This window comes from Eleutherodactylus coqui, chromosome 3 (genome assembly GCF_035609145.1).
Source record: "Eleutherodactylus coqui strain aEleCoq1 chromosome 3, aEleCoq1.hap1, whole genome shotgun sequence".
Taxonomy (NCBI): domain Eukaryota; kingdom Metazoa; phylum Chordata; class Amphibia; order Anura; family Eleutherodactylidae; genus Eleutherodactylus; species Eleutherodactylus coqui.
This window is the reverse complement of record NC_089839.1, coordinates 196,410,863-196,555,041: the sequence shown is the minus strand read 5'-3', so window position 1 is coordinate 196,555,041 and position 144,179 is coordinate 196,410,863. Positions and strand designations below refer to the sequence as shown.

Here is a 144,179-nt window from a genome sequence, read left to right as displayed (position 1 = left end):
GCCGCCGGCAAAGGAAGGGGAAGGGGCAACAACATGGCTGCCTCTGCATATATGTGCCGTCTGAATGGTCACTGTACTTGAAAATCACTTTTATGATGAATTGAATACACATTTGAGATGAGCTTGATACTCGTTCAAGTATTAGCGTGTTCGAGATGCTCGTTACTCGAGACGAGTACCACGCAATGTTCGAGTTACTTTCACTTTCATCTCTGAGACGTTAGCACGCTTTTCTGGCCAATAGAAAGACAGGGAAGGCATTACAACTTCCCCCTGCAACGTTCAAGCCCTATACCACCCCCCTGCAGTGAGTGGCTGGCGAGATCAGGTGTCACCCGAGTATAAAAATCGGCCCCTCCCGCGGCTCGCCACAAATGTATTCTGACATAGTTCAGGAAAAGTGCCGTCTTGCTGGAGTTGCTATAGGGAGAGTGTTAGGAGTTATTTTAGTTATTTCTTAGGGCCACATCTGACCGTGTGCAGTACTGTTAAGGCTGCTTTTTGCAGTGTTGCACATTTTTTTTTTTTTTTGTATATCGGCCGTGCAGAGCATTGCGTCCTCAGTCTGCAGTAATTTTACATAGTATAGGGCCAGTACTGCTGAGGCAGGGACAGTGAAAAAGGTGAAAGACATATACTGTCTATATAGGCAGTGGGCTTTTTCAAAAAAATTTGGGAAAAAACATTCTATTTGGGCTGCCTGTGACCGTCCTGAGTGTACTGCATCTCTGCTGGGGGTAGTAGTCCTAATTAATACACAGCCAGCTAAGTGTTACAGCAGGCTTGCGCAAAATTCTTTCCTGGCTCTGCGTTGGCCGTTACATCACCGCTGTCATCCTGTCCAGAGGGAAACAGTCTGCAGTAATTTTACATAGTATAGGGCCAGTAGTGCTGAGGCAGGGACAGTGAAAAAGGTGAAAGACGTATACTGTCTATATAGGCAGTGGGCTTTTCCCCAAAAACTTGGGAAAAAACATTCTATTTGGGCTGCCGGTGACCGTCCTGAGTGTACTGCGTCTCTGCTGGGGGTAGTAGTCCTAATTAATATGCAGCCAGCTAAGTGTTACAGCAGGCTTGCGCAAAATTCTTTCCTGGCTCTGCTGTGCGTTCCGTAAGCGAAGTCAGCCTCCAACCACAGGCCAATAAGCGGCACATTTAATTACAGCGTTCTGTTTCTGCACTACTGGTAATACACCATGCTGAGGGGTAGGGGTAGGCCTAGAGGACGTGGACGTGGACCCGGGCGAGGACGCGGAGGCCCAAGTCAGGGTGTGGGCACAGGCCGAGCTCCTGATCCACGTGTATCGCAGCTGACTGCTGCGGGATTAGGAGAGAGGCACGTTTCTGGCATCCCCACATTCATCTCACAATTAATGGGTCCACGCAGTAGACCTTTATTAGAAAATGAGCAGAGTGAGCAGGTCCTGTCGTGGATGGCAGAAAGTGCATCCAGCAATCTATCGACCACCCAGAGTTCTGCGCCGTCCACTGCTGCAACTCTGAATCCTCTGGCTGCTGCTCCTCCTTCCTCACTCCATTACAATGACACATTCTGAGGAGCAGGCAGACTCCCAGGAACTGTTCTTGGGCCCCTGCCCAGAATGGGCAGCAATGGTTCCAAATCCTCTCCCACTGGAGGAGTTTGTCGTGACCGATGCCCAACCTTTGAAAAGTTCCCGGGGTCCGGGGGATGAGGCTGGGGACTTCCGGCAACTGTCTCAAGAGCTTTCAGTGGGTGAGGAGGACGATGACGATGAGACACAGTTGTCTATCACTCACGTACTAGTAATTGGAGTAAGTCCGAGGGAGGAGCCCACAGAGGATTCGGAGGAAGAGCAGCAGGACGATGAGGTGACTGACCCCACCTGGTTTGCTACACCTACTGAGGACAGGTCTTCAGAGGGGGAGGCAAGTGCAGCAGCAGGGCATGTTGGAAGAGGCAGTGCGGTGGCCAGGGGTAGAGGCAGGGTCAGACCGAATAATTCACTAACTGTTTCCCATAGCGCCCCCTCGCGCCATGCCACCCTGCAGAGGCCGAGGTGCTCAAAGGTCTGGCAGTTTTTCACTGAGAGTGCAGACGACCGACGAACAGTGGTGTGCAACCTTTGTCGCACCAAGATCAGCCGGGGAGCCACCAGCATGTGCAGACATATGATGGCCAAGCACCCCACAAGGTGGGACGAAGGCCATTCCCCGCCTCCGGTTTGCACCGCTGCCTCTCCCCCAGTGCCCCAACCTGCCACTGAGATCCAACCCCCCTCTCAGGGCACAGGCACTACCGTCTCCTGGCCTGCACCCACACCCTCACCTCCGCTGTCCTCGGCCCCATCCACCAATGTCTCCCAGCGCACCGTCCAGCCGTCGCTAGCGCAAGTGTTGGAGCGCAAGCGCAAGTACGCCGCCACGCACCCGCACGCTCAAGCGTTAAACGTGCACATAGCCAAATTGATCAGCCTGGAGATGCTGCCGTATAGGGTTGTGGAAACGGAGGCTTTCAAAGGTATGATGGCGGCGCGTCCTCGCGCTACTCAGTTCCCAGTCGCCACTACTTTTCCCGATGTGCCGTCCCAGGCCTGCACGACCACGTCTCCCGCAACATTGTACGCGCCCTCACCAACGCGGTTACTGCCAAGGTCCACTTAACAACGGACACGTGGACAAGCACAGGCGCGCAGGGCCACTATATCTCCCTGACGGCACATTGGGTGAATTCAGTGGAGGCTGGGACAGAGTCAGAGCCTGGGACCGCTCACGTCCTACCCACCCCCAGAATTGCGGGCCCCAGCTCGGTGGTGGTATCTGCGGCGGTGTATGCTTCCTCCACTAAACCACCCTCCTCCTCCTCCTCCTCCTACGCAACCTCTGTCTCGCAGTCAAGATGTGTCAGCAGCAGCACGTCGCCAGCAGTCGGTGTCGCGCGGCACGGCAGCACAGCGGTGGGCAAGCGTCAGCAGGCCGTGCTGAAACTACTCAGCTTAGGAGAGAAGAGGCACACGGTCCACGAACTGCTGCAGGGTCTGACAGAGCAGACCGACCGCTGGCTTTCGCCGCTGAGCCTCCAACCAGGCATGGTCGTGTGTGACAACGGCCGTAACCTGGTGGCGGCTCTGCAGCTCGGCAGCCTCACGCACGTGCCATGCCTGGCCCACGTCTTTAATTTGGTGGTTCAGCGCATTCTGCAAAGCTACCCACGCTTGTCAGACCTGCTCGTAAAGGTGCGCCGGCTCTGCGCACATTTCCGCAAGTCCCACACGGACGCTGCCACCCTGCGCACCCTGCAACATCGGTTTAATCTGCCAGTGCACCGACTGCTGTGCGACGTGCCCACACGGTGGAACTCTACGCTCCACATGTTGGCCAGGCTCTATGAGCAGCGTAGAGCTATAGTGGAATACCAACTCCAACATGGGCGGCGCAGTGGGAGTCAGCCTCCTCAATTCTTTACAGAAGAGTGGGCCTGGTTGGCAGACACCTGCCAGGTCCTTGGAAACTTTGAGGAGTCTACCCAGATGGTGAGCAGCGATGCTGCAATCATTAGCGTCACCATTCCTCTGCTATGCCTCTTGAGAAGTTTCCTGCAAAGCATAAAGGCAGACGCTTTGCGCTCGGAAACGGAGGCGGGGGAAGACAGTATGTCGCTGGATAGTCAGAGCACCCTCCTGTCTATATCTCAGAACGCTGAGGAGGAGGAGGAGCATGAGGAGGATGAGGAGGAGGGGGAAGAGACAGCTTGGCCCACTGCTGAGGGTACCCATGCTGCTTGCCTGTCATCCTTTCAGCGTGTATGGCCTGAGGAGGAGGAAGAGAAGGAGGAGGATCCTGAAAGTGATCTTCCTAGTGAGGACAGCCATGTGTTGCGTACAGGTACCCTGCCACACATGGCTGACTTCATGTTAGGATGCCTTTCTCGTGACCCTCGCGTTACACGCATTCTGGCCACTGCGGATTACTGGGTGTACACACTGCTCGACCCACGGTATAAGGAGAACCTTTCCACTCTCATACCCGAAGAGGAAAGGGGTTCGAGAGTGATGCTATACCACAGGACCCTGGCGGACAAACTGATGGTAAAATTCCCATCCGACAGCGCTAGTGGCCGAAGGCGCAGTTCCAAGGGCCAGGTATCAGGGGAGGCGCGGAGATCAGGCAGCATGTACAGCACAGGCAGGGGAACACTCTCTAAGGCCTTTGACAGCTTTCTGGCTCCCCAGCAAGACTGTCACCGCTTTCCAGTCAAGGCTGAGTCGGCGGGAGCACTGTAAAAGGATGGTGAGGGAGTACGTAGCCGATCGCACGACCGTCCTCCGTGATGCCTCTGCCCCCTACAACTACTGGGTGTCGAAGCTGGACACGTGGCCTGAACTCGCGCTGTATGCCCTGGAGGTGCTTGCTTGTCCTGCGGCTAGCGTCCTGTCAGAGAGGGTGTTTAGTGCGGCTGGGGGAATCATCACGGATAAGCGTACCCGCCTGTCAACCGACAGTGCCGACAGGCTTACACTCATCAAGATGAACAAAGCCTGGATTTCCCCAGACTTCTCTTCTCCACCAGCGGACAGCAGCGATACCTAAACAATACGTAGGCTGCACCCGCGGATGGAAGCATCGTTCTCTATCACCATCAAAAACGGGGACCTTTTAGCTTCATCAATCTGTGTATTCTATTCATCCTCCTCCTCCTGCTCCTCCTCCTGAAACCTCACGTAAATCACGCCGAACGGGCAATTTTTCTTAGGCCCACAAGGCTCAGTCATATAATTTTTATAAAAACTATTTTTATACGTTTCAATGCTCATTAAAGTGTTGAAATTTGCATCTGAACCAATTTTTATTTTAACTGGGCTGCCTCCAGGCCTAGTTACAAATTAAGCCACATTAAGCAAAGCGATTAATGGGTTTCACCTGCCCTCCTGGTTGGGCATGGGCAATTTTTCTGAGGTACATTAGTACTGTTGGTACACCAATTTTTTTGGGCCCTCGCCTACAGTGTAATCCAATTATTTTTTTGCCCACCTGCATTAAAGCTGGCGTTACATCAGCTGTGCTGGGCACTGCAATGGGATATATTTATGCACCGCCGGTGGCTTCCTGGGACCCACCCATGCTGTCGGTCCACACGGAGTTGTAACTGCATGTGTCCACTTCTAAAGAACCCCAGTCTGACTGGGGCATGCAGTGTGGGCCGAAGCCCACCTGCATTTAACATGACATTACCTCAGCTGTGATGGGCAATGCAATGGGATATATTTATGTACCGCCGGTGGCTTCCTGGCACCCACCCATGCTGTTGGTCCACACGGAGTTGTAACTGCATGTGTCCACTTCTAAAGAACCCCAGTCTGACTGGGGCATGCAGTGTGGGCCGAAGCCCACCTGCATGTAACGTGACATTACCTCAGCTGTGATGGGCAATACAATGGGATATATTTATGTACCGCCAGTGGGTTCCAGGGAGCCACCCATGCTGTGGGTGCACACGGAATTCCCATTGCGGAGTTGTACCTGCCTGTGACTATTTATAAAAAAACGCAGTCTGACTAGGGCATGCAGACACCTTGACAGAATGAATAGTGTGTGGCACATAGGTTCCCCATTGCTATGCCCACGTGTGCAGCTCCTGATGGAGGTGACACAGGATTGGATTTCTCTTTGCTACTGTACAGCATTGTGGGCTATCGCCCTGCCCCTTTTAAAGAGGGTCGCTGCCTAGCTGTGCCAACCCTCTGCAGTGTGTGCCTGCGGTTCCTCCTCATGGCAGACGCACTTATAAATAGACATGAGGGTGGTGTGGCATGAGGGCAGCTGAAGGCTGCGCAGGGACACTCTGGTGTGTGCTGTGGACACTGGGTCGTGCGGGGGGGGGGGGGGGGGGGTTGGGCAGCATGTAACCCAGGAGAAGTGGCAGCGGAGTGTCATGCAGGCAGTGATTGTGCTTTGTTGGAGGTAGTGTGGTGCTTAGCTAAGGTATGCATTGCTAATGAGGGCTTTTCAGAAGTAAAAATTGGTTGGAGGGGGGGGGGCCACTCTTGCCGCTATTGTGGCTTAATAGTGGGACCTGGGAACTTGAGATGCAGCCCAACATGTAGCCCCTCGCCTGCCCTATCCGTTGCTGTGTCGTTCCCATCACTTTCTTGAATTGCCCAAATTTTCACAAATGGAAACCTTAGCGAGCATCGGCGATATACAAAAATGCTCGGGTCGCCCATTGACTTCAATGGGGTTCGTTATTCGAAACGAACCCTCAAGCATCGCAAAATTTTCGTCACGAGCACCCGAGCATTTTGGTGCTTGCTCATCTCTAATACACATGACTTTCCCAAATCCAAGTGAGGGATAATCTGCGGCATCACAAGTACTTAGAATTCCTTTATATTTTGTATTATAGATGGGAGACACAAATACAGAAGAGGACTTTATAAACTCCTGTGTGCTCTCCAGGTTGGTGCACCATGATAGGTATACATCATGACTGCTACTACCAGCCTCTCCTGGAGATGCTGCTGATTAAACAAGACACTGCTGCGCCATCTGGTGGACATTGTTGGTTTTTCACTCCATGAAGCATTCCGTTATACTCTGCACCCGTCCAAAGGTTGTATTCTAGTATTGTAACTTTACCAGATTCAACTAAGGTGAGCTGCAGTACCAGATTCAACCCCTGGACAGGTGGGCGCTGTTTCTGGAAGAAACTTCTTTAAAAATCTTCTACAACACCTTTAGGTTGGTTTCACGTTTAACACTTTTCGTAGTGTTTTTCACAGTGTTTCTGGGGACATAGAGCAAGTAGTATGACTGGGCAGACCCCCCATGTGATGGAGGCAATCACCACCAACCCTAAATCCATCATTGCCAATGACACCCCTGCACTTCCAGTGCCTGCGAGACTTGTCAGGTTTTCTAGGGGTATGGAAGGTCTCCCCCTTGTAGATATGCAAGGGACTCACCACTATTGCTTGGAAAGGACTGAAGGTGAAGCGATCACAGTTGCATACCAGCTTTGCTATGAAGGTGAAGCAATCACAGTTTCTGAGGGGAAGCTGCTGATGGAAACCAATCTCCAAGACTGCTTGGTGCTGAAGACAAAAAAGAGAGCAAGACAGTGTTGTGTTTGCAGGCCATCCGCACACCTGGATAGCAACCAAGAACTATGGAAATTGTGGTAGAAGAGCGTTCCTGACCCTGGAATAGACTAGGTCAGACAAACTGAGTATTCCCATGCAGCATATTGTAAGTGAGGCTAGCCTCAGTGCTCACTGAGGAAAGGGTTAAAAACTGTGTGTTAGCAGGCCTGCTATAGCAGCTAGAGATCATATTGCATACACTGATATATTCCGAATGATGAGCAGCATATGGGGTGCATATAAATAATGCAAAAAACTTCACATAATCAAAGCTGTCTTCTGTATTACGTTCACAGCATGCAGGCAACGTTTTGACCGCTGCTGCGGTCTTTATCAAACAAGTTTTGATGCTCAAATTGGGCTTATGGACTGCATTATTTACCTGGACGTTCTACGGGAACTAGATTTTATAAGAAACTGTATTGGAGTGTTAACCCCTAAGAGGAAGCTGTACCATATATTCCATAACCAGACATTGTGTGAAATGGTTCTGATAATAGTTGGGTTATTGATATCGTTCTTCTGGAATTAATTCATATTGTGCACAGAGTATTAGGGCTTATTCAGACGTGCGCATATCGGCCGGGTTTTCACGCCCGGATGATATACGCTGTCCCTCCCACTCACCAGCGCTCTGCTTCTCTCCCCCCCTCCATGCGGTTTGCAAATGGGAGTGGGCGTGACAGGGGTGGAGCTAAACTCCCACCCTGACCCGTGCCCATAGACAGCAATGGGAGTGGGCAGGACAGAGCGGAGCTTAGCTCTGCCCCCACCCTAGCCCCTCCCATTGCAAACGCAAGAGGGGAGGAGAGAGGCAGAGAGCTGGTGAGTGGAAGAGAAGGGGGGACTGCTTAGATGGAAGCGTATATCAGGTGGCCGTTAAAACACCAGCCGATATACGCTCGTGGGAATAAGCCCTTAGACTATATTTACATGGGAGATATTAATGTGTGATTTTCTGTGCAACTATGAGACGCACAGAACTCACACACTGAAAGCAATTAGAAATTTTCGCTCGCACCGGTCACATGAGATTGACAAATTGCAGCATGTCCTATTTTGGAGCGATTCCAGTCTGAGAATAACCCATTATTTCCTATGGGTGCATAAAAAAAGAAAAATGACATTGCATTTGCATACAAGTGTGATGCGTTTTTTTCATCTACTGTTATAGCATGCTTCGTTTTCTCACAGATGTGAAAACCTGTGCAAAAAATGCACATACTGTGATGGGAATCACAGGTCTTTAACACTGAGTTGCATTACTGTAGTACGAAATCTTAAGTTAGGCGAGTGGATACAGGTCCGATTTTCTTAGACCTACGTTGCACTCGGCCGTGTAAATACAGCCCAATCCTTAGGACTTTGTAAAACGTGAAATGACAAGACTTAACATTGATATTCTTGGAATTAGTGAATTGCACTGGACAGGTAATGGACATTTTCAGTCCGATGACTTCACATTCACTATACCGGACATGGGGAAATCAAGAGGAATAGAGTCGCCTTTATTACAAAGAGACAGACCTCAAAGGCAGTAGAAAGTTTTAGAACAATCAGCAACTGTATCATTGCTATCTGGATACGTGGTAAGCCAGTGAACATCTCAACCTTACAGGTCTATGCCCAATGACGGATGCCAATGAGGAAACCATTGAAGATTTTTATGTCGCAGTCCAGAAAACTCTAAATGAAGTGCCAAAGAAGGACATCATTTACATTATGAGCGACATCAATTCCAAAGTCATCAGCCAGCCAGAAGCAACCATCACAGGAAGATTTGGGATAGCTGAAAGAAATGAAGCCGGTGATCGCCTGGTACAGTTCTCCCAAGAAAATCGTCTCAGGATAACAAACACATGGTTTATGCAACCCAAACGCCGACTATACATGTGGACATCTCCCAATGGCTTCCATCGAAATCACATTGATTACATCCTATGTAATCATCGTTGGAGAGGTTCAGTCGCTGCGGCTCTGATCATGAACTCCATGCAGCTAAGATCAAAATCAAATTCCGTAGCATAAAGAAAGGCGCTCCATTGAGAAAACTTGAGTCCTTAAGGAGTTACTTTAGTAGGTCTGGTCGCTGGCTGATCATGGGTGGTGACAGGTGCCATTACTTGACATAAATTACTATGCTATAAATTTGTTGATATTTTGTTCAAAATATGGGCTATGTCACGGGCTAGTGGGTCATGTCATGGCTCCCAGTAAAACCATTAGTCCCTGCAATAAACAGGAGTCCAGCAACATAACCAAACAAAACCTAAACCGCAAAACTATCTTGCAGCTACCACACATAGAACCTGCTCACACTACACACAGAGAGAGAATGAGAACAGAGACAGCTGACCGCACCCACACCTGGGAAGACAGCTGACCACACCCACACCTGAGAAGATGGCTCTTATGTGTATTGACCTGGAGTGATTGGCAGACTGGAGACACACACACGCCCAGCCAGCACAATCCCCCACACCTGAGCAGGAAAGCTCCAGAGCACTTGTAGAACCACAGATCTCAGGAGACAGACGTGACAAGTATGATCTGCACTTTACACTGACATGCAAAGTCATGGGATAGTGGTATGTAATATGATGATGAAGTGGCATTACCTCAGGTGATGCTCGTGAGCGCCCTCACCTGTATACTGGCGTCATACTGATGTGCGGTGTGTTCTCAGTGGATAGGTTAGGTCTACTGGTCTGCCTAAACACATCATTGACCAGAGCCCGCTATGTTTTATTGCTTGGTGACCATTTGTAGCCCTTCATAGACTTCATGTACCCCCACAATGGTGGGATACTCCAGCAGATAATGCACCGTGCCATCAGGCCCAGGTTGTCCAGAATTGGTTGGAGGATCATTCTGGAGAGTTCCTATGAATGGTGTGGCCGGCACGTTCTCCTGACATGAGCCCAATCCAGCATTTATGGGATGTGGGGAGAGCTCACTTCACCCCTGAGATTCTACAAATACAACGGAGCTGTGAGGGGCTATCCAGACGGTTCAACATCCCTCCGGACTTCTTCTGTCCACTGGTGGAATCAAAGCCAAGACATGTTATCGCATTTCGACAAAGTAGAGGGGAACCTATATGATATTAGTTCCCATCCCATGCTTTTTGGAATATAAGTGCATTATAAAGAGCAAATAAACTAAATAATCTTTTTAAATACAAAACCTCAAACCCCTAGAAAAGGGAAAAATGGACAAACACAGTGACATCTGAAGGAGGAGAAATGTATTAACACAGAAATAAGTGAGGAGATTTATAAGATCTTTCTTCTTCTGATGGTGATCCTCAATCACAAAGCTGGCGCCTGTGTAGACCCAACAACTCAGACTGATCGAGGGATGTAAGTCGTCTCACTTGGATTGACTTCCTGCAGAACAAAAATAACCAGACTTATCTAATTGGAGATATTGAACATTTGCAGTGACTACTACTGTGTTGTAGTTTCTGTAGCCAGTGAAGGAGTTCTCTGGTTTAGTAAATCCATTTCCATACACCCTACTAGTGAAAGCTGAGTTAAAGGGGTTTTCCAGTGAAATACTATTGATGACCTATCATCAGGATTAGAGATGAGCGAGCACCAAAATGCTTGGGTGCTCGTTACTCGAGACGAACTTTTCGCGATGCTCGAGGGTTCGTTCCGAATAACGAACCCCATTGAAGTCAATGGGCGACCCGAGCATTTTTGTATATCGCCGATGCTCGCTAAGGTTTTCGTTTGTGAAAATCTGGGCAATTCAAGAAAGTGACGGGAACGACACAGCAACGGATAGGGCAGGCGAGGGGCTACATGTTGGGCTGCATCTCAAGTTCACAGGTCCCACTATTAAGCCACAATAGCGGCAAGAGTGCCCCCCCCCCTCCCAACAACTTTTACTTCTGAAAAGCCCTCATTAGCAATGCATACCTTTGCTAAGCACCACACTACCTCCAACAAAGCACAATCACTGCCTGGATGACACTCCGCTGCCACTTCTCCTGGGTTACATGCTGCCCAACCCCCCCCCCCCCCCCTGCACGACCCAGTGTCCACAGCGCACACCAAAGTGTCCCTGCGCAGCCTTCAGCTGCCCTCATGCCACACCACCCTCATGTCTATTTATAAGTGCGTCTGCCATGAGGAGGAACCGCAGGCACACACTGCAGAGGGTTGGCACGGCTAGGCAGCGACCCTCTTTAAAAGGGGCGGGGCGATAGTCCACAATGCTGTACAGAAGCAATGAGAAATCCAATCCTGTGCCACCTCCATCTGGAGCTGCACACGTGGGCATAGCAATGGGGAACCTATGTGCCACACACTATTCATTCTGTCAAGGTGTCTGCATGCCCCAGTCAGACCGCGTTTTTTTTATAAATAGTCACAGGCAGGTACAACTCCGCAATGGGAATTCCGTGTGCACCCACAGCATGGGTGGCTCCCTGGAGCCCACCGGCTGTACATAAATATATCCCATTGCATTGCCCATCACAGCTGAGGTAATGTCATGTTTAATGCAGGTGGGCTTCGGCCCACACTGCATGCCCCAGTCAGACTAGGGTTCTTTAGAATTGGACAGATGCAGTTACAACTCCCTGTGGACCGACAGCATGGGTGGGTGCCAGGAAGCCACCGGCGGTACATAAATATATCCCATTGCATTGCCCATCACAGCTGAGGTAATAATGTCATGTTTAATGCAGGTGGGCTTCGGCCCACACTGCATGCCCCAGTCAGACCGGGGTTCTTTAGAAGTGGACAGATGCAGTTACAACTCCCTGTGGACCCACAGCATGGGTGGCTCCCTGGAACCCACCGGCGGTACATAAATATATCCCATTGCATTGCCCATCACAGCTGAGGTAATAATGTCATGTTTAATGCAGGTGGGCTTCGGCCCACACTGCATGCTCCAGTCAGACTGGGGTTCTTTAGAAGTGGACAGATGCAGTTACAACTCCCTGTGGACCCACAGCATGGGTGGCTCCCTGGAACCCACCGGCGGTACATAAATATATCCCATTGCAGTGCCCAACACAGCTGAGGTTACGTCAGCTGTAATGCAGGTGGGCTAAAAATTAATTGGATTACACTGTAGGTGAGGGCCCCCAAAAATTGGTGTACCAACAGTACTAATGTACCTGGGAAAAATTGCCCATGCCCAACCAAGAGGGCAGCTGAAACCCATTAATCGCTTTGGTTAATGTGGCTTAATTGGTAACTAGGCCTGGAGGCAGCCCAGTAAAAATAAAAATTGGTTCAGGTGAAAGTTTCAACGCTTTAATGAGCATTGAAACGTATAAAAATTGTTTAGAAAAATTATATGACTGAGCCTTGTGGGCCTAAGAAAAATTGCCCGTTCGGCGTGATTATGTGAGGTTTCAGGAGGAGGAGCAGGAATATTATACACAGATATATGAAGCAAAAAGGTCCCCGTTTTGGATGGTGATAGAGAACGATGCTTCCATCCGCGGGTGCAGCCTACGTATTGTTTAGGTATCGCTGCTGTCCGCTGGTGGAGAAGAGAAGTCTGGGGAAATCCAGGCTTTGTTCATCTTGATGAGTGTAAGCCTGTCGGCACTGTCGGTTGACAGGTGGGTACGCTTATCCGTGATGATTCCCCCAGCCACACTAAACACCCTCTCTGACAAGACGCTAGCCGCAGGACAAGCAAGCACCTCCAGGGCATACAGCGCGAGTTCAGGCCACGTGTCCAGCTTCGACACCCAGTAGTTGTAGGGGGCAGAGGCGTCACCGAGGACGGTCGTGCGATCGGCTACGTACTCCCTCACCATCCTTTCACAGTGCTCCCGCCAACTCAGCCTTGACTGGGGACCGGTGACACAGTCTTGCTGGGGAGCCATAAAGCTGGCAAAGGCCTTGGATAATGTTCCCCTGCCTGCGCTGTACATGCTGCCTGATCTCTGCGCCTCCCCTGCTACCTGGGCCGCGGAAATGCGCCTTCGGCCACTAGCGCTGTCGGATGGGAAGTTTACCAACAGTTTGTCCACCAGCGCCCTGTGGTATAGCATCATTCTCAAACCCCTTTCCTCTTCGGGAATGAGAGTGGAAAGGCTCTCCTTATACCGTGGGTCGAGCAGTGTGTACACCCAGTAATCCGTAGTGGCCAGAATGCGTGTAACGCGAGGGTCACGAGAAAGGCATCCTAATATGAAGTCAGCCATGTGTGCCAGGGTACCTGTACGCAACACATGGCTGTCCTCACTCGGAAGATCACTTTCAGGATCCTCCTCCTCCTCTGGCCATACACGCTGAAAGGATGACAGGCAAGCTGCATCTGTACCCTCAGCAGTGGGCCAAGCTGTCTCTTCCCCCTCCTCCTCATGCTCCTCCCCCTCCTACTCCTCTGGCCATACACGCTGAAAGGATGACAGGCAAGCAGCATCTGTCCCCTCAGCAGTGGGCCAAGCTGTCTCTTCCCCCTCCTCCTCATGCTCCTCCACCACCTCCTCAACGCGCTGAGATATAGATATGAGGTTGCTCTGACTATCCAGCGACATACTGTCTTCCCTCGCCTCCGTTTCCGATTCCAAAGCGTCTGCCTTTATGCTTTGCAGGGAACTTCTCAAGAGGTATAGCAGAGGAATGGTGATGCTAATGATTGCAGCATCCCCGCTCTGCATCTGGGTAGACTCCTCAAAGTTTCCAAGGACCTGGCAGATGGCTGCCAACCAGGCCCACTCTTCTGTAAATAATTGAGGAGGCTGACTCCCACTACGCCGCCCATGTTGGAGTTGGTATTCCACAATAGCTCTACGCTGCTCATAGAGCCTGGCCAACATGTGGAGCATAGAGTTCCACTGTGTGGGCACGTCGCACAGCAATCGGTGCACTGGCAGATGAAACCGATGTTGCAGTGTCCGCAGGGTGGCAGCGTGCGTGTGGGACTTGCGGAAATGTGCGCAGAGCCAGCGCACCTTTCCGAGCAGGTATGACAAGTGTGGGTAGCTTTTCAGAAAGCGCTGAACCACCAAATTAAAGACATGGGCCAGGCATGGCACGTGCGTGAGGCTGCCGAGCTGCAGAGCCGCCACCAGGTTACGGCCGTTGTCACACACGACCATGCCCGGTTGGAGGCTCAGCGGCGCAAGCCAGCGGTCGGTCTGCCCTGTCAGACCCTGCAGCAGTTCGTGGGCCATGTGCCTCTTCTCTCCTAAGCTGAGTAGTTTCATCACGGCCTGCTGACGCTTGCCCACCGCTGAGCTGCCATGCCGCGCGACACCGACTGCTGGCGACGTGCTGCTGCTGACACATCTTGATTGCGAGACAGAGGTTGCGTAGGAGGAGGAGGAGGGTGGTTTAGTGGAGGAAGCATACACCGCCGCAGATACCACCACCGACCTGGGGCACGCAATTCGGGGGGTGGGTAGGACGTGAGCGGTCCCAGGCTCTGACTCTGTCCCAGCCTCCACTAAATTCACCCAATGTGCCGTCAGGGAGATATAGTGGCCCTGCCCGCCTGTGCTTGTCCACGTGTCTGTTGTTAAGTGGACCTTGGCAGTAACCGCGTTGGTGAGGGCGCGTACAATGTTGTGGGAGACGTGGTCGTGGCGACTGGAAACCGAGTAACCGAGAAAAGTAGTGGCGACTGGAAACCGAGTAGCGCGGGGCCGCCGCCGCCATCATGCTTTTGAAAGCCTCCGTTTCCACAAGCCTATACGGCAGCATCTCCAGGCTGATCAATTTGGCAATGTGCTCGGTTAACGCTTGAGCGTGCGGGTGCGTGGCGGCGTACTTGCGCTCGCGCTCAAACAGTGGCGCTAGTGACGTCTGGACGCTGCGCTGAGAGACATTGCTGGATGGGGCCGAGGACAGCGGAGGTGAGGGTGTGGGTGCAGGCCAGGAGACGGTAGTGCCTGTGTCCTGAGAGGGGGGTTGGATCTCAGTGGCAGGTTGGGGCACATGGGGAGAGGCAGTGGTGCAAACCGGAGGCGGTGAACGGGCATCGTCCCACCTTGTGGGGTTCTTGGCCATCATATGCCTGCGCATGCTGGTGGTGGTGGCTCCCCAGCTGATCTTGGCGCGACAAAGGTTGCACACCACTGTTCGTCGGTCGTCAGGCGTCTCTGTGAAAAACTGCCACACCGTAGAGCACCTTGACCTCTGCAGGGTGGCATGGCGCGAGGGGGCGCTTTGGGAAACAGTTGGTGGATTATTCGGTCTGGCCCTGCCTCTACCCCTGGCCACCGCACTGGCTCGGCCTGTGCCCACACCCTGACTTGGGCCTCCGCGTCCTCGCCCGCGTCCACGTCCTATAGGCCTACTCCTACCCCTCAGCATGGTGTATTACCAGTAGTGCAGAAACAGAACGCTGTAATTAAATGTGCCGCTTATTGGCCTGTGGTTGGAGGCTGACTTCGTTTACGGAACGCCAGGAAATAATTTTGCGCAAGCCTGCTGTAACACTTAGCTGGCTGCGTATGATTTTGTAGAACTACTACACCCAGCACAGACAGACCCAGAACACTGAGCACAGTGACAGGCAGGCCAAATAGATTTTTTGCCCAAATTTTTTTAGCAAAGGCCCACTGCCTATATCCAATCAATAATATTAATATGTCTTCTGTCCCTGCCTCCACACTTCTGTCCCTGGAGTATGTCACTGAACTGCAGAGTGTTGCACTGTGGACTGCAATACTGCAGTAATTTCAGAGCCCAGACAGAGCCAGGAAATAATTTGGTGCAAGCCTGCTGTAACACTTAGCTGGCTGCGTATGATTTTGTAGAACTACTACACCCAGCACACACAGACCCAGAACACTGAGCACAGTGACAGGCAGGCCAAATAGATTTTTTGCCCAAATTTTTTTAGCAAAGGCCCACTGCCTATATTCATTCAATAATATTAATATGTCTTCTGTCCCTGCCTCCACACTTCTGTCCCTGGAGTATTACTGCAGGGCGCAATGCTCTGCACGACCGATATACCAAAAAAAAAAAAAAAGCAGCCTCCACAGTACTGCACACGGTTAGATGTGGCCCTAAGAAGGACCGTTGGGGTTCTTGAAGCCTAAAATACTCCTAACGCTCTCCCTGCCTAAGCACTTCTGTCCCTGGAGTATTACTGCAGGACGCAATGCTCTGCACGGCCGATATACCAAAAAAAAAAAAATGTGCAACACTGCAAAAAGCAGCCTGCACAGTACTGCACACGGTTAGATGTGGCCCTAAGAAGGACCGTTGGGGTTCTTGAAGCCTACAATAACTCCTAACACTCTCCCTATAGCAGCTCCAACACGATAGTACTTTCCCGCTTTTTATACTCGGGTGACATCTGATCGCCCCAGCCACTCACTGCAGGGGGGTGGTATAGGGCTTGAACGTCGCAGGGGGAAGTTGTAATGCCTTCCCTGTCTTTCAATTGGCCAGAAAAGCGCGCTAACGTCTCAGAGATGAAAGTGAAAGTAACCCGAACATCGCGTGGTACTCGTCACGAGTAACGAGCATCTTGAACACGCTAATACTCGAACGAGAATCAAGCTCGGACGAGTACGTTCGCTCATCTCTAATCAGGATAGGTCATCAATAGTTGATCAGCTGGGGTCTGTCGCTCAAGACCCCGACCGATCAGCTGAACGAACGCATGTTGTCAGTGCCGTAATAACACAGAGGTTGGAGCGGAAGCAGCGGAAGTCTCCGTGCCGACATCTGTGTAGCAGCCGGCGCTTGTAACTACAGCCATGGCTCCCACTGAAATCAACGCAAGCTGTGCCTGCAGTTTCAAGCACCGGCCACAACACAGAGGTCGGCGCAGAGACTTCCGCTCCGACCTCTCTGACCTTTGTGTATTTGCGGTGCTGACAACATCACTCACTTGATCAGTTGTGGTCCAGAGCGATGGACCCAGCCGGTCAACTATTGGTGACCTATCCTAAAATTCATTCTAGTGAACGGAAGTGAGTGATAATCGTTATGTCTAAATGCAAAAAATTGTTTATTTTTTGTTCACTTTTCATTATTGCTGACTTTCAGTCAGCATAAAAATGATTGCTGGATCGTCGACTTCTTGCTGCGTGTAAACGTTCCCCGCTCAGTGCTTCACATAGAATGTAAAGTGCTGATTGAGAAGCCAGCCATAGTAAGCGAGGATCTGTCCAACAACTAGCGATGACGTCACCACTCGTGCAGTCATTTATACGGGTCCCATATAACAAGTAGGGATTATCCAAGGCGGAGAACCTTTTTAACCCCTTCCCGCTCCTGGACGTACCTGGTACGTCATGGTAGCGGGATACTTCCCGCAACATGACGTACCTGGTACGTCATGCCATTAAAGTGTCGCCGCGGTGACAATCGCGGCGACACAGCAGTGATGTCTGCTGACATAGTCAGCAGACAAGTGCTGCGTCCGGGCTGGGGACCAATCAGAGCGGTCCCTCCCCCACGATCGCTGTGATTGGTCAGGGAAAAACTCCCTGACCAATCACAGCGCAGCAGCGGACTTCGCGCTGTTTACAGTAGGGGCTCCATGTGCAAGCATCCGGTGCTTGTAGATAGAGCACCTACTGTGATAAAAAAGAGCGATTAGTGTGTAGATTAGGCAGGGAGAGTGTGATCAGTGTAGTGTAGTGTAGTGTAGTGGAGTGGAGTGGAGTGGAGTGTAGTGGAGTGTAGCAGAGTGGAGTTAGTGATCAGTGTAGTGGAGAGGAGTTAGTGATCAGTGTAGTGGAGAGGAGTTAGTCATCAGTGTGGTGTAGTGGAGTGAGTGTTAGTGATCAGTGTGGTGTAGTGTAGTGAGTGTAGTGAGTGATTGATCAGGCAGTGTAGTGTAGTGAGTGTAGTGAGTGATTGATCAGGCAGTGTAGTGTAGCAGAGTGGAGTGAGTGATCAGAAGTGCAGTGTAGTGTAGTGAGTGAGGGATCTGTAGTGTGTGATCAGAAGTGTAGTGAGTGAGCTGTAGCGTGCGATCAGCAGTGTAGTGTAGCGCAGCGTGTAGTCAGTGTATCCCTTGGTGTAAAAAAAATAAAAATTAAAAAAAAGTTCCTGTTGTTCCCATTTCGTTACCTCTCCCGTCACCCGTTATTAGTTAGTGTAGCGTGTCGTTAGTCCATCTAGTGTGTAGCGTGTCGTTAGTCCGTGTACTGTCAGTGTATTCGTCTGTGAAAAAAAAAAAAAAAAAAGTTCCTGTTGTTCCCATTTCGTTACCTGTCCCGTCACCCGTCATTAGTTAGTGTAGCGTGTCGTTAGTCCGTCTAGTGTGTAGTGTGTCGTTAGTCCGTGTTGTGTCAGGGTATTCGTCTGTGTAAAAAAAAAAAAAAAGAAAAAAAAAAAAACACTTACGTGAATACACCACATAAGTTTCCGCGTTCTTTCCGACCCCCGTCCCGTGGTCACCCCATCCCGCAGTGTCCCATCTAATAAAACTTTTTCCCCGTGTGCCCCATTTTATATAAATATGGCCCGCAGGAGGTACACTTCAGAGGAACTGTATGCAATCATTGCATCAGACTCGGACTCAGGTAGTGGTGATGACGACCCCACTTTTTTGGCATTCTCCGACTCCTCATCCTCATCCAGCGAGTCTGAGCTCCCTGCACCCCCGAGAAGGCGTCCAAGGACCGCCACTGACCCCAATGCATCAGATGCTCACTGGAGTACCCCGGAAGATTACAGACCCCAGATCCCTGATTTTATTGGGAACCCAGGGATTCAATTTGACACGGAAGGGCTCAGAGGGAAGGACTTCTTCAATTTTTTTTTTTCTGAAGAGTTCATTACTAAAGATGAGCGAACGTGTCCGTTACGGACACATCCGCACCCGGACACCGGCTTTGCCGAACACTGCAGTGTTCGCGCGTAAAGGTCCGGGTGCCGCCGGGGGGCGGGGAGATGCGCGGCGGCGCGGGCGGCAGTAGCGGGGAACAGGGGGGAGCCCTCTCTCTCTCCCTCTCCCCCCCACTCCCCGCCGCACCCCCCCGCGCTGCCACGGCGGCCCCCGAACTTTTTCGCCCGAACACTGAAGTGTTCGCAAAGTTCGGTGTTCGGGCGAAAAAGGGGCGGGGCCGAACGTGTTCGCTCATCTCTATTCATTACCCATATTGTTACCCAGACTAATTTGTACGCCCAGAATTTTATAGAAGAAAATCCCACCTCCAGCTATGCCAGACCCGATAAGTGGACCCCTGTGGATGCACCAGAGATAAAAAAAATGTTGGGGGCTTATACTAACCATGGGGCTAATAAAGAAGCCAACAATCAGGGCGTACTGGTCTACCGATATTTTGTACCACACCCCAATGTTCCGCATGGCGATGTCGAGGACGCGCTTTGAGTGTATTTTAAAATTTCTGCACTACAATGACAACCAGCTGTGCCCCCCCAGCGATCACCCCAATTACGATCGGTTGTATAAGATCAGGCCTGTAATAGACCATTTTAACGCCAAGTTTGCCCAGGCGTATGCCCCACAGATAAACATTGCAGTAGACGAGTCCCTGGTGCACTTCAAGGGGAGGCTAAAATTCCGCCAGTACCTGCCCAGTAAGCGGGCACGGTATGGTGCGAAGTTGTACAAGCTGTGCGAAAGTACATCAGGGTACACCCACAAGTTCCGTATTTACGAGGGGAAGGACACTAAAATTGAGCCCCCAGAATGCCCCCCCGTGCTGGGAGTAACAGGGAAAATAGTGTGGGAACTGGTGCACCCACTATTAGACCAGGGTTACCATCTGTACCTGGATAACTTTTATACCAGTGTCCCCCTGTTTCAGCGCCTCGCTTCCAGAGGAACAGTGGCATGTGGCACTGTTCGGAAAAATCAAAGAAGCCTCCCTAAGACGCTGCTTGGGCAACTGCTCAGAAGGGGTGAGAGCCGGGCCCAATGCAGCGACAATGTATTGTGCGTTAAATATAAGGACAAGAGGGATGTCCTTATGTTGACGACAATACACGGCCACAGCAGTACCCCCTGCCCAGTACGAGGTACCAGTGCAGAGACCCCCAAACCAGACTGCGTCCTCGACTATAATAAGTACATGGGAGGGGTCGATCTATCAGACCAGGTACTGGAGCCCTATAGAGCCATGCGGAAAACACGGGTGTGGTACAAAAAACTGGCCGTGCACCTCGTACAGATGGCACTGTATAATGCCTACGTGCTGTTCCGAGGTGCAGGCCACAGGGGGACATTCCTTGAATTTCAAGAGGAAGTTATCAAGGACCTAATATTTGGGGACCAGGAGGTGGGGGAGAGGCCCAGTACTTCTGGAAGCGAGGCCACAAGAATTGTACCAGGGCAGCATTTTCTCAGTGAAATTCCCTCCACTGCGACGAAGGGAAGGACCCAAAAGAGGTGCAGAGTGTGCTACAAACAGGGGATAAGAAAAGACACCATATACCAGTGTGAAACGTGCCCCACACAACCCGGCCTCTGTATAAATGAGTGTTTTAAGATCTACCACACGTCCCTGAAATTTTAATTTTTTTATTGCCCTGACGTTTTACCCTGATGTACTTCGCACAGCTTGTACATAAAGCCACATGCTAAGTCCTTCCCTTCTGAGCCCTGCGCCCTAAAAACAGTTTAGATTCACATATGGGGCATTTCCCTGTTGGGTAACATCATGGGTTACGTTTTCTCCTTCTGCCCCTGGTAAAAAATAAAAATCTGGGCCTAAACTGAGCATTATTGGAAAAATGTGAATTTTTCGTTCTCAACTCAAATTGTTAAAAAAAATTCCTCAAATACCTGTGGGTTCAAACCGCTCACTACACCCCTTAAAAAATTCCCTGAGGGGTGTAGTTTCCAAAATGGGGTCAGTTGTTGGGGGTTTCAAATGCACTGGTACCTCAGGGGCACTGCAAACACTACACGGTGTCTGAAAATTATTCCAGCAAAATCTGCATTCAAAAAAAGCGCTCCTTTCTTTCTGAGCCCTGCCATGTGCCCAAACAACAGTTTACATCCACATATGGGGCATTTCCGTGCTCGAGAGTAATTGGGTAATGCATTATGGACTATGTTTTCTCCTTCTGCCCCTGGTAAAAAATGAAAATCTGGGCCTAAAGCTGAACATTATTGGAAAAATGTGAATTTTTCGTTCTCAACTCAAATTGTTAAAAAAAATTCCTCAAATACCTGTGGGTTCAAACCGCTCACTACACCCCTTAAAAAATTCCCTGAGGGGTGTAGTTTCCAAAATGGGGTCAGTTGTTGGGGGTCTCAAATGCACTGGTACCTCAGGGGCACTGCAAACACTACACGGTGTCTGAAAATTATTCCAGCAAAATCTGCATTCAAAAAAAGCGCTCCTTTCTTTCTGAGCCCTGCCATGTGCCCAAATAACAGTTTACATCCACATATGGGGCATTTCCGTGCTCGAGAGTAATTGGGTAATGCATTATGGACTATGTTTTCTCCTTCTGCCCCTGGTGAAAAATTAAAATCTGGGCCTAAAGCTGAACATTATTGGAAAAATGTGAATTTTTCGTTCTCAACTCAAATTGTTAAAAAAAATTCCTCAAATACCTGTGGGTTCAAACCGCTCACTACACCCCTTAAAAAATTCCCTGAGGGGTGTAGTTTCCAAAATGGGGTCAGTTGTTGGGGGTTTCAAATGCACTGGTACCTCAGGGGCACTGTAAACACTACATGGGGTCTGAAAATTATTCCAGCAAAATCTGCATTCAAAAAAAGCGCTCCTTTCTTTCTGAGCCCTGCCATGTGCCCAAATAACAGTTTACATCCACATATGGGGCATTTCCGTGCTCGAGAGTAATTGGGTAATGCATTATGGACTATGTTTTCTCCTTCTGCCCCTGGTGAAAAATTAAAATCTGGGCCTAAAGCTGAACATTATTGGAAAAATGTGAATTTTTCGTTCTCAACTCAAATTGTTAAAAAAAATTCCTCAAATACCTGTGGGTTCAAACCGCTCACTACACCCCTTAAAAAATTCCCTGAGGGGTGTAGTTTCCAAAATGGGGTCAGTTGTTGGGGGTTTCAAATGCACTGGTACCTCAGGGGCACTGTAAACACTACATGGGGTCTGAAAATTATTCCAGCAAAATCTGCATTCAAAAAGCCAAGAAGCGCTCCTATCCTTCTGAGTCCTGCCATGTGCCCATACAACAGGCTACGTCCACATATGGGGCATTTCCGTGTTCGAGAGCAACTGGGTAACGCATCATGGGGTACGTTTTTTCCTTCTGCCACTGGTAAAAAACATAAATCTGGGCCTAAAGCTGAACATTATGTGAAAAATGTGATTTTTTTGTATTGAACTCAAACTGTTAAAAAAATTCCTCAAATACCTGTGGGTTCAAACCGCTCACTACACCCCTTAAAAAATTCCCTGAGGGGTCTAGTTTCCAAAATGGGGTCAGTTGTTGGGGGTTTCAAATGCACTGGTACCTCAGGGGCACTGCAAACACTACATGGGGTCTGAAAATTATTCCAGCAAAATCTGCATTCAAAAAGCCAAGAAGCGCTCCTATCCTTCTGAGTCCTGCCATGTGCCCATACAACAGGCTACGTCCACATATGGGGCATTTCCGCGTTCGAGAGCAACTGGGTAACGCATCATGGGGTACGTTTTTCCTTCTGCCACTGGTGAAAAATGAAAATCTGGGCCTAAAGCTAAACATTATATGAAAAATTGGATTTTTTCGTATTGAACTCAAACTGTTAAAAAAAATTCCTCAAACATCTGTGGGTTCAAACCGCTCACTACACCCCTTAATAAATTCTCTGAGGGGTGTAGTTTCCAAAATGGGGTCAGTTATTGGGGGTTTCAAATGTACTGCTACCTCAGGGGCACTGCAAACACTACATGGGGTCTGAAAATTATTCCTGCCAAATCTGCATTCAAAAAGACAAGAAGCGCTCCTTTCCTTCTGAGACCTACCATGTGCCCATACAACAGGCTACGTCCACATATGGGGCATTTCTAAAAACTGCGGAATCTGGGTAATACATTCCAAGTTTTGTTTCTTTGCTAACTCCTACTGTTTTATATAAAAAAAAAGGTTTTATATTGAAAATCAGTAGAAAAAAGGAACTGTTCTAATTTTTGATGCACTTTCCTTTAATTCCTGTAAAACATCTAAAGGGTTAATAAACTTTCTAAATGCCATTTTGAATACTTTGAAGGGTGCTGATTTTAAAATGGGGCAATTCATGGGGGATTCTGATATACAGGCTCGGCAAAACTATGTCTGAACTGCATTGGTCCTTAAAAAATTTAGATTTTGAAATTTGCTAGTAAATGTGAAAAATTACTGCTAAATTTATATACTTTGTGGAGTCTGCAAAAAGTAAAATAACACTTAAAAAATGATTGCTGTGTAAAGTAGGCCTATGGGAAATGTTAATTAATAACTATGTTGTGGTGTTTGACTTTCTATCTTACAAAGAAAACAATTCAAAGTTTGAAAATTGTGAATTTTTCCAAATTTTCAGTAAATTTGGATTTTTTTTCCTAATAAGGACAAAATTTATTGATGAAATTTTTACACTAACATAAAGTACAATATGTCACGAAAAAACAATCTCAGAATCACCTTGATAAGTAAAAGCATTCAAAAGTTATTAGCACAGAAAGTGACAGATGTCAGATTTGAAAAATAAGGCTTGGTCCTTAAGCTCAAAATAGGCCATGTCATTAAGGGGTTAAAGAGAAAAGCAAGAAGTATAATTTTGGTCATAAAAGGGGTATCCCAATATTACGTATTTATGGCATCCACAGAAATAAAAAATATGTATGTGGAAGAAATCAATTAGACATACAACAATGAATAAAGATGTTACAAAGGACGCAAATTGTATGTATCTACTCATATCTATTCCACTAGAGGGCGCTGTTATACAGGCAGTATGCCCAGATTTAAAGAGAACTGAAAACCCATTTACACAACAAATTACAATGCGGAGACAAGAGCATGCCATCTATTGGGAGATACTTTATCTCTCACCAGCTGGACCATGGATTTTAAATTGCCCCTAAAATCATCGTTCAAATGAAAAGTGCACAATACCCGCGTTTACATGTAACGACTATTGATCATTTTCGGTTGTTTGAACGAATTTTGAGCAATAATCATTACTTGTAAATGGGCCTTAAGAACGTTTTTAGATTAGATAAATAGATAGATATGAGATAGATAGATAGATAGATAGATATGAGACCTTATAGATATGAGAGAGGGAGATAGATAAATAGATAGATATGAGATAGATAGATAGATAGATAGATAGATAGAAATGAGATAGATAGATAATAATGAGATTTCTCCCACATTCTGACCCCAGTTGACCTACATCAGTGTTTTCCAAACTCCAGACCTCACAACCCCCAACAGGTCCAGTTTTCAGGATACCCTATAGATATAACACCTATCTGAGGCACTGACAATAATGACATCACCTGCGCAATACTATGGAAATCATGAAAACCTGTCCTATAGGGGATCGTGAGGACTGGAGTTTGGGAAACACTGACCTACATGGAAACAGTGCCAAAAGTATCACGTCACGTCGGACGGAAGAAACTCACACCCATAGACATGTGGTACAATGATGTCAAATACACAGGTGGAGTACATGCCAGAAATTAAATGGCTCACTATGATGGACAGCTGGCAGGCAGCAGGGCTTGATAGGCAACATCAAAATTAGTATATAAGGCGATATTGAAGCATTACAGTAGCCGGGAAATATACAAATAAGGCCTCCTTTAAACAACCTATGCGTTTTTAAGTTTGCCCGTACGCACCGTATAATCATATGAATGAAGATTTGCCGTGATTAAATCCCGCTCTTTAGTCACCCTGTACACGGGCGGAAATTTTGCGGCGGGATTTCCCCCAGAATTTCCGCCCATGCCCGCCTGCATAGGATTGCATTAGATAACACAATCCTATGCAGACGGCAGTAAATTATGTCCGCGTGAAAACTCAGGCGGAAAAGAAATTGCACCATGTTCTATTTCTGTGCGGGTCTTGCAGAGGCTCACACAGAAACATCAGTAGTGACAGGCCGGCCCCTCTCTGCGCATGCGCCATCTGGCCGGCATCTGGCGCATAGCAGAGATGGACGAAGCCGAGAGAGGGTGAGCCGCAGGCCTCTGCAGGGGCATGGGTCCGCATCCCGCTGCGAGATTTCTTGCAGTGGGATTTAACCTGTCCGTCTGCAGGCGGCCTTAGTTGCATATTTCATGCCATTCACAATGAAAGCTGCTGCGCATAGGCAAAGTAATACGCTGAAGTGTTGAAAACCAACGATCGTCAGAAATCCTCAGAAAGACCAATAATGCTTAAATAGGGCCAGCTGTCTTCTTTTCCCAGCGTTGTACGCAGGGTAACTCTCTCCAACATCCTTTTTTCCAGCTTCCATTGGAATATATGGGAGTTTGCTGCGTATTTCAGTAAAAGATAGGGCAAGACCTATTTTTTTTCACGCAGCGTATAAAACTGGTGACTGAAAATGGTCGTGTATGTTAGACTCTTTATACAAGCCTTGTAAAAATGACTGGGAATTGAAAGCCAAGTCAGAATCCATACACAGACAGCTGTTCCTGGGTGCTTGTCTCCTCATCAGTATGCAGTAGGCTTGGCTAGTGAGAGACCTGTGATGTGAGTTGGGAGGGGTATCATCACTCCTTAAGGAGAGCACCTAGACAGTGACTGGGGAGACTTATAAGGCCATCGATGCTCCTCTGGGAAATATGCAAGTAAGGAAGATAAAACAATACCTCTGCAGCGCCACCTATTGGATAGAAGCATTTCTGCACCTCAATGTTAGAAACAAGCCTTATAACAATGACTGGGAATTGAATACCCCCCCCCCCCCCCATGAGGAGCAAAACCCCTGAAACAGCTGTCTGTGTATGTGAGAGTCCAACATTGACTTACAGGAATGCTGCCTTCCAATAGGTGGCGCTGCAAAGGTATTGTTCCATCTGCCTTATGCATTTACATGAGCATATTTTGCATGTGCATTTTGTTCGTGGAAGAAAATACGCATATGTTCTATTTTTGTGCATATTACAAACAAAAATAGCACATATTAAACTAACTAAATTTTATTGCCCATTTAAATCAATGGGAGCATGCATGTTTTGTGTTTGTGCACATAAATACACACAGCATGCATGTGCAAAAAGTACTGTAAAGCACGCACACAAAAACGCAATGCGCATTGCATAAAAATGCAGCATAAATACGCTTACACCCATATGAAGCCGGCCTAAAAGTAGCCAGCTGTTTCGGTTGGTATAAGCCTTGTATACGGAATTTAACATTGACAGCAGGAATGCTGCCTTCCAATAAGTGTCACTGCAAAGGTATTGTTCCATCTCCCTTAGGGCACCTTTCCACTGGCGAGGTAATCGCACGTTTTCACACATGTTGTTCTATGACAACATTTCCACATTAGCAATGTTTAGGGGCAAGCTGTGATGCGAAAATCAAAAATCGCAGCAGGGGGATTGTTTCAGCATTTTGCATTTTTCTGTCGCCCATACAGTGCAATGGCAAAACAGATTCTTGCATCGCAACGCAAAAGCTTGCAATTTTGCAGCGTTGCAATGCGATTTTAACATTGTGATTTTCTTGCAGCCATAGTGCTATCGCCAGTGGAAAGGAGCCCTAAGGGCTCCTGCACACATGCGTTTTTCTTGTGCATTTTTTCCCGCGATATCGCTGCGGTTGTTTTTCACGCGCTTGTCAATGGGACTTTCTAATGTTAAAAAAGCTTTGCAAGTTTATGCGATGCGTTTTTAACATTAGAAAGTCCCATTGACAATCGGGTGAAAAAAAAACGCAGCGATATTGCATGAAAAAAACGTGCAAGAAAAAGGCAGGAGTGTGCAGGAGCCCTCATTCGTACACGCAAGCATATTTTGCAAGCGCATTTCGTGGATAGCAATTCTAAACTAATTAAACTTACTGACTAGAGATGAGCGAGCACCCAAATGCTCGAGTTCGCGTTATTCGAGTCGAGCTTTTCGTAAAATTCGAGAGCTCTACTCGAGTAATGAACCCCATTGACTACAATAGGAGACTCGAGCATTTTTGTATGTGGGATGCCGGGTGCCAAGCTTTTTTTTTTTGCCTAGGTAGGTTCTCTCTGACTCTGTCTCTCTCTCTCTGGGGCGGGTTGAACACGGCTTGATGCTCGTTCGAGTAACGCGCACCATCGAGTACGCTAATACTCGAATGAGCATCAAGCTCGGCAGAGTATGTTCGCTCAACTCTATTACTTACCCATTGAAATCAATGTGAGCATGCTCGCTTATTTTTTGAGGGGTTTTCTGTACAAATACACATAGCATGCCCATGGAAAAAATACTGTAAATTATGTACAAAAGCATAATGCACATTGTGCAAATGTGCACGTAAATACGCTTATGTCAATGTGAAGTTTAGGTTCACTGCAGGGAAACTAAATTAAATCAAAAAGCTGTAATAAAGCTTTTATAAAACAGTAAAAAAAATATTGAAAGTTTAAAAAAAAAAAAACCTTAGATTTGTTTTATGGAGATATGGCAAAACAATTTAAAAAAAACATATATTTGGTATTGCCATGTACATAAAAGTCAGAACTATTAAAATATCACAATATTTATCCCGTGGGAGCGATAAATAAAAATATAGAAAGACAGATTTCCGGGGTTTTTTTTGTTATCCCAGCTACCTAAAAAAAATGGATTTAAGGCTGGATTCAGACGACCGTATATCGGACGGGTTTTCATGCCGAGCCGATATACGGCGTCTCTCTCTGCAGGGGGAGGAGGCTGGAAGAGTCGGGAGCAGTGCTCTGAGCTCCTGCCCCCTCTCTGCCTCCTCTCTGCCCCTCTGCACTATTTGCAATGAGGAGAGGCAGGATGGGGGTGGGGCTAATTCTCAGAACTTAGCCCTGCCCCCGTCCTGCCTCCTTTTGTTGCAAATAGTGCAGAGGGGTGGAGAGGGGGTGGAGAGGAGGCAGAGAGGGGGCGGGAGCTCAGTTCCTGCTCCTGGCTCTTCCATCCTCGCCCCCCTGCAGATGAGGACATCGTATATCGGCTCGGCGTGAAAACTGAGCCGATATACGGTCGTCTGAATCCACCCTTAAAGTGCTCAAAATGGCGTATTTTTCCCCAAATCTTACTAACAAATATTACAGCTCACCACACTAAAAACGAGCCCACCCACAGCCCAATCAACAAAAAATTGTAAAGAAAATTAAGGGTACCATTAAAAAAACAACTCGTCCAACCATAAAATAAGCCTCATACAGCTATGTCAATCGAAAAGTAAAAAAACAGTTACGGCTGTTGGAAGGTGGGGATGAAAAATAAAAATTAAAAAATGAAGAGAAAAAAAAAATCACTAGTCCTGAAGGGGTTAAGAGTGAACTCTTGTATTTTGCCTAGGTGTTTATAGGAAACATGGGCTGCTTCAACCCCATGCTGCTGGGCAGACTTCTTAGATTTCATTCCTGAACAACACAAAAAACACGTAAGGGCCGTTACTCTCCAGACGGCTGTGAATCTCCTTCCCGGAAGACGGGGAAATAAATTCCAGTTTTCTGTTATTAATAATAATAGTGGTAAAATAATAATGAAGGAAAATGGTAATTTATTAGTCTCCAGCCTCGGCCCATATGGAACTATTTAGAAAGAAAAATGAGTCTTTGTAACCAGATACTAATGGTAGAATGCTGGCCGTCCTAATGCGGGGTGCTCGTGGCCGGGGGTTTAGCGCGGTTCTCTGCGGTTTGCTGTTGGATTAGCAGCCACTCTCTGAAGATCAAACACTTGTAAAGGGAGAATTCTTCTCTAATAAATCCCAACCATCCGCTTCTTCCTGCTCCGGAGAGAATTCAAAGCTGAAATACTGGGTCTCAATACTATGCGCTGCGAGAGAAGTCAAACTCAACCAAACAGTGTTTTCCATGCCAGCAATGTGGCGCCAAGTTATATTAGTGAAGCGCCACCTGCTGGGTGATATACACTCTTTGTAAAGAGAAAAATCCGGCCCTTAGAAGAAGTTGTCTTTTTTCTGTAAAACTCGTCCTGCAGTTCCATCTCAGGCAGATATGTAAGTGATTAGAGTTGTGGTGATTAGATGAAAGGTCTTGTCATCTGAAGCCCTAAAAGTGGTCCCCCCTCCCCCCCTTGACCTATAAAGGATCTCAGAGGCTCCTTGTGTGTAGTGACCTCTTCTTCCGCTTGTGTAGAGCTTGTTGACGACTAGACACCTCTACAATGTAGAGAAGAGATGTTACCCCGTTACCAGAGTCTGAGAGGGGCGCATTATTGGAATGTGAGAAGCCTGATGGTCGTATCGATGAATTGCCACCACTGGGCCGTTCTGAACAGACTGTTAGGAGGTGTTGAGACCAGTGGATGTGTGAGGGAACACAAGGCGACCGGGTTCAGGACGTCCTCGACAGACCACCAGTAGAGAGGATCATCTGATCATCCGACAAGCACCAAAACTCTAGCTGTTTCATTGTCCACTATCAAGAGACAGGTGACACCATTGTTACACCCCTGTGTCTGTCAGAACCATTTTCAGGTGCTTGGCTGATGGATATTTGGTCTCACCGTGCCCATTACATGTACTGCCTTTGACACCCACTATCACCTCCTTTACAGTGATGTCATGAATGAGGAAACTAGACTGCTACGGAGTGGAACGGTTATCTTCAGCGATTAATCCAGGTTTAGTTTGGGTACTGACGATGGCCGTTTTCATGTCTGGGGACCTCAGGGTGAGTGCCTTAATTCTGCCTTTGCTGTGGAGCGGCACACTGCCCCTTGCTGGTGTGATGGTCCGGGGGGTATTGCCTACAACAGTCGGTCACCCATAGTAGTTGTACAAGGAACAATGACAGCTCAGCGATGTGTTCAGGACATCCTGCAGCCATGGCATTTTTCCAGCAGGATAATCCTCAGCCCCACATACAAGGGGGTCACAGGACGCCTCCACAACATTGTCACACTTATGTGGCTGCCCAGTCACCGGCTTTTTCTGCCAATAGAACATGTATGGGACCATCTGGGATGTCAACGTCAACAGCCTACGAGTTTTCATGATCTACATGCTTAGTTACAGCAAATGTGGAGTGATATGCCACAGGAAACCAAAGAGAACCTGTATGCCTCCATGCCCGTCTGTATCACATCTTGTATCCAAGCTAAAGGTGGACCAACAGGGCACTAGAGCCTCCATGCCCACCCATAGTACATCTTGTATCCAAGCTAAAGGCGGTACAACAGGGTGCTAGAGCCTCCATGCCCACCTGTATCACATTTTGTATCCAAGCTACTGGTGGTACAACGGGGTACTAGAGCCTCCATGCCTGCCCGTATCACATCTTGTATACAAGCTAAAGGCGGTACAACAGGGTACTAGAGTCTCCCTTCAAGGAGTCAGTTTTCTACAAAGAGAGCGGCTTCAGACAAACATGGTTTTCTCCCGTTATGCACCTGTGATAATCACGGCTGCATAACGGGACAAAACAAAACCACGGCTTTCAATAGGATTTCAGTGGTCTCATTTTCACTAGCTCTTTTCTCAGCTAATTGTACGGCCAAAAAAAAGATAGGACCTGCCCCATCTTTTCCGCACATAGTGAATACTACATGCAGGAAAGACAGTCAGCATCTGTCTTCCTGTGATCTTGCGTGGAGTGTGAAAAGCCGGCAAAGGGGAAGAAATTCCCTTCATTCAGGCACAACTACACCCTGATCCTCTGAAAATGTACCACACAGAGAAAGTTTCATTCCATCCGACAACTTCTAAGGGAGGGATATTTCTGACAATGAGTGTATATGGAAATGTAATGTATTATTAGTGGTCATTCATAAAAATAAAAAAAACTATTGCATATTAAATGGGTTTTCAGGGACTTTAATACTGAAACCTAAAACTTGTGAGAGCCTCGTTCCTCCCAGAGACTGTTGCCAGCTTCTCACACCCTACCACTGACCACCAACGGTCACAACTGTTTTTATACATTAGACTAGGTGGACTTGACACATGATCAAAAAGATGAATCCAGCTGTCTGATGCAGAGGTCTACTTATCCTGAAACACGATACCTGTTGAATTTAAATAAAATGCATTTTTAATTAACATTATTGGCTTCACTCTCTTTACAGAATATGCCGTCCTTGAATTCTGCACCAAAATCCGTACTGCTAACTACTGATTTTGATGACATATTCCACAATGTTGTTGCAGAACATTCCATTTGATGTGGTCCTTCATAATTCTTGTGTTTAATGCCAGCCAAACAGGGCAAACGCCGGGTGCCAGTGGACTGGGGTGGCTAATGGCACTCTACGAAAAATTGCTCCACATTTGTCAAGTGCAGATTTGCAGAGGGTTCGCTGTGAGTTATTTGCCCACATACACCTGTAGCTGGTCCTTTTTGTGTTTATGCCTGTCCTTTATTGACTTCAGCCTGTCTGATCACAATAGCTGTCATCCTGAGACATGTCAGCACTGCAGATAACCTTTTTGTCAGTCCATGAAGAAACAGACTTCAAACACATTTCTTAGGGTCCTTCAACACAGGACGACTTGTCAGGTGCAGATGCCCGACAGGTCATCCGAGCAATAATCCTTCATGTACTTTTACACAGGAACAAGCATTGCTGAGTGAATGCAGGCAGAGCAGATTGGGGATCATTCCAGCTCGTCCGCCTCCATTCACAATAAACCAGCAGTCGTACCCATGGGAAGAGATTAGGGTCAACTATCAAGGACTGTCCTCGGCGGAAAATGTTTGACTCAAAATCAACATCCAATAGGGTTGTCTCCTGCTGGGCCTTTGGGGCCCAATACTTGTTCAGGTTTGGAGCCTCTCTTTGCGATCAGTGCAGACACGTAGAGTAGTCAGGGGAAGCCAGAGGTCGGTACATGAGAGAAGGCGTATCTTGTGTGGTGCCCTGTGAGACACCAACTTTTGCAACACCAAGGTGTGGGATACTGCAGGCAATGACTCGCTACCCGAGCATATGGCTGGAGTTGGGAGGGTGTAATGCATGGACCTGTCACGGTGGCACTTACCAACTCCTGGTCCCTGAAGGAGTTACCGCAGCAGAGGATAGGGCCAGTAGTCCTCGGGGTGAGGAAAGTAGTAGTTGTCAACTTCGTGACGCCACCATTCCACATACCAGCATTCATACATGGGGGATTAATAAACACTGGACAATTGTATCGCACCCTGAGTCCTTAGGAACGGTTGAGGCCCGGTAAAACTTTACTTTGCTCACTCCTATTAGATCCACTCTTCAAGTGCTACGTGTAGTCATTCCTCTTCTTCCATGTTTGCCAACATGGAAGCTGATGGTGCTCCCATGCGGCTCTGCGTTAGCTCCCAGCAGCAGGTAAGATGGAACCCTGCTCCAACACAGAAAGAAAAGGACCCAACCTAACTACCTCCCGCTCTCAGACACTCACTTTAATCACCTCTCTTGTACCAAGATAGATACATTCAGCAGCAGACAGAGCTGACAGGCAATGATTTTAAGGGAGTTAATGCTGCAGCTCTGCAACACACATACAAAAAATAGACAAGACAGTTTTGCACAGTCCATCTACATAAGACAATACGTGTATGACAATTATGGAGGGGACCAGGATGTTATTCTCGGACATTACACTTGTATGATGAGCAGGCAGGTAGAGTAGCTTCATTGCAGGCAGAAGGCACAATAATCTCACAATGAAGGTTTAAATAAGGTGTCTAATCAAGGGAATGGGACAGAGCCAAACAGCAAAACAGGACCTGGATTGCAGGGGCAAGGAACAAAAACCAGGTTTATGCAGGGGAGCTATCCAAAGGACTAGATAGCTCAATTACAAGAGCTGCTGTCTGAAGTACAGGAGCTCCTGGGTTCAAGCCCTGACACCCCCCTCTCATGCTAATAGGTGCCACTGTCAACCCATCAGCACCCCGCAACACATTCACTTAGTTTTGTTACTCTGTTTATGCTATGAGCTTGGTTCTTCTACTGTCTTTATGCACTGAGATTGGTTCATGCTGTTTGTATGTACTGAGCTTGATTCTGGTGCTGTATTGCTGTATTTATGTACCAAGCTTAGTCCTGGTGCTTTATTTATGTTATGAGCTTGGTTCTGGTGCTGTATTTATACTATGAGCTTGGTTCTGGTGCTGTATTTATGGTATGAGCTTGGTTCTGGTGCTGTGTGTATGTTATGAGCTTGATTCTGCGGCTGTATTTATATTATGAGCTTGGTTCTAGTACAGTATTTAATCACCAAGCTGTTCTAATGTGGGTAAGCTGCCATCTTGCTGCTCTTTTCACAAGCAGAATACAGGCAGACTGCCTATCAGTGCAAAATATATATAGTTCTTTTCACATGATGAGGGAAGGGGGGGGGGGGACCCCAAAAAGAATTCTGTGCAGGGTGCCATCTAACATAAGGCCAACATTGCCTTGGAGGATCCTCTGATACTATAGCTGGGTCACTCTGACCCTCTTCAAAACAGTTGCCAATAGCAACCAATCAGAATTGACATTTTCTTTCCAGATACAACAACAAGGACCGTCATGTCTATAGACTCTGATTCAGTTCATGCTGGGGCGTCTCTGCCACTGATACGAGGAAACAAGGCAGCAACATCCACTAATTAGCAAACGGGTCATTAATGTCCTTCGGAAACAAGACTGAGGGTGAGGATCTTGTTGGGAGATTGTACTAGTTATATGGTATCTGATAAGTATGCAAATAATAGGCGCTGTCTGGGTTATGGAGGTTCAGCTATGCAAATCAGCAGGAACAAAGATGTATTCTACAATAGTGTCATTGAACAGACAACGTGATCAGTCATGTCTGTGCATAAGATATAATACAGGAAGAGATTTCAGGAGTGTTACCTGCTTTAAGTATTGCATCACAGTGCTTGTGACTTATTGCAAGTAGCCAATGACATCACCATTGCTTACTAACTAGTATAGCACATTATCATCAACATGTTGACAAATGATGTCATATGACTGCAAGGCCCACAAGCACAAGTCCCCTTACTGAGCTGACTTGTTTGGACACCTTTGGTTCTGGCATCCACACAAAACCCATAAAACACCCACACAGCAGCAGTGATGAGCGATTAGTGAAACAGTTGGTTCATGAATCTCATAGTGAATTGGGATGACTGATTCCAACTCCCATTAAAGTCAATAGGAGTAAAAATCAGGTTCAGTAATTTGCCCTCTAGAAGATCCCCAGTGCAGCCAAAGCCCCCCAAATTGCATGGGAAGAGAACCACACATCTGCAGAACACTTCGCTTCCCAAAAATTGGTAAAAATAGTGCACAGTGGTGAAGGGTCAACCGTAGCACACGGGTGTCACTGAAAACAAAAGAGGGCCGACATAAGGTCTCCTAGATCAAAAATTGCAGCAAGGAGGACAGCAGGTTTGGTATTTGTTTTAAAAGTAATGTCATAAATTTTACAAGTAGAAATTCTGCCAGGTGAAGACAACACTCAAGCATGGGCCTGCTCCAAGGGACATCTGTAGAGCTACCAAACATTTTGCTATGCAAGACAGCAGGTGTGCTAATTGTTACAAAAACAATGTCAAAGTTTGCAAAGGACAAATTCTACCAGGTGAACAGAACAGCCAAACACAGACCTTCTCCAAGGAAAAGTTGTAGAGCTACAGAAATTTCTTGTGCTTTAGGCCTCATGTCCACGGGGAAAATCAGGCCCACCGCGGATTCTTCATGCAGAATCCCGCAGTGGGTCCCCCCTTTCCCGCGGACATGAGGCCTAAAAAGAAGAATTACTTACCTGTCCGGACGCTGCGGATCTGCCCTCCGTCGCGGCCATATCTTCTTTCTTCGGCTCGGCGGATGTGCTCGGCACGTCAGCAGCGTGCTTCCGCGCCGGAGAGCAGGAATTCAGCTGCGGGTGTGCCGCGGATCCGGACGGCTTCCATAGGCTTCAATAGAAGCCTGCGGGAGACCCGCACTAAAATGGAGCATGCTGCAGGTGTTTTCCTGCACACGCAATCCGCGCCTCAGGGGAAAATGGCATCCGCGGGTATTTAATTACCTGCGGGTGTCCAATGCATCCCTATGGGGCGCGGATCACACGTGCTGGTTATCCGCTCCGGATTTTAAATGTTATTTTAGCCGTGGACATGAGGCCTTAGAAAATTTTAGTTTTGCAGAAGGAGGAAAAACATGGTGGAAGCAGCAGTTCCATCACCAGCAGTAACAGCACCTTGAGTGCACAGTGTGATCTTTGATATAAATCTATGCTCAATCTTATGAGAGTAAAAATTGCCAGCGTGCTAAGTAATCAGTAGAATCTGCCATGGGGTGCAATCCCTGGGAGGCATGATATGTGAGATCAGAAGGCCACAGAATATTGCTTGTATCTTTGTGCACTGTGCTAGTTCAGTACAGCGTAATTGAGTTCTCCAAAACTTACTGCAAAAAAGCTGCTGGTTACACTATGCCTATCTTATATGTGGCTACGTCATGTGATGCAGGCGGCCAACAAAACTACTGCCCATATGTAAGATCGAGGACACATTTAGTGACATCATGAAGGCACCCTTGCTGCTGATTGGCTGCATGCTGACCTCTGCAGCAGACATTATGGGAAATTCGATTTTACCACAATTTCCGCCAAAAAATCAGGTCAAACTAACCTGATTCTATTTTGCCTAAATTGGGACAATTGTATCGCCCAGCCAATCAAGATAAGCAAGACTACACAGCAGCTATTTAGCATATACATAGTACATATTAGACACCCACACAGTTTTTATACAGAGCTCGTTCAAAATCTGTACAGTACACATATAGCACCTATGGAAAACCCACACAATACAAATACACAGCAGTCACATGATGCTCATCTAGCACCTACAGAATGCTAATACATAACCCAAACAGCACACATACAGGAGAACATCTATACAATGCACATACAGGATACAGCATAAACACAGTGATACCCACACAACACATGTACATGGCATATACAGTACAACACCTACACTGCACATACTGAATACAGTACACATACAGCATCCACACAGCACACATACAGCACGCATGCAACATATGTACATAACAGATGCAGCACATATACAACACCCACACACTGTATATGCATAGCACAACTACTGTTGTATCTAGTCTCCACCAGAATAATAAGTGTTGAAGGACAGGCCCCCAGCGGCTGATTGCCTGCCGCAAATGTGCCCTCCTGAGCTGGACCTCCCGCCTCATTCTCCTGGGTCCCACACACATACATGCCACTGGAAGCGGGTCTGGCCCTGAAGCTGCGGCCGCTACTGCTGCTAGAGAGAACGGGGAGAGTGACAGGTAGAGATAAGCGAACATGCTCGTCCGAGCTTGATGCTCGTTCGAGTATTAGCATACTCGATGGTGCTCGCTACTTGAGCGAGTACCGCACCGTGTTCAAGAAAAAATTTTTACCCCCTCCCCGCATTACCACTTCCTGCTGTGACGTGCCAGCATGCACACGTCCACAGCAATATGTGGAGAGAGAGAGAAAGACAGAAAGAAAAGAAATAAATACATTTTTAAAAAAGCTCGGCACCTGGCAGGTCCATCGCAAAAATGCTCGAGTCTCCCATTGACTTCAATTGGGTTCGTTACTCGAAAAGAGCTCTCGACTATTACGAAAAGCTCGACTCAAATAACGAGAACCCGAGCATTTTAGTGATCGCTCATCTCTAGTGACAGCGTTGCCGGCGGCCACGCTGATGAGCCAGCACAGCAACGCCCTAAACAGCACGGGTTACACGCAGACGGCATGGGACCATGTGAGAGACAGAGGGTGGGTGGGGCTTCATGCCTCCTTCTCCTCTGCTGTCCCCATTAGCTTGTAGGGCTGGTGGCTTGTAGGGAAGGCGCTACGGGCCCCCATGGAAGCTCCCTGCATTTGACGCCGGTTGGTAAGTCAAGTAACTGTGGCGTGCGCCGGGAGCAGTGATCCCCGGGTGTCAGCCACTGCACATGCAAGCTGTCAGGAGCAGGGATGGGAGGCCAGCGTACCTTCAGGGCCGGTCCTGCTCGCTTTCAGCGGCATATATGTGTGTGTGGGGCCCGGGAGGATGAGGCTGGGGTTCCAGCTTAGGAGGGCATGTCTGCGGCAGCCAATCAGCCGCTGGAGGCATGTCCTTCAACTCAGGACTGCCAAAGCATGTCTATAATTGAGACGAGTCTGATAGCTTGTGGTAGCAATCTGGGAGTACGCAGATTTACTAAACTGAAGTTTGTAACAGTTTTTCAACTCCTCCTGTAGTTATAGTCTGCATTGAGTCCTCCAGGGGGCCAATGTATTCAAGTTGTAAATCCACATCAATTCCTGTTTTTTCAATGATCCCTCTTGGTCTCCACCCCTGGGAGATGGTGGCACATGGTCAATAATACGGAACCTGAATTGGCTGATGTTTATTTCAGAGAGGAAATCATAGACTGATACTTAATATACCAGCAGGAAGTTATGTGATAACACAAGTCCCGCACATGCGCCATATAGCATAATGATGGAGAGGTCCCATGTAATCATGGCGGTTGTTGTCTCATCACGCACAGGCGCTTTGAATAGAATTGGATGCTGTGGGAAGATGGCGAGGCATCGGAGATATTGTTAACTACTATTGTATAAGACATATTATGTATTTAGTGTTTAGCTGTAACCCCACCTACTACATTTGCTGTGCGGCACTACGGATTCTAATGGTGATTGGCTTGTTTTAATTGTATTGTTCCTATGTATGTGGGTATGTGATACGTATATGTTACGCTTGAAAAAGGTCATAAAGCCGAAACGTAGCACCTGGATGGAATGAAATAAACTTCTGCTTAATCTACACTATTGATGCTGCCACTACTTCTTACTTATTGGATGTTCCCTCCTCCTGCGCTGACAGGCCTGCTCCCTGGTCAGCACCTCACCAAGGGAGCCAGCTGTGACATCATCCGCGACACCGCAGACAGGTGACACAGGCTCCCACCACCCTAGGACAGCGAGGTCTACACTCCACCATGCAACCCAGCTATTTCACAGGATTCGTCCTAGAATGGTCTCTCCCCACAACTCCTAGTGCTGGGGAGGGGGCGACCGTCCAGATGGTCCTCTGAAGTGCTCTTCAGTCTGCGGCAGGCCCTGGGCATCTTCTACATCAAGCGATTGGAGGTCGGGCACTGCGCAAGCGGCGTGCTCGCCCCTCCAACCCTGTGGCGGAACTCAAACACCCTACTTTTATAACCTTACTCCCTTAATTAACATATCCCCCTATCCACCAATCCCTGTCTGTCCCTATTTTCATCTCCCTCCCTCCCCCTTTACACTTAAAGGGGTTGTCCCGCGCCGAAACAGGTTTTTTTTTTTTTTCAATAGCCCCCCCGTTCGGCACGAGACAAACCCGATGCAGGGGTTTAAAAAAAAAAAACTGATAGTACTTACCCGAATCCCCGCGCTCCGGTGACTTCTTACTTACCTTGCGAAGATGGCCGCCGGGATCTTCACCCACGGTGGACCGCAGGTCTTCTCCCATGGTGCACCGTGGGCTCTGTGCGTTCCATTGCCGATTCCAGCCTCCTGATTGGCTGGAATCGGCACACGTGACGGGGCGGAGCTACAAGGACCAGCTCTCCGGCACGAGCGGCCCCATTCAGAAGGGAGAAGACCGGACTGCGCAAGCGCGTCTAATCGGGCGATTAGACGCTGAAATTAGACGGCTCCATGGAGACGGGGACGCTAGCAACAGAGCAGGTAAGTGAATAACTTCTGTATGGCTCATAATTAATGCACGATGTACATTACAAAGTGCATTAATATGGCCATACAGAAGTGCTGAACCCCACTTGCTTTCGCGGGACAACCCCTTTAACTGCAGCATTAACCCTTCTATCTACTCCTGATCCCTAGCCACCCTGTCATGTAGGGCCTCCCCTTAGAGTCCCCCTTTCCACCAATCCCTGCCTGCCCCTATTTTCATCCCCCCACCCCCACCCCCCTTTACACTTAACTGCAGCATTAACCCTTCTATCTACTCCTGATCCCTAGCCACCCTGTCATGTAGGGCCTCCCCTTAGAGTCCCCTGGGCCCCCGATCCGGCCCTGTACTTTCACCTCCACAACAGCATCAGTTCTTCCAGGTACACTTGTACACGGTGTTTGAAGGAACTCGGCAGGGAGGTTGTTCCAGACATCTTGGAGAACTAAGCATAAATCTTCTGTGGATGTAGATTTATTCCTATCCTTCTGTGTCTTCATGTAATCCCAGACAGATTAGATGATGAGATCAGGGCTCTGTGGGGCCATATCATCACTTCCAGGACTCCTCGTTCTTCCTTACACTCAATATAGTTCCTAATGACATTGGCTGGATGTTAGTGGTTGTTGTCCTGCTGTAGAATAAATTTGAAGTTAATCAGACACCTTCTGTTTTTGGAAAAAAGTGATTAAGTGACAGTGAGTAAGCCACAATGGCACAGGTAACATAACCCTCTGTGACGGAGCTAAGGGGTGAGTAGAGGGCCAGCAGAGAGGTAGGGTAAAAGGTGTAAATGGTCGTCTGTTCCCTGCTAGGCAAATAACAGGGTACCAACATTAAGGGAAGCTAGTCAGGCTCTAATCATCTTTTCTCCCATCCCTCCCTCACACTTGTGTATAGCAAAAAACAAAAATCATGTTCCTTGGTTAATTTCCTTATTACATGTATGATCCTGATGACTTCGTAACATATTGATCAAATATGAGGTGGAATTATGGCACTTCTCCCAGGATGCAGCAACTGAAGGGTCCCACAAGGTGCAGCAGAACTTTTGTCAGTAGTTATTGCCTTTGGTGAGGAGAGTAAGCAGGCTGTTCAAGTGAGCATTAATATATGGTTATTAAGCCAATAACCAAGTTAGTAATGCAGCAATGGGGCCAAGGTTAAGTTGGTAGGCAAGCCAGCTAAGAGGGCCACATGGGAATGCATGTGGGGTCTTGGTGGGCCGAGGTGAAGATGCCTAACAAGCTGGTGATGCAGCATGCATTCGGCTGCACACATAGTGGTCGGGCAGCAGGTGGGGGCCCAACTAGCCATGAAGTGGGCAGTAGTCGTGGCCCGGCCATCTTGATAGTAACCACCGAGCCGTGATTTGTGACAGGCTCCCCAATGTATTGCATGTAAACAAAACATGACAACATGGTAACAGACTTTGTGATTAGTATGTCATGAGGTAAGGACGCCCAAGACCTTGTCATAGAAAAAAGAATTTAGTAATATTTCATTTCAATCAACTAGAATTGTCACCCATTATTTAGTTGCTATTGTCTCTGAGTGATATGTCTCTGCTGTGACTACTTACTTGGGTATTGCTCCTTCCCTGGGCACACTGGTGACAGGTGAGCAGAATATAGAGCCTTATCTGTGTGTAGTGTTACTATCCTGTCTTATCTAGGTCTCCAGCAGTACAATAGGAACACCAGTCCACTTTCTCATGATAATAAGATGACTCTGCTCATGCTATCTCATTCTATACAGCACAGCTAAAAAGTGAGATGCAGAAAACTGGAAGGTTCGGCCTATTGTGTGTGCACTAGCAGTCATGGTTTTTCAATTAAATTGACCTAAACTTTGATCCTACAAATAAAAACTACGATCACAGGTTTTCAAATAGCATTCATTAAATATCATGTGACCACTGCAATAAAAAAATTACAGCAGCCAAAAAGTAAGAAGCTACAGCATACAAGCCCATTTTTATTACATGACGATTTAGCATCGAGTCCTTCTATGTTACCCAGTCTCATCGTTCAGGATCAATTTAGTACCATTACTCATGGAATAGAGTGTCGGCTCTCCTCTCAGATTTCTAGTAGACATTTATCTGTCTAGTTCTTGTTTTCTTTTGCCTTAGTCTTAAAGGAAATTCATCATTTCATGAGCTTTAAGCAGCTGTATGTGTCTGGAGAATTACTACGAGACTCCATGACTATATAATAATCAGCAGCAGCAGAGCAAACAAGAACATAAATACTATAAGAATAGTAACAGGACAAGTGATCTAAAATTACCAGCAGAGACCACAAGACACCAGATGTGGAGCGGCGGTTTAATGAAGCACAATTTGTCTTTAGACTAACAGACATCACTGTAAATTATGGCATGTATTAGTTACAGTAAGTTAAAGGGGCTCAATGTACCTATTGAATGTCCACCCCCAACTCTTAGGGACCTTATAAGCAAGTTATGTGTTCCTTCTTTGCAGCCCAACCAGTTCTTCATAAGTTTGGTTTATTCACCAACTGGTTGTAGATAGATAGACAGACAGACATGAGGTCCCTCTGTGATAGCAGGCACGCCCCACAACAGCCATGATCAGCGCTCATGCTGACCACTGCTGTTAATCCTCTAAATGCCACTGATAATTCTGATGGCGGCATTTAAATTACACGATCGTTGCTTGGGGTTCCAGAATGCCTGGCAGCCGGGCACCTTCTGAAGGCCCCCAGTGGTAAAATGAATAAATGCCTTCATAGACTGCCTGTTAAAATGCAGTATACTGTAATAATGTGGTATTACATTATACTGTATGAATTGCAAGTTCTAGACCCCTATTGGGAATTTAAAAAAATGTAAAAATAAGTTTAAAAAAAGTTTAATTAATTATTGTAAAAAGTAAAAGCATGCAAATAGAAAATAAAACTAAAATCATTTTTGGTATCGCCGTATCTGTAAAGGTTCAATCTATCAAAGTAATTCATTATTAACCCCTGCGCACTGAATGTAGTCAGAAAAAAAATCACAGCGCGAGAATTGCGTTTTTTCAGTTACCCCATCTTCAATTTAAAAAAATGTAATAAATAGTGATCAAAAAGTCATATGAACCTCAATATGGGATCAATAGAAATTGCGGGATGTCCCACATGAAACAAGCCCTCACACTACTATATTGATGGCAAGATAAAAAAGTTATGGCGGTCAAAAGATGGCGGCAGAAAATTATTGTTATTTATTTTCCAAAGATTTCATTTTTTAAAGGTAGTACAGCCCAAAAAAAACTAGATCTAGATGTTGTATTGTCGTGATCGTACCCACCCACATTGTATATGCTGTAAAAACAAGATTTCCCCCTCAAATATGGCGGAATTATAAAGGCGGCACATCACTGTAAATCTCAGGTTATGTGTGATGCATCGCTGGTATACTGATAAATAAACAGAAAACTATCTCCCCGGAGCAGAAAAGTCATCCGTCTCAATATGATCCGAATGTGTATCTGGGATTGTCAGTGTGACGTCACGTTACTTCACACCTCTCCTCTGTGACTTCTGGATGCTCAGGGAGTTGCTGGGCCGTGGGAAGAGGAATCCTTATTGATTTTGGCGGCTGAAGGTTTGTATTGATGCGTTCTGCAGTGAGTTATTCTGGAATAACAATAAACACACGCACGCCCTACATATAATTACCAGACCTTGTTGGTTTGGCCCAGGATCCTGCTGTCAATGGGAACAAAGTGTCCTGAATCTGGACCAATTAGAAACATGATTGTTACTCCATGGGGAGACATTGCTGCATCGTTAGGAAGGCGACAGACTGTAAATAAACCATGGAATGGCGCAATAGTATATATGGAAAGAAAGTGAAGAAAACAGACCCAACTATGAGTCCTCCCTCAATCACACTCTTTGTTTCCGACTGTCCCTCTCACTACACTTATTTCTCTCTCACCTTCTCTCTCTTCCTCTTGTTTTACTCCTCTCACTTCTTATCTTCCCTTTTCCTTTATCCCTCCTTCTTTCTGTCTGTCTTACTCCACCGCACCCTCCCCACTTTGTCCAAAGGCTACCCTCCTGTTTTGGGACAAATTCTGTCCTGAGACAGGAGGGTATATTACCAGTGGTTGTTCTCTGCTGCCTCCCTGATCCACTAGTTTTGGGCCCTGTTTTTGACCATCAAAGATGATGCTCACTGATTGGCCAGTAATGATCACATGAGCATTTCTGGCCAATCAGTGAGCAGGTATACTGCATTGGTAGACCCAACTAGAGGGTCACTTTACTTTATCCTGCCTTCCCTCTCACTTCTCTTTCCCTTTGTCCTTCCTTTCTTCGTCTTCAGTCATCCCTTCCTCTTTGTCTCTCGCTTTCTCCCACATCTCTACTTCCTGCCATGCGGTCTCTCTTTTTCTCCTGCCACCTCCCGCTCTCTTCTTCCTTTCTCCTCTCCCTCTTGATCATTCCCTCCCTTTGTCTCTCCTCTACATATTTGACCTTCTTCCTCCATCTTTCCCTTTTCTGCCTCTTTATCTCTATCACCTCTTCTTTTTTCTCCCTACATCCCTCACTCTTTCCCTTGCACTCCATTCCCTTTTCTCTCAGCATGCACAAATATTCTTAGCCCTGTATATTTTCTCACAGTTTGCTTCTTGTAGATGATATAAGGCTATTGCCAACTAATCACCTTTTGCTTGCTGCCTGTGACATGCATACTGCTGCGCAAGGTCAGTCTGCAGCCTCTCCTGTGCCTATGTATACTTTATCTTTCTATGGATAATACTTTATCTTACTATGGACATTTTGGGGGTGTCAGGTGGATCCGGGTGGTCTGTTATTATTTTCTTTCTACTTGTGGATCTGGTGGTCTGTATTATTGGGTATACCCTCCTCTCCCATCTATATGAACATAGAAATGCAAATTTAGATATTTTTTTTAGGTTAAACCATGATAGATTTAGAGAAATAATGAGCACAGTACTTTGGCCTGGACTAAAAGATTAATCTCTCTTCTTCAGTTACTCCTTTAAAAATGGAGGGTTGGACATTCCATATGCTCAACCTCTGAAGTTACACAGGGCCCTGAAGGCAACGGGGCCTACTCCCACTATAACTGTGACGTATACTGTCTTCTGGACTACATAAATGGTCCCCATGCCCTATTAGGGGGTTTATGAACATTATACAAGGACCCTTGTGCCCCCCCCCCCCCTATTAACAAACAATAAATGAATTACATGATTGGCGGTTCACATAAATGCCCGGCATGTAATACTACATTTGCCCTGCAGTGGTTGCCCGGCCACAACAGCTGCTCACTGGGAGTTTCAAGATCTGAACTTTTGGTGAAATCATCTGTCAGGTTTTCTGTTATGATCACTTTGTTGCTCTCACCGGCAGTCGGTAAGGTGACCTTGCTCCCTTGTGAATAATACCAACAGACACTCCACGAGTGCCGGATGATTCCCATTGCAGGCAGAAGCTTGGTTGTAATTCACATGGTTGTTAGTTTCCAGTCAAGCAGCAAAGGAGATGTAGGTCATTCACTGCCTTTGGGGTGGTCACAGCAGAGCGGATTGTATGTGCTAACATAACCTCATTAGATTCCCTGTGGCTGGAGACAAAGACTTGTGGCACAAAACATCTTTCCCTGTAATATCTCTACATGTATAAAATATATACAATAACTATGCTAAAGAGATATATAGGGATATATAGTGGCATACACAGATATATGTTCTATCTATCTATCTATCTATCTATCTATGTTATCTTCTATCGATCTGTACACTTTCTAGTAACTATTTAATAGATTTTTTAATAATCTATTACAAATCTACCTACCTACTGTGCAGAAGTGATGAGCAAACTTTTGAAAAGTTTGTTTGGGCCAGTTCACTGAACTTCTTCAAAAACTTTGGTCAGAGTTAGTTCAAACCAAACCAGACGTTCAACAAAACCCTCAAACCTGGTGTATAATACCGTCTAAGAGCCAAAAAGTTCTGCATAAAGGTGGTTTCACCCGGGCGTTAAAATCGCACAATTTTCGTGCGATGTCAGAGTGAGTAAAAAAGCAGATTTATGAAACCAATGATTTTCAAGGGTTTCCTTCCCATTAGCAATAATTTCACCAATGCGATGTTGCAAGAGCAAAAAATCGCGGCATGCTCTATCTTTCTGCGATTTGTGATTTTTTAATTTTTTTTTTAATCTCCCAAGTTTCCTTATGGAGCCTACTTTTTATCGCAACACACAAACTTGCATTGCCATGCGACCTTAACATTAGAAAGTCCTATTGACTTTTGTGATAAAAAAAATCACGCGATTTTTATCGCGAGTGGCAGCAATGCAATGTGAGATTATTCTAAAAAAAGCATCGCTGACACTCAAAAATTGTGGGAACAAAGATGCAATTTTGCAGCAATTTTCTTGCTGCAAAATCGCGATCGTCCATGTGGAACTACGCTAACTCAAGGGGGAACACAACAATGTGACGATAACATGCGAGATACAGTTTTTAGGATACAAACGGGGTGGGGGGAGTGCAGGAGGTGCAGGGCAGGAAGTGTACATGATAGGCAAAAGTGGAAAGCTATTGTCTGGGTGGGGGACTAAATCAGAAGATTTGGTATGCTTCTATGAAGAGGTGCATCTTTAAGGCACAACTGAAGTTCCGTGCATCGGGGATTGTCCGGATGTTTTGGGGTAGAGCGTTCCAGAGGAGTGGTGCTGCTCTAGAGAAGTCCTAGAGGCGAGCGTGTGAAGTTCATATTAGAGGGGTGTTCTAAAGGGCTTTTATGGCTCTTAGGCGAGTCTCACACGACCGGATTTGTATTGTGGATTTCACGTTCGCTGTCCGTGTGGAAGATCTGCGGTTATACGTGGGCACTGAAAGGCATGTAGTTTTGAAGTTTCCTTCGACAGTGGTATATACCAGTGTTCAGGACTAGTGTTGAGCAAACTAAAGCAGTAGAACCCTGTTTTGGGTTGATCTTTGCTAAAAGCTAAGTTCGAGTTCGTGCCGAACCAAACTTTTAGCAAAGTTCTGACTCGAGACAGGGTTCTACTGCTTCAGTTTACTCAACGCTAATGAGCAGACATAAGCAATTAAAGCTCCGCCAAATCCTCTCATTATGATTGAAGCACGTTTACCAGCCTTCCTTTTTGTTGGCCAAAACTGGGATGAAATCCAACAGTGTATAAGAAGTAGAAAGGAGAAGAAAGCAGATCTTTAGACTTCCCTTTCATTTTGGTTTATAGCCCAATGCTCTCAAAAAATACCAGTAAACAAAGCACAAATAAAGAGAAGGGTTCAGGTGTATTTTGGAGAATCACTAATAATGCAAGTACTAACGAGCTTTTAAGTGGCTCTAAGGGGATGCTTTCCTTACATACGTCTTGAGAAATCCCTCTCTATCTTGACCTTAACACAATGCTGAGCTGGGGCCATGGCAGACGGCAACTTTAAAATATTCAAAACTGAAAACTAGATTAAAATTAAATCCAAGTTGAATGTAAATCAACTAAATAGCAAGAGAGATTTAGGAACAAAGCGTCTGCGGGCGAGCGGCATGGAATTTCTCAACCAATAAAAAAGGGATTTTTTTTAAATTTTTTGTTCTACCTGCAACAACGCAGAGGAATGTAATAATCCGGAACAACATTGGAGTGTCTCCAGTCCGTGTGTAAGTGACGTGATTTGTGGAATTAACTCCCTCAAGACTGAAATACAATGTACAGTATCATATCCTGCCGAACTAACAATTATAATAGTTGTTATTTCTATAGCTCCAACCTATTCTGCATATAAGGGACATGGAACAATATTGCGCTGGCTATAGCCAATCAGAGCCAGCGAGCTCTGATTGGCTAATCCAGTCAATGACTGGCTGTGATTGGTGCATCGTGCCAGTGCTGAGAACCAATCACAGCAATCTCTTGCTGGAGACGGGGTTTTCAAACCTCGCTACTAGCAATAGATGATCTATCAGTGCACAGGAAGTCTGGAGCAGCACAAGAGATCATCAGACCATCTAGTGTAGCTATGGCTGATTTTCGGGATAGGGCTTATATTTCAAGCCCTCCCCCCCACCGAAAATTGGTGTGCAGTTAAAGCTGCCAAAAACACAGCACCAGGTTGTGCAGCATTTTCAGCAGTGCTGAAGCCGCTGCCCATTCATTTTGATGGGCGACGTACGGCTGAAAACAGCCAAAGACAGAACATGCATCGCTCTCAAAGCACAGTGTTTTGACGCTTGTGTGAACAGCCCTATTGAAATGAATGGGAGCGTTGTACAGTATTCAGTGCTGCGCTGAAAAGGCAGCGCTAAACGCTGTACAAAAACATCTGTGTGAGGGAGGTCTAATAGCGTGAGAGCCCTGCTTTAAGATCTTACAATCTATGAGGAAATAGGGGTGAGGGTTCTGCTCTCAAGGGCTTACAATCTATGAGGAAATAGGAATGAAGGTTCTCTTTACAAAAGCTTACAATCTATAAGGAAATGGGGGTGAGGGTCCTGCTCACAAGAGTTTACAGTCTATGAGGAAACAGGGGTGAGGGTCCTGCTCACAAGAGTTTACAATCCATGAAGAAATAGGAGGTGCACAAGAGCTTACAATCGATGAAGAAATAGGAATGAAGATCCTGCTCTCAAAAGCTTACAATCTATGAGGAAATGGGGTGAGGGTCCTGCTCACAAGAGTTTACAATCCATGAGGAAATAGGAGTGAGGATCCTGCTCTCAGAAGCTTACAATCTATGAGGAAAAGAGATGACACAAGACGTAGCAGTGCTTGTTCTGTACAATGGTCCGGCCATCTTTTATATAAATAGGGTAGTATACATATTGCTGTATGAGCCGTCACCAGCCACTATCTGTGTATATACAGATAAGGGCATTATTGGAAGTATGAGGAATACTGTGAGATGAAAGGGATTGGGTTCTGAGGAAGAAGGTAGAAGAGGGGTAAACAGAGTTAGGGGAATGTTAGCGGCCTCCCTAAAGGGATGTGTTTTTAGGGTACGCTTAAAACTGTGTATATTGAGGATTAACCTGATTGGCTTGGGTAGCGCATTCCAGAGAACTGGTAGCTCAGGAAAAGTCTTAGAGATGGAAGTGGGAAGTTTGAACTGTGGAGGAACATAGTGTAAGGGCATTAGCAGAATAACATCATATCCAATATGACCCCAAAGAGTTATGCTGGTACCACACACTGAAAAGTTCCAGCTTTTGGTTTAATATCTTGTTTATTTTTATGGGGCATTCAGTTCCCTTTTAAGAGACCTTTCACACAGAATGGAATATTGCGCCACAGAATTGTGGAATATGCCGTCCCTGAATTCCACAACAAAATCTGCATTGTTAACTATGGATTTTGATGCAGAATTGCCGGCAGGATTCTGCTATTTTCAATTCCGCACCACAATTCGCACATTAGCTGAATGTTCCACAGGAGGACATATTCGCAGGTCTGTTGCAGAACATTCTATAACATGTGAAAGGTCCCTTAGTAGCGTTATCTAGCACAAAGACAATTTCTGATGTCACTCATTTTCTTTCTTCCTCAGGCTGGCTTCACACCAGTGTACTTGCACACCTATTTGTGCCCAAAAGTTTTGTGTCAGCAGTACGCAAAAAATAGAACCCAGAGAGCTCATTCACAAGAACCTATTTCCCCTGCGCATTTCAGTTGCTCAAAATATACGCATCAAGAAGGAAAACGCGGGTAAATGCGGACACTGCTGCCAGGCCAGATTCGTGTGCATTCGGCCTTAGTTTGGGAACATGCTCTATATAAATTGGCGCCACTTAATACATTGCTTCTCAGAATCACCACTCGCTCGTAAATAATCATTTCTTGTGCATTTTTAGACATTCACACAAAATCTAACAGCGGAAGGGTCCCACTCGCCAAGCAGAGGTGGCAGAGGTGCAGCCCCCCTTCATCTCACGGTTAATAGATTTCTCAAGGAGCAGATGGAGGAGGAAGAGGTGGACATGTATATAAATATACATAAAACGATCACCATTTCTAGGGTGTGGTAGGAAATCAGACCATTTCCTTTAACTAAATTCCACAGCTTCCAAAGTAATGGGTAAAATGTGCAGAGGGGCTCTCAGGTTCCCTGCGGTTGAGCTGTGGGAATTCAGAGAATACAGAAATATTTGAGGAGGATCTTCGGAACTGACTCCTGAGCGATTACAAGTTATTCCTTAAATCACTGATAATAGGAAACACTTGGCATGGATGAACATTAACCCCTTGATAGGATTTTCTGCACCTTTAATATTGATGGCCTATCCTTACAATATACCATCAATGGATTTAATCAAGGAGTATCTAATTCCTGGCAACTGCATCCATCAGCCCTGTAAAGGAGCTGTAGTGATCAAAGCAGTTATAACACAATTGGCTTCATTCTCCACATCACTGCGGGGTGAGGAAGTGCATCGGGACCGCAATGACAGGAAGAAGAAGTTACAGGACCTCCCGTTATGGGAATTAATGGCGGTCTCAGGGGCAGATAGGTGACAACAAAAGTCAGTTTGGGTACAACTGTAGTGGCCCAGAGGGATCTACAGAACAGTCTTCCTAACATTTGGTCCTGTCACACCCGTTTTTCCCCTTTCCTAAGCTGAGAGTTTAGCGCTGGCAATAGCTGGTTGCCTATTGGCTATATGTCATGCCTCCACTCATTGGCTGGCGAGTCCAGAGTGGGAAAACACTACATGAGTCCCTATGCAGAGGGGATGGAGTTTGGAGAAAGCGCGGGAAGGAGAGAGGAAGTGAAGGAGGAATTAGTGGGTGGCTGGAGTAGGAGTCGGTGTCAGTCAGAGGACAGGCAGCAAGATGTGGTCGGAGAAAGGAGGTGTCTGCAGTTCAGCATGTGTTCAGCAATTCAGCAGTCTAGCAAGGGTAGCGACATCCCTTTACGCTCCCTTGTCTTCCCCACAGTCAGGAGGAAAGAGTTGGAGGTCATCATCCCACTTAACAGTGAGCTAAACTACCCGGTAAATGCAAAGCCAGGATTAGTTCAGCGGCTATTACAACTCTCATTCCACTCCTTTATACTATACTTGAGCAAGCCCTCAACTAGTAACAAGTGGGAGAATAATACTGAGTTACCTCTAGAACTAATTAGAAAGAGAGAGCGATGAAGATAAGTGGAGATTCAATTGTCAAATCTACTGTTTTCATGGTGTCAATTCACTGCATTGTTGTGGACCCTGCTGTACCTGCAAATGTTGCCTATCTATCTGTCATTGCAATTAAGCTTCAGTAAAAATGAGTGCTCCCAGTTTACTAATACTGAAACTATCTAAAATACATAGACACTAAGGGCACAAGGTTGTAGTGTGGGAGTAAACACTACTCCCACACTACAACCTTGTGCCCTTAGTGTCTATGTATTTTAGCGACTTTCAATAAAGATATTAGTTTTAGGAAGTCTTCTGTGAAAGGGCTTATTATTTTTCTAGACTTTTTCGCCTCACTCTGTGAATTCTCAGTTTACTAATACAAGCTACTGGACTCGTCTCAAGGTTTTTCACCATAATTGCACTTGGGAATTACAGGTTGGAGTACTGGCATCACCCGTGACAAAACAGTTATGCATTTCCAACGTATCTGTATACACTTATTTGTGCCACTGTGCGACAACTGAGCAGAGCCCAGTTATCGCCACTGTCAGGAGGGATTATAGAGCCACCCATAACAACCATCTTTCAATCCCCGTGGTCTCCCACACTTTGGCGCGCTCAGCTCGGCCATTGCTTACCCACTTTAAAGGGAGTCTGTCAGCAGTTCTGCATTGATAAAACCCCTGAGAACAATATGTAGGGTCAGCAGAAAGGGAAATATACAGTATTTACCTTTCTGGATGGTTGCACCATTAGCAGGACTGTGAAAAGTCACTTTCAATCCAATATGTGCAGCTCCAGAAAGTGCTCTGGAGGGGGGACTTCTAACTGTAGTCTGACTAATGAGATGTCCCACAACTGCAACAGCAATCAATCAGGAAACCAATGCAGCTGTTTGTCAGACATGTAAAGTGGGCGGAGGGCAGGTGATAAAAGTAAGAATTTGCATAACCCCTTTAAGAGGGGCACTGTCATTTCAGACAACTTTGCTTATCTACTAGTTTGTGTTAGGGCTCATTCACATGTGTGTATGCATAAAGCACTGCGGGTCTAACCTGCAGTGGTTTACACATATAGCAGCCATACACTCTGCCAGCATGAGCCGGCAGAGACAGTGTATGGCTGCAAGTGCACTGCGAATAGCCGTGTACCACATGCACACTGTTCAGAGCAGGAATGAATATGAAAGCGCTGCACATACACCATACATTGCCAGCGTATCATATGCAGCCCATACAGGTTTATAGGGCTCCTGTTACGTGGTATGCAGATAAATAGAGCATGCTGCGATTTATTTATCTTGTGTATCCATACGCAATGTCCACTTGTGGTGTGTATGGAACCATGAAAGTCCATTGATTTTTATTGACTCCATTCACCACGTAGAGAGAATATGCCCATGTGAATGAGCCCTTAGTTTCTTGATTTCTGTACTATACTTAGGAAGTCAGGGCAAGGAAGTGCAGGACAGTGAATTACTGGCAGAATGTTAGGCTTGCTACACACCCCTAAAAGTGGATTGCAAACAGCAGAAAAATGCGGAAGACCACCTGAAAATAAGAACTTACAGGCATGAAATGGTGCAAAAAGCAGTAAATGAGAGGATAAGGAGAACCTGGGGTATTTTAGAAAACTCGCTGAAAATTCAGGTACATTTTAAGGACTGTCAGATGGTACTGCATGTCCATGTATAGGGAACCACATATAATCAGTGGAGCTACAGTGCACAGCATGGAAACTCTAGAAGACAATGCAGCTAAGACCCTTAGGCCTCATGTCCACGAGGAAAATCAGGCCCGCCGCTGATTCTTCATGGAGAATCCCGCAGCGGGTCCCTCCTGCCCCGCGGACATGAGGCTAAAAATAAGAATAAACTCACCTGTCCAGACGCTGTGGATCTTCCCTCTGTCGCGGCTGGGTCTTCTTTCTACGGATGTGCTCGGCAAGCCGGCAGCGTGCCGCGCGCATGCGCCATACACATCCACCAGGCCGAAGAACGAAGATTCGTCCGTGATGGAGGGAAGATCCGCAGCGTCCGGACAGGTGAGTTTTAATTCTGGTACGGGTGTTCCACGGATCCGGACGGCTTCCATAGGCTTCAATAGAAGCCTGCGGGAGCCGCTCCCGCGGGAGACCCGCGCTAAAATGGAGCATGTTGCGGTTTTTTTCCCGCACGCGGATCCGCGCCTGAAGGGAAAAATAACATCCGCAGGTATTTAACTACCTGCGAGTGTCCAATGCATCCCTATGGGGCGCGAATCCGCGTGCGGGAAAAACGCTGCAGATTTAAAATACTTTTTTCCCCGTGGACATGAGGCCTTAGTGTTGCAGGGTCCGTTGATGAATTTTGTTAAAATATAGGACAAAATAGCGCTACATGCACTACTGTTTCATCATGTAGAATGCTGGACAGCCATCTGGAAATCGAATGGACCCTATTATAGCCAATGGGCTCTATTCTGCACTGTTTGGTTCCATTATATGACGGTTTCTTTCAGCCAATGGGTTCCAATTTCCTGCTTCCATAACAGCAGGATTACACAACCCACAGCGCTAGTGTGAAGGAGCCCTTAGCTTACGCTTTTGATCACACCTGTGCCCTAATGGAGCAGAGCTGAAAAGTAGCCAATAAAGAAGAAAGATAATAGCAGGTATATATCACCTATCCTGCGGGCCGCATATGGGGGAGCGGTGTGGCTCCCACACCTTATAGCTACCATGATTTGCATTCACATATTATGGATGTGCTGCCTGCGGTGTAGGCCTTCAGGAAGCTCCCACAAGCTTTTATCAGATTATGGGCCTTTGGAATAATCCCCCAGATGCAGAGCTGTGGTTAAAGCTCCCAGTTCTGCTTTATCATAGCAGCTGGCTCATGTTCGCAGTTAAAGGATTTGATTAGAGCGTACACGACATCCGGCACCTGCTCCCCGCAAACACCAGCACACCTTCCACAGAGGATTGCATGCAGAACAGTCATACAAAGGACGGATCTAAATATGAGCAAGAGTACTGACATTTTTTTTTAATTGACATTGCTTTTCATTTTTTTACCATTATCAAGATCCCTGCATGCTGTCAGTGAATGGAAATGTTGATTATTACGGAAATTCGCTCGGTTGGCAGAAATCCTCCTAATAACTTAAATAAAGGCACCTGCCATCTTTTCCTGGTGTTGGACACGGCTAAACTCCCTCCCTCTCACTTTTTTGCAGTTCCCATAGAAGTCTCTTAAGGCTCCAGTGTTTTTTGGTCCAAAGATAGGGCAAGACCTATATTTTTCCTCAGCAGGAAATGTCAGTCACTGAATTCAGTCGTTTATGGGCTATATTTTTATGTCCAATTTTCTTTGCACAGGTAAAAATCCTTTGTCTGAATGATTCCATAGGAAACCATTGGATCTAATAGTCATGATTTTATGGTGCGGCTAAGTTAGCCACGCAGTAACGCTTTTGTGAATGAGGCTTTAGGCTGCCTTCACATCTGCACTGGAACGTCAGTTAGAAGGTTCTGTCATCGCAAATCCGGCACAAAATACCAGAAAAAAATGCTGCATGCATTCCTTTTTCTTCTGGTAAAATGTCGGACAGCTCAGCAGAAACTGAACGGATCCCATTATAGTCAATTGGGTCCGTTCGGCGCTGTTCAATTCCATCATAAGACGGACCTGTTTGACCAGGAGATTCCCCTTTCCTGCTCCCTGAACAGAGTAGGAAAACGGAATCCCCGCTAAAGATGTGAAACAACCCTAAGGGCTCGGTCAGACGAGTGTGCATTTTGCGCGCCTATGTGCGCAAAAAAAAATGCGATCCATGGATCTGCCAAATACGCATGACCGAAGCTCCGTGCAGTGGCAGAGGACCATGATACTATCCCATTGCTTTCAATGGGACTGACGCTGTTGCTGCCCTATTATAAGCAATGGGATGAAGGCAACCCCTGCATGGATTTTCGGGAAAAGGGTTTGAAATATAAGCCCTTCCTTGAAAATAAATCCTAGCTGCTTGAAAAAATAAAAAAATATATTCATTACAACTCCGGCACTGTCCAGCTCCGGCGCGTCTTCTCCCCGGCTCCCCAGCATTCTTCTGAAGCATTTTCTCCTGACTGGGGATTTAAAAATCCCTGCCTCCTGAAAGCACAGGGTGCGATTGGCTAGGCGCTGCCTGTGATTGGTCACAGCGCTCGGCCAATCAGAAGCAGCGCTCAGCCATTTGTTGAATTCTTTCCAGCAGCTAGGGCCTATTTTTAGGGAAGGGCTTAAATTTAAAGCCTTTTCATGAAAATCCATAGAGGGGTTGCCTTCATCCTATTGCTTTCAATGAGGTGTCAGCAGTGCCGGCCCCATTGAAAACAATGGGATGGCATCGCGGTCTGCTGCCAAAGCTGTGATAGGGGATTCTTTCGTTCCCGCGGGGAGTCCCCTCATCATTGAACACTGTGACAGTCCTGTCAGTGTTCAGTGATGAGGGGACTCCCAACGTGGATTAACAGAATCCTCCAGGAGTCCCCTCATCCCCTGTCACCTCTGTAACTTTCCGCGCAGCACGGACCTTACAGGCACTTATGTTTTATCTTATGCAGGTGCCGGTATTTTGCACCTCTAAAAGACGGACATGTGAACACTTCATAGGGATCCAATGGTTTTAAAAGATGCATTTTTTTTGCGCACATAGGTGTGCACAAAATAAAAAACAAAATCACTGGTCTGATCATGGCCTATGGGCGGCCTTACACACACCGAATGTGCAGCAAATAGAACCCACTGAATTAAATGGGTTCCTTAACATGTGTTTTTTTATCAGCGTGCATTTTGAGCGCAAAGAAAAAAAAATGCAACATGCTCTATTTTGATGCGCAGTTGCACACAGAAGGTCCCCTTCTGCCAGAAATTGTGCAGTGAACTGCGTGATTTTATGAGAATATCTGGGCCTACAAAGTCAGCTGACCCATCTTACTAAGTAGGCTACCCAGCCTACTCTAACATGGCGCTGCCAGGACCCGATGTCTCAGCAGTGCAATGAAGTACAATAAAATGCACTGATACGGGCGCAGTAGCCGGCAATAATGCACCCTGTATAGTGCATATACGTCTCACAATAGCGAGATTATATGCGCTTATGCCCAAGTGAGGCCGCCCTGACCTGTATCCAAATGACTTTATATCTGTATATCATCAATTTTTTATCCACTTTTGCGTTCGTCTTTTTGTTATGTTCTGTTGGAAAAATACTAATCGTATTTGACCGACAGAAAAGAATGCAAATACGAAGGCAAATACGCAAAAAAACAAATCATGCTGCGTTTTTGAAAAATGGATGTAAAAAATATAAGCATGTGATTAGCCCTATAGATTTACTCCTCAACACAGACCTAATACAGAGCAAAATATGCTCGTCTGAAAGAGGCCATAAAGCAAATGTGTCATCCGAAAATTACTTTTTGTATCAACTAAGTTTTTATGTTAAACACGTTTAAAGATTTTTTGAGGATTTTTTTTTCTTAATTTTGTGATCCATTTTTTTTTTCAATCCTGAAGTCCTGCAGTTCTCACACTAACCACTAGGCCTAATAATAGTCTAACATTTCCTGTTCTGTAAAGAAAACTTCTCAGTAGTCTTCTCATTATCATGACAGGCAGAATTACACCTATATATATAGATAACACAGGATCCACTATTCACAGTAGGTGATAAGCACAGCTCACCTCTTCCTCCTCCCTGCACAGTCATAGAACTTGCCCACAACACTCTCCCATAGAAGTCAATTGATCCTTTCTGTCAATTATGTTATGCATATGGAACATGTACACATCTCTACATGCTGTTATTTAGAGCTCAGGCAAGATGGCCGTCCCACAGTCGTATATAGACAATAGAATTAAAAAAATCTACCATCAGAAAATAAAAACAGATGAAAATGTTTCACTATCCGGTTTTAACTAGTAAAAAAAATGTATAGGTGATACATTCCTTTAGAGCTAGGTTCACACCCAAGTTGGTGAACTGGCTCTGTTCGGAGCGCCACACGTATTTTTACTATGGGAGCCAACGGCAGGTAAATGCCCCTATACGTCCGGCGCGTACATTCAGATGGTTCATTAAATGTATTGTCTGAATCCAGCGTGAACCAAGCAGAGCACCCTGATGTTCACACTAGCAGTTTAGGTTCCCGTTTAGCTGTTCCATCATGAGAGAAGCTAAATGGAAAGAAAACACTTCAGTTTTTGTGCCCATAGACATGCGTGGAAACAGAAGTCCTTCCGTTTCAGTCTGTTTGTCAATTTGCCATCACCATTCCGTTTTTAGAACTGAAGGAAATAAGTACTGACCTGCTCAAATGGAATCCCCCATATTTGTCGTAGATTGGGGGAATCATACGGCAAAGATGGAAGTTCTGCCCCCTTTACCAGACTCACCTATTCCTATTTCTGTCTGAGAGGTCCATAAGCTCCAAAATGAGATCCTTGGTTTTATTTGGAACTAGCGAATGCGTCCATGCATTCTCAAGCCTATAATGTACTTGCAGAAGAAAGCTGGGAGTTCATCTGTCCGAATTCTCTGAAGTACTGTAGAGCCGCCAGGACAGCGCAACTCCTCCTCCAGTTCTCTTCAACAGGTCGCCCCAGCGATAGTCATTTCTGTGCTTTTATACAAGAACGAGCATCGCTAATGAATGCAGGTGGAACAGTCGGGGATCGTTTCGGCCGCCCGCCTCTTTTCACAGTAAACAGGCAGTCGTTCATAGAGGCCTGCATGCAAAAACTGAATGACGAATGAGAAGTGAACAAATTGGTGTAGTGGCCCAGTACATCTATTCCTGGCCCCCTCCATAATGTCATGCATGTTATGTCTTTTGGAGGTGCGCTGTGCAAATTGTCTAGTCATTTTGTTATGTGTATTGCACAGCTGCAGTAAGTGAGAGGTTAATCCCTTCTAATCCAATATTGGATTCAGTGTTTCCTTAAAGGCTTTCTCTTTTTGCTGTCATACAACGGTGCCATCTGCTGGCTAAAGCCAGTGTGTTTGCGCCGGAGAGGCTCCGACAATGGAGTCGCTGGCAATAGACAGTAAGAATACCCTGTCGGACGTCTTCTGACATTGGAGCTGTACAAGCTTCAATCAGAATGTAGGAAGATGTCAGACAGTGAATTGGAAAGGGTTAAGTGTTGCATGAACCCGGGAGATGTTTCTAATGTATTAATTATGTCCTGTCATGTGGTATGAGTGAGAATATAAATAGGAGTGTCTGAGAGTGGGAAAGGGCTTCATCTTTATATTCTGGGTTCCTGAGAGAGAGTGCAAGCCGTATGGGGGTACCTTCAACTCCCATGTGGTAAAGAATGGAGGAAGAAGAGCAGTTCCTGATCATCTGTATGCCAGTGACTCTGAGAGAGTGAGCCCCAAAGGAAAGAGAACGTGAGCGTGTTGGTGGTGAGTCAAGGCCAAAATCCCCGTAGACAGGTACTCCCCTACTACTGTTCCTACACAGCCATCCTGTGCCTGGGATCACCGCATAGAGGTACTTAAATTTAATGTTTCCAACACGGCCATCCTGTTCTAGGGATCACCGTGTAGAGGTACTATCCTACTGTTTGGCTTTCTGCACCTCAACTTTGTGTAAATTGTGCCTTCCACCCAGTGTTTATTCTAAGTAAAGTTTTGCCAAGCCCTGACTGTTCCCGGGGACCTGAGGTATGTGATACAAGTCTGCGGCTCATTTATTTACCGCCAAGGATCTTTCCGGTGGGTAACAGGACGGTGACGTCACCAGTGACAATCCCTATGCCTGTTCGCAAGTTTATCGGGCATCTCTCACCTAGGGGTGCCCAGAAGAGGCCCAGCGCTGCCCCGGCCGAGGCTACATGTGTCCCTCCGGGAGGGACTGTGGTAAGTGCCACCATGACAAGCAACCATCTTACCCACTCAGCTACGGTAAAATGACAGACAGCTAAGCGGAAACCAAATAGACCCAATTCTAGTCGTTCTGCGCTGTTTGGACCCATTTTTAAAACAGACCTGTTTGGCCAGGGGATTCCCTTTTTCTGCTTCTATAACAGAGCAAGTGGAACAAAACCCCAAACTCAGATGTGAAAGCAGCCTAAGACCGCCTTCACACGGGCAAGAAAATCGCACGAATATGAACTGCATTCTTTTGAATGGGGTCATATATATCCATGAGAGCAGCCCAAGACCTATTGTCAAAGACTGGTCAGTTATGATACTGTATGACCATTGCTGTTCATCTGTCTTTGTTCCAATACCCTTGATCCTATTGACACTAAATCTGAAGCAAATGCTCTGAAACGCTTTTGCTCCCAGTTCAAGAAACGGAACCAACTGCAACGCTTCCGTTTTTTTTACATTGTTGTTAATGGATAGCGGAAGCAAATGGAGAGCTATATGTTCGCTTCCGTTTTTTTTCAATTCAGTTTTCTTTCTGCTTACCCGCTCCCACTACAAAACAGCTATGTGTGCCAAAAAATGCTATTCTGTATAAGTTTGTGCACCCCCCTGCTGCACCCCTCTACCTGCTGCTCCCGGCTTCTCATCAGTCTTTCCTTGCTGTTGTTTTGTCTTATTTTGTGTAGTCGTGACAGATGACTGGAGGAACAATTATCCCACACAATTCCTTCAGTTTCCTGACCAGCATCAGATAAAAATATAAAGCCAGACACGGCGTAGATTAAACCAAGACAATCCCGTCTCGCCGGGCCCTCGCTATTGGCAGCCTCTTGCAGCAGGTGGGTGGATGATTGCAAACTGCATGTTTTTTTTTAGTCCGATTGTCCGATGTCTGATTGTTTTTTTAGTCGGATTACACTGTGCAAGACAGCAAAGGGTTAATCAGTGTTTTAACCCCTTAGTGACACGGTCTATTTGGGGGATTCTCATCTTTACTTTTTAAAAGCCATAATGTTTTTATTTTTCCGTTGACATGGCTGTATGAGGGCTTGTTATGTTTTTTTTACGAATTGTAGTTTTTTATTGGTAGCACTTTCTGGGTACATATAATGTATTGTATAATTTTTATTATTTTTTTGGAGGCCGAGGTATAAACCCCATTTTCACCTAGGGCCACATCAGCATTTTGGCCACCTTCCAAAATAGCTGCAGTAATAAGTGTCCCTCTTAGTGGCCTCATTAGTAATAGTGATCCCGTTAGGGGCCCCAGTAGTAATATTGACCCCCATAGTGGCCTTAGTAATAATAGTGACCCCCACAGTGGCTCAGATAGTAATAGGGTCCCCCATAGTTGCTGCAGTAGTAATAGTGACCCACATAGTGGCCCCAGCAATATCAGTGACACCCATAGCGGCCTCCATAATAATAGTGGCCTTGATAGTAATAGGGTCCTTCATAGCTGCCACACGAGTAATAGTGACCCACATAGTGGCCCAAGTAATAACAGTAACCCCCATAGTGGTCCCAGTTTTAATAGTGACCCCCATAGTGACTCCAGTAGTAATAGTGACCCCTATAGTGGCCCCGATAGTAATAGTGACCATTATAGCGACACCAGTAATAATAGCATACTCCATACTGGTCCCAATAGTTACAGTAACCCCCATAATGGCCCCAGTTTTAATAGTGACCCCCATAGTGACTCCAGTAGTAATAGTGACCCCTATAGTGGCCCTGATAGTAATAATGATTACCATAGCGACACCAGTAATAAAAGCATACCCCATAGTGGTCCCAGTAGTAACAGGGTCCCTTATAGTGGCCCCAATAGTGATAGTGACCCCTATAGTTGCCGCAGTAGTAATAGTGACCATCATAGTGGCACCAGTAAGAACAGTGACTCCTATAGTGGCTCCAGTAGTAAGGGTGACCTCTATTGTACCCTCAGTAGTATATTTGTTGCTTATATTGGCCCCAGTAGTAATAGTGACCCCCATTGTGGCCCAAGTAGTAATAGTGATCGCCCTGGTGACTCCAGTAATAATAGGGTCGCCGGTAGTAATAGTTTCCTCTATATTGGTACCAGTAGTAATAGTGACCCCTATTATAGTCCCAGTAGTAATATCAAGGCCCCTATTGGCACCTGGCCTGGCAGTAACCCAACTGACATTCCATTGACCTAGCATCTAGTACCGACCTAGCGGCGGCAGCTGCTGCTGAGTCTGAGACCACTACCCTTTCCCCCTGGTGTCTGTGGTGCGTAAAGAATGGCACATGCAGATGCTGGGAGGACAGATCAGAGGTCACCGACTCTGCACTGCTGTCGCAGGGCCACAGCTGTAGGCTGGGTGAGTGGAATGCCTGTTGGGTTGCTGCCTGTCTGGTGGATCACATAAAATGAGGTGGTGAGCTGGGTTCGATCTGCGGGCCTTGTGCTTGAGATGTGTGGTTTAAGGGAATGAACAATCACTAACATCGCTAATACTCCCTGCTCACATGGGGAGATGTACCGCCGATTAGCAAGCATTTTTATGCTCACATATATGAGCTGATCAGCCAACGTACCAGCATGTGATATTGATTGGCTGATCGTTAATTGGCTGATCGTTTTACACAACGATTTCCCCAACAGACCAGTTGTTGGGCAAATACGTGTTCTGATGAATTTTTGGGCCTAATAATTAGGACTGTGTAAAGGGAACATTAGTCAGAGCATCTCTCAAACAATTCAGTGTCTCCAGATACTGCACATTTTCGTACGTGCATGGCTTAGATCAGCAGTTCATCTTACATTTATAAGGCCAGGTCTTTACATCCCTTCTACCAGAGTACAGATCTACGACGTAGCGTCGCTGCTGCAGGTTGCTGGGTTTCCCAATGACTTAGGGCACAGAGCTGCTATTAATGTCCTCCTCCTGTCAGCAGCAGGTCTACACTGAAGCCTTTGTCAGGAGAAGAACCTGTTATCCATAGCAACAAGCCCGGGGTTACAGTCTCTCCATAGTGGCGCTGCTTCTACCGCACTGTGGTCACAACATACAGTTCTGCACTTTAAAAAATAAGTGTGTAGTACCCCGGAGTTTCTATGTAGACTGCATTCTTACAATCAGTTATGATGTTATTGTTCATATATCTCCACTGTAATGTCTGTTCTGGCAATATTCTACAGCCCCTGGTGTGTACAGGTCATCTAGCAACAGTCATGACATGTATAACAGAGTCCCTTTGTTACAGTACTAGTGGGGTGCATAGGTACGCACGGCGCGGGGCTCCCTGACTCTCGCCCACGCCAATGTCCCTTCCTGGAGATAGTCCCGAAGGTGGATACGTCCAGACTGCCAACTCTGACCCTACACTGCCTAGTGGCAGGACAGGAAGGAACCGCCGTACCTATGCAGGTGACTACTCACTAGTACCGACAGGTTAGGCAGATGGAATAACCAACAGGAAGGAAAACCACAGAACACAGGCAGAGCTTGATTGGGACAGGGTAACTTCCACTGGAGCAGGACCGAGGTCAAACACACAGAGGACGGAACCAATAACTGGCAACTGCTATCAGCAGCTGCCAGAATATATTTAGGAGTCTCCGCCTCGTCTGCTGACTGCAGCTCCCAGCCAGCCACTATAACTCACAGAGATAGAGCGTGCGTGCCTCTCACAACAGGCACACGCGCACAGCCGCGTGTGCGACATGTCGTGCACGCACACCGAAGCCGCCGCTCGCCGACCTGAGCGAGGGTGCAACGTCATCCCGAATCTGTCGCCTAAACCAACCAGGCAAATATTTTGTAACTGCCTCACACCGCACACACCGGCTCAGGAGATCCTATTTCCCAACAACAATGCACTCCCTGCCTCGAAACCAAGCGGCTCGGGAGACCCACACTCACCAACTAGCCTCTAGTCGCCTACCTCCCGACACCGAGGCCCACTAGCCCTACACGGGCTAGCCACTCCACCCATCTTGGCAGGGCACCGCCCTGTCAAACACAGGGCGACAGATCCACCAACTAACTCTCATAACGAAGAGGGGGGGAGGAGCTCTCAAGCCCCTGCCTTCACCCCCCAACTCAATATGATGGCTCCCCAGGACCCCCCCCCCTTTAACGCTGCCATGACAATTGACCTAACCACCCAACTCAAAACCAAAAAAGAGGGCGGGCAGGTGAGACTCTTCACTCCTTTTCCAGCTTCTTCTTTGTCTTCTTCCTGTGGTAAAATGGCTCCCACTACCTGGACACTTGACCTTTTCCAACCGTCTCCACCCAAGTCCCCGCACCCTTTTCTAACCTCCCCTTTTTCAGGAAACTCCCACTGCCGTTAACCCCTTCGCTTCCCGTTAACTATGTCATGTCTGCCTCCTCCTACAGCCTTCCAGGCGCCGGCTCTGGCATTACTGGGAATTATTTAGTCAGGCTTAGCAATAATAGATAGTCTGGGATTGGCAGCCTAGATCCCCATTACAAGTTGAGTTAGCTTGGCAGTATAAAAGGTAGAGAGTGGGCGGAGTTAACTAGTCTAGTCCAGGAGAGGCCTGAGGTAGAGACTGACTGGGGAGGAACAAGAAGAAAGCCAGTGTGGTGGGAAGTTGAACATCTAAAGTATAAGTACTCAAGAGTAAGAACATTTTAGTAACATAAGAGAGAGAGAAGAGGAGAGTAGAAGAGAGATCTAAGTCAGCCATTCCTAGGCACCAAGCAGAAAGGAAAGCAAGTCAGTCAGACTCAGGCCCAGCCAAGGAACAGAGCTAAAATGCGAGACACAGAGGATAAATGTATTTCCCTGTAACACTTCCCTGAGGATCTGGAGATCCTAGCTGTAACCGTTTCTACTAAAGTCTGTCAATGCGAACTGTATGCAACAAGTCAAGTTTATCTCTCATCTGCTCTTGAATAATAAAACAGTTTTGGTTCACTGTACGACCCGACTCCTGCAGTCACTTACTACCATCTATTCCATCATCAACATCTGCACTGAGGTCCCTCACTAAGTACTCCATGAAGGACAGAGGTTGATCTCCCATTTTTGTTTAGGTCTCCACTTTTTTATAATTATTATTTTGTTCGGAACAGGTCCCTACCCGTACATGAACTGGCGTCACAACAAAACAACATCTTCCCCTAACCGACTCCACGCGCAGCACGCAGTGACAACTGCCAAATTTTACCACTGTGTGCAGCCCCATCTTGACCATGTTTACTACCTTGCTAGGAGGAACATCAGGGCCACCGTGACTACCATCTTTCCCTCGCTGTTTAACCCCACTTAGGTCTGCGGTCAGGCACGCTGCATATGCACCCAGAGCGCTTATAATGTAGATAACTGGCAGAACAAAGTATTGCCATAAAGTTGTAATATCGTGTATAATGTAGTAGAGCTAAACCTGTTCTTGGAAGTAACCGCAGCACGGAAAAACATCAATTCCCTATTAGGAGATAATGAAATAGTTATTATTTAATAATTTAATTGGAGTTCCCCTTAGGTCTCATTTACACAACCGTATACATTTTTAAGTTTCCCCGTACGTGGTGTAAAATCGTATGAATTTTGCTGTGCCATAAAATTGCATGAACCGATCGCGGCTATTATTTAACCCCTTAAGGACATGGCCTAACGCAACGATTTTAATCCCCATTTTTCAAAAGCCGTAACTTTTTATTTTTCCATTGATGTGGCCGTATAAGGACTTGCTTGTTGCCTTGGGAACTGTAGTTTTTATTGGTGCTATTTTTGGGTAACTTTTATTATTTTTTTTATGATCGCAGGGAGAGAAAGCGCATCAATTCTGCCATAGATTTTTGTTTTTTTTGTTTTTTACAGCGTTACTCATGCAGCATAAATAATACATTTTTTTCTGCGGGTTGGTACGATTACGATACCAAAATACTTATATATTTTTTAGGGTTTTCCACTTTTCTGCAATAAAAACACTTTTTTTTAAAATTTTCTTTTCTAAATCGCTGCATTCAAAGTCCTAGAACTTTTTTATTTTCCATGGACGGAGCTCTGTGAGGGCTTATTTTTTGCGAGACGAGCTGCAGTTTTTGTTGGTACCCTTTTGAGGTACAAACTGCTTTTTTGATCACTTTTATTGCATTTTTTGGGAGGCGAAATGCTACAAATTTGCATTTTGCCTCAGTTTTTTAACGTTTTTTTAACGCTTTCTGCCGTGCAGGATAAAAAGCATGTTCAACTTATTGTACACGTTGCTACAGTCGCGACAATACCAAATGTGTGCAGGGGGGTATAGATTTTTTTATGCTAATATGAATAAAAGCACAAAAAAAAAAAGGCTTTTTTTTTTACATTTTTTAATTTTGTATATTATTTTTATCCTCATGTATTCCTATGGGGGGCTTACAGCATAGCACCGATGATCGCTATGATAAGGCATTGCAGGAGTTCTTTCCTGCACTGCCTTATCGCTTATTACAGCGATCACAGGCAATAGTAATACAGGACGCCTGTAGGTGGCGTCTTGTTACCATGGCAACCAGCCAGGCTCTCTGCGATTAGATAGCTCCCTCTGTGAACCCTTCCCATGCTGCGATCTACATAGTTCACGGCAGGAAAGGGGTTAACAGCGGGGGTCGCATCTCCGATGCACCCCCGCTATTGCAGCAGGAGGCTGGCTATTAGTGACAGCCGGCTCCCGCTGCTGGATAGCGCGCAATCCCTTATGATCTTGCGCAATCCACATGACGTAAGGGTACATTCAGTTGTGGGAAGTACCCCTCTGCCAGGACGTAGCCTTACATCCTGTGGAGGGAAGGGCTTAATAGCCGCAATTGAGTCCCGCACTTTAGATACATATTTTCAGCCATTCACACGGACGGCTGTTGCATATCGGCAAAAGAAATACGCTGCAGCTAGGAAATCCATCGATTTGGCACAAATCCTCGAATAGAGGCAATTGTTTTCTTTTGCCAGCATTGGATGCAGGTAAACTTCCTCTCTCTCTTTTTTCCCGCTTCCATAGCAGTCTACGGGAGCTTCCTGCGAATTTCGGCAAAAGATAGGGCAAGACCTATATATAGACGCAACGTATAAAAGCGGTCGTCGATGTGCTATTTATCCCAATAAAAAATTTTTACGCACCCAAAACTCATTCATCTGAATGAATACATTGGAATCCAATGCTTCAGATGGTTACGATTTGTGGGCAATTTTTTTTAAGGCGGCTAAATAGCGGCGTATATACGGTCGTGTGAATAAGGCCTTAATGGGAATGTGTCATCAGAAAATCATGTACATCACATTTTTATGTGGAGCATATGTTTTAAGAATTTTTGGTGATTTTTTTTAATATATATATAAAATTTTCCCTTTTAATCTACATTTTAAAAAAAAATCCTAAAACCCTGCATTTTTCGCACTGACCACAGAGCCTAATACTGGTCTGTTATGTCTTGGTGTGTAGAGAAAGCTTTGCAGCAGTCGTCTCACTAACATCACAGGCAGGATTACACCGAGAGGTAAAGGTGCTTTTAGACGCAATGAATAATGTTCAAAAAATCGTTCAAACGAGAGAAAGTGAATTATAATCATTCAGTCTAAATGCAGCCAACGACCGAATGACGAATAATAATCGTTCACTTTTCACTTGTTGTTCATTTTATGCAGGCACAAAGGTCATCGTTGGCTCATTCACTTATCGATCGCTTTAAATAGCGCTCATTCCGTCGCTCTCAGTCACTTATATAGCAAATGTGACTCAATGATTTCTCGAACAAGCCAACAATGTATCTGCCTCAGAGTGAACGAGGTAACGGTGACGTCACTCACTCATTCGTTCATTCAAACGATGACTTGGCTAGTTTAAAAGGACTCTTAGGTTGGCTACACATCGGCTTCATACATTGGTAGATTCATATACCCCTTCAGTCCATACATCGGTAGATTCATACACCCCATCAGGCCATACATACCACGGTAGATTCATACACGCCATCAGTCCATACATACATTGGTTGATTCATACACCACATCAGTCCATACTGTATATACCACGGTAGGTTCATACACCCCATCAGTCCATACATACGTCAGTCGATTCATACACATCAGTCCATACTGTATATACCACGGTAGGTTCATACACCCCATCAGTCCATACATACGTTAGTAGATTTATGCACCCCATCAGTCCATACATACGTTGTTAGATTCATACATCCCATCAGTCCATACATAGGTAGATTTATACTCCCCTTCCGTCTATAGATACCTCAGTAGATTCATACACCCCATCCATCTATGCATACATCAGTAGATTCATACACCCCATCCGTCCATACATACCTCAGTCGATTCATACACCCCGTCCCTCCATACATATCTCGGTTGATTCATACACCCCATCAGTCCATATATACCTCGGTTGATTCATACACCCCATCATTCCATACATACTATAGTAGATTCATACACCCCATCAGTCCGTACATACAACGGTAGATTCATGTACCCCATCAGTTCATACATATGTCAGTATATTCATACACCCCATCAGTCCATACATACGTCAGTAGATTTATACACCCCATCAGTCCATACATACGTCAGTAGATTCATACACCCCATCAGTCCATACATACCACGGTAGACTCATACACCCCATCAGTCCGTACATACAACGGTATATTCATACACCTCCCATCAGTTTATACACACATCGGTAGATTCATACACCCTATCAGACCATACATATGTCAGTAGATTCATACACCCCATCAGTCTATACATACGTCAGTAGATTTATACACCGCATCAGTACATACATACCTCGGTTGATTCATACACCCCATCAGTCCATACATACCACGGTAGACTCATACACCCCATCAGTTCGTACATACAATGGTATATTCATACACCTCCCATCATTTTATACACACATCGGTAGATTCATACACCCCATCAGTCCATACATACGTCAGTATATTCATACACTCCATCAGTCCATACATACGTCAGTAGATTCATACACTCCATCAGTCCATACATACATCAGTAGATTCATACACCCCATCAGTCCATACATACGTCAGTAGATTCATACACTCCATCAGTCCATACATACGTCAGTAGATTCATACACCCCATCAGTCCATACATACGTTAGTAGATTCATACACCTCCATTGACTCAGCGCAACGTATTTGCAATATGAGGGCTCCTTCAGACGACCGTATGTGCAATTATGCACGCTTCAGTGCAACGTATTCGTACCATGAACTAGGTTTGATTATATTTGCGCTCCTATTGATGCATAGTAATGTACTCTTTGCATACGCAGGACTTGTTCACATGTGCATAGAAGTCAATCGGGTGATGCAATTGCTCGCCCGATACGTAAGAAGATGTGTGAAACACTGTATATATGCGCAGAAAAAAGAACAAATCTGCAGCTCATGCCGCTTCAATCAGTGTTTTAGTTTGCCACGCGCAAATGAATATGCTCAGTAAAATACGCCGAAGCGCACGTAGAAAATAGTTTATTCCAAAAATATGCTTCCACTCATGTGAAGCCGACCGAAGGGGTTAAATAAAGTAAAAGATAGAAAACCAGGACAAGCGCTCCTCCATCCGCGCATTATGAAGGCTGCGACCCAATAAAAAATCATATGGAAAAATCCAAAGAAAAATTCCTAATTTTTCCTCATCCGTTGACTTTCTAACAGGAAACACTTGTGAAAACACAGCAAAGCCCCGCAGTGAGGCCGCAGCGGGAGACCGCGCTCTGCGGTTATTCCTGGCCAGGTCATGGATGAACCCTATGAAGTGCTTAAGGCCTGACAAGCTGCATCCCACGTGGCCTCCTGTAATCCCTGCCGGTCGGAGCGATGCCAGAGGAAGCTTCATCAATTAGGTGGCTCATTATCAGCTCACTGCTGTGCACGACGCAGCTCTCCGCCGCTGCTGGAGGACATCACCCCCAGGAGATCGAGGGATGGGAAGCCAACATACGCTGCCATGGCCGTAGGTAAGTGGGCTTCACCTTACATAAGGCCGCTTTTACACCGCGGGGCGAATTTGGTGCGTAGCGAAAATACAACCCGTTATTTGCAATGACTGATGCACATAGGCGATTGTCGCAGCCTGTTCCATTTTCCTGCGAGTCCACAGAAATCTCATCCCTTATTTCCAACGGGTGAGAAAAAAAAAATAGCATCGCACTCACATGTACATGCAAGTGAGATGCAATTTTTAATTTCAACCTATTGAAAATACATGCGATTTTCACGCATGTGAAAGACGCACATGAAAATCGCGTGTTCAGCAACGCAATTTTCTCGCAAATCGCAATGCACTTGCATAGGAAATCACGATTTTACAAGCACACATCGCGTGTTCTGACGAATGCATATGTACTGCGTATTACATGTGCACAATTTGCACGCGCAATATGTAGTCCATAGAACCCATTCATTTCAATGGATTCGGTCACGTGTGCATTTTTTGCAAGCGCATTTCGGTCGCTCAAAAAAACCCACAGCATATTTTATTAATACGCACGAAAACAGCACATATTAAATTCCATACTACTTACTTAACTACCCATTAAAATCAATGGGAACAGGCTTGCGTGAGGGTTTTTTTTGTTTGCGCAAATATGTAGGGCACACACGTGCAAAACATGTAGTAAAATAGGCACACACGTGCATAAAAATACAATGCCAATCGCACAAATGCACATGCAAATAGGCTTACCCCCTACTGTGAAGCCGGCTTAAGGGGGCATTCAGATGGGCGAGCGTGATGTTGGGCTGAGAAATTCGCACCAATATTGCGCTTGTAAAACTGCGAAGAGTGTGTTGTGATTCGTGAGAAAATTGCATGTATTTTTTATAGGAAAAATTAAAAATTACAAATCACACTCGCGTGTACGTGTGAAACAATTTTTTTTCTCAATCGTTGGAACAATGGGCGAGATTTCTGTGGACTCGCTGTGAAAGAAAAAAAATACACGTATAAATAGGCAATGGGGTATATCAGAAACCCACCCTTGTGAATGCACCCTTAGTCTATTGATATTTATAGCTAATAGTTTGCTACAATGTATTAGTGTAGGTAACAGTGATCAGTTTGGGGTTGCATACCCCATTTCCCTGAAAATAAGCCATACCCTGAAAATAAGACCTAGCATGATTTTCCAGGATTTTTGAGGATGCAAAATGATTTTTCAGGATTTTTGAGGATGCTTGAAATATAAGCCCTACTGCAAAATTAAGCCCTAGTTATAGTTAATAAAAAAAAGTCAATTTAAATAGTGTCCAGGCGGCTATACATGTAAAAAAGTGAAATCATTTTAAGCAAAAATTAATATAAGACACTGTCTTATTTTCGGGAGAAACAGGGTAGCTTATAGAGGATTGTCTAGAGTAGATACATTGAAGTAGACCCTCAGCTGTGAGAAGTATTAGACCTTGTGCACTCAAAGCATTTCAGAACAGAATCCCAGTGGTGCATTACTGAGACCATGTGCCTGTGGCTGTTCACACAACTAGCCCCCACAGCCAGAGGCGTAACTTGAAGCTCCCGGGCCCCAATGCAAAACTTGTAACAGGGCCCTGAACTATAATGTTTTACCTATAGTACTGGGCTCCCTATATGGAGAAGAGAGACCTTATGGGCCCCCTAAGGCTCCTGGGCCCCAGTGCAACCGCATCCCCTGCATCCTCTATAGTTACGGCCCTGCCCACAGCGAATCCGCAGGTTACGCCGGATTCACACAAACATATTTGCGCAGCATATTACACACGTAAAGTTTGTGCGCGCAATATGCAGTCAATTGAACCCACTGATTTTGATGGGGGTGGAGACATGGGTGAGCTGGGTTGAAATGCAGGTGACGCCCTCAGCTGTTGATTGGCTGTCCCCGCCGCCCTGCCATCTCCAGGTCTCCGCTTCAATCTCCCATCCGGACTCCGCTGATGTGTCTTGCTGTCATCTACCCCCCCCAAACCCGCTGCTCTCAGTGCCGACCCTGCAGCTGTCACAATTCCCGATCCCCGCTGCACTGCCATCTCCGGGTTTCAGCTCCCATCTCCCCTCCGGACCACACTGCTGTCAGTGTTCCCTCCCAACCCCGCGGATCTCAGCGTCCTGCTGTCATCTGCCTTCCCGACCTGCTGGTGGAATTGTCCCGCTGTCAATGTCCCCTCCAACCCCGCTGCTGTCACCGTTCCAACCCCGCTCCCACTGGCAATTTCCCTTCGGACAACGCTGCTGTCACTGTTCACTGTCACTTTGCCCCGCCATGAAAAACACACATTGGCAAGCGCGATACCAGGCTGAGTTTCTCGGCCCGATATCGCACCCGCCCATGTGACTGTAGCCCAAAATGGAGTGAATATAAATCTATGTATCAGCATGACCCATTTTTTCTGAAACACGTATGGATTACGGATCCGTATTACAGACGACTTATAATATACTCGTCTGAAACCTAAAAGTCATGTGCAATCCCATTAGTATGTATCTGTGTGTGCGGCACTTGTACATAAAACCACTCTGACTACTGGGTGATGAGTCCAAGCATTTGCCACAGCTGCTGATAAATGGGCCAGCTGTTCTGTCCTCAGCATGCTACATGTGTGACACATCCGTGTGGTTACAAGGGCGGAGGGGGATTTGCACCTAAAATGATGATATCTTATCTGTACAGAAGACAACCCATTGATTATAATGGGTTTATTCAGGGTGGCCGCAGCACAGCAGGGTATTTGTGCATGAACTAGGTTTGTGGAGGAACATAATCAGCGTTTTTCACGTGTTCTGCGCACATTAATTTTCGTGCACGATTTTAATGGCTATTTAAGTTTAATAAGGTCCGGCTGTCTTCTTTTCCTGCATTTTGCGCAGTGTCACACCCTTCCCCTTGCGTATTTTCTCACCTACCATAGACGTCCATGGCACTTTTGCGGCGCAAAACACAGGAAAATGAGAACGAACCCATTGAAATCAACAAATACTATTCTTTGTGTTTAGTGCGCACAGATTTAACTTATGCAAACACGTCCGTGTGACACCGCCATCACATGCACGTATATTTCCTGCACATTTCAGACACATAAGAAGAAGAAAAAAAAGACAATGCAGCATGCTCTATTTTCCTGTGCAGCAAAAGTCCCCACAGAAGTCAATGGGGATGCTCAAATGGGCGCTAAATCGACTAGGAGTTGCGTGAAACACTGCGTAATTGCGCAGTAAAAAGAACACATCTGGAACTCATTAGACGAATTAGTCATTTCAATTGGTGATTATTTATTTCCCGCGTGCAAATGCCCATGCCCTTGTGTGTAGAAATAGTATAGTAAGAAAAGCCGAGGCGCACGCAAAACACAGAAAATAGAGCCCATTGATTTCAAGGGGTTTGTTCTCGTTCCCTTTTCTTGCGCGTACGAAAAATTTGGACCCGTTCTATTTTCCTGAATATTTGCGCATGAAGGGCCCCACAGAAGTCTATGGGAGGTGCACAAAAGCGTGCTTAGGCAAGCATATTTGTGCATACGCTCGTCTTGAAGCCGTCCTGAGACTATAGGAGGTAAGTGGGGTCAAAGTGCTTTACATGACGTATTTAATGTGTCCACTGTTCCGCCGGATGCACATGATTAAACATTTAATCCAGTCTTCGTGAACGCGCTGAAGATCTGCAGGTGATATTTCTTCACAACACTCTAGGATTCACCATATCAGATAACCCATAGGGCAGATTTTTTCCGCGTACACAAGGGCCTTCAAATGGCCCTAGACGTAAAAGTCCAACGTTGTTAAGTCCAGCGACCTTGGCGGCCATTCTACTGAACCTCTGCGCCCAATCCAGTGCCCAGAGAATTGTACATCCAACCATCTGCGTACCGCCATAGCGAAGTGCGGAGGTGCGCCATCCTGTTGAAAGTAACATGAGAACTCGCTGTTCTCATTGAGCACAGATGGCAATATGGTATCCTGCAACATCTGGCAGTACTTAAGTGAGCCATCATTGGCAAAAGGCACAGATTTATCCTCATTTAAGAAGTACAAATAGGGCAAAACTGACACTTCCAGAGTGTTTTGGGGTAAATTCTAGCCAAGACTGATATATCATATGTAGAGATGAGCGAGCGTACTCGGTTCGGGTGTTTTTGTACTCAAGCACCACTTTTTCCACATAACTGACTACTCGGACGAAAAGATTCGGGGGGCGCCGGGGGTGAGCAGAGGGGAGTGGGGGGGGGGGGGAGAGAGAGAGCTTCCACCACGCCGAATCTTTTCGTCCGAGTAGTCAGTTACTCGAAAAAGCGGTGCTTGAGTGCAAAAACACCCGAACAGAGTACGTTCGTTCATCTCTAATCATATGCCCCCCTTCGCATTTGAAAAACCTCAGCTAAATTCAATATGATGGAGTTCAAAATTGCCACTGAAGAGTCTCCTTCCCCCCCAAAAATGCAGCTTTTCTCCCCATTAATATTTTCACTCATCGCAGGTCAATTTTCTCATTATTACACCAATTCAACCAGTGTGTCCAGACTTTTGCCTCACCCTGCACATCTGCAGTGCAGCATACTGCGCTATTTTAACCCAGAACTTTAGGAACGGCCTTGCACCAGGAGTCCCAAACAGAGCCCTTACTTCATGCATCCCCTACGGCTTATTCCGACGCGTTTCATTCCACGTATTTCTACCTCTTCAGACTAGGAACCCTGGCGCAGATCTCGCTACATTCCTTCCTTCCAATCACCTCCAAGTTTCTGTCCCTTACAAAGGACTAAATCCGTCATAGATGATGTTAAATGATGTTCCGGGCTGCGGCGAACGGAAAGTGGGGATTGTTGTCCGTCTTTGATCACGATATGCTCGATGAATTTGGGAGTCGCTGCTGCATTTTTCATAGATCTTTTTCCCAGTAGAATAACAAAGGGAAAAAAACCCCCAAAAGAAAAGCGTCCTGCGGCGGTCTCCCGCCCGCTGCCAGGCTCCTCCACCACTTTCCAGGAGTATTTGCTCCTTGTTCTTCCTGGCATGCAAATAGAGGAGGTTAAAAAGTGGCTGAGCAGGAACGAGGCAGTTCTTGAGCAGAGGTTTTTTTTTTTTTTTGGCTCGGTCAGATTTGGAGGTGTAACCCTGAGCTTTATTACGCTCCATGCAGATTATTGAAGCCACTTGGAGGGAGGAAGAAGAACAGTCAGACGTAGGATTCGAGAACCGTACGCCAGGAGCCTCATTCATCTGCTGTCATTTGAGGAATTAGCATTCTTCATCCACATACATCAGGATTCCTATGAATCTCACCGCAGAGAGGAGGATACTGCGTTCTAGAAAAAGGTAAGACTCAACCGAGTTCTACGTAGCGCTGAATTTTCTGTTTTGGAGCTGCATTGTTTGTGCATAGTGATCAATCTCTGAGATAATGCAGCAGGTTTTACCTGAAATCCTACCTCAAGCCACAATGAGCTGTGCCAAGCGACAAACTCAGCTCTGCTAAGCTCACTGATATGTGCTTTGCTGTTGACATTACGACTGATCTCGGGATAGGGCTCATTCATACAGATGGTTCTATGTCCGCGTCTCCTCCGTAAGGATCGCCTGTACTGACTAGCAACATGGAAAGAATTAACCCTCCTGTAGCTGCGGTTCTTGGGGACTATGGATATGGTGCTAGCGAATGTGAGGTCTACATGTGTTCTGATGTGGCTGCTGTTTATATAAGGTGTGAGAACGTGTGCCGCCACGCTTGTCTTGCCAGTGATGCTAAGAGGAATAGTCATTTTGAAGTTGCGAAGTGATGAAAGTGACAGCATGGTTGAGGGGCATGTTTTACCAGGAACCATATTTTATGGGGGTCTTATATAAATAGCAGACTGACACTTGGGGTTCTAGAATAATGGCACATTGATGATTGCAGAAATTGGAGAGGAGTAGACTGATTGTTAGGGCGCTAGAAGAACTCCACAATGATACTTTGGGTTCCAGATATTCAGACTTGAGGTTTTAGAAAATCAGCACACTGAAGTCTGGGTTCTAGGAAAGCAGTGTACTGACACTTTGGGTTCTAGAAAAGCAGCACAACGACACTTGAGATCTAGAAAATTATCACACAGATACTTGGGGTTTTGGAAGGCAGTTCAATGACACTTGAGGTTCTAGAAAAAGCGACACACAAGTTTGGATTTTAGTAAAGCAGTGTTTTAATACTTGGGATTCTAGAATGGTAATACATTGATAATTCATTGGGGATTAGTCAACTTATTGCTGGGACAGTAAAGGAGCTGCAAACGGATACTTAGGATTTCAGAAAAACAGCACAATTACACATGAAGTTCTAGAAAACCAACACATTGAAGTTTGGGTTTTGCTACAGCAGGATGCTGACACTTTAGGTTCTAGAAAAGTAGTACATTGATACTTGAGGTTCTCGAAAAGCAGCATACTGATACTTGGAGTTCTGGAAAGCCGCACAATGATCCATGAGGTTCTAGAAAAGCAATGCACTGAAATTTGGGTTCTAGTAAAGCAGTATACTGACAATTGGGCTTCTAGAACAGTAGCACATTGACACTTGGGGTTCTACAACAATAGCATATTGAGAATTGCAGTCATTGGAGAGTAGGTGACTGATTGCTGGGACACTATAAGAGCGGCACACTGATACTCAGGGTTCCAGAAAAGCAGCACATTGACAGATGGGGTTCTATAAATCAACACGCTGCTTGGAAAACAGCACAATGACATTTGAAAAGCAACACACTGATGTTTGGGTTCTAGTAAAGCAGTATACTGAGACTTGGGGTTCCAGAAGAGCAACACATTAACAAATGTAGTCAGTGGGGATTAGTAAACTGCACACTGATACGTTGGGTTCTGGAAAGCAGCACAATGACCCCCCAAGGTTCTAGAAAAGCAACACACAGAAGGTTGGGTTCTAGTAAAGCAGTACACTGGCAACTGTGATTCTAGAACAGCAACTCATTGAGACGTGGGGTTTAAAAAGCACAACAGTTAAAAACGGGGTTCAAGGAAAGGGATATTTTGATCCTTAGAATTCCATAAGAGTATCACTCTCATGTTGCAGAAAAGCAAGGCCAGCTTCACACGGACGTATTTACGCGTGCAATCCGCAGAGAATAGATACAATAGCTTCATTCACATCTTCATATTTTGGCGCACGCGTTTCAGTCACAAAAAACAATATTTTATTTTTCTGCGTATTTGTGCACCAAAGGTCCCCATAGATGTCAATGCAGAGTGCACAAATGTGCGCAATACGCTAGGAGATGCAAGAAACATTGCGTAATTTCGCTGGGAAAGGAACACATCTGGAATGAATTAGACATTTCAATCGGTGTTTGTGCCTGATGCGCAAAAAAACATGCCAAGCAGGCAGCAAGAGTACAGTAAAATACGCCGACACACGCACAAAAATCCTTATCACTGTATATACCCGACCGTATATGCACAGCTATTGTAGCCACGTCCATAAATTACGACCATCTGAAGCACTGGATTCCAATGTATTGATTCAGATGAGCGATTTTTCAGCGCATAAAAAAATTGTCCCACGAAAAATAGGTCATCGGCGACTGAAAACGGCGACCATTTTTTTACGCTGTGTCAAGAGATTGGTCTTGAGATACGCTGGAAGCTTCCATAGATTTCTATGGGAGCTGGAAAAAAAAGGGGAGGGAGTTTTCCTGCGTCCAACGCTGAGAAAAGAAGACAGCCGGCTTTAAAGCATTAGTAGTCAGGTTCTGAGGATTTCTGGTGATCACAGCATTTCCACGCTGCAGCGTATTTTTTTGCAGCCGCTCGTGTGAATGGCCGATAATACGCTAATTAAGATCGGGACTTGATCGCGGCAATTCTTCTGTCATGCAATTTTACGTTGCATTGTGGCAAACGCAAAAACGCATATGGTTGTGTGAAAGAGGCCTTATAGATAAAAAAAAAAGCTGCACTAAGGCATACGCAATTGCATATACGGCCGGCCTTATAGTTGTAGTTATAGAATGGCAGCACTCTAACACTTGAGGTTCTAGAACAGCAGCACTCTGGAACAGTTCTGAATAAACAGCTCTTAAAGGGAACCAGTCAGCACTTATGAGCGCGACCAGCTACAGATTACGAAGGGAGAGCTGGTCCAAATCTCATCCGGTTATAGTTCCTATGGACATCATAACTTGAGAAACTGCCTTTTTTAAATGTCCCAAGCCGCGTGCATACGGGAAACGTAACTCGCTTTCACACGTGCATCTTGATACAGTTTTTAAAAAGTAGAAGTAAATTGAAAAAAGCAATTTCCTCTATAATCCCTTTATGTATCCACTGCTGACTTTGGCATGTAAAACCGCACGTGTGAAAGCACAAGGAGATGTGCAAGAATAGCGCACACTACAAAAGCCACACTTTGAACCCAAGTAACTCTTTGAGTCTTGGGATTCTTGTAAGGCAGCGATCTCGGACACTCGAGGTTCTAGAAAAGCACCTGGTAAATGACACGTTGACACCTGGACGCCCAGTGATCCCTACTATTCTAGCGCCTGCCAGGGATTAGCATGTTGGCATACATCAGCTGTGACCTTTGACACCACTCGCTGTCATTAAACCTGTTCATCAGGTACCTGGATGTAAAGTAGTGACGCTCAATATGAGGAGGATGTTACTTGTCCCCTCGGTATATCTGGTAATATGGCATCCCGCGGCTCCATCTCTATACGAAGACAGGAAGGTTTCCCCACTTGACCGCATTCAGGGAGACATTTAAAGCCCGTACCGAAAGCTGCTTATCCTGACAGCACTGTGAACAGATCATTGCTGTTTATTCTGTTCCCAAGGCGTATTGTAGAGTGCCGTATCCAGCCATGAACATATAATCTCTTATTGCTCTTCTTTTTAACCTTTGACCAATATCTTCACTTTACGGCAGCTTTTATGTGCTCCGTAATCTTCCTATACAAAATCTGAAGAATTAAAGGGGTTGACTCATCATTTCAGATTGATCGCCGCAGGTTTGGCTTCAAAGGTCTTGGCAATCAGTCAAGCATTGTAGTCGCAAAATGCTGCAGGCTGGCCATTAAAATGAGTGTCCAAACATGTTATAGGCTGATCCGGCCTTTGTTGGTGGTTCTCCGCTCTGGCTAGTAGAAAGGAGGCACCTTTATGATGTGCATATGACTTAATAGAATTGCTTTGATGAATATGTATTGATCCAGAGGAAGGCAAAAACTACTTTGAGATGCTCATTTTTTTTATATGCCCCCCTTCCTATTAAAGCGGTCGTCCGAGACTTCAGGATAGGTGATCAATAGATGATCGACAGGGGTCCGCTGCTCAAGATCCTCGCTCATTAGCTTATTCCCGCCAGGAAATAGCAGTTTAGAGGCTACTTCTCCTGTGTTCCAGTACTGCCTCTGACCACCCCTGCGCAGGTGCAGTGAACGAGTAGTGCCTTAGCCGAGTATCCTCCCACTCGTCTGTAAAGGTTCGGGGGCCGGCGCGGGTGACAGGTGAGTTGCGCCGGTGAACAGGGGGGAGAGAGGGAGAGAGAGATTTCCCCTCCGTTCCTCCCCGCACTCCCCCACTGCTCCCCACCCCCCGCCAGCCCCCGAATCTTTAGAGACGAGCGGGAGGATACTCGGCTAAGGCACTACTCGCTCGAGTAGTTAGCCTTAGCGAGTATACTCGCTCATCTCTATTTATGACCACTTTTTGATTTTATTTTTTTTAAGAAGGCGATAAAGACGTGTTGCAAGGAGGATGCATTTTTAAGCTCTGAAGCCAACGGGGATGAATGGTGGAGCTTTACGTCTACTAAGGTTTCCTATATTATAAGCAGATCGCGGCGCGGCTCCTATAGGGTGTTTTGTGAGTAATGATATCACTTGTAGCTTCAGCCATCCGATCCAATTATCATCACTGTGTTAGGAGAAGTGGCTTTAGCTTAGTTCAGCAGAGAGTTGTCTGTAATTATTATGTGAGCGCAGCGGAGCTGTTGCAGCGTTATGTCATCTCAGCCTCAGGAAATGTGCGAATAAACATTACGGCAAAGCATAAACGCGCCTCCTTAAGATCAAACTGCAGCAGGAGGATGAATAAGGCGAGGTAACAATAGGGGCCCTTTATGTTCCTGATTTCTGGATCAGGTTCACTCATCACCGCGGCTGTGGGAAGACGTTGAAAAACGAAACGCAGAAAACTATAAATAGGTCATACCTTTAGAGCGCTATTGTTGTCAGCGCTGCGGGGAGTCATTTTGTGGGCGGATCAGAATGTACCCTATCAATTCAATGTGTTCTTTTAATTTGCACAGTATTTCATTTCATAGAGCAGCAGTTTGTGCTCTAGAGCTGCTCTTCATAAGGTAACTAAAGACAGAAAAGTTGCATCCGTAGTCAGCCACATTAAGATGGCCAAATACGGGCGAGAATGGCTAGCTTTAACAGCCCAATTTTGGGCATTTCAGGCAACCACTGGTTGGAAAAATAATGCAAACAGTACCAGCCTCAGGGTAGATGTACAGAATTATTTTGGTGCCCCCTAATGTGTTGCTCGGTCTTCTTGCACTGTGCGGTGATATCATTATGGTTGGGAGGTCACCTGTGAGGACAGTGATTGGCTATCTTGTCACATGTCCAAAATGGAACATTCTTGCACCCAGTCCAACAAGACCTGCGAAGGGAAATGGGCCGGTGATTGTAAAAACTCAGAAAACCCCTTTAATATCCTCTGTCATCCTTGACATCGGGGAATGTAAATAGGTGGTCTGCACCCTAAGCGGATCCATGGATCAGGTCTGATGACATCACATAGCACACACAGACTGGTCATTTAACCCTACAATTAGAGATGAGCGAACGTGCTCGGCCACGCCCCTTTTTCGCCCGAATACCGCGATTTCCGAGTACTTCCGTACGCGGGTGAAAAAATTCGGGGTGCGCCGTGGCGGCACGGGGGGTAGCAGTGGGGAGTGGGGGGGAGAGGGAGAGAGAGAGAGGGCTCCCCCCTGTTCCCCGCTGCTACCCCCGCACCGCCACGCCTCTCCCCGCCCCCCGGCGCCCCCCGAATCTTTTCACCCGAGTACTGAAGTACTCGAAAATGGCGGTACTCGGGTGCGTAAGTACTCGAAACGAGTACGTTCGCTCATCTCTACCTACAATTGCACTACTCACTAAATTGGTTTGTTGGTTTTTTTTTCGCCTTCCTCTGGACCCACAAGAGGGAGGGGGGTGAAACAGACTGAACTAGATGGACATTGTCTTCATTTGGCCTACCATACTATGTTACTATGTTACAGGCTGCAGGAGCATTTGGAAAGTTTTAATTTGATACCACTTGAAGGGAAGTTTTTACCCAGAGCTTCCAATCTAATTTCTCTATTCTAATACTCCCTACGGTAAAAGGTATGTTCACACACAGCAGAAACACTGCAGATTGCATGCATATTTTTTTTTATACTTTTCATTCCTGCATGATATATTCATTGCGTGCAACAAACATTGAAATGGCTAATTAGTCTAATTAGTTCCAGATGTATAACATAAGCCATACTCACCTCTCAAATGGCCCCCAGGTCCAGCGCAGGTGCTGCCGTCCCATTCTAATTGTCGAGGAAGCTGCAGTGGTCACATGCTGTACGTTGTGCATGTGACCACGCAGCCAATCACAGGCTTCTGCCGGGATTCTGCTATGAATGGCACAGGACCTCTAAAGCCTCTGATTGGCTGAGCAGTCACGTGCACAATGAAGGGCACATGACTGCTGCAGCTTCTTCTGGGATTGGAGCAGCCATTGCAGAGGTTATAGTACTGCATAATTTTTTTCTACCATTTTCTGCTTCTCTTTTAGTCCCAGTAAACTCCTTTAACTCTGCATGAGTATAAATACTTGGCTTGCACATTAAAAATTGTTGAACTCAATGATAAACTACTTCATGTCCCCATTCTCAAAGATCAAGTCCAGACAAGAACGGGCACTAGAGCTCATGGAATGTGCCACTAGGTGAGCGTGGTGCGGGGCTGGCTCAAACCTACATGTTGGCAGCTTCCAGCTCAAACTCTGTAAACATTATGTGGAGGAGCGACAGTAATCATAGCTTCCTGCTCATGTGTCAGGTGTTCTCTGCATGGAACTCCCATCATCTGCAGCCCACAGACTATACTGACCATGCCATAAAGTAGGCCAGGGCATAATTACACTCTTAGTCATAAAAAATCCAACACCTAGATAAAGTTGTTGTTTTTGCTACAAAACTCAGCATGCAGTTACATCTCAGGCAGATATACAAATGATTAAAGTTGTGGGATGATTAGATGAACCATCGTGCTATCTGAGGCCCTAAAAGTGGTTCCCCCCTTGGCCTATAAAAGGCTCTCAGAGGCTCCTTGTGTGCAGTGACCTCTTCTTCTGCTTGTGTAGAGCTTGTTGACCAGTAGATGCCTCTACAACACAGAGAAGAGATGTCACCCCGTTACCAGAGTCTGAGAGGGGCGCATTACAGGGATGGGAGAAGATAGATGGTCGTATCGACGAATTGCTGCCACCTGGGCCATTCTGACCAGACTGTTAGGAAGTGTTGGGAACAGTGGATGCGTGAGGGCACACAAGGCAACCGGGCTCAGGACCCCGACAGACAACCAGTAGAGAGGATCTTCTGATCGTCCGACAAGCTCCAATCTGTTTGGTTGTCCACCATCCAGAGACAGGTAGCCCCATCATTACACCCCTGTGTCTGTCGGAACCATTTCTAGGAACTTGGCTGAAGGACATTTGGTCTCATGTCGCCCATTACATGTACTGCCTTTGACACCCACCATCGCCTCCATTTACAGTGTTATCATGAGTGATAAAACTGGGAGACCTTGGGGTGAGCGCCTCCATCCTGCCTTTGCTGTGGAATGCACACTGCCCCCTGCTTGAGTGATAGTCTGGGGGACATCGCATACGACACTTAGTCCCCCCTAGTAGTGATACGAGGGACAATGGCAGCTCAGCGATATGTTAGGACATCCTGCACCCACATGTGTTCCTCTCATGGCAGCTTCCAAGAGGCATTTTTTCAGCAGGATAATGCTTGGCCGCACACACAAGGGGGTCACAGGAATGTCCCCACAACATTGTCAGACTTCTGTGGTTGCCGAGTTGCCAGATTTATCACCAGTAGAACATGTATGGGACTATCTGGGATGCCAACTTGGACAGCCTTTGAGTTTTCTAAAGACTCAGTTACAGCAAATGTGGAGCAATATGCTGCAGGATACCATACAGAACCTGTATGTCTCCATGCCCGCCCATATCACATCTTGCATCCAAGCTAGAGGTGGCACAACAGGGTACTAGAGCCTCCATGCCCGCCTGTATCACATGTTCCATTTAGGCTAGAAGCGGCCCAGCAGGCTACTAGAGTCTGCATGCTCACCCATATCACATCTTGTATCCAAGCTGTACAACAGCGTACTAGAGTCAGCATGCCCAAATATCACATTTTGCATCCAAGCTACAGGCAGCCCAACAGGGTACTAGAGCCTCCATGCCTGTAGCACATCTTGTATCCAAGCTTGAAGCAGCCAGAGTACTGGAGCCTCCATTTCCTCAGGTATCACATGTTACATCCAAGCTAGAAGCAGCCCAACGGGGTACTAGAGCCTCCATGCACGCCCACATCACATCTTGTATCCAAGCTAGAGGTGATACAACAGGATACTAGAACCTCCATACCCGCCTGTATCACATCTTTTATCCCATTTAGAGGCGGCCCAATAGGGTACTAAAGCCTCCATGCCCACCCGTATCACGTCTTGTATCCAAGCTAGAGGTGGTACAACAGGGTACTAGAGTTTCCCATCAAGTGGTCAGTTTTCCATAATAAATTACCCTTTTGCTCTGATATTGTAATCAATTATATCAATGTTACAATCACGTAGATAAAGTTTCATTTGATTCCAACAACTTCTTCTAGGGGGCAGATTTTTTTGGACAATGAGTGTATAAGTAATTGAACCCTACAGCAAAGTCAGGAACACCCTCCCCTAACCACCAACACAACTGTTTACAGTGCATTTAAGAGCTTATAGGAAGGCTGGAAATTGGCTGACTTTATACAAACCTCACCTTAAAATTAAACAGAAGACAGTTCATGGGTCCATCTTCTCTAATCCCTGGCGATCAGCTGCCTACACATTTTCCCTACAGCGGCCACTATAGGAGGAATGTTGCATTACATGCCTGGTATTCAATTATGAGAGCTAGAGTAACAGCGGAGCACAGCACACTATGCTGTTTCTTTGACTCCTCAAGGTACAGAAACAGAATATTGCACTGTGCTCCGCTATTTCCATAGCTCCCACTCACTTAAATTATAGCTATGGGAACAGTGCTGTGCCGAAGCGCTGAGCTGTTTTTATACTTACCACCTGAGTGGCCGGTAACTATAGCAGCAGTTTTCCTTCTCGGCTATGAAATGCCAAGACAGGAATACCCCTTTAAAGGGCCTTTCCAGGACTTTGGCCTTTCTTCCTCGGGATAGGTCGTCAATAGATGATCGACGGGGTTCCACCACTTAGGATCCCTGCTGATCAGTTGATTTCTGGCACTGCTGTCAGTACGGACAGTGCAGGAAGCAGATCTCACCGTCTGTACTTCAGTGGCCATGGTGAGTATTGCAGGCACATCTCCTATTGAATTCAATGCAATACCAACCTGGACTACGGCAGTACGGACAGTGTGATCTGCTTCCAAAGTACTGGAAAACTCCTTCAGGACGAGAAGCATTTGATTAAAGAGTGAGGATAAGGGCTCCTTCACATGAGCGTATTTGCATGCATTTTTAGACTTCCCCATGGAAGTCTATTTCTGCACAAAAATATGCAATGGGATGCGTGAAATACAGCAGAAAGTTACGGGGAAAAGAACACATCAGGACCTCATTAGGCTAAATAGCTATTTAAGCCAGGGCCTGATAATGTCCTGTGTCCAAAAAACCCTGCCAAGGCACATGCAAATCTACTTCGTTCATAGCGCAATTGCGAATGCGCTCGTCTGAAGGAGCCATGAAGGTTCGTTTACACCAAGCCATTTATCACTTGAATGAGCAAACAATATCAGAGTTTGTTTGTGCAGCCTCTTTATACAGGCAGGTACACCGTTGGACTGTTCAGGCGAGAAATCGTTCAGTCGTTCACATTCGCTGTACAGATGGTCCCCGACTTGCGAACAGGTTCCGTTCCAGGAGCCTGTTCGCAAGTCGAACAAATGCTTGTATGGAGCAGGATCGCGGGTGGATCCCGCTCCATACAACGTCGGGTGCCGGCTGTTCTTACAGCGGGCACCCGGCGGCAGCAGTTCCGACGAGCCGCGCCGCTCAGCTGAACTGTTAACACTTTAAATACCGCTCTGACAGCGGTATTTAAAGTGTTAACAGTTCTGCCGAGCGGCACGGCTCGTCGGAACTGCTGCCGCCGGGTGCCCGCTGTAAGAAACAGCCTGCACCCGACGTTCAGGGGGCCTGTACAGCGTCCCACGATGAGATCGCGGGACGCTGTGTGGTTGCTAGGCAGCCGGGGACCTCCTGAAAGGCCCCAGGGCTGCCCATGCAGAGTGCCCATCAAGCGCACGGCTTGATAGGCGCTCTGCATAGACAGCCCTAGGGCCTTTCAGGAGGTCCCCGGCTGCCTAGCAACCGCGATCTGACCGGACAGGCTTCTATCAGGCTTGATAGAAGCCTGTCCGGTGCCTGCATAGCATCATGTAATGCCATAGCATTACATCATACTGTGCAGGACAGATAGTTCGTATCTTCCGAAATTCGTAACTCAAATGTTCGCAAGTCGGGGACTATCTGTATAAGTGACTAAGAAAGTCGGAACAATTGGTATTTAACTGAACAATAAGTGAATGAACCAACAATGATTTTTATGCCTGCAGAAAAGAATGCTGAATGAAAAGTGAACGACTTTCTGTTCATCCGGCCGTTGGCTGCTTTCAGACTGGATGATTATCGCTTACTTTCAAACGATTTTTTGAACGATAATCGTTCAGTGTTAAATAACCCTAAAGGCCTGATAAGTTACCTAATGAATGTGCCCGAAATTAATCCCCTGTTAGAAATCACATCTCTATGAATGCCTCGTGGGCTTGTGGCATTCATAAAGTGCAGGAGCTGGTGGAGATCCTGGGCCCAATGCCCCGTTGTGCCCGTGCTAACCCTGGCCCATAGCTGCTATTCTTGCTTTCAAAAAACAATAGGCTAAACTCAGTCCAATGTTGAAATTCTCTGTATAGCAAGAAGTTATTTTAATCACCTGGCAGATGCAAAATATTAATTACTGAGTGTGATGTCTCCGCGCAGACGGCACACGGTGCAGGGCTTGACTAATGCTCACCTAGACAGGGTGCGGGCACATTACACTCCCTGTCCGGACTCTCTACAAGTCTATTAAACTGCACACCCTTGGCATTCATATTCTTTTGTCATCAGGTGTAATTGTTTTTTGGTAAGGTGTGAGCCGATTACTATTTGTGTCTATGCCAGGCCTGCACAACATACAGTTCGCTAGTCACAAGCAGAGGATGGCTCTGATGTCAAGAGGTTAGTCGCTAGCCTCTTGACATTATGGTCATATCACAGTCATGTCACACTAGCGGTAAACTTTACCAAGTAAAGGACCTTCCGTGACTGACAGTCACGTGACCGACCTCAATGCCAGGGAAGGAGGGATAGGGGGCGTTAGCTGCATGACTTATACATTGTGTTGAACACACAACTGACGGCCACTATTCCTGCACTGGGCAGCTGGTCACATGACTGTCATTCAATCCAGGGAAGGTCCTTTACTCCGGGAGTGGCAGTGCAAGGAGCAGCGGAAGAATCTTTGTAAGTAGCATAAAAGAGCAGGAAAGCATTATATATATATATATATACACACATTTAAAAAAATATCCTGAGATCCTGCAGTTCTCACACTGACCACTAAGCCTAATAATAGTCTGACACTTCCTGTTCTGTAGGGAAAACTTCTCAGCCGTCATCTCATTATCAGGCAAGATTACAATAAAATGTGACATTAAGTATAACGGGATCCACCATTCACAATAGGGGATGCACAGCTCACTTCCTCCCTCTCCCTGCACAGGTCACAGAGGATGCCCACAACAGTCTCCCATAGAAATCAATGGGTCTACTTCTTTCCATTGCGTTTATAGCCCATCAGACTGCTGACGTATTTGTCTGTGCAAAAAAGATAGAACATGCTCTATCTTTCTGCATATTTGCCCATCAAAGGTCCCCATCTAGAACTCATTAGACGAATTAGCCAGGTCAATTGATGTATCTTTGTGTCCCATAGAAATCAATGCGTCTTCTTCTGTCCATTGTGTCTATGGCCCATCAGACTGCTATAGAGCAGCTCAGGCAAGATGTCCACCCCCATAGTTATGTACAGACTCCTAAAGCCCATTTTAAACTAGAAATCTCTCTGGTAGGTCAATTTGGGTCTGAATGTGGAAGAAATTAGAAAGTGCTTAGGTCACCCCACATTACATCATTATTTCTGGCAGCGAGCCCTGAATGAATGCCGTGACTGTACGGAGAAGGAAAGTGAATGTAGGCAGAAGAGTCAGTGCCAATATTAAAGGGGCTATCTGGGGATTTAAACTTCTTGCTGTGACCTGCTGTGTCAGACCAGCCGCTTCCAGCAAGGTGTCACATGGCACTGCGGGGGGCCATTGTCAGTGGTGATAGTCAGAGGGGCTTGTTTTAATTAATATTTGAAAATAAAAACAGAGTAGAAAAATGGAAACTGTTTCACTATCAGGTTTTAATTAGTGAGGATTGAAGAACTGTAGGCAATACATTCCTCGAAGAAGGATTTTACCCAGGGATGGAAGATGGAAGTCATGGGCGCCAACACAAAACCTGTAATAGGGGTTCCTGTTATCTGAGTACTGGTCTCTGGTAGGAGGACCTTTTGGACCTCTTCTCATCCTCCAGGGCCGGACCAACTGCAAACTCTGTACCCTTAAGGCTGGGTTCCCACGGGCTGGAAATCCCACGGAAATCTCACAGAATGTCCGCAGTGGGATCGCACAGAAAATCCACTAGATTTCCGCATATCAGTTTCTGCACATCTTGCCCGCAGCGAACTGTCCGCAGCCTGTGGATGATATTTTTGCAAATCTCTCCCATTTTGATGCTTAGGCTCTGGCTTTAGAATGCAGGCGGAATTTACGTGCGGAAATTCCACTGCAATTCTGTTGAGTGTGAACCCGGCCTTACAGTTAACACCACTAATTATGCCCAGATAACAGTCATCCATGACGGCCATCAGCAGTCCTGGTCTTGGGACAGTATTTTGTACTGAAACCGGAGGGGGTCGCTTTAAAAGGTGGAGATTTCACCTTAAGTCGTCTTTCCCTGTGACGTTGTCATCCCGTTTCTTAACCATATCTGCTTCTGTGGAAGCTTGATGATAACCACTATGACCGCCATTACAGTTCCCACGGGATATGTATCCGTTGTTCCTAAACACCAATCCTATATCACTAAGAAACTGCTGAATGGACATTTTTACCCCCAAATAGAGAAGGACGAGTCAAGGACTATGTGTGCAAGATCTATATCAGACGCGGTCCAGCGACTCGCATGCAGGGCAGTGATCACTATTTATCTTGTGATGTCTGTAGAAAGGTAAAGTCCCGGCACATTGCGCTGCCTACGTAGAAATATGACCTGCCTCGTATTACACTGTGCTGCCAGGTGAGGCGGAATTAAAGGCACCTGCTAAGTCCCCCTCCCCCATCATTGCAACTACTATATTTAAGAGGCATTCAAACATGCCGTGATGTACATTGATCGCGGCATGTAAGGAATTAAAAGCGGGGATCAGTGTTTTCATCTATCCCTGCTGTTGCAGCGAAAGGCCGGCTGCAGGTTGGCTCAGAAGTGAACCTGTGCCATCCACAGGATGTGGTTTTACGTCTTGTTGCATTAAGTTTCCGCCCAGCCAGTAAACTTATGTCCTATGGCGGTACAAAAGTATCACAATCACATGTGATGCGATTTGCATGCGAGTGTGCTGCATTTTTAATGCAGGTTATTATGGGGACCACATGAAAAAAAGAACCAGTTAAAAATACGCAATAAAAATACGCATTTTTCACGCACGTGAAAACCACAAGAAAATAGCATGAAAATCGCATAGAGAATGGTCAGTTTTTCACTGACTGAACTCACACTCACCCGAGGCCTAACAATGAACTCATATAGTGCCAACCTGCTGAGCAGCGCTTTACCACCCGCTGTATGTACGGTTATGTTATGTAATCGGAAGGTATAATAAACTTAATAGCCAAATAAACCTTTTGGTGACTATCGAGTGATTATAGTGCACTGCCCTTATTCTACTGTCCCAGTTCTAGTTCCTGCATCTGTGTGCATGAATCAGGTCTGAGAAATCTGCAATGTATGACAAGTAATTATGTGGCCGGCCGGGCATGAGGTTGTATTCATTGCAGATAGCCATGTGCCCAGAATGTAGCGGCTGCTATTCTTCATGATTGGCTCATCAATATATTTAGCATCCATAGATCTGCCAAGTATTTCTTTGGTTAACCCAGCTGGAAGCTGTCTCTGTAGTTTCTAATGAGTTAGGTAATACAATCGCCCTCCTGAGCACGCACCATCCTGGCATTGAGCCGACAAATGGCATAGAAGCATTCATCCTAATGTGATTCAGCACTCGCCTGCATGGCCTTATATTACCATGAAGCTACTACGAGATGATCAGCAGGGACAAACCACAAGAGATTATAAGAACCATCATCAGCTGTTTTGCTTTTCTTATCGCTAGATTGATGTTGAGTATTGCATTAAAAATTCATTCTTGACCCTTTAAGGAATTGACCATCAACTTGGACCCCAGTGAACAGCTGTAATCTGTAGGTGAAACAAGCATCAAGTGTTCCATTGCTCTGTAGTGCCCCCACAGGGGAAATAAAGTATTACACAGTTCTCATTGAAATGAGTACTATATGGAATGCGCTGGGTCTTCCAGACTGATAGATAGTTTTAGTTACTGCTCTGCACTCGGGGTAATAGATGGACTCTGTTTCATTAAAGGGGTTGTACCAGAATATCAAGTTATCCTCTATCCTCAGGATAGGGCATAACTTGCTGATCAGTGGGGGTCTCAAGAGCTTAAGAAGGGGGATCCTGTGAGGATGGAGCGCTGCTTGCACAAGAGCACCAGTGCTCCATTGACTTTCAATGGGACTGCCGAGTACCTGAGTGGTGCACCCACTTGGGTATTCACATCAGCGTACTCGATGGTGCTCTCTACTGGAGCGAGCATTACGCTGTGTTCGACCCCGCCTCAGTTTTAGCCCCTCCCCGCTGCGACGCTGCGCACGTCAACGGTAGGAGAGAGAGACAGAGAAAGAACACAGGGGGGAAAAAAAAGCTCGGCAACCGGCGGGTCCCATACAAAAATGCTCAAGTCTCCCATTGAAGTCAATGGGGTTCGTTACTCGAATAGTGCTCTCGAATTTTACAAAAAGCTTGACTAGAATAATGAGGACCCGAGCATTTTGGTGGTCGCTCATCTCTAATGGAGTGCTGACCGTGCATGCTCAGGATAAGTCATCAATAGTTGATTGGCAGTGTGTGCTGCTCAGAATCCCTGCTGATCAACTGATTGAAGAGCCTGTGGCACCTGGGTGAGTGCCATGGCCTCTTAGTCATACAGCATCGTGTTCACTGATCACATGGCCTGAGAGCAGCTCAGTCCTACTTAAGTGAAGGGAACTGAGCAGCAATTCCAGGCACAACCTCTATCCAATGTATGGCACCGTGCTTGGTATAGACTGAAGTTTCAGCAGCACTCACCAGAGTGCCGCTGTCACTTCAATTAACAGATTAGCAGTATAGATGAGCGAGTATACTCGCTAAAGGCAATTGCTCGAGCGAGCATTGCCTTTAGTGAGTATCTCCTCCGCTCGAGACGGAAGGTTCAGCAGGCACGGAGCCGCGGGGGAGAGCGGGGCGGAACAAGAGGAGATCTCTCTCTCCCCCCCCCCCCCGCTCCCTCTTGCTGACAGCCGCTACTCACCGCTCCCCTGCGCCGGCACCCGAACCTTCCTTCTCGAGCGGGCAGGTACTCGCTAAAGGCAATGCTCGCTCGAGCAATTGCCTTTAGCGAGTATACTCGCTCATCTCTAATTAGCAGGGATCCCAAGTGGCGGACAACTGTCAATCTACAGTACAAAGGCTAATTCTAGTTTGCTGTGCTCTATGAGTGCTATAGGAAGTCAAAATTGGAGGAGGGTGCAATAAAGACCCAGAATGCATAAATGAAAAATGCAAAGTAGACAAATTCTTTGCACCAAGTAACCTCGGGCCACATGTAACACTCTTCATGTCAGGAAAATAAACAGCTTGGGGTGCGGATATTTTTCCTTCAAGTGAAAGTTATTGCTTGAGAGGACAAATATGTTCCTTACGGGAATGAAGGAAAAAGCGAACATTAATTTGAGTGTCCTGCCAAATATGGTGAACTGACACATCATGTTGTATCCATTACATTGGTTTATTGAGCTTTTTGGTGATTTTATGATTCTAATTATTTTTTATGTTTTTTTTTATTTTTTTTATTGACATTCGGGTAATTATTCCTTTGTTAGAAATGGGGTTGTTGACTTTCCTGATGAGTTCTATTCTCCTCATGATAGGCCCCCTGCACACGAGCGGAAATTCTGCGGCTGGATTTCCCGCAGAATTTCCGCCCGTGGACACTGCCATAGGATTGCATTACCAAACGCAATCCTATGCAGATGAACGCGACTTGTCCGTGTGAAAATACACGCGGAAAACAAATCGCGGCATGCTCTATTTCTGTGCGAGTCTCGCAGAGGCCCGCACAGAAATGTCAGTGGTGATGAACCGGAGACGGAAGACACTGGGAGCGGATGAGCCGCAGCTCTCTGCATCTGTAAGCGAAAATCATCCATCCGTCCACCAGTAAGCGTGGAAACAGCGGAGCACGTCCGTGTAAGGTTCACAGAAAAAGTCTTCAGAAAGTCACCATCAGAGCGAGCAGAGAATTGGACGTCCCGCCACCAACTGCACAGACGTCTACGATGTTATCCCCACCGAATGCAATTGTTACAGACCTGAAACCGGGCGACAAAGTGTGGCGACGTTTTTTGCGAGATTATGCGAACTCTAATGGAAAGCGATGGCTTCATGGAGTCTTTAGTGATTAGTGATGAATCTGCCTTCCAACTTTCGGGCATCAAACCCACCTGTCTGCCTGGAACAGATGGCGACTCCCCCAACGTGAATGCGTTTTGCACTATAATCTGTAAGAAAATGTACGGCCCCTGCTTCTTCCATGAAGGAACACTCTGGGATTTCGTACCTGGACACTACAGATATGGCGTCTGCCGCAGACGGAACAGGAAATCCCATCAGGACGGGCACCCTTCCCAACGAAGTCAAAAGTGAGCGGCGACTACTAGACAAATGGATCGGCCGTGCCGGTGGTGACAGCTGACTTCTTTCTTGGCCTTCAAGTTCCCCGGACCTTACGCCTTGTGATTTTTGTCTCTAGTGAGGGTTGGACTCGACTACTATCCCTGTGATCTTTTCCTGTGCAATCAGGAATCATTGCATGCAGATCCTTGGAGCGGGGCTCTGCTAGCTAGGTCTGAGCATCCCAGTCAGCTGTGTACAGGCAGAAGGATGCTGTGCTGAGTGAGGGACATTGGCAAGGTGAGCTCAGCAGCAGCAGCACCAGCATGGAGGAGACATGCAGCACAAGACATGTGCTCGGCACAGAGGACCCTGCAGTCCCCTCCAGCTCTGCAAACACGTAAGTGTCTGCAAACAGATTGCAACCTGCTAACATTGTGCATCACAGATCCAATATTGTGATTTTGTACAGTAAATATTTCTATATTTTCTGTTATTACATTTATATAGTATATATATTTAGAGATTTTATTTAGTATTTATTATTTATGTTTCTATATTATATTTATATATAGTTACAGTAACTATATATAATATATATAATAGTGCATTCTGCATGGATAATATATATAGATAATGGTGTTATATAATGTGTTTATCTCCATAGTGACTTTCACTGAGTGTCCAATCCATGCAGAATGCAGCATTCATGTTGGGAAATGCAGATGTGAGCTGTGATTACACTGCATTTTAACCCTTACAGTGCCAGGAGCTGCATAGCTTTTTGCAGGGCTGAACATTTACTGCCCAGGATCAGTGTATTGCGGCTAAGCAGGCAGGGTAATGCAGTATAATCTGATGACATATTGTGCACGTGAAGGAGCAGGAGATCACGTTGTCATGACAGTAAATGCTAGGTGGGTGATGCAGCATGTTTAAGGGGACCTGACACTGAGCACCCAGCTGGCAGTCTAATCCTATATGGCCTGCAGTGAACGCTGTCATGCAGCGTCAGATCACTGCTGCCAGGAGAGCTGGATTTGGTGCATGTGCCTTGTCATTAGGCCAGACACGCAGGAGGGAAATTAACATTTTCAGCTACACGTATCAGTCTTTATTACGTTAACATGATTTTGTTTATTTAAAGGAGAAGTCCAGAATTAGGAATACATTACTTATCCTGTACTGATCCTGAGTTACATCCTGTATTATACTCCAGAGCTGCACTCACTATTCTGCTGGTGGAATCACTGTGTGCATTACATTACTTATCCTGTATTGATTCTGATTTACATTCTGTATTATACTCCAGAGCTGCACTCACTGTTCTGCTGGTGGAGTCACTGTGTACATACATTACTTATCCTGTACTGATCCTGAGTTAGTGCTGGGGGGTTAGTGCTGATAGTATTGTTCTCGCCCCCCCCACCCAGACAACAAAGGATCTATGCTCAGTGGAGGCTTCATTAACATACATAATTTGGCATTTAAGTAGCTGAGAAGATCTTTAAGCGATTATTTGCTCCTGTAAATGGACCTTTACATTCTGTATTAAACTCCAGAGCTGCACTCACTAATCTGCTGGTGGAGTCACTGGGTACATACATTACTTAGGGTGGATGCAGACAAGCGGATTTGAATTGCGGAAAACGTTGTGGGCGTCCACCTCTGGATTTCGCCGCAAATACCGACCATGGCATGCAATGCAAAAATGATTCTTCATGCACGCAATTGGAAACCAATTGCAGTTTTCACTTGCGGATTAAAGATCGCAGCATGCTCGATTTTCTTGCGGATTCTGTACAGACAGCTTCCATTGAAGTCAATGTCATTGTGGACGGCCGCGGATTCTGCGGGAAAAAGAAGTTTTAAAAAAATCTGTTTCTGCGCATGTCTGGTGGCTCACCATGCAGACCATCCGCAGTACAGAAAAGAAGAAAATACAGGTACGCGGAGATGCCGGCTGGGCACAGGGTTGGATTCCGCTGCGGGATCCCGCATGCGGAATCTGACCCACCTGTGTGCATGCGGCCTTATTCTGCACTGAACCTGAGTTGCCATTGGACACAATCAACAAGCAGCTACAAGGCTGGAAGCAGTTACTTTTTCTATTACTGCACAGTCTTTGGTGTAAGACGACGCTACCCAAAATGCAGATCATTGGAATAAGCTCTGTACAGACCTTGTGCAAGTACTGTAAGATTTCATATCTGAAGTCTGCAGAATTGTGATTGCAGCTCTGGAGTATAAACTAGATTATAAACTGGCATCCTTCCCAGATAAGTAAAGTAATGTATTTTCAAAGCTACTCAACTTTGTAAGTAGACTACATTTTAACTATAAAGTGGTGATTGGAGATGAACATTCCCTTTAAGCACAGTTTTTCTTTTGAATGTCCCAAGTATATGTTTCTGCATCATCATGTGAGTGAATTTGCACTTGTATAGTATTCATTTGACCATTGGTTGTCTACGTTGAACCTCATGGGCCTTGTTTATTACTGTGCCATTACCTGGGCACAACAACTCGTGTGCCAGTCCAACCCAACTCCCTACAGGTGGTAATGCGAATATCTTCTGCCTAGTTATATCTTATGAGCTGCGGTAATACATTCGGCCTGGCAACCTCTAGATTTTGCCCTTTCTTGATTTGGAAGCGTGACAAGTATAAGAGATGTATTATATTCATTCATAAAAACATTAGAAATGAGGTGTGCAGTGGGAATGTCATGCTTAACATATGACACATGGGAACGGTAGAGCAGCGTTCATCCTACATGTGCAGAGTAGATAAGTCTAGTAATTCTCTCGGGAGAAACAAGATTTTAAAAAGCCATGAATGACTGCAGTTATGGCTCAGGATGATCAATGTGCCGTAAATCTCTGTGCACTCAGCACCAATTAGCTTGGAATTCCTGCTAATTCAGCATGACGGCTTGATTTTTGAAATATGTAGTCTTGGAATTTTCTGAAATTGTCTGAAAGTTGAAGAATAAGGGAACAAGTGGTGCAAAAAGGAGCATGTTGACAATAGTACACTGGAGCGTTTGAGGAGCAGAGATGATGAGAGTGGCTATGAAAGAGCATCTACAGTTCTGGAGGACCCAACATGTCCACGGATACATAGATAATCTATTGATTTCAATGGAAACTTGAGTAATACTTCTTTTCCCCTTTGGAGGCGCTGCAAGAAGATCAAATACTTGCTTTCATTTACCTCAACAGATTATTGCTGATCGTTGGAGGCCATCCTGTGATCAGTTTAACTTCAGATGACCAGTCTAACAAAAAAGTCCACCTTTGAGTCCTCTAAGGAGTCAAAGGTGGCCTTTTTTGTATTTCATGTTACAGGCAGACACAAGGACACATAAATCAGTGTGAGGAGCCAACCAAACAATTCCCCATATAGATCCCTGTTAGTGTAACATGGAGATGGTACATTCCCCCCTTAAAGCAACCCTTCGGTTTTGGGACAAAACTTTGTCCCAGGACTGGAGGAGGCAGTTATATTACTTGCAATTGGTTTTCTGTGCTGTTGCCCTTCTGATTCGCTGGTTTTGAGATCTGCGGACTACCCTCCTGTGTTGTCTCAGCTGTGTACTTAGGGTCTTTGTCTTGTTGGAAGGTGAACCTTCTACCCAGTCTGAGGTCCCTTGCACTCTGGATCAGGTTTTCATTATCTCTGTACTTTGCTCCATTCAGCTTTCCATCAACCATGACGGGTCTCCCTGTTCCCCAGCAGCGTCTAGTTTCTTCCAGACATAGAACTGATGCCAAAAAAATCAATCTTGGTGTCATCAGACCAGAGAATCTTCTGTTTTGCAGTCTGAGAGTACATTAGGGTCTTTTTTTTATCAAACTCCAGGCAGCTTTCATGTGTCTTTTACTGAGGAGAAGCTTCTTTCTGGCCGCTCTGCCATAAAGCCCAAATTGGTGGAGATCTGCAGTGATGGTTGACCTTCTGAAAGTTTATTGCATCTGCACACAGGGTCTTGGAGATCATCCAAAGTAATTATTTGGTTCTTGGTCACTTCTCTTACCAAAGCCCCTCTCCCCCGATTACGTAGTTTGGTGGGTCGGCAGAAGAGTCCTGGTGGTTCCAAACGTCTTCCATGTAAGAATCATTGAGGCCGCTGTGGTCTTGGTAACGTTCAATGCAACAGAAATGTTCTTTTAGCCTTTACCAGATCTGTGCCTCCACACAATCCTGTCTCTGAGATCTACAGGCAATTCTCTCTTCCTCATGGCTCGATTTTGGCTCTGATTTGCATTGTGAGCAGTGAGACCTTATATAGACAGGGGGTGTCTTTTAAAACGATATCCAATCAACTAAACTTACCACAGGTGAGCCTAATCAAGGTGTGGAAACATCTCAAAGATGATCAAGAGAAATGGGTGACCCCAGAGTGAAATTTCAAGAGTCATACCAAATATTAATTTTTCATTTTTAAAACATATGCAAAGATTTTAACATTCTGTTGTCACGTTGTCATTTTGGGGTACTGAGTGCAGAATGATAGAGAGAAACTTGATTTTTTTTATTTGCACAAGGCCGTAACATAACAAAATGTAAAAAAAAAGTGAAAGGGTCAGAAGACTTTCCGAATGAATTATACATTCAAAAAGAAACTTTGGGACTATATATATCAATAGCCAATAAGTACATACGCAGTGCAGAGAGGCAGCGTTAATGATCACGGTGCCTGCAGTACAAATGACTCATGAGTGTTCTAGACCACACACGGGCACAATGTGGCAGTGTGAACAGATCCATAATGGCATGAGGCAGTTGAGTCAGAACCTGTTTGTGTAGCTGAGTTGACTCAGTGCCCTTTGAAGACTTTATGACACAGGATGGTGGGTGAGAGATCAGCTTCTACAGTGGGATAATCTCCTAGCAGAGGACGGGGGTATCCGTTGGCTCTAATATGTGCTTCTTTACAGAACGTTAAATCACAAGTTGTGAAAAGCTTTCTGATGACTTAGCAGCAGTGATTATCCCTTTGTTGCACTAGGTCACATGTGTTCTACTGTGTCATCAATGAGGAAAGCAGCCAAAGTATGATGTAATGACAGAATTCAGCAGCACTTTTATCGTATATCATTTGATAATATTACGTCCAGAGGGCTTGTGACAAAATAGACTTTTCTCACCTATCCATAGTACAGCTGATAAAAGTCTGATCAGTGAGGGTCTCACTGCGATCCCCACCCATCCCGTGAACATGAGTCCAGTGACCCCCTCTCCTCCTCGCTGTACTCACCTGTAGTGGCGTGAAGACTGAGTGGAGGTGCAGTTGCCACAACATATGAGCGACTGTTGCTTTATTCAGTCTCGTCTCTGGTATCTCCCGAGAGAATTACTAGACTTATCTACTCTGCACACGTAGGATGAACGCCGCTCTACCGTTCCCATGTGTCATATGTTAAGCATGACATTCCCACTGCACACCTCATTTCTAATGTTTTTATGAATGAATATAATACATCTCTTATGCTTGTCACGCTTCCAAATCAATAGTGAGCCCACAGTGAGAGGGAGAAGGGGACACGGGACCCCGTTCTTGGGATTGTGCGGCTCTCAGATCTATGGATAGGTGAGAAAAGTTGATTTTGGTACAACCCATATTGTAAAGTAAAAAATGTACTGACTGCTCTATGTTGGATAACACAACGTTCTTTGCTGATAGAGGTCAGCGTTGGGAGACTTGTGAGTTGCTGCCTATTGGCTACTCACATGCCTCTCCCTGGTGGTGGGCACAGATGCTGGAACATAGATGAGGTGGGCATGGGTTTGTGTGTCTTAATGGAGCTGTCCAGTTGTAAACTATTGATGGCTAGTGTTGAGCGAACCAAAGCTGTCAAACTCTGTTTCTGGTCAAACTTTGCAAAAAGTTTGATTCGGCAAGAACCCAAATCTCTGGTGGTTCATCTCGCTTGAACCCACTAAAAGAAGAAGAAGAAGGAAAAACATGAAGAAAACAATGAAAAAGAAAGAAATATAATGTTTTTCCTTATTTTTCATGTTCCTCCTTTTTCCTTCTTATTCCTTGTTCTTTTTCCTTCTTCCTTCTTTTCCTTGTTCTTTTTCTTTCTAATTCTTCATTGACTTTGCATTAAAACAGCTCAAAAGTGCTTAGATACACCTCCAAGTCACCAAAAAGTGTTATTCGGGGCTTTTCTGACACTTAGATACTTATATACCAGTGTTATGGGGTATTTGTAAATCTCCGGTACCAACTAATTCAGACCAAACCAAACTTTTTGCTGAATTTCGGCAAACCGGCTGAACCGAACTTTTCAAAAGCTTATCCATCACTATTGATGGCTAACCCTCAGGATAGGCCAACAAATAATAGATTGGTGGGACTCATTTGCTAGGGACCCCTGCTAATCAACTATTTGCTAGGCCAGTGTATTCATGCACTGAGCTGATTTTTGCAGGAAGTAGACAGCTGCATTCCCACTGCAGTGACCAGGCTTGGTATTACAGACACATTTTCCATTAAGGTGAATTAGAACATGGCCTACAATATCAAGCCTGGCCACTGCAGTGGGAATGGAGCTGTCTGCTTCCTGCAGAAATCATCTTGGTAAACAAATGCATCCACCCAGGAAACAATTAATTGGCAGGGGTCCAAGGCAACAGAACCCAGCTAATCTGGGATAAACCATCAATAGTTTACAACTGGACAACCCCTTTAATAATTTGGATGTATTACCAGCATTTTAGGGAGCTTTCTGGCACTTTTCATAGGACACTCTAGTACTGTTTTTTAAGCACTCTAATGGGGCACTATAAATGGTTCACCATGGCACTGTTAATGTGTGCACCTTCCATGGGGTCCTCCTATTGGGGATTCTCTGCCACGGTTAATGGCAGCACTCTGGCATTATTCTTGGTGGCACTTTGCTGTGCTACAAAATAACTTCTCTTCACATATCACAGAATGAATTTTAATAATTACAGCTAGACAATTATAGTTCTGTGGCAGTTCACAGCACATAATTAGCATCAAGGCGGCGGAAACAGCTCTGATCACAACCTCAATTTGCAAAGGTTCCCGGGGACAGATTTTCAGCAAAGAACAACATCACATACACTCTTTGTCAAAAAAAACCAATCCGGCCCCTAGAAGGAGTTGTCGTTTTGCTGTAAAACTCGGCATGCAGTTCCATCTCAGGCAGATATGTAACTGATTAGAGTTGTAGTGATTAGATGAACGGTCTTGTCACCTGAGGCCCTAAAAGTGGTTCCCCCCTTGGCCTATAAAGGCTCTCAGAGGCTCCTTGTGTGTAGTGACCTCTTCTTCCGCTTGTGTAGAGCTTGTTGACCACTTGACGCCTCTACGATGCCATTGAAGGGATTTCATCCAGTTACCAGAGTCTGACAAAGGGGCTTTACTGTAAGGCAAGAAGCTGGATGGTCGTATCGATGAATTGCCCACCATCTAGGCCATTCTGACCAGACTGTTAGAAGGTGTTGGGACCAGTGGATGTGTGAGGGCACACAAAGTGACTGGGCTCAGGACCCCCTCAGCAGACCACCAGTAGAGAGGATCATCTGCTCATCTGACAAGCACAAGCAGATTCAACTTCCACCATCCAGAGACAGATGGTGCCATCGTTACAGGCCGCTGTGTCTGTTGGAACCATTTCCAGGTGCTTGGCTGAAGGACATTTGGTCTCACGCAACTACTATATGTATGGCTTTTGACACCCACCCACTGTCATTTCCGTTTGCAGGGGTGTTGTGAATGACGAATCTGGACTGTTATGGACTGGAACTGGGTCATATTTAGCAACGAATCCAAATTTAGTTTGGGCACTGACCACGGTTGTGTTCATGTCTGGAGACCTCGGGGTGAGCGCCTCAATTCTGCCTTTGCTGTGGAGCAGCACACTGCCCCTGATCATCACTCTGGTCATGGTCTATGGAGATAGCCAATCGTATCAATCTTCCCCACTCCCATCAAAGTGCAAGGAGTGGTGGTCAGAAATGCTATCTTTTCTCCTTAGGGAGAGCACCTAGACAGGGAGTGAGGAGACTCAAAAGGCCATTCATGCTCCTCTGGGTAATATGCAAATAAGGAAGATGAAATAATACCTCCATATTGCCACCAAGGCAGCATTCCTTCAAACCAAAGATAGACTCTTTATACAAGCCTTGTAACAATGACTGGGAATTAAAAACAAAGCCAGACTCCATGCACAGACAGCTGTTTCAGGGTATTTGCCCTTTATCAGCGTACAGTAGGAGTCTGGCTTTGCTAGTGAGAGGCCTGGGACGGGGATCAGAAACGCTATCTTTTCTCCTTAGGGAGAGCACCTTGACGGTGAGTGAGGAGACTCAAAAGGTAAAAACCCTGAAACAGCTGTCTGTACCTGGAGTCTGGCTTTACTTTTAATTCCCAGTCATTCTTACAAGACTTGTATAAAGAGTCTAACTTTGGCTTGAAGGAATACTGCCTTCCAATAGCTGGCACTGTGGAGGTATTATTCCATCTCCCTTATTTGGAGTGGTGGTCACACATGTACACCGCCACTCCATTTACTTGGTGGATTTGTGGTGCGCTCTTCTCTTGAGCACTGGGGGTTCTAGCTGATGATCCTCCAGCGATCATACATGTATCCCCTATTCTGTGAATGGGCTCATAAATGTCTTTAGTGGAAAAATCCTTTTAAGGCAAGTGTGAACAGAGCCGTGGGCAGTTAATGGTCTTTTACATGTCCTTTTGACCGCTCATTGAGTCGTGTTAGTGTGCCACCAAAAAAACAAATGAGTAAATACTCGTCGGGTAATTACATTTTGTATGCAACTCAAAAAAGTTATGGCTGTTAGTGGCTCATTTCCCTTTATAAATGGGCGGAGGGGGGCTGTCTACAGTGATGAATCTCTGTGGGGGATGAATGATTGTTCACCCCCTAATAAAGTCTGAATGGGCCTGGTTGCTGGCACATCTATTAAAGGTGGGTACTGTACGGAGGCACTATATGACAGCACATGTAGTCATCAGAAGTCCAAGTGCCCCCATAAAGACTATATGCAGTTGACTTTACCATTAGCACGTGGCTTGCCTCCAGCTTGCTGGGGTGCACAGGCAGATGCGGGCTTGGGGCAATCGCCCTCCCTTAGGTCTGCTCAGCCAGATGATCTTCTTACTCCATGTAGCAGCTATATGAATCATTCTACTTCTGGCTCTGTTGGATCCCCTCTCATGTTTCAAGGCATCACTGTTAGCTCATCTGTGTCCCCACAACATGATTGCTTAGTTCTACTACTGAATTTATGTTATGAGCTTGGTTCTGGTGCTGTATTTTTTTCTATGAGCTTGGTTCTGATATTTTAATTTTTTTTATATGTGCTGAGGTTGGTGCTGTGTTTTGCCAAATGGAAGACAACAAGTTCTGATACGGCTTTAAAGAAGCACAAGTGGGTTGATACAACAAAATTTATTAATACAAATGAATATATGATAATGATAAAACAATTACATAAAAATAGTGCATAAACGTTTTGGTAAACAATTCCTAAACAATGGTTACATTAATACTCACATCACCAAGAGCCTTAAGGCTGGTTTACACGGGCCGATGATCGCTCAAAGATCGCTCAAAGGACCATGTGAGTTACAGCTTTGAGCGATCACTTTGCATAAGGTAGCTACTGAGCTACTTAAATACCAATTAGGTATGCAAATGAAGCCTTCACTGAACACAGGTAATAGCCCTTATCTGCTCAGATCCTTTGTTCTCCATGGGGAAACAATGCTATCAGCACTCCCCATGGAGAACAACTGATAAAAGTGAATGACGATTTTTAAATTGGACTGAATTTAATGATCAGCTAGCAGTGCCCGAAAAGCGGAGGACGGGAGCACATTTACACGCACCGATTATCGTTAAAACGATCGGTGCCGATTAGTGATTTTTTTTTTAGCCATTATGGGCTGGTGTAAATGGGCCCTAGGGTATACTTATCTGCTTTCTGCATCAGAGTGAGAAGCAAGGTGAAAAGTCAGAAAACAGGAGGGCGTCTTGGGAACCACACTGTGAGAGGGCAATCCCCATCACAGGTCCAAAATACTTCTAACTCCCCCAAACCCTCTCCTTTTTTTATACTTTTTATGATTTATTGCTTGAATATTTGCACTGCAAGTATCAATGCATGGAGTTGTGTGTTGGGAAAAGGCCACAATCTGAAGTGACCATTAACCAGATCAGACAAACAAAACTGATTCCTAAAACAATGGCAGCACCAAGCTCCAAGTATACATAAGGCTCTAGTTCAGTCTTAAGACAATGATGATAGATTTGCATGATTAATTTAGACAATAGATCACAAGACTCTATAGACAATGAGATAGAATTACAAGACAATGGTGACACTATGTGCTGACATTAACATGGTCTCCAGCAGGTCTATAAGACTCAGATATACAATCCTTATAATTTATACATTGAACGTTCATGACTGTATGGATACAAGATGGAGGGCTACAAATAGCCAATTATATTTGCACTACATTCTGGTACTGTATTTATGTACTGTGCTTAGTTCTGGTATTGTATGTATGTATTAGGGCTAATGCCGACGGCTGGATTTCCGCCGAGTTTCACCGCAGCTATTAGGTTCTATTAAGCCTAATAGCTCAATGTACACGCTGCGGAATTTCACCGCGGAATTCCACAGCGTGAAATTACCCACGGCATGCCCTATTTGCAGGAATACACGCGGACGGCTTCCATTGTAGTCAATGGAAGCCGCCCGTCACGCTATTATGGGACACTGCCGGCGCGTCATGCGCTGTACTGCGAATGCGTGCCGGAAGTGTCATGCGGGAGCTACGCAGCGGATCCAAAGGTGAGTATGGGGTCTTTGGGGGTGCTCTCTGACGGACTCCGCTGCGTTATTCTGCTTGCGGAGCCCGTCACAGCCGTGGGCATGAGCCCTTCAGGTTGGTTTTGGTGCTGTATTTATGTTATGAGCTTGCTTCTGGTATTTTAACTATGTACTGAGGTTGGTTCTGGTGCTATATTTATATTATGAGCTTGGTTCTGGTATTTTTTTCTATGTACTGAGGTTAGTTCTGGTGCTCCATTTATGTACTGTGATGCGTTCTGGTATGTATGTACTGGGTTTGGTTCTGCTAATGTATTTATGTTATGAGCTTGGTGCTGGTGCTGTAGCTATGTTATGAGATTGGTTCTGGTGCTGTTTTTTATGAGCTTGGTTCTGGTATTGTATTTATTCATTAAGCTGTTCTGGCGGGGGTATGCTGCTTTCTTGCTGCATTCTGCAGAAGCAGAAATAGACAAACTGCCTATTAGTGCAATATATATATAATTTTTTTTCTTGTGATCAGGGTGGGGTAGGGGGGCTAAAAAGTTTCGTACTGGGTGCCATCTAGCCTGAGATTGGCACTGCATGTGCATAAGTTCTTCATTAGACAGGAGTGTGGAAAAGCTGGATGAATGTTGATGGGGTAGCATAGTACAACTTGACTTCATATTGGGTGGAAACGCTTTATGAGAAGGGGGTGAAAAGACAGTTTATTTACTGCACACAGTACAGAGCGGAGTGGGCGCATGTAAGGCCTACAAGCCTCTGCACTTGCTACTATTGGCTGCGGGCTCGGCCAGAATATCACACAATGAGACCTTTTATCTCCTCCAGCGTTTTCTCTCTAACAGCAGAAATCTGAGTTGAAAAAAAAATCCCCTGGTCGTTCTGCCGGCGTTATCAGAAGCTGCAGATCCGCTTAACCGTAAGTTCAATAAAATCCATATTGTCTTCGGCTGGTGGGGGTCATCTGCTGTGCCCGGCTGCGTATTGGAGTAGAGAACTACCACTACAGATCACTAACTGAAAGTCTGGCATGCAGTTAACCTTCAGGAAGCTCACAGACCATCTCAAGGTCAAGTGTGTTTATCGTCTGCGATGACGCGTCCCTTAGCTGTTAGGTCCGAGTGAACCAAGTGACCTTGTATTGAGTTGATGTACTACGTGGGGCCCATTCACACAGACATATTTTCTGTCCGTATTAGGGTTCTTCACATGGTTGCGCCATATTTGTGCTATGGATGAGGCTTTTCCCAGTGGATATCTGCGCTTCTTATTGTATTTTGTGCACATGCAGGGCATGTTCATTTGCGCAGAGCAGATGAACACGCCCTAATTTAAATGGCTATTTAGCCTAATGAGTTCCAGATGTGTTTTTTCTTTTTTCACAGAATTCCGTAGTATACTGCGCATCTATGCGGGCATTGCGCACCTCGTGTACTCAGATGTGCTTTTTTTATGCGGACTGATATTGCGCATAAAAAAAATTGCAGCATCTCCTATTTTGGTCTATATTCACGGATCAGAATCATCCGTGAAAATCCATGGAATCCCAAAAAACACGGATATTACATGCGTGTGCGCAGCGTTTTTTTACACATGTTGCCAGTGAGAAAAAAAGTGACATCAATTGGGCCTTCCTGCATTTATTTTGTGCATGGGAAAAATGGATGACACATGGACGTAAAAAAACTTAAGGCGCATGCGGGGAAAAAAAACATGCAACATGTACATACACACAAAAACATGCAACATGTACATACACACGCCTACGGCCGTGTCAATGGGCCTTAGTGTCTTCACATCTTCTTATTACAGCATCTCTGACGTGTAGCTTTATGTTATAACTAGCTGTGTAACATTACTTACTAACGATAATCATCACCCAAGTCGTCTTACTGTGTCTTCCCACAATCCCAGCAGCACTGTCCATGATCTGGGAGAAGCTCATACGGTAGTCCTCTTCATCCTGATATCTTTTTTTTTTTTTTGCTCATGAATAGAATCCCAGAACTACAGTGAAGACTGACACGTTCACTAGAAAGCAAGAAATACATAACAAAGTATATCCGCACCATTTTCCGCTGCGTGTGAATGAACCATCTGGGTCTGAACATGCCATGATAGAATGTGTCCCTAGAAGTATAGCTCTGTGAGCACTCATTGCACAGCATCAGGATGTGTAGGAACACACTCTATTGACTAAAGGAATAGCTATGGGCATTCATACATTTCCAGGAGGAATAACGGAGGAATGACCGAATGCAGAATTCTATTAAAAAGATGCTCCAGTATTATTATTTTTACTAAAACGGATCAGAATAGAGAACAGGTCCTCTATAAGAACGCTATAATCAGCTATGTCAGGCTGGGAAAGGGCTGATACCAGGGAACAGTAGCTCACATTCAGCCTCATAGTTCATGGAGATGTCTTTAGGTTTAGTGGCTCTTACTAACGTGTGTGATTCTTTAATCTTGGCTGCAGAATATCCCTTTCCTACAGAATCGTATGTTTGTGTAGCAGTACAATTCCCAGAAATAGGAAAGGACTTAACCAAAACATATAGCAGCTCAAGAGAGGAAATGTCGGAGGATTTCAGCGGGGTCTCAGAGTAAGACGGGGCGATCCCTCCAGGTTGTCAGAAATATTTACCCAGGATAAACCTTCACAGCCGTCTCAAGGCGAACGTCAAAAATAAGAGTGATGAAGCCGTAACCGGTTATATAACACATGGTGCGTCTGTCACGCTCCAAGACGCCAACCAAGAGTTCCCAGGTGCTGCATTGGGTTTTAATACCAAAGGGGGGCGGGGTGTGCTTTAAATAATCCTTGTTTCTTAAAAGGATTGTCCAAATATAATTTGATCATAAGATACATGGCCGGCTTTATCTACATGTGTTTAGTCACACAGGGTTCTAGTCACCAGCTTGTAGGGGGTGCACCAAGTAAATATAGGCTGGGGGCAGTCGCCCACCCTAGGTCCGCTCGGCCAGATGATCGTCTTCCTCCATTCCAACATCGTCTTGTAAAACTATATGAATCATTCTCCTCCTGGCTCTTTGTCCTCCACTCTGATGTTCTGAAGCGCTGTTGTCAGCCCATCAACACAATTGCTCAGTTCTGTTACTGTATTTATGTTTTTTTCTGGTATTCTATATACATACTGAGGTAGGTTCCGGTGCTGTATGTATGTACTGAGCTTGCTTCTGCTGCTCTTTTTATGTCACAAGCTTGGTTCTGGTGCTGTATTTATGCCATGAGCTTGGTTCTGGTGCTGTATTTATGCCATGAGCTTAGTTCTGGTGCTGTATTTATGCCATGAACTTAGTTTTGGTGCTGTATTTATGCCATCAGCTTAGTTCTGGTGCTGTATTTATGTTATCTTTAGGTTTAGCGCTGTATTTATGAGTTTGATTCTGGTCTTTTTTTCTAAACTAAATAACCACAATTTTGATACCCTCTCTGGGTATTGTAGTCCGCCCGTTCCATTTATTGCTTTAATTGCCCACCTTTGTACCCGCTCAAGCTCTGATATGTCCTTCCTGATTCCCGTTTCCCAAAACTGTCCACAATATTCCATGTGTGATCTGACCAGTGACTTGTATAGAGGAAGAATAATGTTCTCGTTATGCGCCCCTAGACCTCTTCTGATGCACCCCATGATCTTATTTGCCTTGACAGCAGCTGCCTGACACTGGTTGCTCCAGTTATGTTTACAGTTAACTGAAATCCCCAAGTCCTTCTCCATGTCAATGTTCCCCAGTGGTTTCCCATTTAGTGTGTAATGGTGACATGTATTTCCCTGCCCATGTGCAGAGCCTTACATTTATCAGTGTTAAACCTCATTTGCCATTTTTCTGCCCCAACTTATCCAGATCCATTTACAACCATATACTGATCTATATGTAACAGCATTCTGTCCTCTCTTGAGTTAATTACTTTACATAGTTTTAATAGTATAAATTTACATAGTGAGAAAACGTGCCTGTCCGCATAAAGTTCTTGGCTCACAGTTTCGTGTTGATATTAGCTTTGCTATATATAGTAACCTTTGCATTTCTTTTGTGTGCCAGGTCTCCTGGGTGTATCTGTATACGTGGAGCTAGAAATGGTTGGACAGTAGACAAGTGAGATAAGAACTACCCTGCGTGGAAAATAAAGATGGCCCGTTGCACACAGCTTGCCGTGTTGATATTTTTGGCCACCTTGGCAGTCGTCAAGCCTTCAACTTCCTTATTTAGCATAGAGGTCACTAACGAGCAGCGTAACAATGAACTTAATAAGGACAATTCAATGAGAAATTTATCTGAGGAAACTTCGAGGAGGGCGTTAGAAACACCAAAGGGTGAGAGTATTCCCTCCTGGACTTCACAAGATATAGTTCTCACTAATGCTCCTGAGAGGATATCTGGATCTTTGACAGAGAAGAATAAACCAGAAAACAAAGACAAGATTTCACATAAAAGTCCTAAAAACGTCAATGACTTGCAAACATACAATAAAATACAGCAAATGCCATCAGTAGGTACCATTGTGACAACCTCGGAAGAACTTGGGCAAACACATTTCCAACTACATCCTACTATTTCCAGAATCTCAGAAGATGATAAAGAAAATACGACTGGAGACAAAGTCCAAAACGAGGAAGACATGACCCACATGAGGCCTTCTTCTCGAACGCTGGACGATGGTTTGCAACTCAAAAAGGATGTAGAAACAGATAATTTGCAAGAGAATGACATCAAAACATTAACCACTGTCCATCCAACTGTCTCCACCATAAGTCTGTTATCTTCAGCAATGTCGAATTCTCACATGGGAGATGATGGGCCTTTTACTCCGATACAAAAGCTTCAAATAGATAGCGGAGATAGACAAGAAACCCAAGAGCTTCTGATGAATAGCCTAGAACCTCATGATGAGTTTGCAACATCACAAGGTCCAAAAGTCACAATAGAGGACAACTTTCTTGATGACAATACAATCCCAAAAGTCCATGAAGCTCCTCCTACAGAAAGATACCGAGCTGCGTTCCGGACCACGGATGGATATTCAATTCTGCAAGACAACAGGCCGGAAAGTAACGAGGTTATATCCGCCGACAATGAGTTTTCTCCTGAAGATGGTATACACTATCAGAAGGATGGTGACCCAATCTTTGAGGAGTCCATAACCCCAGGAAATGACACTGAAGGTCAAGATTTGTTTCCCTTTGTGCACTCCAAGGAAATGGTAGATGCGGTTCGTCAAGAAGATAATGTAGAACTTTCTACGGAGCCTTCTAACCAGCTTCAACCCGCAACACCACCGCCCACATTACCTCCTTATGTCATAGAAAGTGACCTTCTCCTGGCTACAACAGAAATCAGAGATCACGTAACAATGGAGGCAAAAGCAAGAACAGAAACGGAGAGGATATTAATCAATGGGAAAAACCAGGGTGACATTTTGCCCGACTCTTCTCGGAAGACAGGTCTACAAGACGTTATGTTGATATCTAAGGAATCTCATGAAACACCAACACCAGCAATGCAGCTGCTTGGAAAAAGTAAGTAGGTGTGAAAAATTATCTTTTGTATGTGTCAATTAAGTACTAATGATCCACCTTAAGACAATATTTCATTGTCTTCTGGATTACTCATAGCAGATTTGTGGCCTACAAAACAGTACAGCATGACTTATTATAAACAATATTTCCCTATTTTATGGCTTATTTGTATTGTCATGAACGGGGTTATTGATCCTCTCATTCATGTGAAGTGAAACATCCAGGGTAAGGGTTCCTTAATGAAAACATATGCATATGGGGATGGTATAATGCCTTTGTAGCGCCACCTATTGGAATGTAGCTTCCCTATAAGTCAATGTCTGACTTTTTTACAGACCTTGTAACTTGATTAAGGATATAAGCTAAACCAGAGTTTTCTCCATTAGGAAAAGAGACCCATCTGTAGACAGGCTTTTGCCCCTTGCCAGTGCAGAGCAGGGTATCAGTCAGCTCTGTGAGAGGCCATTGATGTAAGTCTGGGGGAATATATTTTCTCCTTGTGGAGACCACCAAATTGGTGTTAGCAGACTTATAAGCCGCGCAATGCTCTTATGGGTATGCAAGTAAGAGAAGGTATAATGCTTTTGTAGCATCACCTATATATCATCTGCAATTTGCATACTTTATTTCCCAGAGGAGCATTGCATGGCCTGTAAGTCTGCTCCCGCCAACTTGGTGGTCTCCACAAGTAGAAACTGTATTCTCCCAGACTGAATAATATAGTATGTTCACACGTAGCGAAAATGTTAAACCAAAAACTCTGTAAATCCGCATTAAAAAAGCAGATTTAAACGCCCATCCATGACAGATTTCACCCTTTCAGTAGGCGACTTTGACCAATTACGCACCCACAGAGAGCCTTTTGTTTGTTAGAAGCTTCCTGCCAATGGTAAGCTGATCCCAAACTGTCCTGCTGCTTCAGCCTACCAAAGTCAGCTGTAATATGTGAGAGAAGAACGTCAGCAACTGTTTGGCTTCCTTACAGCGCCACCACAGGGAAAACGCAGTATGACACTTCCCATTTATATCAATAGGCGGTCCATGTAATAAATGAAAATGACGGGTTTTCCACAGTAAGGGTGCATTCCCACGAACGTATATTGGCTTGGTTTTCACGCCGAGCCGATATACGTTGTCCTCATCTGCAGGGTGGGGGAGGATGGAAGAGCCAGGAGCAGGAACTGAGCTCCCGCCCCCTCTCTGCCTCCTCTCTGCCCCTCTGCACTATTTGCAATGAGAGGAGGCGTGGCTAAATTCCAGGAATTGGCCCCGCCCCCTCCCACCTCTCCCCATTGCTAATAGTGCAAAGGGGTGGAGAGGAGGCAGAGAGGGGGCGGGAGCTCAGTTCCTGCTTCTGGCTCTAACCACCCCCCCCCCCTGCAGAGAGAGACAACGTATATCGGCTCGGCGTGAAAACCGAGCCAATATACGTTCGTGTGAATGCAGCCTAAGGCCGGGTTCACATGGGCGTATTTGCGTATTTGCACACACAAAATTTGCAGGCGTAATACACAGAGAATAAAAACCCATCGATTTTAATGACAATCACAGAAAATGGTCGTTACGTACTGAGTGAAGACAAGTAAGTAACGGCCATTTTCTGTGATTGTTTTTAATTTTTTATTTCCCTTTCTGTGATCCATTGATTTTAATGGGTTCGTTCACATGAACTTCTTTTTCCTGCGCACTTTGGTCATGCAAAAAAAAACCGCTGTATGCTCTATTTTGCTGCACATTAGCACACCAAAAGTCCTCATAGAAGTTAATAGGGATGTGCAAATTCACGCAAAATACGCAAGGAGACGGATGAAACACTACGTAATTGCCTGGAAAAAGAACACATCAGGAACTCATTAGACGAAGTAATCATTTTAATTGTTTGCGTTTTTTTCCCCACACACAAATGCACATTCCTTGTGCGCAGCAAAAGTACAGTTAAATACGTCGATATGCGTGCAAAAAAGCATAGCTCATTCCGCAAAAATGCTACGCTCATATGTGCGCAAATACGCATGTCCTCGGGTGAATGAGGCCTTAAAGACACTCTTTTTCGCTGCCCTCTACTGCAATAAGGTATTTTTATAATGGGTTTTCTAAACCAGACAGCCCCTTTAAGTAAGAGTATCTGTTAGACGTTCGATAGAAAGCAGATTAGTGGGCGCATTGTGGTGTTGCATTAAAGGGGTTGTTTGAGTTTTCTTCTTAATACAGTTTTATGCCCCCTTGCCACAAAGTATATTTACTGTGACCAGCGCTCTGGCACCACGGCATCTGACTGCTGATGTCACCGAATCTTCTAGCCTGGTGACATCCCTTAAAGGGGTTTTCTTAGGAAAATACAATTGATGACCTATCAGGATAGGTCATCAATAGTTGATTGGCCTCGGTCCGCCGTTCGGGCCTCCAAGTGACCAGTTGATTGTGTGCCTACTGACAGTGCCGCAAATACCAGGGGTAAGAGCAGAAGCCGCTGCTCCAACCTCTGTGTAGTGCAAGCGCAGCTCATACTGAAATCAATGGGAGTCGTGACTGCAGTCCAAAGTATATGGGCAACTATGGCGATCTATAGGGATGTGGCGAGTGTAGGACAAATCCAAATGCCAGTGAGTAGTAATGGCAAATAGCTCTGGCTGCCAGTCCAGTAACAGGAGGAGGCGTCAAACAACCAGGAAGCAAAAGTTGAAAAAAAACGTGCTTGGCGTAACTTTCTTGGAACGAATATAATGCCAAAGTCATCAAATGAACCTGACTCATCCGTTTATTGAAACACCAGCATGCATTAAGCGTTTTAAGGCAAAATACCTTTTCTTCGGACAAAAGCTTGACTGTATACAGCTATGGCGAGCAAATGAAGCTTAGCAGTATACAGAGACTAGAGCCAGGTATACTGCTAGGCTTCATTTGTTCGCCATAGCTGTATACAGTCCAGCTTTTGTCTGAGGAAGAGGCATATTGCCTCAAAACGCATTATTTATGCTGGTGTTTCAATAAACTGATGGATCAGTTTCATTTGATGACTCTAGTAATTATATTCGTTCCAAGAAAGTTACTCCAAGATCTGTTTTTTTCACACTTTGCTTCCTATACTAAGAATACCCCATCAATATTTTAGGCCCAGACCAAAACTTTAATCCATTCAATACATTTATAATTTATAGAACTGACCAAAACCTTTCTATCAACCCACAGATGCCGAAAGACCCCCCACACAGCCCGGAAAAGTGACCCCACTAACTCAGAGAAACCCCATTATTGGAAATGCACCTCCAGAACTTGTTAGGTCTACAACATGGAAGACGCCGGTGACGAAGCAGCAAGGTAATATGTAAACTCTAGATATAAGCCATACTCACCATAAAAAGGGCTGGAGTGAGAGCAGCTTTATACAGCTCCGGTGCCAATATAGACTACAGTCTGGTGGTGGCTGTGAAGGATTAAATCTACTGGTGGTGAAAACAGGTCAACAATTGGCTACTTTGTGTTTCGGTCACTGTGAAAGTCGCTCTAGAGTTGTAATTACTTTTGTTGTACTAGCAGATTTAAAGGGTGTGTATACTTTTGCAACTGCCTTGTCATTGTTCTAATGCATCTAAAATAATATTCTTAAAAGGCCACTCCCATGATTTTTTAAAAATTCATTATGTAACTATCCCTCCAGTATATATAGTCAGCTAGTGAAACTACTGGAGTATTTCTCCTTAGATGGTCGTGTGATCTTATTCTGAACAGCTTTGATCTACTTGGCTTTATGTGTTCAGTTTCTAGTCAATTTCTCAGTCTATGTGATGCTGTTGCATGAATCCTACCACATAAACTGCCTAGAGGGACACACACACATAGTTACTGTCATAGTTACTGATGATAATCCCACATGTTTTCGCCAAAGTGGCCCTTTAATACTCATCACTGAAAGACGATAATATTATATTACGCCAATGATCTGGAGTGTTTCCTAAGAGCGCTCTACAGTCTGTTCCATTGTCTCACTGAAAAGCCTGCTTTCAATTAGGAATCTGCTGGTGAATAGATCAAAACATACAATAGTCTACAAATACAGAGAAGTAGGAAAATAAAGAGTGCACTAAAAATGGATGGAGTTAACATTATGTTATCCGGGGGTACTTGATGATGGATTGATGGATAGATCGTTAGATAGATAGATATGAGATAGTTAGGTAGTAGAGATGAGCCAGCGAGGGGCGGGGGAGAGCGGGGAGGAACGGGGGGGGGGGGAGATCTCTCTCTCACTCTCTTCCCCCCGCTCCTCCCTGCTCACTCCCGCAACTCACCGCTCTCCCCCGCCGGCACCCAAAACTTTAGACGAGCGGGCAGGTGCTCGCATAAGGCACTACTCGCTCAAGTAGTTTGCCTTAGCGAGTAAGCTCACTCATCTCTAGTAGGTAGGCAGGTAGGTAGATAGATATGAGATAGATGGGTAGATATGAGATGGATAGATATGAGATGGGTAGATATGAGATGGGTAGATATGAGATGGGTAGATATGAGATGGGTAGATATGAGATGGGTAGATATGAGATGGGTAGATATGAGATGGGTAGATATGAGATGGGTAGATATGAGATAGGTAGATATGAGATAGGTAGTAAGATAGATAGATAGAATATACACAGGCGGGCATCTTGTATATAACCCCAACTTTAACACCTCATGAATTCAGCCATTAATGGTGCATGAAAGTTTGTGTCTGGGAGGGGTAGGACAACGAACATGACTCCAGTTAAGACGTCTGAGGACTGGTTCTCATTCTCTCCATGATGAGGGCATTATACAGAAAATGGACTGAAACGAGTAACAAGAAACAGATGTAAGGGGAGCGGGATGGAGTTGAGGTGGGGGGCTGGGTTATTCCTGTACTTTTTTCCCGCTGTGGGGGGCATTGCCAGATTTCCTTTCTGTTCTCTTCTCATAGTACTAAACAATTAACAAGCAAAACCCCAAACGGGAAGATGGTATGATCATTGCAGTGAGAGTCTCTATCTCGAGACCCCCTATTTGAGCCAGCGTGGAGAGCTACTAACAAGCAATGCTTGGGCCCTTCATTTATGACATGGACAGTCATTCATTTGAATGGTCAAATGTAATACTATATTTCTCCTGTAGTGGCCGCTGCAACTGCTTGTGGGGGTCATAGAAGCTGGCAATCTGTTGATCGCCACTGGAGTTCTTTATAAGGTACACATGTAGTAGAATTGGTGCAGAGGGGATAATCCACGTCCAAAAACATTGCTGTGGCCTTTGACGTGGATTTTGACGCGGATTCTCAACAGACTTCACCCTCTTCAATTGAAAGGCTGAAAACCACTATGGATATGCATCAAAAGTTGCATCAAAGTCCACAGCGCAAAATATGATGCAGATTTTGGTGCCAATCTGCATCAAAATCCACGACGCTTGAACGTACCTTTGGGATATGTTCACCCGACAGGTTCCACTGTGGAATTTTCTTTGCAGAATCTGCCTGTAATCTGCAGCTACACCACACATTTCTTCTGCTGTTTTGCCATGGATCGCACTTGGAATAAGCCCACAGCAATATCCGCAGAAACGCGTTAGAATTCTGCATGAAGATGTTGCCCACTGACAGAGCTAAATACACATGCCGATCCGTGGTAAAACTGCAGCAGAATAGGCTAGTATTTCTGTCACTAATTTACAGGTGGATTGGTGATAAATCTGGCAACCGGGCAGCCACAGAAGTGTGACAATGTTGTGGGGACATTCCTGTGACCCCCTTGTGTGGGCGGCCGAGCATTATTCTGCTGGAAAATGCCACTTGGAAGCCACCATGAGAGGAACACATGTGGCTGCCGGATGTCCTGAACATATCGCTGAGCTGTCATTGTCCTTCGTACCTTTGGGTGACTGACTGACGTATGTGATGGACCCCCAGACTATCACACCAGCAGTGGGGGCAATGTGCCGCCCCGAAGCAAAGGCAGGATTGAGGCGCTTACCCCGAGGTCTCCAGAAACAAACACGGACGTGGTCAGTGCCCAAACTAAACCTGGCTTTGTCGTTGAAGACAACCTGGTTCCACCTCATAGCAGTCATTTACGACACTACTGCAAACAGAAGTGATGGTGGGTGTCAAAGGTGGTAGACGTAATGGGCACCACAAGACCAAATGTCCTTCAGCCAAGCACCTGAAAATGGTTCTGACAGACACGGGTGTAGCAATGTTGGACAGTGAAACAGTTGGAGCTGCTCGTTCGGACGATCAGACGACCCTCTCTACTGCTGGTCTGTAGAGGGCATCCAGAGCCCGGTCACCTTGTGTGCCCTCACTCATCCACTGGTTCCAACACCTTCTAACAGGCTGGTCAGAACGGCCCAGGAGGGGGTCAATTTGACCATCCGGCTGCTCGCATCCCAATATTGCGCCCCTCTCAGACTCTGGTAACAGGGTGACATCTCTTCTCTGCGTCGTAGAGGCGTCTAGTGGCCAACAAGTTCTACACAAGCGGAAAAAGGGGTCACTACGCACAAGGAGCCTCTGAGAGCCTTTTATAGGCCAAGGAAGGAACCACTTTTAGGGCCTCAGGTGACAAGACCGTTCAGCTAATTACAACTCTCATCATTTACATATCTGCCTGAGATGTAACTGCATGCAGAGTTTTGTAGCAAAATGACAACTTCTTCTAGGGGCCAGATTGTTTTTGCCAAAAAAGTGTGTGATTCAGTGAACATGAGTGAGGCATCAGCTGCCACACACCTCAGTGAGGGATCTTCAAAAGTCACAATTTTAATACGCAGCGATGATTGTAGTAATTTTGGGTCAAGCAGACCTTTAAGATGTCAGACAGTATTATAGAAAGCATCAAGCTCCCTTTCCTGAGCTCCGTCCCAGATACGGCATCTCCAGAGGAGAAACTTAAGACAGACAATTGAAAGAACACAGAGTGACTTTGTTGCTGTAGAACTTGCGCAGGTGTCAGTTTGTTGCAATTCCAGAGTTTTCTTCTGTAGGAAATGACTCAGAGTCTGGAGGAGGGATGGGGCCGGCCCCCTGGGGGGAGATGGAGGCCCCAGCTGCAGCTGAAGAAGGGGTGAAGCTTGCACTCAACTGCTGCTCCGTACTCTAAGATTAATAGACTGATTCCAAGACGTCACTAGGAACACCTGAAGGAGCTCAGCAGGGAGTGAGGTGCGAGGAAATTAATGTTCATGGAAGGCAAAGATGGCGACTTCACACACCCGCCTCATTGTTCAGTCAAGTCACGCTAATGCCGAATGCACATGAGTGTAAGTGTATTTGTGCGCGCAGGAGCGTGGCGTTTTTGTGGAATGAACGAGGCTTTATTGCGCGCTCATCTGATTATTTTACTGTATTTATTCCGTATGCAAGGGCATGTGCATTTGCGCACAGGAAAAATAATGTGCTGATCAAAATAGCTACCATAATTAGGCTGATGAGATCCATTTTTTCCTGCACAATTACGCAGTGTATCGCGCATTTCCTAGCATATTGTGCAGGCATTTGCGCACCCCCATTGACTTCTGCAGGGACTTTTGGTGCACAAATGCGCAGGAAAATAGAGCATGCTGCAGGCTTTCTTTGCGACCGAAATAAATACATTCATGTGAATGAACCCATTGAAATCAATGGGTTCTATTATCTGCGTATTGCGCAAACAAATTGTCATAATACATATTTGCACACGCAATATTTTCACACACAGAGAATAGGACTCATTGACTTTAATAGGTTCATTAACACGTGTATATCTCCCTACGCATTTTGGTTGCGCAGAAAAAAAACGCATCATGCTCTATTTTTCTGTGCACCAGTAGTCCCCATAGAAATCAATGGGAATGTGCAAATGTGCGCACAATACGTAAGGAAATGCATGAAACACTGCAGAACTGCGCAAGAGGAAAAACACATCTGGAACTCATTAGACTAATTAGCAATTTCAATCAGTATTATTTTTCGCCCGCACGCAAATACACAAGCCCTTGCGTGTGGAAAAAGTACAGTAAAATACGCCAGTGTGTGCGCAATAAAAACATTGTTCATTGCGCAAAAACACTACATTCACGCGCATACATACGCTCATGTGAATCTGGCCTTTAGGGCTTAAACAGAAGAATGTTCTGTTCCGAACGTTTTGCGGGCGTGAAAATCACACCTGCAAAACGTATAGAAGCGAAGCCATTAATTTCAATTGTTTTGTTTTAACAAGCATGTTCCTCGCGCCATGTTCCTACGCAAGAGAAAAAATAGGATTTGCACAATTTTTCTCGCACATAGCGTAAAGTTTAAACGGCAAAAAAAGACTTTTGCCTGATTCAAGCGCAAATGCGCTCCGTAACAGCGAGCATAATTGCGCATGTGCTCTTCTGAAGAAGCCCTTAGAGTGCATTTACACAGGAGGCAAGAAAAACGTGGGAGTACTGTGCGACTGCAAGAAGCACAGAACTCGTGCGTCATAATAACCCATTAAGACATATTCCGAGAGCTTGTACATAGCTATCTCCGGCAGTCCCATTGAAGTGAATGAGCCTGGTGGAGATTGCCGAGAGCTTGAACATATCTATCTCCTGCAGTCCCATGGAAGTACATGAGCCCACTAGAGATTGCCGAGAGCTTGAACATAGCTATCTCCAGCAGTCCCATGGAAGTGAATGAGCCCGCTGGAGACTGCCGAGAGCTTGAACATAGCTATCTCCGTCAGTCCCATGGAAGTGAATGAGCCCACTGGAGATTGCCAAGAGCTTGAACATATCTATCTCCTGCAGTCCCATGGAAGTACATGAGCCCGCTAGAGATTGCCGAGAGCTTGAACATAGCTATCTCTGCCAGTCCCATGGAAGTACATGAGCCCTCTAGAGATTGCCGAGAGCTTGAACATAGCTATCTCTGGCAGTTCCACGGAAGTGAATGAGCCCACTGGAGATTGCCAAGAGCTTGAACATATCTATCTCCTGCAGTCCCATGGAAGTACATGAGCCCGCTAAAGATTGCTGAGAGCTTGAACATAGCTATCTCTGCCAGTCCCATGGAAGTACATCAGCCCGCTAGAGATTGCCGAGAGCTTGAACATAGCTATCTCCGGCAGTTCCACGGAAGTGAATGAGCCCACTGGAGATTGCCGAGAACTTGAACATATCTATCTCCAGCAATCGCCATGGAAGTGAATGAGCCCGCTGGAGATTGCCGAGAGCTTGAACATAGCTATCTCCAGCAGTCCCATTGAAGTGAATGAGCATGCTGGAGATTGCTGAGAGCTTGAACGTAGCTATCTCCGGCAGTCCCATTGAAGTGAATGAGCCCACTGGAGATTGCAAAGAGCTTGAACATAGCTATCTCCAGCAGTCCCATGGAAGTGAATGAGCCCGCTGGAGACTGCCGAAAGCTTGAACATAGCTATCTCCGTCAGTCCCATGGAAGTGAATGAGCCCACTGGAGATTGCCAAGAGCTTGAACATATCTATCTCCTGCAGTCCCATGGAAGTACATGAGCCCGCTAGAGATTGCTGAGAGCTTGAACATAGCTATCTCTGCCAGTCCCATGGAAGTACATCAGCCCTCTAGAGATTGCCGAGAGCTTGAACATAGCTATCTCCGGCAGTCCCATTGAAGTGAATGAGCCTGCTGGAGATTGCAGAGAGCTTGAACATATCTATCTCCTGCAGTCCCATGGAAGTACATGAGCCCACTAGAGATTGCCGAGAGCTTGAACATAGCTATCTCCAGCAGTCCCATGGAAGTGAATGAGCCTGCTGGAGACTGCCGAGATCTTGAACATAGCTATCTCCGTCAGTCCCATGGAAGTGAATGAGCCCACTGGAGATTGCCAAGAGCTTGAACATATCTATCTCCTGCAGTCCCATGGAAGTACATGAGCCCGCTAGAGATTGCCGAGAGCTTGAACATAGCTATCTCCGCCAGTCCCATGGAAGTACATGAGCCCGCTAGAGATTGCAGAGAGCTTGAACATAGCTATCTCCGGCAGTTCCACGGAAGTGAATGAGCCCACTGGAGATTGCCGAGAGCTTGAACATATCTATCTCCGGCAATCGCCATGGAAGTGAATGAGCCCGCTGGAGATTGCCGAGAGCTTGAACATAGCTATCTCCGCCAGTCCCATGGAAGTACATGAGCCCGCTAGAGATTGCCGAGAGCTTGAACATAGCTATCTCCGCCAGTCCCATGGAAGTACATGAGCCCGCTAGAGATTGCCGAGAGCTTGAACATAGCTATCTCCGTCAGTCCCATGGAAGTGAATGAGCCCACTGGAGATTGCCAAGAGCTTGAACATATCTATCTCCGGCAATCGCCATGGAAGTGAATGAGCCCGCTGGAGATTGCCGAGAGCTTGAACATAGCTATCTCCGCCAGTCCCATGGAAGTACATGAGCCCGCTAGAGATTGCCGAGAGCTTGAACATAGCTATCTCCGCCAGTCCCATGGAAGTACATGAGCCCGCTAGAGATTGCCGAGAGCTTGAACATAGCTATCTCCGGCAGTTCCACGGAAGTGAATGAGCCCACTGGAGATTGCCGAGAGCTTGAACATAGCTATCTCCGGCAGTCCCATTGAAGTGCGCGACCACCACTGTCAACATTTTAAGATGCTCTGGGGATTTTTCTCTGGATCGGCAAATTATCCCTCATCTGTGGACAGGAGATAACTTGCCAAAAGGCAAACACCCCTTTAATATGCCACCCTTAATAAGAGTCCAGCGGCTGCAGATGTGAATAGTAACCGATCAGGTTGATCGTCTGGTTCTATGAAGACATCTGCGATGAATGCAGCATACAATGTGTTATCTGAACCAGGAGGAAGATTTAATCTCAGCGCTTTGTTTTCAATAGGAAACTGTGAATTACCGGCATCGTCTTATTATGGCGCAGCGCTCAGCCGCCACTGGTTTACATCTCAACACATGGTCGGCGTTAACCTCTCCGGACAAATAAACCCTCAACAAATATATGAATTCTGCTGAAGCTTTACTAAATATGAAACAGATGTCATAGAGAAACGTCTGGGATGGCCGCGGGGCGTTCTTCACCACATACATCCGCGCCGTCCTGACCCTCGTGTCATTGAAGGGCTTAGTGGAGCTTATAGTACAGCAGTGCGGATATATCTGATTTTCTTGCATTCTGAACAATCTTAAAGTTCATCAAGAAGGACTTATGTGCGGTATATTGTATCTCCATCCGTTTTCAGCTAATGCTCACCATAGCTGCGTCAGCCATTACGGGAGCCCTTAGGGTGGTATGGCGCTTGGAGCCACTGACACAGCAACTCGGATGCTCAGTCAGACTGTATGTGAAGGAGGTGTAGGGTATTCCCTCCACCACGTTACATTCCCCCCTCCTTTAATGTGGTCAGTCCTCTGGAAACCTGACACACCCATGCATAGGCCCTGTGGAGGAGATTCTGCTGCTGCACTCCACCTGCCACCGCAGCAATCGTGCCGACTATGCCAATTTGAAGCAGGTTGATGGTACCTGATGGTGCTGTGTTTAGAACTGCTTTCAGAGTAGTTCAGCTGCTCATTAGGGCTGTATGTGCAGGGAGTGAAGGGCACTCCATTGATGCCCTTACAACTGGTCATTTATCCTAAATCATTCTCAGACCAAGTTACAGGGCCCAGACTACCATGAAGACTTCTTCCAGCCATGACTCATCTCTGCTCATCTAGTCACTACCCCAGTGAAACTCTCAGGAAAGCCCCATTTACACGCAAAGATGATCACTCAAAATTTGTTCAAAAGGTAGGGAGAATGACAGTTTGAGCGATCATTTTGCATAAGCTGCTAATGGGTACTAATTAGTGATGAGCGAGCATACTTACTCGCTAAGGACAATTACTCGAGCGAGTATTTCCCTTAGCAAGTATCTGCCCGCTCGAGAGAAAAGGTTCGGGTGCCGGCGCAGGTGAGCGGTGAGTTGCGGCAGTCAGCGGGGGGGGAGAGAGGGAGAGAGAGATCTCCCCTCCGTTCCTCCCCGCTCTTCCCCGCAGCTCCCTGCCCGCCGCCGGCAGCCGAACCTTTTCTCTCGAGCGGGCAGGTACTCGCTAAGGGCAATGCTCGCTCGAGCAATTGCCCTTAGCAAGTATGCTTGCTCATCACTAGTACTAATGCCCATTAGTAGCTTATTAGCTTCATTTGCATGTAAATGAGCCTCCCTTCACTGTATGCAGATAACAGCAGGTGGTCTGTTAAATGCATACAGCCTGTTTGTTCTGCCATGGGACTGCAGCTGAAAACAATGTTATCATTAACCCTATATTCTAAAATGACCTCAGTTTGAAGCCCCATTCACACAACAGAAGTATGTAAGAAGGAAAACAAAGTCCTTGTGGCTCTGTAGCGTCCATGTAGTATGTTCATAATTGTCCTCTAGAAGCAATATTTTGGAACATACCACCATTTTTCTTCTTCAATTTCATAAGAATCTGTCAAAAAAATTCCCCGTTTGTCTTCGTATGAGACAAGTGATACAATATAGACAATACATTTCTGTGGGTGTCGTATTATGGCTCCACCTAGAGGTAATACAACTACATGCAAGAATACTTGCCAGATTCACATGTGCGTATGCGCATTTGAACACATCGGGTGTTGCGTGTTGGCACGTCCAAAAAAAAAAACCAACACAACTATGGGCCTGTACATTGAAATGGCTTATTAGCATAATTAATTTCATATGTTTGATTTCCCTGCATATTGTGTTCACTGCATATTGTGAGCACAAACTTTTCATGTGCAAATGCATGCGCAAATATACTCATGTGAATCTAGGCCTAAGGGCTCCTGCACATGAGCGTATGCGCATTTCCATGTGCCTTAGGGTGCCTTCACACTTGCAATTGCGATATCACTGCGTTGTTTTAACTTGCATCTCAATAGGATGTTAAAAACGCATCGCATGAAAATCACAAAGCACAAAACTTGCGATTTTTGTGCAATGCATTTTTAACATTAGAAAGTCCTATTGACATTCCAGTTTAAAAAAACGTAGCGATATCGCGATTGCAAGATGTGTGAAGGCACCCTTAGCACTGTGTTTTTGCAGAACGAAGTAGGCTTTTTTTGCGCATGTATACAGCATACTCTACTGTACTTTTTCTGCGCACAGGGCATGTTCACTTGTGTGCGGCAAACAAGACACACCGCCTGAAATGACATAATAGTTCCACATGTTTTCTTTTCTCAGTGACATTACTGATCTCCTTACATATTATGTGCGCCTTTCCCCCCCCCCCCCCCCCCACCACCATTGACTTCTATGGAAACCTTTGGTGCGCAAATGCACAGAAGAGTAGAGCATGTAGCTTTTTGGGGTTTTTTTGCGCAAACGAAATACGGAAATGTGCGCGAACCCATTGAAATCAATGGGTTCTCGAGCGAGTATTGTCCTTAGCGAGTACCTGCCCGCTCGTGAGAAACGATTCAGGTGCCGGCGGGGGGGGAACGGGAGGGAGATCTCGCTCTCCCACCCCCCGCTCCCTCCTGCTCACTCCTACAACACACCGCTCACCTGCGCCGGCACCCGAATCTTTTCTCACAAGCGGGTAGGTACTCACTAAGGACAATACTCGCTCGAGTATTTGCCCTTAGTGAGTATGCTCGCTCATCTCTAATGGGTTCTATTCTCAGTGTATTGCGTGCAGTAACGTGTGGAGTCCTTATACTGACCTGTTTCACAATATCTGTTTTGCCTCGTCAAGCATGCGATTTATCTCAAGTCTCGCAGTTTTATAAATAATGTCTGCTTTCTCTGTAAATCACTCCTGGTTTTGCCGTTTCCATATGTTTATACGAATCATTTTTTGACCGATCGCCATCACAGGAACCTGATTATGTCATGTTTAATGGAAAACAGCTTTATAAACCCAGGAAAACAGAGTCACATTTGTGTTATGAATTATAGGACCAAATGAGTCCCGATCAAGTTGTATAAGACCCTGTGGGATGAATTATTGATGCAGGTTCACTATTTAAAGGGCCGGTACTCTGCATTGATTACAGCAGCATTGTATAGTACAGTTCACTGCAGATGTCAGGAAACATGAACTGTGGCACATAAACGCAGATACAGTATATACTTGCAAGTGGAGTTTAATCACAGCCTACAAGGATTAAAGGTCTACGATTATATTACTATATGGAAACAATCAGCATAACACTTTACCATGGGACCATGATGCTTTGCAATGAAACTTGTATTTAAAGGAATAGTTCACCTTGGCTTATTCTTCTCAGATGCAAAATTGTGCACAACTTGATCATGGTATATAATATGTTATATATACTGCATATACACTTTATTAGAGATACTTTCATGGTTGGTGTTTACCTGTACGGAAATACTCCCCGTGACCCCGGACTGCGGCATAAAATCATGTGATATGTTTTCCGGGATCAGTTTCAGTGTGAATCTATATTAGACGGGAAAATCCAGCAAGGCCTGGTCATTGGTTCTAGACTAGCTGGGGCCAGGGTTTCAGGATGTCACTGCCAACCACATGGGGTTCTCTCATGTAGCGGTGTGGATAGTATACAGAGAATGGCGGGATCGAGGAAAACATCCAGCGAAAGGGATCCTGTGGATGGAAACCAATTGTCACTGAAAGGGGTCAGAGGAGGATGTCAGGAATAGTTCTGAGCAACAAGAGCAGTGGAATACAACACTGGGGCTCCAACTAATGTGTCTGAATGCACAATTCGTCATTCTTTGGCATGGATGAGCTATAAAAGCAGATGACCCTTCCAGCGCCATTGTGTCTAAGGCCGGATTCATATGGGCATATTTGCATGGGTAACACCCAGTAAATAGAGCCCACTGATTTTCAATGGCTTCGTTTAAGTGCGCATATTTCACATGTGCAGTTGTGCAAAAAAATATGCAGCATATTTTATCTTCCTGTGCATTTACGCAAGGAAACAGAACATATGAAACTAATTGGGCTAATTAACCATTTCAATGTATGGGACCATGGCTGCAGATTTTTTTGGTGCATGATATTCGTGGCCAACAGGTACAGTAAAAATCGCAGTAGTGAGCACTAATACACATACAGTCATGTGAATCCTGTCTATGAGAAACAGAAAGGCAAAAAAATGGGGAAAAAGAGCACAAAAATTGTAACACTGAGCAGTGGTAAAACATCACCTGGTTATATGGATCCTGGTTTCCGTTGCACCATGCTGATGGGAAGTCAGAAATTGGCACAAGCAGCATGAATCGGTGACCCCTTCCTTTCAGCAGGTCTGAACATGTCAGCACATCCATCTAATTTGTAACAACTACAAGAAGCTTCCTGTCCACAGGGGTCGATATTTCAGCAGAATGATTTCAACACCTAGTAAAGTCTACACCATGATGGACTGCTGTAGCTCTGATGGGCAAAAAGGTCCAACGTGCTACTAGATGGGGATTACTAAAATGGCCATTCGGTGTATAACTCCATATCGTAGAAATGCCCAAGTAAAATACCTCCAGTATAGCACTGTAGAAGTCTTTCCCCAATGCTAAGTGTTTCCAGTACTCCTCAAATTCCTGTAGCCCTTTCATTCTGGAAACTAGTGAAGGTTCTAGCTAATGGACCTACATCTGAGAAGATAGAGCTTTCTTTTGCAAAAGTCTAAAAGATAAACTCAGTATTTTTGATCTCCATGATGATGACTGATGAGGGACATCATAGACGAGGCAGACAGTGTACAGGAGACACTGGAACCAGGTGTTTGTAGGGGTTCACGTTTACAATGTTGAAATTTTTATATAGTTTTTGCCTGAATGTTTTCTATCCCTCTTGATGGTTATAGGTATAATGCCAGGCTGTGCCTTCAGGACAAACATCTTCTCAAAGACTGTACTTAATAGAATTAAAAGCCCCGTCGTCTCTTCCAACTGATGTTCTCCTTACGGCATCTGCAGAGACCTTGAAGAGCACATAGTAGCATTCAGCGTTCTGTTTACTCAGCCAATAATTCATTCATCCCTTGGTTTGTTTTTTGTTACAAAGTGTTTGTTCCAACTTGCCCAGGGCCCTGATCGCTGCGTACATGTTGTACAGTCAAAACAACCGAGCATGAATTGACAATCAGCAGCTGAAGGCTTGGAATGTAGAAGGCAGTAGGCAGCAATGTGGGATATTATGTCGCAGAAGGGGACTTTAGGGTATGATGTGGACTCCAGGCTTACAAAATGTATATTTTTTATATAAACACATAAATTTGGAGTTGACGTTGATGCTTCTGTTAATAGATAAGCAATAGGTGGTTATACAGAAATGTTAGACAACCAAACTGACTCTAACTAAGAGTATGCTTAACTCTACTATTAGTTAAATCACAAAGATCAGCAACACACTTCAACTGTAGAACAAGTGGTTGTACCGCCGAACCCAGTAATGGCGAACACCCGCATACAGTCCGAAAGTAGCTTAAAGGGGTTGTCCCGCGCCGAAACGGGTTTTTTTTTTTTTCAACCCCCCCCCCCCCCCCCCCCCCCCCGTTCGGCGCGAGACAACCCCGATGCAGGGACGTACAGAAAGCTTACCGGAGCGCTTACCTTAATCCCCGCGCTCCGGTGACTTCTATACTTACCTGTGAAGATGGCCGCCGGAATCCTCTTCCTCCGTGGACCGCAGCTCTTCTGTGCGGTCCATTGCCGATTCCAGACTCCTGATTGGCTGGAATCGGCACGTGACGGGGCGGAGCTACACGGAGCCTGCATTCTGCACGAGCGGCTCCATTGAAGAGAGCAGAAGACCAGGACTGCGCAAGCGCGGCTAATTTGGCCATCGGAGGGCGAAAATTAGTCGGCACCATGGAGACGAGGACGCCAGCAACGGAGCAGGTAAGTATAAAACTTTTTATAACTTCTGTATGGCTCATAATTAATGCACAATGTATATTACAAAGTGCATTAATATGGCCATACAGAAGTGTATAGACCCACTTGCTGCCGCGGGACAACCCCTTTAAGTGTTGTCCAATAATTTGTCCGCAACTGGCAGATGAATATGTGTTATTCTGGCATCGGCTCAAGCTTGCGCATTTTAACTAGCAGGCCTGCTTTTAAGTCACTACCCGTGTGCACACGTCAGGCATTTTCCTGAGGGCCTACCTCACTTACATATATTCAGCATGTTCAGTGCCATAATGTAGGTGACGCATCTTTGGACGTCTGTTGAGGGTAGCACAATTTGCAGAGGTGCATGACGATATGAATCCTTTGCAGCAGTCTCTCTAGCTGTAGTCCCTACAGCTTGGTTCTCTCAATGACGTCATGGAGCTGCACTTCTCAAATACCGGCTGCCTCCTTTCTTGCACCACTGTTCCTCTCTAACAGGAACAGATTCTCCAGGACATGTCCTTCACGGCTCGCCAAGCTGATTCCTCACTTCTTTTGGCAGTTCTCTCTTAAGGCTCAGTACCACAGGAAATGTTCTCTAGCTTGGAGAGATGCAACACATTCATTAAGAGATGTCTACATACTGTATGAAATCCTGGTCTTGGATAAATGTGACGCTATGGGTTCATTGCCAGGTTGAGTTGGGTAAGACAGGCTAGGGTTAGCAGAGCCATTCCCACCTAGACATTGATTTATATATTAATATTGATATATACTATATATGGAGCCACCTGTATATGCCAGAGACCATTCTAAAGAGCAGCTAAACTAATTCTGTAAAGCATTAGACTGTGCTTCTCCAGGTATTGGGAAACTACACTCATTGTCAGAAATATTCCTCCCCTAGAAGAAGTTGTTGGAATGGAATGAAACTTTCTCTGTGTGGTTGTAACATTGTTATTAGTTAGTAATTACAATATCAGAGCAAAAGGATCATTTTTTGTGGAAAAGTGACCCCTTGAAGGGGGGCTCTAGTACCCTGTTGTACCGCCGCTAGCTTGGATACAAGATGTGATACGGATAGGCATGGAGATTCTAGTATCCTGTTGAAACACCTCTAACTTGGATGCAAGATGTGATATGGGTGGACATGTAGGCTCTAGTACCCTGTTGTACTACAAGATGTGATATGGTGGTGGGGAGGGGGCATGGAGGCGCTAATTCCCTGTTGTACCGCCTCTAGCTTGGATACAAGATGTGATACTGGTGGGCATGAATGCTCTAGTACCCTGCTGTACCGCCTCTAGCTTGGATTCAAGATGTTATACTGCTGGGCATGGAGGTTCTAGTACCCAGTTGGGCCGCCTCTAGCCTGGATACAAGATATGATACGGGTGGGCATGGAGACATACAGGTTCTGTATGGTATCCTACATCACATCCACATTTACTGTTACTGAGCCTCTAGATCATGTAAACTCATAGGCTGTGGAAGTTGGCATTCCAGATGGTCCCATACATGTTCTATTGGCGATAAATGTGGCATGGACCATCACACCAGCAGGGGGCAGTGTGTCAAAGGCAGGATTGAGGTGCTCACCCTGAGATCTCCAGACATGAACACGACTGTCGTCAGCGCCCAAAATAAACCTGGATTAGTCGCTAAAGACAACCCGGTTCCACTCTGTAGCATCAAGTTTAATTGTTCACAACACCACTGCAAACAAAGGTGACGGTGGGTGTCAATGGTAGTACCAAATATCCTCCATCCAAGTGCCTGGAAATGGTTCCCACAGACACAGGGGTGTAACAATGGTGCCACCTGTGTCCGGATGGTGGACAATGAAACAGTTGGAGCTGCTGGCGCTTGCCGGATGATCAGACTATCCTCTCTATTGATGGTCTGTTGAGGGCATCCTGAGTCCGGTCACTTTGTTTGCCCTCACGCATCCACTGGTCCCAACACCTCCCAACAGTCTGGTCAGAGCGGCCCCGGGGGTGGGCTGTTTGTCGGTACAACCATCCAGCTTCTCCCATCCCAATAATGCGCCCCTCTCAGACTCTGGTAACGGGGTAGAGGTGTCTAGTGGCCAACAAGCTCTACACAAGCAGAAGAGGTCACTACACACAAGGAGGCTCTGAAAGCCTTTTATAGGCCAAGAGGGGAACCACGTTTAGGGCCTCAGATGAGAAGACCGTCCATCTAATCACCCCACAACTCTAATCATTTACATATATGCATGAGATGTAACTGCTTGCCGAGTTTTGCAGCCAAACATCAACTTTCTTCTAAGGTCTGAGATTTTTTTTGACAAAGAGTGCAACACTCAGTAATTAGGAGTTGTATTTTCCCATCCACTGGACTACCACAGGTTTCCCATCGCTGCTGATCTCAGTGTGTTCTTCTACTACTGCAGGCCCTTGAATAACAATAATTGCATAACTAGCTGGCGGAGCAGTAGGGTATTTCCAGCCAAAGCATTTGTAGCTGGTCCAGCTCGACCGAGACTCTCAGCATGCTGATGAGAAAATCACCAGCTGCAAATGTGTCGCAACCCACGCCGGCCTGGAATATTGATTAATGTCATATTTTGTTAGGGTTTTACTTTTAAAAAGCAGACTGATCGAAAACAGTGATGACGGGAAGTCAATCTCTCGAGTCTGGATTTCATCTTTATTGGAAAGATGAGACCATACATTCTAATATTCCCAGTCAATGAATTTAAACCAATCCAAAGGAACTAAGAGAAAGGGTTCTCCTCTCTCCAGGACTGATCATCATGACTGTAAGTTACATATATATATATATATATATGTGTATATCTGTGTGTGTTTGGATATGAGATCTTATCTAATGCTTGAGGAAGGCGTATAGAAACGCTTTGCATTAACTTTAGGATTTAATAAAGTATGGTTATTATAACCACTAGACCATCGGGTCTGTAATTTCCTCCAGTCCCGGACTGCGGAGAACCCTTTTTTTTCCCCCTTTGGATTGGTTTGATTGTAAGCCCCTACAACACAGAGGGCTCTATTTGCTGGATTCCTAGGGACGTATGGGAAACTCCACTGTGCACCAGGTGAGTGCAAATCCACTTCTTACTACTGTGCAAACCTGATACAAGGCGCTGATATATGTCAACTCGTTTGATCGGTCAATGAATTTGTACTTTATAATTGGCTGTGTCCCTATACATAGATGTTCAGTAGCACTTACTCCAGCAGACTCCGCCTCTGCATGTATTACATGGTCAGCAAAAGGAACATATGTTATATTTGGTATCTTCCCACCATATTGCCGTGGGTTTCTTTTGGGTTTCCTGCACTGAGTGGATAGAATACAAGATGTGGAGATCAGAGCTTGTATGAGGCCAATGCTAATACAGAACAGCGTTTAAAGGGAAGGTATCACCTATCTCTCTTTTTTTATTAATTAAAACTTGATATTGAAACATATACATTTTTCTAATCTGGTTTTATTTTCTGATTTTAGATTTTTTATTCTATTGTATGTATGTGACTATGGAGGCAGCCATCTTGCCTGAGCTGTTATTATCAGTATTTATAAATATGCTTTTTAGCAGCCTTATGGACCATAGAAACAATGGACAGGGGGTGAACCACTGACTTCAATGGGAGAGTGTAGTGGGAATGATCTGTGATTCGTGCAGGGAGGGGAGGAGGTGAGCTGTGGCCATCATATATAGACATCTATGAGAGACTGTTGTGGGCATGCTTTGTGACCTGTGCAGGGAGGGGGAAGGAGGTGAGTTGTGGCCATCATATATAGACTTCTATTGGAGAGTGTTGTGGACATGCTCTGTGATGTGTGCAGGGGAAGGGAGGAGGTTAGCTGTGACCATCACCTATTGTGAATGGTGCATCCTGTGTTATCTATATATAGATGTTACATCTCATTGTAATTCTGGCAGTGATGATAATGAGACGATGGCTGAGAAGTTTTCTCTACAGAACAGAAATCGACTAGCGGGGAGGAAAACGCAGAATTTTGTTCGGGCTGCGCACAGCTCGCTTCCATTGAAGTCAATGGAAGCCATCTGTCCTGCAGCCATTCTGCAATCATCATTGCAGAATGGTTGCAGCAGCTGCGTCATCGCATTAGCGACGGAGCGGCATCCTCTGTACTGCGCATGTGCGCCAGCATATCGGCTGGCACATCAGCAGCAGAGGAGAAGACTGCGGACAGGTAAGCTGGGTCACCGTCCGGGCACCAGGTCGAACTCCACTGCGGGAATCCCGCATGCAGGGTCCGGCCCGCTTGTGTGCAGTCGGCCTTACTTGTCACCCACCACCTTGATTTCTGTCACACTTTTCTATTTGCTTATCCAAGAAGATGTGACAAGCAGATTGTTTTAAGGACACTAAAGACCTTGTGACTACAGTAAATTTTTGGCATGTTCCTTAGTCCTTGAAATATAGGCGCCTGGGGACCAAGAGGCACGGAGTGACTTTGCCATGGGTTGTGAACCACATCACTCACTTATTCCATAGCACAAAACTCATTTAATCTCCAATTTGAAGCATCATGTTTTACCTCTGCAGAGACCACAAGTCACTGCGTCAGCCCGAGCCGAGTAGAGTTTGACTCGAAGCATCTGTAAGAACGTTTCCATCACCTCATCAAGAACATTGATTCCTCTAAAGTATAACTTAGTCCTTCCTTGCTGTGCATTATGGAAAGGTTTAGTCTACTGTAGGCCACTCCAAAGTCTGAAGAGAAGAAAAAAAAACAATCAAATGCTACCATGTTCCCAAATATCTCAGTCCAGAGACTCGGGGGGGAAATATGTAGGATCAAGGGGAATTTCATAATGTTGCTTAACAGTATATTCGAGCTGGGCGAACACAAGAAACCATCCAAGGAGCCTGCAACCATTTACCCATTTCCACGTGAGGTATGAATGAGACAAGATTTGACTGTGGGTGTTCATGTCTCCTCTTCTAAAAAAAATCTATAACAAGACCCCCCACCTACGATGTGGTATTTATATAACCGGTGGCTTCTTAGCTGGCATAATGGGTGCAACTTCTTTCTTTGCACCCTCTACAGCTATACTCCTGGTCATAGGAAGAAATCTATGTGGTCGAGGACAAAAAAGCAAACGTACCCTATAAAAGAGTTTTGAGTTAAAGGGTTTGTCGTTGGATATTGTACAAAAAAGAGGCTAAGGGCAGGGGATGGCACAAAATAACAAACTGTCTACTACTGAAGTCTGCCATTGGAAGATAGTCAGTAGGAGCCCATACATACTATATCGTTGGCCATCTAAAAGGTTCGGTGACTCTTATCTAATGCGTATGGCCAGCTTAGGACCACTTTCAGTGCAACTGCCCTGATTCCCTTCGTGCAGTGATCATGTGTCTTTCATGCACACATGACCGGTGAGGACAGTGATTAGCTGTAGCGGTCACATGAACAACGAACATCATGTGACCGCTATGGACATTGAACAGTTAAGCAATGAAAGGACGTTCTATGGAGTGATGACTCGCACTACTCCATCTTCACATCAGATGGCCGTACCTGGGTGTGGAGGATCCTGGAGAACACCGCCTGCCTGAGTGTGTTGTGTCAGCAGTGAAATACAGCTGAGGTTCCATTATGTTCTGGAGATATTTTACATGGCATGGTCTCGGTCGGTTGGTTGTAGTCACAAGAACCATGAGCACAGAGGTGCGCCTTGACATTCTAGTCAATAATGTGCTGCCAATAATACTCTTGAGAATGGTCAGCCATACTTTCAACAAGACAACACGCCTTGTCATATATCCAACACTATATTATGTTGGCTTGAGGATATGGACGTTCTACGATTGGACTGGCTACACAGAGTCCCGACCTCAACCCTACTGAACATCTTTGGAACAAACTGGAATATCAGGTCAGGAAATATGAACAGTGTCAATCTTCTTTGAAATAATTCACCAGACTTTTGCAGGATGGATACAGGGAAATACTAACTGAAGTGTATCAGACATTGGTAGAAAGTATGCCATGGAGAGTATGCAATGTCATTAGGGCGAAAGGAGTCCCACTGTTAACATAAGGAAATGAATACTACTTCTGATTCTTGCTCAGGTGTCCAATTACTTTTAGTAGGATTATATTATAGAGAAGTCCCTATCAAAGAGTGAATACAAAGAATGTCTCTTACTCTGGATGACCCGGTATCTCCTTGCTTTACATGGACAGCCCATTGATTTAATTGAGAACTGTGTAATACCTAATTTCTCCTGTGGGGGTGCTGCAGGAAAATTGAATACTTGCTTCTGGATTTTTGTACATCTGATTGCTAGAGGTTCCAGTAGCAAGGGACCTTTTTAACAAAAAAGGGATTATCCAAAGCAGTAGCACAAGCCCTGCTACTAGGGAAAGAGTAGTGACAAACTCTCTGGGTGCCACAGTATGGTATTAATGCCTTGGACACTATTGGGGTATATAAAAAGGTTAATTACCCAGTGATATTCCCTATACAAATTTCTTTCTGAGATCTCGGGAATGAAAACATCTTCAGATGCTGCAGACATAGAAGCACATCATGTGCTCTACAAGAACTTCACTGATCTTATTGTATACCACCCAGGCTGACCTAATCCCCTTCAAATCCTGCTTTCTTTTCCTGTGACCTAGAGATTGGATTTGAATGCCCTTGAATACACCAATGAGCTCATCCCTGTGTCTATTGTGCTGTGCCCGGCCTCGTATGTACCTTGCTCTGTGATTTCTAGTATAATACCCTCTGTGATCTGCCCATTGATGAGAAGCTGCAGTTACCGCTGCCATGCTGGGTCAAAGGCACACAATATCTGACATGACGTTCATCTATTGTGAATATGAAGCCCTGTAGCTTTATGCTGGAGGAAGAAACTGGAGGACTGCACAGCATTATGGCAGGCCTTAGTTATCAGTGCGCAACCTGTGTAGTCACACAGGACGCCAGCCATAAATTGGTAGGGGGGGGGGTGGTCACCAGATGTCTTTCAATGTGGATAGGTAAATAAGCCACTGCCAGATACCTCAGCAAAGATGCCATCCAGGGGGCTCCCCTTGATATACTCAATTAGTGCCAAGTTAATATCCTCATTGGGAGCCATCAAGGGTGTAGAGATAGCAGTTCCACCTTAGCACTAGTGCCAAAGGTGCCCAAAGGCCAATGTGCTACATAGGAAGACACAACGTAATATAAATAACGCATTGTAATTTGGAGGCCTATTACAGATTTCGCACTGGGGTCCAAGAGCTTCAAGTTATAAGCTATGCTGATATATTTAGAAGAGTCGAGTCACATTATTATGACGACAAGTTAATATCTAGAGTAACCGCCGTCTGCCGCATGGACAGCAGCTAGAGGGTCTGGGAGGGACTCAGTAAGGTGCTGGTAGGATGTCTCAGGTATCTGAGCCATGCAGACTGCAGCGCATCCCACAGTTTCTGGAGCACGCATGGGGGGGGTGAATCCATAGAGCAAACAGAATGATCGAGGTCGTTCCATAGAAGCTCAATTTGTTTTAACTTTGGGGAATTAGGGGCCCAAGGAATTACTTGAAAGTCTTGGTCATGCCAACCACTGTCAGACATTTCTAGTGTCATGTTGTCTGGGGTAGAAAATCCCATCTACCCCAGGGAAGACAACATGTATGGGTGTGATCTGCAAGGATTGATTCATAACCAAATTGGTTAGAAATGCCCTCCACATGGATGAGCAGGGTCAAAGAATGCCACCAAAAAATTCCTCAGACCACTGCCACCATCAGCTTGTGACTTATCCGTGACTTATCGGAAAAGACAACTCTTTGCCAATCAGTGGTGGTCCAATTCTGATATTGCCGTACAAATTGAAGCCTTTTCTTCCAATGCACCTTTGTTAAGCCTCATGTCCACAGGGAAAATCAGGCCCGCCGCGGATTTTTCATGGAGAATCCGTAGCGGGTCCCTCCTGCCCCGCGGACATGAGGCATAAAAATAAGAATAAACTCACCTCTCCGGACGCTGTGGTTCTTCCTTCCTTCGTGGCCGGATCTTCTTTCTTCCGCCCGGCGGATGTGCTCGGCACACCGGCAGCTTGCCGCGCGCATGCGTCGGGCACATCCGCCGGGCCGAAAAAAGAAGATCCGTCCGCGAAGGAAGGAAGACATGCAGCGTCCAGGACAGGTGAGTTTTAATTATGGTGCGGGTGTTCCGTGGATCCGGACGGCTTCCATAGGCTTCAATAGAAAACTGCAGGAGCCGTCCCCGCGGGAGACCCGCACTAAAATGGAGCATGTCTGGATTTTTTCCCGCACGCGGATCCGCGCCTGAAGGGAAAAATAACATCCGCAGGTAATTAACTACCTGCGGGCGTCCAATGCATCCCCATGGGGCGCGGATCCGCGTGCCGGAAAAAGGCTGCAGATTTTAACCCCGTGGACATGAGGCCTTAGTATGGGTGCAGTGACCATCCGTCTGCTTTGAAGCCCCATACACAGTGGTGTCCGCTGAACTGTTGTTTTAGACACGTCTGGTTCATTCTCATAGTGAGCTGCTTCACTGTAGCGTATCGGTCAGCTCTTGCACACCTTCGTAGCCGACATTCACCTCTCATATCAATGGCACGTGGGGCTTCTCAGTCTCCATGATGGTTATTTCCAATGGTGCCATTTGTCCACTCACAATACACTTTTATCACAGCAGCACACATACCATTCACAAACTGCACTGTTTGAGGAATACCACCACCCTTGGCTGAAAAACAAATAATCATCCGTTTTAGTAACTCCGATAAATTACCCCTTTTACCCATGAGGTCGAGTGATATGTGAGCAGACAGCACATCGCACACCTTATATACCCACCAAGTACACCACCTGTCACTTCCTTCCTGGCTACAAGCTGCTGACATCAAAAGTTGCAGGTGGTCATAATAATGTCACTGGACTGTGTAGAATGAATGTCAGCTATATCAGTGTATGAAGGTGACATAATCATTACACCGAATGCCTTCGGAATAGAAATGCTAGAATTAATCCAAGAAAAGCACATCACGTGTTTATGCCCATCAAGCTGTCAAGAACCGTTTCTGACGCTTGAATTGTTTATACATGTTTGGATTAACATATCTCACGTTGCGCTCGGTCCCATGGTAACGGCCGATCCGTGAAGTGGGACACAACAGCACATATGGATGAATCAGCTGCATAACGTGGATCGAAGTAATATCTCAAGTAAGATACCAGGACCAGTGCCATGAATGTAGCTCATTGTACTCGGGGCACGACTATGACTATAGGGCCAAGGAATGCAGACGTTTCACTCGTATATCATAACTGTCCGGTCTCAGAATTCAGGCTTGGACTGATTACAGCTTGCAGAAATATATAATTATTATTCATCACAAACATAAAAAAATATATTTCTTCCAAGAGTAGTGTTATCACTACACCAAGACTGCTTGTAATAAATATAAGAGCATGCCAACCATTCATGATGAACATTTATGAAATACCGCTTGTTGTCTAATGAGGATGTGAAGACTTTATTGCGGAATCACTTGGAAAAGTCCTTAAAAGATTTGTTTGAGATTAGAAAAAAGTTCCATCTTTATTCTTGAAACAGCATCACTCTTGCCTGTAGATTGTACCTGGTATTACAGCTCTGCCTTCATGTTTGAGGTTGCTCATGATGGTGAGTGCAATTGTCATCTGCAGAGACAATTTATGGTCCAAAGTCTACAGAATCTAAAGTATATAAAACTTCAAGGGGTTTTCCAGAACTGTAAATTAAAAAAATGAAGTTTAAAACAGTGTAAAATAAAGAAAAATGAATACTCATCTATTCCAGCAGCTCCCCATCTAGCACTGGAAGCCTGGAGCCCGCCGCTCAGAACCCACAAGAAGCCGTTAGGTGGTCGCATTGCATTCATTGTACACAGACTTCAGCGTTGATTCTACCATGGTCATTGAAACCTGTGATTGGCTGAGCGGTCACATGCACGATGAACAGCATGTCGTTGCCCACTGGCTTCTTCCAGGTTCCGAGCAGCGGGCACTGTTTTAAGCTTGTAATTTTTTTTACAGTTCCAGAAAACCCCATTAAGATAGCCAAACTTACCAATTTCAATAGTCTAATTTATGTGGTGGTGTCCTGACTCTCCCCCAGCAACAGATGGGGAATCAGAGGACAGACGATTGGGCAGTTGGAACTCAACATGCCTGATCCTTTTTGTACTCACTAGAGATAAGCCACTACCAACACTGTCCGGCAGCGGCTTACACCCTTGTCATGATTTAGAAAACATGGCTGCTCAGTCCTCTGGAAGGTCAGCAGGAATAGCGGTCCTCCAACAGTTATATAATGCATATGGCTAGCCTTAGAAAATGTGGTTTCCTATTCTTGTCCATATTTGTATGTTAACCTTCTTAATTACTTTTTTTCAGACCCAGTGCCAGACTCTTCACGTTCTGAAGACACTTCTTCATCTAAAGAGTCCCCGAATGAAACCAGAAAGAATGGCCGTAGAGGAGAAATAAGAGTCACAACCCAGAGAGCCATTCATCGTCCTCACCTCTTGGATATCCCAACCAACTACCCTTCCAAAAAGCCAACCTTGGATACTCCAATGTGCTCCAGAAACAGCGGCACATGTGAATTTGTTGGAGCCAATCAAACTCTACTAAAGTGGGATGACCTACAGCGTACCCTAAGCTTTGCCTGGGATATGCACGTGTATGGGACTGGCACCCTCTTCTTGTTGCTGTCAGTAATTGCGCTCATTAACCTTATTGGATCTCCTATTTTACGAGTGTCCTATCTTCCTTACATCATTCTTGCCAATGCCCTTCTATTTGTATTGGGAATTCTACGGGGGGTGTTCTTTCTTTTTGATCCCTATGGGACGAAGATGAAGATTACACAATCAGTTGCTCTTGTATTGTACAATGTTACTTTCCCACTTATGCTAACTGCATTTGCTACGTTGGTGTTGTTGGTCTTGAAGATTGCCCATCTTCAAGTGCTACCACCAAAGTTCCAGAGCCTCGCCTTGCTTTCGGTCATCGCAGTTATTCATTTCATTGTCCTCCTAAGTGCTGATCTCCTAACCCACCTTCTGAATCCTTCTGTAAACATGGTCTTGCAGATCCTCTCCATTTCATGGGGAATTTTTTTAATGGTTGGCAATTTTGTAGCATATTACCAGCTAAGAAAGAGTAGTAGTAAGGACATTGTAAATGAGACGCGAGTATCGCCGACTGGTGAAGATATTGTGGTGGTTCAAACCCAAGGAAGGAGCATCAAGTGCATGTTTACATCCTCTAGAGTGTTATTAGTAGGTAGTATTTTTGGACTTCTGTGTTGTGCCCTGCAGGTATATGCCATACTGTGGCTGTATGGATTACTCGGCAGGAAGAATGAATTTTCCTGGTCCTGGTGGTTTCTTCAGTTCTGGTTTCGTATATTCGAATTGGCTCTTTGCTTCTGCATGATCTTTGTAGCATCCCACAGTTTCTGCCTACAGTGCAGTAGCAATGACCATACCTGCTGGTCCAAAATCATCAGCTACTTCTGCACCTACAAGAAAAGTGATGCTCCGGAATATCCAAACAACTGCTACGATTGGACAAACAACGTTCAAGACAGGATAGTCAACAATAACATCAGCAAAAGCATAATTCGCAACCAAGCTGAAAACGTTCCTCTAAGGATCCTCAAGGAAAACAATGAGACTAAGAGTAGTGTTACTGTAAATAGTCAGTCATCATCACCACTCTTTAAACCTAAGCCTGAATCTATTTTTGGGCCAAAATCGCAAAATGTGACCATGGGACGCTCTTACACCAGTATTTGTTTTGAGAAGGAGTCAATGCTCTCGCTTACAGATCTGGAGTTTCGTCCACCATCGCCCATCAATCTGAGTAGAAGCATTGATGAGGCTTTGTTCCGAGAACATCTTGTAAGAGACAGCATATTTCTAGATTCTAGTCTCCAGTATCCCCATTACCTGACCAGACAGGACTCTTGTTCCTCTTTAAAGGAATGCTCTGCTTTGAACCAGACGGTAGACCCACTCATTTCATCTGACTTGAAAATGAGAAGATGCAGCAACCCCGACTACCTGTACAGCACGACCAAGTGTAACTCAACGACCGATGTCGACTCTCCAAGTGAAAGCCTTGAGCAAAGCAAAGAGCTCCCTCGCGATCTTACCACTGACGCAGTGGCGTCGGTTAGCTCCATGGACAGCGTTTCCAAAGGGTCAATCAAAATCAGTTGGAATCCTTGGCGCCATGGCCGATCTTCTGTTGAAAGCCTCCCTCTCGAAGATGCACCTACAACCCAACTTCTAAAGCAGGGATCGCAACCGAGCATTATGTCCAAAAGCAGCGAGCTTGAAAAAAGCCTCGGGAGAAGATTGATTGAAAGAAGTCAAACCACGGATTCGCACAGTATTGCCAGTGAGACCATCGAACTGTGAGCCTAAACCAGTGTTTCAACCACGGACTTGTTGTAAAGCAAAAGGTGCCTGGTTTTTTTAAAGAAAGAACATTTATATAACGTCAAAGAGGAGACCCCATGACCTCTCGTTGAATATTATATTCAGTGGTTATAAGCACACCAAGCTTCTGTGTTTTAGGAATCTCCATATCTCTCCGTTTTGTTACAGAACTGTTTTTTATGTATTTATTTTGGATTGCAAAGTGTGACTTCCTTCACCGGATTGTTATTTTTTTTTACCACAAGATGGACACCTGTGACTTCTGTCTATAATATTGTCTTATAAAAGCACTTAGTGGCAGAACACGTGAATTTCTGTTGGACTTAACCCTATGAAATAGTATTGTTTTATATACAACCTAAAGAACTTACCTAAAAAGTAGTGCTTTAGGCAATGAGGTACGAGTTGAACCAGATGTTTCCTTGATAACCATTTTGAGGCCTACACTGTCATCCTGCAATGCCAAGACCTAACCAAAAAAATTTAGAGAAGTCTTCTTTTTTGGACTGTGGTTCCTGACAATCAGACAAAAGGAAATCTCAAAGCCTATAAAAAAAATGATTAGGAAAACACTATGAAGAACAGGATGCAATCACTACATCTGTGTATACCGTATAGCCATACTGTAAATACACACCGTATTATGTTGCATGCATAATGGTACATCTCAAACCAACATAGCTTCGCTGGGTATGTTTTATCTTATGTGCATAATAACATCTAAACGTGCAAGAAACCCAGCTGTGGAAAGTTCTAGCTACGTGTTATGGTTTTGTGACTTTTTGAGAATTTTTTTCTGAAAGGGTAATTCCACTTCAGTGGAAAAACGTTCACAAAAGCTTATACCAGCCTATCCAAAATACTTTGGGATCCTGCTGTATTAACTAGTGAGCCTCCACATTCATTTCTGGCAGACAGGAAGTGACAACAGGAAGTGAGCGTGACCCGATCCTACTTCCTGTTATGTCTTACTAACCAATGACAGCCGACAGAGCATGAAAAAGATCTCCAGGTAAGTTAGAATTTGAGGAGTAAAAGACACCAGCAGAAAGCCCATCCTATGTAGGCAGCTCATTTGGCTACAAGGGGGCCACAAAGAGAAAACAGCCAATGGGCAGTGACATTCTACAGGGCTTTCCCTCTTTGGCATGGCGCTCCATACTTTCCAATATATTAGGAAGATTGTAACTTATGCCTGCAAATAAGTTTTGCTTACTTTTTATGTTTTACTTGACGCTTTACCAGCCCCATTCGAGAGAGGAAGGTAAAAATGTACTAGAAGAATATAATACGACTGGTTATATCCATGCAGTCAGAAAACAGAGGCTTCATTTTACTTTCCCCCAATTTAGAAGAAAAACTGTCATGCTCTGCTCCTGACCGCCTCAGGCCCAAGTTGCTTCAGCTGCCATTTACAGGACTGCACCCCATTTGCTGCTTCAAAATATTCCTCTATATATAGAACATTTAGCATTGTCCAATGGTAAACTATTAATGGCCTATCTTTAGGATACTTCATCAATGGTAGATTAGCAGGTATCTGCAGCCTGGTCAACTATTTATCAGGGGAGTGCTCTTGTGTACTGAGCTGTTTTCTGTAGGAAGCAAACAGCTCTATTCCTGCTGCAGTGGCCTGACTTGGTATTGCAGGCAAAGTTCCCATTGAAGTGTGTAGGAACTTAGCCCGTAATACCAAGCCTGTCCACAGCAGTGAGAACAGAGCTGTCTGCTTGCTGCAGAAATCAGCATGGTGCATGAATGCAGAGAACAGATTATCAGCTGGTGTCTCTGGAAATGTGCATCCACCAATCTACTATTGATGGCCTACCCTAAGCATAGGCCATTAATGGTTTACAACTGGACAATCCCTTTAATACAGTTTATTATTTTGGTGAAATCTCAAGAAATAAGTGCATGGTTATCATCTAAACTATGCGCATTTCTGGTTTACTGAGATCTAACAACACCCACCTCCTTCCCAACCCTGCTTATTTTGCTTTAAAGGGGAAGTCCAGTCAAAATGATCTTCTTATCTGTCATACAGTAGATACAAGTGAAGTCTATGATCTGGGTTCACACACGATTTGTGAAATGGAATGGATGCCTAGAGAGCTGAGACCCTTTGGCATTTTCAGCATTGAGTTATTACTTTCAGTGGACCTTCACTTTGGGAGAAGATTCTTCAGAGTGCAGAGGGTGGTTGGGTGGGGGGGTATAATACCTGCAGTTCTTCTCTGCCATTTTTCCTATCCGCTGGTTCCAAATCCTGTTTTCAGATGGTCCAAGATGACTGATGCAATCTTCAGACTGCCTAATTCCCACTATTCCAACACTTACTGCTGTCTTATTGGCCAGAGCCACTCACATGATCAGTATGCACTAGATAGTTGGAGAATTGCTGCAGGCATTTTGGACAGCCGGGAACGGGCAGATCAATGGGCGCAGCAGAGAAGAACAACTGCAGGTAACATAACGCCCGCTTCCTCCTCTCCCAGGACAGGATCTTGTCTCGAAAGTGGAGAGTCCCTAGAAGGCCTTTTACTTGGGTCAATGATCAATCTGAGTAGAAGTGTCCATTGTCCAAGGTAAAGGTGCCCAGTGATAAAACACTTGGCGGATTTTTATGCAGTCACAAAATAATCTTTTGTCGGCATTATATCCTCAAGTCCAAACAGGAGATATGCCCTCAACAACGTCAACTGCTTCATACAAATGATCGGCCAAATAGCCATTCACACACGCTGCCGCACAGTAATTTCGGCATGTAAAAGCAAGCACTGATTCTAAAGGACCCTTTAGAATGTTGTGTCAGATTCTCAGTAGCAGAAGTCTCCCCGCAGTGCCAAAGGGGTCTAACCTCTCTATAGAGTTCTTTCATTTTGGAGATCAGACATGATCTGCTATCCCATTCTTCACCAATGCGTGTATCTTTGACAGTTCAGAAGATTACTTGGACTGGACTTTCCCTTTAAACAGACTGTCCAGTTTGTAAACTATCAATGGCCTATTTGAAGGATAGGACATCAAAAGTAGATCGTCGGGAACCTGCCACTGGAAATACTTGACGATCACCTGTTTGCCAGGCCAGTGTGCTCCTTAAGGGCGCCCACCCACTGGCGTTTTTTTACCTGCGTTTTGCGTTTTGCGTTTTTCCTGCACAGGCATAGAGATAACATGTGTTCCTGTCCACTGGCGTTTTTTTTGCATTGCGTTTGCGTTTTTAACATAGGAACTGTCAGTTGCATATGTGTCCTTATTTTTCTCCTAATGCACCCATGAATGTCAATGGAAATTAACGGAAAAGCCGCGAAAACGCCGCGAAAAACGCGCGGAAAAATCGCGGAAAACGCAAACGCCAGTGGGTGGGCGCCCTAACTGAGATGATTTCTGCAGGAAGCAAATATCTACATTCCACGGCAGTGGCCAGGCGTGATATTGCAGACAAAGTTCTTATTCTCTTCAGTCAGAACTTGGCCTGCAGTACCAAACCTGTCCACTGCAGTGAGAATGGAGCTGTCTACCTCCTGCAGAAATCAGCTCAGTTCATTAGCACACCAGCCTGGCCCGGCTAACAGCTGATTGGCAGAGGTTCCCGCTGGCAGACCCCCCACTAATCTTCTACTGATGCCCTATCTTAAGGATAGGCCATGGATATTTTGCAACTGGACAACCCCTTTAAACAAATCAAAGCCCAAAGAGGGGCAGGCTCTGGCCATTCCCACTTATGTAGCTGCTGGTCAATTTAAAATATGCTCTATGCCAGTTGTAATGGAGGTACATAGTGGCAGCGAGTCCTATTGATAGTATGACAAAGCACATATACCTCACCCTAGGCCAATCTACTCCGTATAACACCTACTGCCACATATTCCTTTTGACAGTATTAGACAAATTCCGTTAGAAACAAGCCACATTGAAATGCTGACGTGAAGGGTTACTCCGAAACGAATGACTGCCAGTATTTCCCCACAAAAGACACACCCCTGAGTCAGAACTCCGCCCAGTCATTATCCAGTTCCTCCCACGAGCATCCTAACTCTACCCTCTTTTATTGAATTCTTTGCTGAAGACCTAAATAATAACCTGAAATAGACTGGTTGCTAGGGACTTGCTGCCTGACAACCCACATAGTGTGCCCTTAGCAACCAGACTGTCAGATGTGTCTGTTGCGAAGCTGGATTGGCACTGTTCTGACAGTAAGAAAAGGGAAAAGCTATATTTTGGTGGAGAACCCCTTTAACATTCTAGCCATAGGACAACTTCTACCACTGTGAGCAGGTGATGGACGTGTTAACCCATAGTAATGTCAGCTACGCCAGCCGTTTCATATTGCTCATGGCATATCCAGTATTTGCAGTTACCTTGTAATGTGAGGTTGCTGTATCTGTGTGTAGGTCTTTTTACTTCTGGCTGTATATATGTACACTACACATCTTGTGGCTTTTGTTGCACCAGCAATCTTAGAATCTGAAGACTTCATAGTCATTGCTGAATCTACAAGACATCCCTGAGTCGGAGATGAATTCGAGACAGGGAGGTCAGGAATGTGATAATGGTGTAGACTGTGGAGGGTGGAGTGAAAGCTGTGACAATCCGAGACCATCCCCAACGTGGGATCATGTCTCATCCACTGCACAGGAGCCGTATTTCTATATACCCTAGTGTCAAGGCTTGGTCGGCCAGCCATACAGCGTGCCAAATTACACCTGTACATACAATAAAATAAGTCCTTAAAAACCAATTGTGTGATTGCATGAGTCATTATTTTTATGCCGAAGTCACATTATTTATTTGTCACTAACACGCAAAAGTTGACTTACCTCCCATCCAACCAACCGAAAACAACATATGAAGTCTAGTTTTAGTATGAAAGCATGAAAATCTACCATAGAAAAGAAGACAGTCAACGGATCGCAGCATTAAAAAGTTAGAGTTTAGAGGGTATTGTTTCGCCTTGTGGAGAGTAGGCTTAGTAGGTGAAAAGAGGCCATGCAAAGCATCACTGGGAAATTTGGTATGCAAATGGCATAATGCCTCTGCAGCACCACTTATAATTTAGTGTCCCTATAACTCAGTGTCTGGATTTTTAACAGGGTTTGTAACATGACTAAGAATATAAGTCAAACCAGAGTAAATGGAAACTGTTATAGCCCGCAGTGCCACCAAGTGGCTGAAATGTGTAATCTGTATGAATCATATCAGCCCTAATATATGCTAGTGCGTTTCAGTGGGGCCACAGTATGCTGGGATTTTGATCTAGTAAAACACAGAGTGTTTGGAGTGAACTTTATGTAGATCGTGTCATGAGAAGGGTTCACAGAGGGAGGGCGTCGTTGGTCTCTCGCAATATAATCGCCCAGCGGGTTACCAAGGCAACAGGACGACAGATACCGGCATCCTGTATTGCCAGTGCCTGTGATCACTGTAACAAGCGATAAGGCATTGCAGGACAGAAGTCCTGCAATGCCTTATCATAGCGAACAGAGCTTGTATGGTGCAAGTCCCCCACAGGGACATAAAATGTGTAAAAAAAAAAGATAAAAATAATGTTCAAAAAAGAAAAATGTAAAAAAAGTTTAAAAAAACCCTTTTGTTGTGCTTTATTCATATTAGCATAATTTTTTTTTCAAAATTAAAATCCCACATATTTGGTATTGTCATGTCTATAACAATGCGTACAATATAAGTTAAACACGCTTTTTATCCTACATGGCAAAAAGCGTAAAAAAAACTCCCTAAAAACTGAGGCAAAACACAAATTTTTAGCATTTTACCTCCCAAAAAAACGCAATAAAAGTGATCAAAAAAGCCATATGTACCCCAAAATGGTACCAATAAAAACTACAGCTTGTTTCACAAAAAACAAGCCCTCACAGAGCTCTGTCCATGGAAAAATAATAAAGTTATAGGACTTTGAAGCAATTTAGAAAAAAAAAATGATTTCCAAAAAAGGGTTTTTATTGCGGAAAAGTGGAAAAACCTAAAAAATTGTAATTGTACCGACCCACAGAAAAATGTATTGTTTCATTTATGCTGCATGATTAGCGCTTTACAAAAAAAAATCTATGACAGAATTGATGCGTTTTCTCTTCCTGCTATCATAAAAAAAAATTATAAATTATGTACACAAAAATGGCACCAATAAAAAGTACAGTTCGCTACACAAAAAACAAGCCCTCATACGGCCACGCTGACGGAAAAATAAAAAAATTATGGCTTTTGAAAAATGGAGATGAAAATCCGCCAAAAATCGTTGCGCCCTCAACGCCAAAAGAGGCCGTGTCCTTAGGGGAATAACATGCAATTAATCAACAAATAATTTAGGGCCGAAAAACAAAAAGTTCAAAGTCAGATTCATACTTGGATTCCCCTCCCTTGGGATTGGCAGCCTGGGGATTCCTTATCTCTTCCTTTAACGGTAGTCCTGCACAGGGACCTCACACTGTGACTTTGAGTTACTTGAGGCGGCAGACATCTTGTGTTGCTGAGTCTACAGAACAAAATCAAAGGCACAAAAATACACCACAAGCGGCGAATCTGTTTTATATTTCCTCTATTTATTTAGCTGGGGTGAAGCAGCATGTGAAGGGTGGACATGTCTGGGGTGGTCCTGGCGAGATATCAATGAAGTCTTATCCAAACATTGCACACTATTCATCAGGAACAGGGTGATATCAGACAAACATTGTGCTAGGCCGAGCAGCCAACGACATACGAGAGAGCACCACTGCCTCATATCCCATTATCACATAGGTAGCTGGCATGCAACCAACAGCCGAGTCTTATGGCATAGATTAATCAAAAATGGTGCAAGGGAATAAAAGCATTATTACATGGGGAGAATAGAGGGCCTTGTGGAGGCACACAGAGTGCCTAGAATAGAGACATGCTGCTGTACATAATTCCCTACCTTAAAGGGATTGTCCATTTTTTATTAGACAGGTCAGCCAATGATAAGCTGATCACATCCGAACAACTCAGTGAATAAATATGGTACCAGAACCAAGCTCATAAAGTAATTACAGCACCAGGACCAAGCTCAGTACATAAATACAGCAGCAGAACTAAGTGATCATTTTGCAGGGGTGCCGATGGGCAGTGACGTCTCAGAACATCAGAGAGGAGAAGACAGACTCAGGAGGAGGAGGATTCTTGTAGTACCACAACATGCTGCTGAGTGGAGGAAGAAGATCATTAGGCTGGGCGGACCTAAGAGGGGTCCCCAACCTACAACCACCTGGTGTCCCTTCTACAAAATGGCAGCCAGCATCCTGTGTGATTGCATGTATCACATGTAGCTAAGGCCAGCTAAGCTGCTGGGACCCCCAGTAATCAGCCACAAACTGTGGGGGATCACTGCAGTAAGTACTTCATGCCCCTGCAGCACCCCCACAGATGAGATTATGAATTACACTGAAGTCAACTACAGGGTGATATGGATCCTCCAGAGAAATAGACATCCGGATCTCTGGGAGAGTTGGGATACACCCCTGTAATGTATTGGCAGACGTATTAGTTGCCACTTTAATAGAATTTTAATCAGGCTAGTGAACTAATTTATTGACGACTTTATGTTTTCAACGTGTATCCAGTCTCGCCATAATAAACCTGCAAGTCTAAACTTCTGCCAGGTTGCATTCGGTTTATACAGTATGTCAAATATATTCATAACCGGCCTTAGCTATGTGCAACCCATGCAGTCACACAAGGCATCAGTCACCACCCTGTAAGGTGGCACAAGGAAGATGAAGGCTGTGGGCCATCACCTCCTTAGATCCACCTGGCCAAATGATCTTCTTCCTCCATGTGGCAGTGTCTTTGGAGCAATATGAATCCTCCGTCTCCTAGCTCTGATGTTCTGACATGCTGCTGTCAGCCCATCAACGCACTGCAACATAATCTAGAGTCTCAGTTACAGGAAATGTGGAGCGATATGCCACAGGACACCATATGAAACCTGTATGCCTCCATGCCTGCCAGTATCACATCTTGTATCCAAGCTAGAGGCGGTATAACAGGGTACTAGAGCCTCCATGCCTGCCTGTATCACATCTTGTATCCAAGTTAAAGGCGGTACAACAGGGTACTAGAGCCTCCATGCCCAACTGTATCACATCTT

At 45.5% G+C, this 144,179-nt stretch overlaps 1 protein-coding gene across 1 annotated transcript; it reads left to right on the top strand.

Annotated features, from left to right (window-relative positions):
- Positions 1 to 73,005: 73,005 nt before the first annotated feature.
- On the top strand, positions 73,006 to 140,801 carry PRRT3 (proline rich transmembrane protein 3). The gene is made up of 4 exons (XM_066596756.1): positions 73,006 to 73,211; positions 105,259 to 106,733; positions 109,923 to 110,051; positions 134,004 to 140,801. The coding sequence occupies exons 2-4, from the start codon at positions 105,347 to 105,349 to the stop codon at positions 136,037 to 136,039; spliced, it is 3,552 nt and encodes a 1,183-aa protein (XP_066452853.1). The 5' UTR covers positions 73,006 to 73,211; positions 105,259 to 105,346; the 3' UTR covers positions 136,040 to 140,801.
- The last annotated feature ends 3,378 nt before the right edge of the window (positions 140,802 to 144,179 follow it).

What these genes read in the sequence shown, in the direction of transcription:
- PRRT3 (XM_066596756.1), top strand. Translation starts at nt 105,347, where the DNA reads ATGGCCCGTTGCACACAGCTTGCCGTGTTGATATTTTTGGCCACCTTG. An exon ending in AATGCAGCTGCTTGGAAAAA is followed by an intron (nt 106,734 to 109,922) that starts GTAAGTAGGTGT and finishes ATCAACCCACAG; the next exon opens with ATGCCGAAAGACCCCCCACA. An exon ending in GCCGGTGACGAAGCAGCAAG is followed by an intron (nt 110,052 to 134,003) that starts GTAATATGTAAA and finishes ACTTTTTTTCAG; the next exon opens with ACCCAGTGCCAGACTCTTCA.